The sequence below is a fragment of the Phascolarctos cinereus genome, unplaced genomic scaffold (genome assembly GCF_003287225.1).
Source record: "Phascolarctos cinereus isolate Bilbo 61053 unplaced genomic scaffold, phaCin_HiC Scaffold_4;HRSCAF=312, whole genome shotgun sequence".
Taxonomy (NCBI): Eukaryota; Metazoa; Chordata; class Mammalia; order Diprotodontia; family Phascolarctidae; genus Phascolarctos; species Phascolarctos cinereus.
In genome coordinates this window covers 303,407,302-303,549,677 of record NW_027555847.1, presented here as the reverse complement: position 1 = coordinate 303,549,677, position 142,376 = coordinate 303,407,302, and the positions used below count along the sequence as shown (strand labels likewise).

The window sequence follows — 142,376 nt, the reverse complement described above, 5'->3', positions numbered from 1 at the left end:
GTATAATCATAGAAACACAAAGGAAACGTGAATGTGCAGATCCAGAGCTACTTCCACTCTAAATGTACTTGTGCCCCATCTGTGCTAGTACATTCCAAACTCATATTGGATTGATCAGCCATAATTTCTCTACTAACTGGTCTCCTTTTTTCCCAGAATTTCTCTTCACCAACTCGCCCTCTACCCAAGTGCCAAATTAATTGTTCTGTGGTATGTATTTGATCATGTAACTTCCTTTCTCAAAAATCTTCAATGGTTCCCTATTGCCAATAGGATAAATACAAACTACTCAGCTAGGAATTATGTCCCTTTACACTCTGATTCCAGGGCAGCTAGATGGCACAGTAGATGGAGCACCCAAGGTGGGATCAGGAAGACCTAAGTTCAAATTTAGCCTCAGACATTTACTATCTGCATGACCCTTTGCCAGTCACTTTACCCTGTTTGCCTTAATCCACTGGAGAAGGGCATGACAAACCACTCCAGCCATCTTTGCCAAGAAAACCAATGGACAATATTGGTGTGCTGTGGTCCTGGGGTCAAGAAGAGTAGGATAAGACTGAACAACAATAACACTCCACCCCTACTAGGAGATAAGCTTCTTGAGGTATTTTATTTTCATCTTTATATCCTCAGGGCCTAGGTCAGGCTTGGCATTTAGCAGGCTCTTCATTAAAGTTTGTTGAATTGAACTAAATAAATTGTAACTTGTGCCTAGATGGATGAGTGGATAGACAGCTGGGCCTATTATCAAGAAGACTTGAGTTTAAATCTGACCTCAGACAATAGCTGTGTGACCCTGGGCAAGTCACTTAATCTCTGCCTGACTTAGTTTCCTCAACTAGAAAATGGGAATAATAATTGCATCTACCTCCCAAGGTTATCGTGAGGATAAAATGAGACATTTGTGAATGCTTAGTGCAATTCTTGGCATGTAGTAGGCACCTAATAAATGCTTATTCCCTTCCCTCTTGTGCAATTGTTGCAAGTGCCCTTCCTGCCAACACAACTAGTCATTATTAAGAGATTTTAATTTCACAAATGCAATTAAAGTCCTGGTGAAAATACTGTAGCTTAGGTTATAGAATTTTTTGTCTGATTCAATATTGGAATCCTGGGGGTTTGTTATGTAATGTGTTGTTTACTTTGTAAGTGGATTGGCTATGAGATCTTCCATTGGTGCCTCTCAACTAAAGCAAAGCTGACATTTATAATAGCCCAAAACAAGGTTTTACTCAGTAATAGTTCATGTATATGTCACAGAACTTAAAGAAATAGTTTTTTTTAATTACCGTAACAATGAACATATATAGACCTCTTGCCAAGAAAGTCAGAAGAACACAAAAAAATTCATGCTCTGCACTCCAATATAATTTCAAACATAACCTTATGCTCAGGCTGTAAAATATTTGCAGTTTCAAGGACATGGAGTGAAGATTGTATAAAAGATAAAACTACTTAGAGATAACACACTACTGAGAATCCATTAGAAAGAAGTTCAGGAACCCTTAAAGAAGTTCACATTGCCTTGCATCAAGTGGTATTGATTACTCACATGATTGCTAAGCCTAGAGTTGTATTATATTTTGCAAGTCAATGGCAAGAAGCTTCTGAATACTGACACTTTTGCCATAGGACTCATAAATATCCACGGAGGACAAGATGAAAGAAATATTCTGTTGTGATGGATTAACAATTGCTAAAGATACCTTCCACAATATTTTCTTTTGAGGTCTCATGTCAAACATCATTGGGACCCGCATTCATTTTTAAGCATACAATCATCACTCAATTGATACTCCTAGACGCCATGTTACAAAAGTTGTTTGTTCATTCCAGCTCCTCCATGAGAAATTTCCCATCATAGGTACAAAGGTGAGATTCAAAATTAAATTGTAGCACTAGGAATCCAGCAAGACCTCATTCATAGCCTTGACACAATTTTTTTTTCAATTTTTATTCATTTTGAACTTACATATAAAAAGAGCAAAAAAAAGAACATTTCCATGTACACAGCACTACATAAAAAGAGAATTCAATATAAAACCATGAATTTCCATCTCACACTGTTTACTTTTTTTTAAAAATGCTATGTAATAAATACTATGTATCATTTTCAAAGCTACCCTGCTTTTCTGTGCTTCCTTCTAAGTTTTCTTTTGTTCTCTGCTGTGCACTTTTTATTTTTTTCTCCCTTCCTACCCATCCCATGCTAGGGAAGACTACTACTAGATACAAATACACACACACACACACACACACACACACACACATATGTGTGTGTGTGTGTATATACATATACATATATATATATATATATATATATACATATGTAAAAACCATACTATCCATACTTCATCAGTTCTTTCTCTGGATGTCGATAGCATCTTCCTTCATAGATCCCTTGTGGTTAATTTGAGTATTTATAGTACTCAAAATTACTTTGTCATTCAAAATTGTTCTTAGAACAATATTGCTATGACTGTGTACAAAATACTCTTGGTTCTATTCATTTTACTTCATTATTTCATGCAAGTCTTTTCATGTTTTTTTCTAAAATCAAGTAGGTTATCATTTCTGATAGCATAGTAGTATTCCATCACAATTATGTAGCACAACTTGTTTAGCCATTTCTCAATTGACAGGCATCCTCTCAATTTCCAGTTCTTTGCTACCACAAAGAGAGCTGTTATAAATATTTTAGAACAAAGAAGTTTTTTTTCCTTTTTTCTTAATCCTTAGTCAACACACATAATGGTGGTATTGCTAAGTCAAAGAGAATATACAATTTTATAACTCTTTGAGCATAGTTCCAGATTACTCTCCAAAATCACTGAATCAGTTCACAGTTCCACAAAGAGTGAATGGGTGTCCCAAATTTTTCCATATCCCCTTCAACATTTGTCATTTTTCCATTCTATCATTTTAGCCAATCTTATAGGCAGAAGAAGATACCTCAAAGTTGTTTTAATTTGCATTTCTCTAATCAATAGTGATTTAGAGCATTTTTTTCATATGACTCTATATAGCTTTGAATTCTTTGTCAAAAAACTACCTGTTCATATCCTTTGACCATTTATCAATTGAGGAATGACTCATATTCTTATAAATTTGGCAAAGTTCTTTATATATTTGAGATATGAGACTTTAATCTGAGAAACTGTCTATAAAATTTTTCTTAGCTACCTTAGTTGTATTTGTACAAAAACTTTTATTTAATGTAATCAAAATTATCCATTTCATACCTCACAGTGCTCTATATCACTTATTTATTTGTAACATTCTCCTATTCATACGTCTGATAGGTAACATGTTCCATGTTTTCCTTGTGATATCTCCCTTTATATCAAATATCCATTTTGACCTTATTCTGATAAATGGTATAAGATATTGGTCTATGCCCAATTTCTTCCAGACTGCTTTCCAGCTTTCCCAACAATTTTTGCCAAATAATGAATTCTTATTCCCAAAACTTAAATCTTTACATTTGTCAAACTCAAGGTTACTATAAGTGTTTGCTACTGTGTATTATATGTCTCCTCTGTTCCACTGATCTACCCTTCTATTTCTTAGTCAGTACCAAATAGTTTTGATAATTACTGCCTTACTACCACCTTTCAAGTGGTGATCAATGGAATTTTTCTCTATTTTCATTTTACCCTCTTGTTCTAGAACTTCAGGACAATTTTCTTTAATTATTTCTTGTAATATTATATGTAGATTCTTTTTTTAAAAAATCATAACTTTCAGATGGTCTAACAATTCTTACTTTATCTTTCTTCAATCTAGGTCAGGTGCTGTAGATCAGTTGTTTTTCTAATGAAATGTTTCACATTGTCTTCTTTTTTTCATTCTTTTGATTTTGTTCTATTATTTCTTGGTGTCTTATAATGTCATTAGCTTCCCCTTGCCCAATTCTGGTTTTTAAGGAGTTATTTTCTTCCTTAAGTTTTTGGATCTTGTTTTCTGATTGATTGACTTTCTTTTCAAAAATTTCTTGATTTTCTTGGATTACTCTAATTTTTTTTCCTAATTTTTCCTCAGTCTTACTTATTTGATCTTTAGAGTCCTTTTTAAGCTCTTCCAAGAACTCTTTTTGGGCTTGTGACCATTTGACATTTTTCTCTGAAGTAGGAGTGGCTTTTCTAACTTCACTATCTTCTTCTGAGTATGAATCCATGTCTTCTCTATGCCCATAGTATCTATCCATAGTCAAGTTATTTATCCTTTGTGTACTCATTATTATTTTTTTTTCATTATTATAGTCAATTTCTAGTTCCAAATTGAGTAAAGTGGAGGAAAGGGGGTGATGCCTCAGCCTTCAAGTTTCTCTTAGTGTTGTTTTCTAGGCACTATCTGGGGGCTGGACCTCCAGCATTCCTCTCCACTCCTGAGCGATGGTTAAGGCTCCCAGCCAGGCTGTCATCACAAATGCTCTTACTCCTTACAGTCCTTCCTGCAGCTGCAAACTTCAGCTCTCCCTTCTGCCCTGGAACTGAAACCAGGGACTCCACTCTCCTATAAGTGTCCACAGCTACCAGGGTCCCCATCCTTCTGCTATGGCATTCACATGGCATCTGTTTGTTCCTCCTCTCCCACAGCCATAGCCTCAGACTGCATCTGGTCAGCACAACTGGTTCTGTCATCCTATGACAATGGATGGTTCTTCAATCTTCCCCTACTCAGCTGTTAGATGCCCCACACTGTCCATAAGGTGAAAGTTTTTAAAGCGAAAGCTGCATGCAGCCTGATCCAGATGCCTCCAAAGCTTTTTGTTTGTTGATTCAATGGAGTCTTCCTAGAAGTGTTTGCACTTCACTTGGGTCAATCTTTCACCCTTGGAAGTCTGGCCTTTCCTAAGGTCTTCCCAAGTTGTCTTAGGAGAACAACTCATATACTCTTACTTTAAATAATTTCTGCCACTCAGAGTTCACACTGGGGCTACATTTTATCATTTGTGGGAGAAACTTGTGGAGCCTGGTATTTCCTGTTTTATTCTGCCACCTCCCCAGAATCCTCTTGCCTGCTACAATTTTCAAGTGAACATGCAATAGCTAAATCTGGATGAAATTTTATAATGATGCACCCTTTCTGATGATGCTCCCATATCAACTCCCTGGTAAATTTATATAAAAATGCCTAATGTCATTCTGCCCTAAGTGATACTGATTGAAAGAGACAAAGAAAAAAACAAATGTAAGACTTGCACATAAATAAAATGTAAATAAGTGTAATATATTATTATATAATAAATATAAATAAAAATATATTTTTAAAAAGAAGTAGGGGCAGCTAGGTGGCATAGTGGATAGAGCACTGGCTCTGGAGTCAGGAGTATGTGGGACAGAGACCGCTATTAAAAGAGAGACTTAGATACCTTGAAAACAGAAAGGAGTTTATTGCTTTCTCATGAGAAAGGGTATCGCCCCTCTTCATGCTAATACACCAGTCAGGAGAATACAAATTGGTTACAGAAAGCAAGGCTTATTAATACCCTAACCCCTTGCCCCTTATCCTATTGGTTCGGCTTCAGAGGGCACAATCTATTCACAGAAATCTTCCCCAGCAACACAGACACAAGTTTGCCCAGAGACAAGAAAAGGTGGGAAGTTTTACAAGGGCAAGCAGTTCAGGTTGGGGGTAGGGAAAACAGGATCTGAGCCAGGGAAGGTTTTAAGAGCAATAATACAAGAACTATTAATGAGAACTATTGACCCTTTGAGGAGGCTTCACTTCTGAGAGATCATCTCTCACAGGAGGACCTGAGTTCCAATCCAGCCTCAGACACATAACACTCACTAGCTGTGTGACCCTGGGCAAGTCACTTACCCCCAACTGCCTCACAGAAAGAAAGAAAGAAAGAAAGAAAGAAAGAAAGAAAGAAAGAAAGAAAGAAAAAGAAAGAAAGAAAGAAAGAAAGAAAGAAGTGAGCTCACAGGCACAGTACCTGTAACACAGACTGACTTCTTAGGGGTCTTCTTTCCTAGATGCTCATTTGCATATGACCAACAAGAGAATTTTGGAGTTGATAACTAGAGAATCCTAAACCCAGAAATGCTCTGTGGTTATTATACAAATATATATTGTCATTACTATTACCAAAAAAAAATAAGGAAAATTCATTGTCATGGAGCAACAATCCTGGAAAAAGATTCAAAAGGAGGAGAGAAAAGCTGTTAAAGAATTCATAACCTTTGACCCTGCATTTATATATGACAAGAAGTTATTGATAGAGAAAAAACTTTATTTGCAAACAAATAAAATAAAACATTTAAAATAGCACTATTTGTACTAGTTATAATTAAGGAGTGGCTGAACAAATTGTGGTAAGTAAATTAAAAATATATTATTGTACAGTTAGAAATATATGTAAAATTGTCAGTAAGCATTTATGAAACACCTGCCATGGGCCAGGCACTGGGCTAAATGCTGAGAATAATAATATATAATATATAAGAATAGCTAGCATTTATATAGTGCTTTAAGATTTGCAAAGCACTTTACATATATTATCTTATTTTATTCTCACAAAGTCCTTGAGAGGTAGATGCTATTATTATCTTCATTTTACAGCTGAGGAGAAATTGTGAAATGTGAGGACTGGTGTGAAAATTGTGGTGTATACATGTAATAGAATGTTATTTTGTCATAAGAAAAGATGGGCATGAAGAGTTGTAGATATAACATATCATAAGCTGTTGTTGAGTCGTTTCAGTCATGTGTGACTCTTCATGACCTTCAACACCTCTTGGGGTATTCTTGGCAAAGATACTAGAGTGGTTTGCCATTTCCTTCTCCAGCTCATTTTACAGAAGAAGAAACTGAGTTAAACAAGATTAAGTGACTTGCTCAGGGCCACACAACTAGTAATGTCAGATGGCATATTTGAATTCAGGTCTTCCTGACTCTAGACCCACGGCTTTACCTACTGGACCACCAAGCTGCTATATGATTATTATTATTTTAACAGAGAAGCCTTCTATTGGGGTAGGGTTAAGTTGGTGGGAAGAGGAAGAGGAAGAGGAAGGAAGGGAAGGAAGAAAGGAGGGAAGGAAGGAAGGAAAGAAAGAAAGAGAAAGAAAGAAAGAAAGAAAGAAAGAAAGAAAGAAAGAAAGAAGAAAGAAAGAAAGAAAGAAAGAAAGAAAGAAAGAAAGAAAGAAAGAAGAAAGAAGGAAGGAAGGAAGGAAGGAAGGAAGGAAGGAAGGAAGGAAGGAAGGAAGGAAGGAAGGAAGGAAGGAAGGAAGGAAGGAAGGAAGGAAGGAAGGAAGGAAGGAAGGAAGGAAGGAAGGAAGGAAGGAAGGAAGGAAGGAAGGAAGGAAGGAAGGAAAGGAGTTAAGGAGGGAGGGAGAAAAGGGTAAAATATGGAAAATGTTTAAATATATAGCCACTTATGACCTATCTGTGAAATACAAACGACTAATTAGCAGCCTTTTAAATTGTTTTATGTCCTAATGAGGTTTAACTACCAGCCTCTCAGCAGATTGTAGCCAAAATTCTAAATCAGTTGCATTATATGCTAATTGTTCTGTGAATCCCTGCTGTGATCCTCTTAAGCTTAACATTCCTTTTTGTGAAAAGAAATAAACTACCTGTCCCACATTCCATTTATGTTTGTACCTTGAGAATGATTTTTAGTATTTTCTCCTTTAGGGGGTAAAGTTTAGAGTTGTGAATCCTAATTTTTACTATAATTAGCATCATTCCTGGGAGAAGTAGTTGGTTAGTAAACTTATGAGAGCAAGAATAGGGGTTCTAATCCCTCTAATTAGAGTCCAGGCTTCCTCAGTATTGAACCTAACACATTGCTTAACCACTAAGAACAAAAAAATGGTACAGGACTCCAAGCCTTGTGTGTCCCAGCTGTTCTGTACCTCTGCTAGACTGTGCTGGCTGGGGGAGAAAGACGGACGGGGGGGGGGGGGGCAGGAAAAGGGAACTGGAGATAGGAACTACCTAGGATACTATTATACAAATAAGAAAGCCTACCTTAGGATGATGGCAGTGGGAATAGAAAAGGAGAGCATTGAGACATGCTTTTCAAGATAATTGAGAGGGGGAAATGCTGAATGACTAGGGGAAAAAAAATCTAACATGGTATTACTAATCAAAAAAGTTGATCAAGAAGACAGTAATCAATAATTTATATGCCTATTTTTTAACCTCTACAAAATCTTTGAAAAAAATACATGTACACAAATTTTAAAGGCATCCTTAATAAAAATGTGAAAAGGAAAAAGACAGACAATTGCAAAGAATGTTCTATAGCAGATCAAATTTTTACAGTCACACAAGAACAAAAAGTGTAGAGCAGAGATGTCCAGCACATATAGAAATGAATCACTGTGAAAACAGATTAATTTTGAAAATCACAAATTAGCATTATATATTTTGCATTGTATTTTTATTTATTTTTATTAAGCATTTCACAATTATATTTTAATATGGTTCAGGTGGGTAGCCTTGAGTTTGATACTTCTGGTATGGAGAATGCAAGATTCCACTCTGGTTATTTTTCACTGATTATAAGAAGCGTTTGATTTAGTAGGATAAGCAGAAAATGTTATCTGCTTATACTAAAATATTACACAATTCCATGAAAGATGAAATAAGAGAGATATTTTTGAACCATCTGATTATTAATATAAATATAAAAGAAGCCATAAAAATATGAAGATGTATACTTGAGTAGGTAGGTGGTGTAGTAGATAGAATGTCAGACCTAGAGTCAGGAAGACTAGAACTCCTTGAGTTCTAATCTGGCCTTAGACACTTACTGACTGGGACCCTGGGCAAGTCACTTAACCCTGTTTGCCTCAATTTCTTCATCTGTAAAATGAGTTGGAGAAGGAAATGGCAAACCACTCCAGTATGTATCTTTGCCAAGAAAACCCCAAATAAGGTCACAAAAAGACTGCCTATGACTACAAAAAAAATGACTTGACAAAGCTGTTTGTCACTTGTCATCTTGTCATGGAGAATGTCTAGGGTCCAAATGGAAGATGAGCTCTCCATAGATAGTTAGAATCTCCTAATGCTCCTGTTTGTGAACATAGTGCTGAACGCATGAAGTCTCAGATGATTTTCCACACATTTCCCAATGTATGTTCCCAACATTCATGCCATTGTCTTGCTCAAAAAAACTTCAGTGGTTCCCATTTGCTTCTGTAAGAGGATACTAAATTCTATTTGGCATGTAAATGCTGCACAAAATAGTTTCAGTGTATTTTTCCACCCTCATATACTCTATGTTCCAGTCATATTGACCTGCTTGCTATTCCCTATACATCACTGCATCTCTCACCTGCATACCTTTGCAAAGGCTTTCCCCTGTGCTTTGAATGCAATCCCTTCTTACCTTAAACTCTTAGATGTCTTAACTTGTTTAAAGATTCATTCTTTGTGCCTTTTTCTACACAAGGTCTTTCCTGTTTATTCCTATTGTTAGTGTCCTTTGCAATGTGCATGTGTTATTTTCCTTTTATGGAAAATAAGCTTCTTCAGAACAAATAATAATTTGGTTTGGTTTTATATTCTTCATTGCCCAGGACAGTGATTTGCACATAGTTAGGTCCTTAATAAATTCTTATTGAATGAATAAATTCGTAATTTGAGTTACCAAAAAAGTAGAATTAACAAAGATTCAACAAATGATTGGAGATTAGGCAGTGAAAGAGGCAAACATTTCAGTGATAAAGAAAAGGTTTTAAAATGTGAATGACTTAATAACTGGCATTTCTACTGACAAAGATAGGAAAGTCAGAAAGATGAGTTAGTTCATGACATTACTTTAACAACTTAGTGCTATGATAGCAGAGGAAGCTACCAAGAACCAAATGAAAGATAGTAGTCCAATGAGTGAAAATATACTGTTTCGTTCACAGTGTTGCAGAGACTTATATTAAACTTATCAAAAGGCTGAGATGTACTATATGGATAGATAAATAGAGAGATAGATAAAAATGGAGACACACATGTACGCTCACATTTGTAAATATATAATTATACTATAACAAAAATTTACCAGGTATATGATTATACATTCATACGTATTCACACATCATAGACATGTAGATGTGTATATTTACATATTATTTTGTGCTTTATAATATATATATGTATATATATATATGTATATATATATATATATATATATACACACACACACGTGAACACATGAGCTCAAAGTACTTAAATATGGATGTAGTCTAAAATGTAGATGGTTATTGTTTAGTGCAGTCTGAAGCAAAAAAGGCTTTTGTTTTTAGTGCTACATGGAGACAAGTTTCATGTATGGAAAAGCATGAAGTCTTAAGGCTCAATTGACATTTGTAAATATCACCTTCTAACTGGTACACAGTACCATCTGTTTATAGCTCTGTTCTGTCAGAGACATCTAATACTCATTATCTCCAGAACAGCAGCTTTTAGGAACTACTATCATATGACTCCTTGAAAAGACTAAAAAAAATTCTTTGATAAATACACAAGGTTATACATATTTCAGTTTTAAAAAGACTCCTCTATGTTTGGGATTCTTTTCCTGCTCTTATATTGTTTTTCTCTGGTAGAGTATCAAATGAGCATATCCTTATTCAGTATCTTTCTCTTTCCCCTTAGAGAAGACAGAAGACAGTATATGTTTGTCTATTTTTACCAAGTGGTTGTTAAACATGTGACTTGTGATACAATGAAATCATCCTGGCTATGGAATCAGATAATCTGGGTTGAAATATTATCTCTGAAGCTTATGCTGTGACTTCTCTGGGCTCCAGCTTCCTGATTGGTAAAATGAGTCAGGGTGGACTAGATGGACTCTCAGGTCCCTTCCATAGGATTATAGCTCCATAGAGGTATAACTCTATGATCCTTTGTTTTGCCCTTAATCTCTTTCAATTATTATATTTTCCTAAAATCAGGGAGATGATTGACAGAAAAAAGATACTGATAGAAATTTTTGATGATCCTATCAAATTCATCAAACTTCTTCCACTTCATCCAGGGTCAAAAGGAGTAACTCAGTAAGATAAGATTTTATTTGTATTCCATGAAGACATCTTATTGGTTTCCAATCTTTCTTTCAATTACTTTTCCTTACTGGGCTTCTGTGAAACAGATAAGAGAGAGTATTAGTGGGAGAGGTCTTGATCCTGGCACAGATCTTGGCACCAGGAGGGAAGATCCAAAATTTTCAAAACTTCCAACTATTGTGAATTCCCCTGGATGAGTGACCTGGGGATTAGAGTAGGTGGATGTGGGAAGTAGTACTGATTTCCCCAATCATATCTACTTTCCTTTGTTTCTAGTTCTTGATCCTAGATCAAAGTACTCTTCACTTATTCTTGTCTAAGAGCTATATAGAGGTTTATAGTTAATAGGCCACCCATCCTGCTTTGATTATAAGATTATTGCTGTGAGACAAATTTAGTACAGGAAGAAACACGTAAATTTCACTATAGATGAATCCTTTGACCCTGTCAATTACCCATTATTCAATGTCATAAACAAGTTCATCTTTCTGACTTCTCTACTTTTGTTTGTGGTAGAGCCATTCATTCAATCCCATCCACACTTTAGAGAAAATTTAGGAGATAGCTGGAGAGGGATCTATTTACTATGTATAATAAATTGTATGATCACAAAGTGCTCAGTCTTTGAATCTGGAATTGTGGGCCAAGATTAGAGACAAAGAAACACAGATGCCACTGGAGGAGTAAGATATGAGCTAGATATATGCCACAGATTTTCATATGCTGTTTCATCACATAAATACATTTTGAGCCTCATCAGCAAAGGTTAATCTAGAATCAGGTGCAGGGGCCTTCATCCTCGAGGTCACATGTGGCCTTCTAGGTCCTTGGATGCGGCCTTTCTACTGAGTCCAAGTTTTACAGAACAAATCCTTTTACTGAGGGAATTTGTTCTATGAAGTTTGGATTCAGTCAAAGGGCCATACTTGAGGACTTAGAAGGCCACGTGTGGCCTTGGAGCTACAGGCCCCACACCCCTGATAGATGGTTCAATGCTACTACTGATGCTTAGGCTTGGCAATGGGGGAGGGGAGAGGCTGATGGGAAAAGGAGACATCTAGGCATTTGTAGGATGATTGGCCTCTAGGTTCTAAGGAATATTGCCATCTTTTAAGAAGACTATCCTGACCATGGTACAAAAGAGAAAGAGAAACTGACCAGATCATTATGCTAGTGAGCAATTCAAACCACTTGCTTATTGGTTAGTTAGTAAAGTGACAAATGATCTTCCTGTAGGTTTAAAAGAAGGCTAGATTATAGCCATACAGCTCAAGAACCTCGGTTAATACGATACTTCACGCCTCTAATTGTAATTTTACCCATTTAAATAGTGATCACCCATCTGACCCTTTTGAGCTGGGGGAGGATTAATAATGTACTTCAATAGGAACATGGCTAAACTCAATTAATTTTCATGACTATCTTGTGGGAGAGATTTCCCCTGTTTTACAAAGGTGAAGGTTTTTCTTCTACTCTCCCACTTTGCATCTGCAATGATGTTTTTGTAAAACTATCATAATGAAATGATTTATTTCCCAAATTACATTCACATGAAATGTTTGAGAAGATGAGTCTCATGTAGATTAAAAAAAGAGAGTAAGACTTATTAGGTACATCTGATCCATTAAATTTAATAGCTTACTCATTACTAGCCTTTTACTTGTGGAAGACTTAAACAGATGTTCATTAGCTATTTTTGCCATTTACTCAAATCCCGTGCTTTTCTCTAAATCATTCATTTGTCTCTGTCCCCATGATAGCAATGATTCAGATGAAAAGTGACATCAAACATCACACAGCTGTTTTGTATATATGAGATCTAAGATTAGCATGGTCAGCTCCAGTCAATGTCTGGAACAGGTGAACAGGTTGAGTACATTCATCAATGAGTTCTATTAATAAGACTGACCATTGCTTTGTTTTCAAAGAAGTGATCAGCTTTCATCAAAGATTAGATCAAAATATGTTTGAATTTTATATAAGATCAGTGAATATAAGTACTAGAAGGAACCTCAGAGGCCATCTTATCCAAGCTATATCTGAGCTAGAATCCCCTCTATAATATCAATGACATGTGGTCATCTAACCTCTGACTGAAGAATACCAATGAAAGGGAACATATTATGTCCATAGGTAACTCATTGCATTTTGGGACAATACTAACTGAGGCAAATGAGGTACTAATTTTCAAAAAAGGAAGCGTAACATAGCCTTCAAACAATAGGCCAATGAACTTTACTTCGATGTTTGGGAAAATTCTAGAATGGGTCACTAAGAAGATAGTTGGCAAACACCTAGAAAGGGAATTGGTAGTTACAAAAAGACAATATGGTTTCATCATGAACAAATGATGTCATATGACCTCATCTTTTTTTTTTTACAATTAATGTTAAACTAATTGATAAGGGGAATGCTGTGGACATTATTTACCCAGATGTTAGCAGGAGTTTGGATAAAATATGTAACAACAGTACTTAGCACAGTGCCTGGGTGGTAGGTGCTTAATAAATGCTTTTTGGCTGACTATCCTTGTGGAGAAGATGGAGAGACATAGATTAGACAGTAATACAGTCAGATGGATTCAAAAGTAGTTGGATGACCACACTCAAGAAATAGTTTTAAATAGTTCAATGTTAATATGACAAGCTGGGAAATGTGTAGAGTGAGGCAAATGGGATGAAGAGGTTGCGTTGGGTCTATGTCATAAGAGAACCACTTGAAGGAATGGGTCATATTTACCCTGGCAAAGAGAGGATACAGAAGAATATGATAGCTGTTTTTCCAATGAAATATCTCATATTTTCTTCTATTTTTTTCATTCTTTTGATTTTGTTTGATTCATTCTTGATGTCTCATAGAGTCACTAGCTTCCACTTCTCCAACTCTAATTTTTAAGGAATTACTTTTTTTCAGTTAGTTTTTGTACTTCCTCTTCTATTTAGCCAAATTTACTTTTTAAGGAGTTTTTTTTTTCTTCAGTGAATTCTTGTACCCCCTTTTCTTTTTTTTTGGTGCTTCCTTTACCAAGATGTTGGCTTTTTTTTATAATTCCTTTGCATTATTTTCATTTCTTTTCCCAATTTTTCTCCTACCTCTTTTGTTAGATTTTTTCCAATCCTTTTTGAGCTCTCCCAGGAGTTCTTATTGGGCCTGATACCAATCCACATTTTTCTTTGAAGCTACATATATAGGCATTTTGATATTTTGTCCTCTTCTGAGTTTGTATTTTGATTTTCCCCATCACCATAGTAACTTTCTGTGATCAGATTTTTTTTATTGTTTTGTTTTTGCTCATTTTTCCATCCTGTTTTATGACTTCAAAAGTCACTCTCTGCTTCTGGAATAGAGAAACACTGTCCAGGTTTCTTGTGTCAGAAGTTGTAGGCCCTGGCTGCTGATCTGTTGTGCCAAGCCTGTGAGGGCCTGGTAATTCACTTGCTGCTGCACTGGGGCATCAATGTCCTGGGCACTCCCCCTGCTGCTGATTCAGGGCTAAGGGGGCCTCAGGTGCTGACTTGTGCTGAGTTTCAGGGACTCCCACTGGCTTGCTGGGGCGGGGTCTGTTTCTGGCTTGTCTAGATACTTTCTGCACTGTACTGTGCTCCTATTTTACTCGAGTGAAATAGACCTTTCCTGACAAACTTCCAAGTAGCCTTAAGCTGAAAAATTGTTTCACTTCATCTTTTATTTGGTTCTGCCACTACAGAATCCATTTTGAGGCATTATTTTATTGTTGTTTGGATTTGGGAGAGTTCAGGCCTTCCTGCCTTATTTCTCCACCTTTGCTCCCAGAAATCTCTTAGAAACTGTACTTTTAACAAGACCTTGCAAAAGGACTATGCTTTGTCAGTCTATGTACACTGATTTTTAGTTCAGAAAATATGAACACTATTTATTGTTGTACTTCTATATAATTCAACCTAATATTTTTAAGAATGCTTTCTCCCAACAAGTCATTATATGAGAAATTACTTTTGCAAAAAAGTCATGGATAGAAGACAAAATGCTATCTGTGTGAATAGGATGTGGCTTTGCTTTTTCATCTTCATTAGTTCTAAAGCAGGTTACTAAGGTATAAAAATTTGGCTAAATAGCAACACAGCAACTGGGGAAGTAAAGTGACTCCAAATCACACCTTATTTTGAATGAACAAATGACAAAATCTAATAAATTTTTACTTCATCATATCTAATAACTGGATATGGGGGGGAATGAATAAAATAGATTTATCAGTCTGCTATCAATTTCCACAAAATGCTCAAATCCAATAAATACCTAATTTTTTTTAAATGCATAGACAGCAGACATACCAAAAAGGAATTTTGAGTAAGGCTATTAACATTTATCATTTCATTTATTTGAACTTTTCTTCAAAATTTATACCTAAAATACTAACCTGGTTTGAAAAATATATGTAATTTAAACAAACATTTACTAAATAGGTTTAATATTTTTGTTTGAAATCATCCATGCAAATTATTATTTAAAAAAAAAAACTGAACTCTTCCAAAAGAGTTTTGGTGGTCACCCCTAAAATTGATTAATGTAACAAATTAAGTGTATTGGACCCCAAAACAATCAAACAGAGCAGAATAATGTTCAATAAATTAAAAAACACAAATGACTAGTGTAAGAATCCCCTATTTGAACAACAACAACCAAAAAAAAAAAACCTTGAAAAATAGTCTGGCAGAAATGAGATTTAGACCAACAACTCATACCAAATAATACAAAAACTCCAAATGGATTCTTGGCTTAAATATAAAAGATCATATCATAAATCAGATGCAAATGAAATGAGATACTTTTCACAACTCTGAGTAGGTGGAGATTTCTTAAGGAAACAAGAAATTGACAAGATAAAACTAAAATGGACAATTTTGATTACATAATATTAAAAAGATTTGCAGAAACAAAATTAATACAGTTAAAATAATAGAAAAACAATTAACTGGGGACAATAACATAAATTTCTCTGATATAAAATCTACTATCCAGGATATATAAATGACTATTTTCAAAAGAACAAATGCACACTATTGACAACCACATAAAATGTACAAATCACTAATTACAAGAGAAATTAAAATTAAAGAAAATCTGAGGTTATATTTCTAGCAAACAGATTGGGTAAAAAATGCCAACGACAATGACTATTGTTGTAGGTCAGTGGGAAAGTGAGGAATGCTAATGTCCTTTTTTTTTCTTTTGGCTAGGCAATGGGGTTGTTACTTACCCAGGGTCACAGCTAGTCACTAATATGCCTTTGATGGAGATTTTAAAATTCATCCAACCATGCTGGAAAGCAATTTGGAACTATCCCCCAAAGTCATTAAAGTGTGTATGCCATTTGACGAACCAATACTACTATCAATAAGCAATTGTTGAGCATTTACTCTATGTCAGACACTATGAGAAACACTGGAAAAAAAAATCAAAACCAGTCCCTGCCTTCAAGGAAGTTAGATTTTAATGGCAAAAAATACTTCATTCAGTACATTCAAGATAAATAAAGAGTAGATGGAAAGTAATCTTAAAGGGGATTGCTCTGGCAACTGGGGAAGGCGAGAAAGATCTCCTGAGGGGAGGCATTGCAGCTAAACCTTAAAGGAAAACAGAGATTCCAAGACATTGAGGTTAATAGGAAAAGCATTTCAGGCCAGAGGGAGGGGGACAGCTGATTCATTAGTAGTGGAGGAGCAAGGAGGCCATTGTAATGGGATCATAGAACACACAGAATCATAGATTTTGACATTGACAAATCATAGATTTGACAATGAAAGATCATACAGCAAACAGAATGTTTAAAAAAATGGAAAGGTAGTTAGGTTCCAGGTTGAGAAGAACTTCAAATGGCAAACAAAGGTCTTTATTTGACCCTGAAAACAATAGGAAGCCATAAGAGTTTTTTGAGTTGGAGAGAGAGGGTTAATAATGGTCAGGTCCTTGCTTTAAAAATATCCCCATGGAAGCTCTGTGGAAAATGAATTGGAATGGATAGAGACCTAAGCAAAGGAGAACAATGGAAAACAATTCCAATAGTCTAGGCGAAAAGTGATGAGAGACAAACTAGGGTAATTGTGTTCATGGAGAAAAGGGGACATATGTAAAAGGTGTTTCAGAGAAATAAATTACAGTTATTTTGCAACTGATTAGATAGTGAGCAAGAGAGAGAATGACATCAATATTTCAAACATGGGTGAGGGTAAGGACAATAGTGTCCTTGATATGTCAGGGAAATTAAGAAGAGGGAACATGTTTTGTACATGCTGAACCTGAAATTCTTCTAGGACATCCATTTTAAAATATCTACTAGTCTAATGTGAGAACAGAGCTCAGGAGAGAGACTACAGCTAGATAAATAGACCTGGGACTCAATCTGCACAAAGATAATTGAACCCACAGAAGATAATGAGATCACCACGTAAGAGAGAAAAGAGAAGAGGGCCGAGGAAAGAGCCTTGGGATACAGCAGTTAGTACTTATGTCATGGAATAAGAGAATGAAAAGAAATTCAGACAAGTTGGAGGAGAACCAAGACGTAATAGTCAAGAACCCAGAGAAATAAGAATATGCCAAAGGAAAAGTTCACCAATACTGGTGATACTGATACTGATACAATACTGATGCTACAGAAAGATTGTGAAGAATGAAGATATTTTTAAAAAGAAGCCATTAGATTTACCATTAAGAGATCATTGGTAAATTTGGAGAGAGCAGTATTAGCTTAATTATGAGACTGGATGAGATATTGCAGAGGGTTAAAAGAGAATGAAAGGAAAGGAAGTGCTAATTGTAGATAGCTTTTGCAAAGTGTTTAGCTAAAAGGGAGAAGAGAGTTATAGGACAATAACTGACAGGTACGGTAGGATTTAGCAAGGATTTTCTAAGGATGAGGAAGATGTGGGTGTGTTTATCATCAGTAGGAAAAGTACCAGTAGATAGAGAGATATTAAAGATTGGAGAATGGCAGTGATGGTAGAAGCAATCTGCTGGAAAATACAGGAGATAGGTTCAAGGATAAATGTAGGGGGTTGTCATTGGCATGCAATAAGGCAGCCTCATTATTAGAGAATAAAGTATAAGAGAGTAAATGATAATATCAGAGGGATAGGAAATTGGGAGGAAAGAAGAGGGAACTCTTAGCAAATGGCCTCAAATTTAAAAGGAAAGGCTAAGTCAGGGTCTTCAGTGGAGAGGATCAGGATAGGGAGTGGTCTGGGAGATTTATAGAATGAATGTGAAATGAATGAACAAAAATATGAATGAAAAGGCATTTATTAAGTATTTAACTATTTGGAATAGCTGCTATGGAGAATGAGATAGGAAACTAATTAGAAGTAGTAGGATTTGCATTGTTGTAACAAGAACCCAGTTGAAATTAGTAAGCATGAACTGAAATAGACCAAGCAAGCACCATGTTGTGATTTCTTCTAATTCCGTTTAGTACTACGTCAGGCAAAGGAAGTTGATAGGAGAGTAACACAGGATCAGGATTCAGCAAGGTGTTATCAGCAGCAATAGGACAAAGAAACAAGGGATTCAAAAGTAAAGAATAATGTGGAGTTGAGCTGGTTCACCAAGAGTTCAACATAGGGAAGGGAGAAAGCAAGGACAATGAATAGCAGTTGGAGGAGTAAGACTGCTCCAAGGAAGAAAGGAAAAGAAGGCAAGATAAGAGAGTATAATCAGATCATGGAAATTCAGAGTTCTGAAACACAGATGTTGAACATTTACAGGTGACGGCAAGATTAAGAACATGACTATGACTGCAACAAAAATGAAACGGAGGAGTAGGTCATAGGAGATGAGTAAACTGAGAACTAGAAAGTAAAAGTATTTGAAGGAACAATAACACATATATTAAAATTCCCTGGTACATACCTCTATACCAAGTATATACCCAAAGAGGTCAAAGACAGAAAGAAATAGCCATATGTGCAATAATATTTATAGTAACACCTAAGTAGATAGCTCATTTGGGAATGACTGTATAGTGTACGTATGAATCTAATAGTGTAAGAATCTAATAGAATATAATTGGATTGTAAAAAAGTTATGAAAGTGACAGATTCACAGAAAACTAGAATAATTTGTATTTTATGAATTGATTTAGAGCCAGGAGAATCAGAACAAGTGATACAACATCACAGTGATGCAAAGGAAAACAACTCTGAAAGACTTAAGAACTCTGATTAATGCAATGATTAATCACAAAGACTCAAGAAGACTGATAATGAATCATGTATCTGACTCTGAGCAGAGAGATGATGGAATAAAGGCCAAGAATGAGATATACATTTTCAGACACAAGCAATGGATGAATTTATTTTTCTTGAACTATGCATTTTTTGCAGTTGAGGCCTTCTATTGTTAGTGAGAGAGTTGTTGGAAGGAATTGGAGGGTAATGATAGTGATCTAAAAGAGAAAAAGAAAGAAAAAATTCATCAGTGATACATTTAAAAACACAGAAGAGAGCAGAAGTCTGTTCAGGAGGAGACATAGATGAATAAGGCTATGTTGGCACTATCATGTTAAATATAATATATATATATATATATATATATATATATTAAAAACAAGCTATACTTAATAAGGATTCACAGTTTTAAAGGAAGGGAAGACAGGGAGGGAAGGAGGAAAAGAGGGAGAAAGAGATAGAGGGAGGTAGGATGGAAGGAAAGAAGAAAGAAAAGAGAAAAAGGCATTTATGAAGCATTTGCTTTGTGTGATGCACTATGTTAAGCACTAGGAATAAAAATATAATCAAGCAAGACAGTGTCTACCCTCAAGCTTACATTTGAACAGAGAAAAACATATACTGGAGTGGGAGCTGGTAAAGAATGTTTTGAACAAGAAAGTCAGAGAGAATGGTGATTAGAGTCATAGGGAAATTGATTAATACATCTTTTCCAGGAATGGTAATATTGATTTGATTACTTTTCTAAGATGGAAACCCTTGAGCTCTATAAAGAGGTGAGAGCTGGAGTGAACAGTATGGCATGAGATACATGGGAAATGGCATGGTGGTTCTTGATCTGGTCAATATAAGTTGATAAATGTACATGATAGAATCCCAGGGTTGCAGAGGTGAGAACATGAGTTCTAGATCAGAGGGAAAGGTTGAAAATAGATAACCTGGCATGGAGATATTCTTTGTGTATGGAAATGTGCATGTTTGTTAAATTCATAATAAAAAAGAAATTTATTAAAACTGTGTGTATGTGTGTATATATGTGTATGTTATATATATATATACATATACATATATGTGGGAAAGTTTAAATGTTGATATCAAAGAAAGAAAAAACATCAAAAATATCAAATTGTCATGTTCTTAATACTACTTAATCTTTTAAAGACAGAATGATCAGAAGAGATGTGATGTAGTGGACAGAGAAAAGCCTGGTTAAAAAATCCATTAAAGACATATTATGCACATATAATACAGGCATTCTTCCATGGTATTAAAATGAATGTTCCCCCACTCCGTTTGTGATTTACACAGTAGCCGTGGATTACATAACCAATATGTTTCAGAGTCTTCCTGACTCCAAGATCAGCACTGTCTCTTGATTTTGCATCATTGTCGTTATAAATTTAAAGCAGCAACAGAAGTTTACTTTTGCCTTTTGGTTTTTTTCCCAATGTAAGTATGATATATTCTTATACTATAATAGTTTTAGTTTGTTAACAGATTTATATGTGTACTCTAGCAGTAAAAAAAAAATTCATTGTGTGCGGTCCACAAAAATCTATTATTTACAGTAACCTCAAGCATTAAAGAAGAGACATTTCAAAGGCACCTAAGGAAAAAAAAATTGGATGTGATGTTTTCAGTGCATAACAGAGTGCTGAATGAATTGCAGGGATGTAGTGCAAAACTTTTATTTGAAAAACAACAGAAGACATTTAGATCAAACTACATTATTATAATCAAATATATTATTACAACATTGAATGGTCGCCTAATACATCATGTAAGGCAATGTTAACGTTGATGAAATGCACTATGAAAAACAGAATGGCAGGTGTGACAAAAAACACTGCATATGTACCTTCAACTACCCTAGTCTCATTGGAAAACAAAGGCAAAATATACCACTTGGGATAGGAAATAAAAAGAATAAATGCAAGTGTTATTACCTTGTCACTTCCTATATACCTATACTTACTTCATATCCATCCTTGTAGGTATTTCAGGTCTTAATTTGAATAAAGATATGGAACATGTTGAAAAAGGCAATATGGTGTTTTGTCTCAGTCTAAGACAACAATTCCATATAGAGTGATCTTAGATCTAAAAGCAACCCCAAGGGATCATCTTGTTCAGTAACCTGCCTTCAGGCAAGGAAGGTCATAACTGATTTAAAGGCTTCTGGACTTAAGAGACTGGGTCACTGCTCCCTCTCCCTCTCCACTAACAAGACCCTTTCTTTGGACCCACACCAGTGATGATTGGGCCTCAGTCCTGGGGGAAGTAAGCCTTTAATGAAAGGTGTCATTTTGTTTTTTTTTTCCTCATACTCTTTGATTCTTTACAACTCACCCTGGAATCCTAGGGGAAACCACTTTAAGTTTATGTTTGGCTTATATCTAAGGTCTACTCAAAAGGGGGGAGTTGAAATCTGCCTCAGCTATCTTTACTTCCTACATCCATTCATTTGACAATCATTTATTGAGCTCCTACTATGTGCAAGATATTTTTCTAGGTGTTGTGGTAGATGAAAAAATAAATAAATGGTATGATACTTGTTCTCTTGGATGGCAAATAATATATACATTTTAAAACTGTAATAGAAGGCAATGTATGAGAGAAACCATCAGAAATTTGTTGACCCAGTATTGAACAAGGAGTAGCCTCCTATCCTGCTTCTGCCATCTGCAATCAGATAATTACTACCATCCCTACATTAAAGCACTATTAATGGATCTGTGAATTTCTCTAGCCAATCTGGAAAGCAATTTGGAACTCTGTTACTAAATGTTACTAAACTGCATACACACTGACTCAGCAGCACCTCTACTAGGCATATATCCCCCAAAAAGATAAAAGAAAGAGGGGAAGAGCCATAGGTACAAAAATATTTGTACAGCTCTTTTTGTGGTAGCAAAGAATCGGAAATTAAAGGGATGCCCATCAGTTCTAGAATGCCTGAATAAATGATGTCATATAAATGTATTAGAATACTATTACGCCAGAAGAAATGATGAGACATTTTCAGAGAAACAAAGATGCCAGACATAAATTGATGCAGAATTAAATGAGAAGAGCCAGAAAATTTATGCAATAACAACATTGTAGGGATAAGCAATTTTGAAATATTTTAAAGCTGCGACTGGTGAATGTAATGACCCATCATAATTCCAGAAGACCAATGATAAAGAGTGCTATCCACCTCCTGATAGAGAGGTGATTAACTCAAAATATAGAATGAGACATCTGTTTGGATATAGTAAGTATTGTAATTTGTTGTGATTGACTACACATATTTATCATAAGGATTTTGTATCTTTATTTTTTCCATTAGGAAAGAAAAAAATTTTGCTAATTTAAAATATGAAAACTATTTTAAAAATACAACTGATCATTATTTATAGATTTCGTATTTGTGAATTGGCCCACTTGTTAAAATGTGTTTGTAGCCCAAAATCAATACTAATGATGCTATCATGATCACACTCACACATGTGTAGAATGGTGAAAATTTTGAGTCATGTGATATGCAGGTTCCCAAATGAGGTTAAACAAGGTGATGTTCTATCTTCTTGTTTCTTGATGTTTGCACAGCATAAATAACTGTTGCTTTCACGGTCTACTTAGTGCCTTGTTTTTCACATTTTTGTGCTTTGGGTTGGTGTTTTCATTGTTTAAAAAGGCCCCCAAGCAGAGTGCTGAAGTGCTATCTCATGTTCCTAAGCACAAGAAGGCTGTGATGTGCCTTATAGAGAAAATGACTGTGTTACATACGCTTCTTTTAGGAATGAATTATGGTGCTGTTGGTCATGAGTTCAATGTTAATGAGTCAACAGTACAGTAGATCCAGAAAAAAAAAGAAGAGGAAATGTGCTGACTGCGTAGTGATGCTTCTGCAGAAAGTAAAGTGACCAGAAGTTCATAGAAAACTAACTTTGTATTTCCCATAAAATCAGCGGTCCAGTGTTTGATAATTAAAAGTTTAAAACAATTTTATAGAGTATAACTACTGTGAATGACAAGAATCTACCGTATTACCATCCCTTTTGGAAAGGGCTTAAGAATTGACTTCTTTGTGATTCCATTCACAATCCCCACAACTCCCCAGGCAAAAAATATCCTTCTCTGGTCCCTATCTCAATATATGTCTTATCTCTTCTATTAGAATGTAAGCTCCTAGAGAACAAGAGCTGGGTTACTTTAGTCTTTGAATCTATTGCTGAAAGCAACTAATAAATAGCATTTTTTTTCTTTCACTCATTCATTCATACAGGAGAGCAGACAAGGAGGAGATCATTTCTATCTTGTATAAACAAGGAAGACTTCCCAGAGGGGAATGGATTTGAAGGATTTGTGGGATTTTGAAGGACACAAATAGATTAGAAAGTATTATAAAAGATGGAAGAGGATCAATAAAATATTTTAAATTATATTTTATTTTTCCAAATTACAAGTAAAAACAATTTTAATTTTTTTTTTTAATTTTGAGTTCCAATCCTTTCCCTTGCTTGCCTGCTTTCTGAGATGGTAAGCAATTTGATATAAGTTACACATGTGCAATCATGCAAAACATATTCCACATTAGTCATGTTGTGAAAAAGACACAGGTCAAAAAATATGAAAAAAAATAATAAAATGAAGTATAATATGCTTCAATCTGGATGTGGACAGCATTTTTTGTCATGAGTCCTTTGGAATTGCCTTGGTTCATTGTATTAGTGAGAATAGCTAAGTCATTCACAGTTGAACATCATAAAATATTGCTGTTACTGTATACAATGTTTTCCCAGTTCTGTGCAGTTCACTTTGCATCAGTTTATGTAAGTCTTTAATTTCTTTTTCTGAAATCATCCTTTTTGTCATTTCTTATGCCACAATAATATTCCATTACAATCATATACCACAACTTGTTCAGACATTCCACTAAAGATGGGCATCCCCTCAATCTCCATTTCCTTGCCATCACAAAAAGAGCTGCTCTAAATAGTTTTGTACAAATAGGTCCTTTCTCTCCCCCTTTTCCTTTCATTTCTTTGGAACACTGACCTAATAATGGTGTCACTATTGCCTACTGACCGACTAAAAGTGGGTCAAAGAGTATGAACAATTTTATAGCCCTTAAGGCGTGGTTCCAAACTGCTCTCCAACAATGGTTGGATTCATTCACAACTTCACCAACAGTGCATTAGTGTCCCAATTTCCTCACATCCCCTCCAACATATATCATTTTCTTTTTCTGCCATGTTAGTCAGTCTTTATGGAAGGCCTTTCCTTACATCTGATATCCTAAAAACCCAGAACAGCATTTGATCACCCAATTTGCACCTCAGTTAGGAGCAATCAGGAATGCCCTAGCAGAATATGGCAATAAGCATCTTCCAAAACCTCTTGGCAATGAAAAGGTTGCTCCAGTACAACCTGAAGATTGTGTTTATTTAAAGTCATGAAAACTCCAAAGGGAGAACAGATGTCAATTGAAAGGGACCCTACTGAGCCATACTTACCACCCTAATGGAAGTAAAACTTAAAGGCTTCCCCAGCTGGACTCATAATTCCAGGATCAAACCAGTGTCACTCCTTGATTCCCCCTCAGAGACTCTGAAATATACCTGCAGACCTGCAGAGGACCTCAAGCTACTGTTTAGAAGGGCCCTGGTCCCCTCCAGAGGACAAGTGGAAAAACAGAGTTGAAATTCTGCTTGGTACCTCAGAGTTATTTAACTTTGCATTTCTCTAAACAATAGTGATTTAAAGTATTTTTTTCATGTGACCATAGATAACTTTGATTTTTTTTTGTCTAAAAACTGACTATTCATATCCTTTAACCATTTATCAATTGGGGAATTACTTGTATTCCTATAAATTTTACTCAGTTCTCTATACATTAGAGAAATGAACCCTTTATCAAGATACATTTGCTATAAACATTGTTTTGCAGCTTTGTGCTTTTCTTCTAACCTTGGTTGTATTACTTTTATTTGTGTAAAACCTTTTTTATTTGATATAATCAAATTATTGATTTTATATTTCCAAATTCTTCCCTTTTCCATAGAGCTGACAGGTAAATTATTCCATATTCCTCTAATTTCTTTTTGGTATCACCCTTTATGTCTAAATCATGTACCCATTTTGACCTTGTCTTGGTTCATGGCAGGTTTCACAACCTGTAGCCTGCAAGCCAGAAGCAGCTTGTTGGCATGCCAAACGATTTTGGGTGGCCCTCAAAAACGCAGAGGAAAACATCCTCAACATTTTTCACAGGCCATCAGAAATCCTTTGGTGTGCTTCAAGAGGCTCGAGGGCCATAAGGTTGCACAAGCCTGGTTTATGGTTTAAGATGTTACTCTAAACCTAGTTTCTTCCATACTGCCAGTTTTCCTAGCAGTTTTTGTCAAATAATGAGTTCTTGTCCCCAAAGCTGGATTGTTTTTGGCTTTATCAAACACTAGATTACTATGGTCATTTATTTCTGTGTCTTATGTACTCAATCTATTCCACTGATCCATCACTCTATTTATTAACTGCATTATCTTAATGATTACCACTTTATAATATAGTTTCAGATCTCATATAGTTAGGCCACTTTCCTTCGTATTTTTTTCATTGATTCCCTTAATATCCTTGACCTTCAAGTTGTTCCAGGTTAATTTTATTATTATTTTTTCTAGCTCTATGAAATAATTTTTCATAGTTTGATTGGTATGACACTGAAAAAGTAAATTCATTTAAATAGAATTGTCATTCTTTATTATATTGACTCAGCCTACCCACGAGCAATTGATATTTTTCCAATTGCTTAGATCTGAATCTATTTGAATGAAAAGTGTTTTGTGCTTATGTTCACATAATTTCTTGGTCTGCCTTGGCATATAGACTCTCAAGTATTTTATATTGTTTATAATTTTTTTTTTGGCTAAGCAATGGGGTTAGGTGACTTGCCCAAGGTCACACAGCTAGTGTTATGTGTCTGAGGCTGGATTTGAACTCCGGTCCTCCTGAATCCAGGGCCGGTGCTCTATCTACTACGCCACCTAGTTGCCCCCATCCATAATTATTTTAAATGAACTTTATCTCTAGACGCTGGACTTTGTTGGTGTTTTATAGAAATGCTAATGATTTATGGGCTTATTTTATATCCTGCAACTTTGCTAAAGTTGCTAATTTTTTCAACTAGTTTTGTTTTAATTCGATTTACTAGGATTTCCTAAGTATACCACCGTATCATCTGCAAAGAGTGATATTTTGTTTCCTCATTGCATTGATTAGTGAATATGTAGCAAAGAAAATAGGATTACAGTCAGTGTAACTTCACCAAAATTAGGTCAAATAGGTTATATCAGACTAACTTGAAACCTTTCCTTTTTGTCAGGATTACTAAATTGATAAGTCAGGGGAATGCCATAAATATAATTTACCTAGATTTAAATAATTTGATATAATATCTCAAGATATTCTTTGGGAAATGATGTAGAGATATGGGCTAGATGGATTTAGAACTTGCTGAATGGCAACTTAAAAAGTAATCAACAGTCAGAGTCAGCTTGGCAAATGGTCTTCAATGAAGTGGCCTAGGGATCTATTCTGGGCACTTTAATATTTTTATCAGTGACTTACATCAAGGCAGAGACGCCATGATTGCTATGTTTCCAGGCTCACTTACACAGTGAGTAGCAGAATTAGGATCCAAAAAAAAAAACCCTTTGTGATTTAAAGAGCTATGCTGAAAAATTAAAATAAAATATAATAGTGATAAATATTAAGTCTCACATTTGGATAAAAAGGATAAAGTTTACAAGAAAAGAATGGAGAAGGCATATTTAGTTAGTAATGTGTTGACAGAAGGTCTGAGTTTCAGTCAATTGCAAGTTCAGCATGAGTCAGTAATATGAAGAAGAGCCAAAAATGCTAATACAATCTTGGGCTTCACTGAAAGGTGGAGCTTCCAGAAACAAGGAGATGATGGTCCTGTTGTACTCTGGTCAAACCACATACAGAGTGCTGTGTTCTATTTAGGTGCCATAGTTTAGGAAGAGCATTATCCAGAGGCAGGCAATTGTGATGGGGAAAGAAAGAAGGAATTGAGGTTGGTTAGCCTGGAAAACAAAATGCTCAGGAGGGTCATAGTGGCTGTCCAAATGTCTTAAGGGCTGTCAAGTGGAGGTATATGACTCTGAAAAGGAAGACAAAGGAAAAAAAATTAAACAGGACCAGAGGGGTATTGAAGGATCTTCCTATAAAGAATAAACCTGGGGCTCTGTGAAGAAATGTCAGCATCCCAACGTTCCATATAAAGATAAGAGAAATTTGCAAGTGATAGTAGTTACCAAAAAAATCATGTTTCTGGCCCCAGGAGAAATATCTGTATAGTGGTGGATGATTATTACCTGCTGAGAATTATGGACATGACCCTATGGAAATAGCTAATTGGAAGATGCGCCCTCTTCTTAGAAGATTTGGACCAGAGATATGACAGAGTCAAAGCTGATTCATGTGGAAACTAATAATATGTATGGAATAATCCCTGAATATATCTCTAATGACTTTGAACTCCTGGATGTGAAATTGCAAGACCTTGGAGCACAAGTGATATCATCTCTTCTTTCCAAAAAATTCAGTGTCTTTGGAAGGCAAAAAGATGATAAAGGATATGATATGCTAACTGTATGGGTGTCAGTAATAGTAACTCATTTACATGACACTTTAACATTACAGAGTGCTTTACCCACCCCAACTCTGTGATGTAAACAAAGCAATTTATTATCAGTTCCATTTTTCAGGTGAGGAATCAAAGCTGAAGATATCACATCAGTTAAAGACTATAACTATGGCTCAGTACCTCAGAAAAGAAGCTGACTAAACACAGAAATTCAAATGGATGGTGAACATGGTATTAAATTAGCTAATCAGCGGACAAACATTAAGTACCTATTATGTGTGAGGTACTAGGCTAAGCACTGAGGATTCAGAGAAGTTAACTGGACAGCCAAACTCAACTACACTGAAGATGCAGAGCCCAGTAGGAAGCAACTAAAACATGACACTTAGGGATGGGGCAGCAGGATAGTGATTCCAACCAGGGAACAGGTCCAGCAGAGAACAGCTTGACATCAGAAGAAGGCACAATTACAGAAGGTGCCCTTCCATGAAACCTTCACATTATTTTATGCAAGTAAAAAGAAAAAAATAGGCCTTTTTTTTTACCCTAGAGCCTATATACCATTTTCCTATTATTGAAAAATAGGGTCTACTAAAATAGACATGAGAGACAGACAACATCAAAAGGCTGTATAGAACAGGGAATCAATATGAGGACACATGAAATGCCATATGAAGTCATGTCCTTTCAGCCCAGTACTCATGTCTCTAACAAGAGATCAAAGGATATTACATAGGAGAACAATAAACTCTATACAGATTAAAATAAATATGCTTTGACCACACATGAGATATGTTCACTTTTTTCTACTGAGGATGAATTTATTTGTAAATTAAAGGTTTGTGAAAGGAATGCACCATATCGTTGCTCTCACATGGAGAGTAGATAAGGGTGTTAATCATTTAAGTTATGTGTATTTTCACATGGATTGTTTAAATGTAGCTAGCAGGGAGATGTTAATAGATATCTCTGGAATCTTGTCCACCCTTTTCCAAGGGAAACTGATTCCTGCCTAAAGGAGAATAGGAAATTAGGGTTCCTAGGCCGGCTGTTCCACTTTCCTCAGAGAATAGTAAAGAAATCCATTTATCTAAGCAGATAGCAAACCAAAATTAGAGAAGTTATACAGATTAGAATGCACCAGATAATGTACAAAGTAAATATGTCCTCCTAGAGAGAGTGAGAGATCGAGCCTCAAAACAAGAGAGACAATCCCCAATTTAGCCCTAAAATTTCTGGAGAGGTAAGCTGCAAATCAGGGCCGTTAGGAAGTGCTAACTTTTCTACATGTCTACGCTCTCCACAGTCTTCTCTTTCTCTCTGTGTGTCTCTCTGCTCCTCTATCATTGTATCTCTACCTTTCTTTGGGTGTCTGTCCATCTCTTGGTCTCTCTGTCTCTCTGTCTCTCTCTCTCTCTTTATCTCTGGCTTCTCCTCTGACAGAAAAGGTCTCCTGAAAGCAAGAAAGGTCTCTCCCCAAGTTCCTGAGTCAATCTCACCCCCTCACATAAGCATTCAGAATAATGAAGGGATTATTCTCTCCAACAATGAAGAGTCAAGCAAATGCACTGGGCTTGAATATCTAAGTTATACTTAATTTTGTGACTGTATGATTTTTCATTATATGCCTTCACTTCAAACTAAGCATAAACTCAGCTGACTAACTAAAAGTAAACACATCAGTGGGGGCTTCTGAGCTATAATTTGGAGAGGATTCTGGTTCAAAAAGTATCAAGAATTTGGTATCTTTCTGGGGATTAATGAGTAAAATGGGCCCTGGGGGATATGCTTTTTTTTTCTTTAAAAGAATTTTAATATCTGGGAATAAAAGGAGGGTCCCAAATATAAGTAAAGAATCCTACAACAAGTTCACTCAGTGAGGCCATCTGTTGCTGGGACTAAAAGAGGCGTTTGCAGAATTAGATGGTTCAGTTATGTTAGAAAGCAATAGGGGGGCAGCTAGGTGGTGCAGTGGATAGTACACCGGCCCTGGATTCAGGAGGACCTGAGTTCAGATCTGGCCTCAGACACATAACACTTACCAGCTGTGTGACCCTGGACAAGCCACTTAACCCTGTTGCCTAGCCAAAAAAAAAAAAAAAAGGAAAGAAAAAAAAAAGAAAGTAATAGGTCTTTTTATTTAGATTGATTTGACTCACAGTGAAGGCTGTCTTATCTATAGATACCTAAGGGCACAAGGTATTGAAGCAAGGTATTGAAGCGATAGCTCTCACCTAGACCACTGCTCAGAATTACTACAACAAATTCTTTATCAACATTGTAGTAATACTCTATCACATCCAATATCCTTAAAAAACGTATTGATTGGTTGCAGGATATGTGAGTTTCTAATGTTTACATGGTAAAAATTATTTAATTTGATAATTTTTGCTAAACCATATAACTAGATTACTGAAAGTATTTAAATAAAATCTAGCAAAATTAAGTTCCCAAAATCTGCATTCATATAGACTGTGCTCAGAGATATCATCAGAGGATGACAACTCATATTACTTTTCAGTTTCTTTGTATTTTTGTTAAAATAGTCTAGAAAATAATCTTCCAGCATCCATTTTAAAAAGATAATCTCCTTAAGGAGCAGAACAGTTTTTTATTTTGTCTTTAAAGTCCCAGTGCCTGGCACAGCACCTTGCCCAAAATAAGTGCTTAATAAATGTTTAATGAATTGAGGCATAAAATCTTTAGAAACCTTCACAAAAGTATGCCATTTTCCACCCTAGAGTTTGTGTTTGTTCTTAGGAAACAGAGTCTTAAAAATAAAATATGTGAATCAAACAAGGAACATGAAAAGATTGCACATGTATAACAACATGTAAAATTGCATACCAGGTCAGGAGTGAGGGACTTGCAGTCTCTAGGCCACATGTGGCCTCATAGGTCCTCAAGCGTGGCCTTCTGATTAAGCCCAAGTTTTACAGAACAAATCCTTTTATTCAGGGGATTTGTTCTGTAAAGTTTGGATTCAGCCAAAGAGCCACACTTGAGGACCTAGAGGGCCACATGTGGTCTCAAAACAGGAGGTTTCCCACCCTTCTACTAGGTCAAGTTCATCAAGCCTAGGACTTGTGTCTTTAACAATGAGATAAAAGTATATTTTCGAGAACGACAACAAATTCCACAGATTTGAGGAAAAGAAATGTTAAATAATTCTCTTCCTGTCCCTGATGAAATATTGATAGACCCAAAGGGGATAGAAAAGAAGAAAATTAATGAGACAGTACCCCAGGTCAATTCCATATAAACCTTGTAAATCAAGCAATCATCCAAGGAAATCAGTACAACCTACATAATTGAAGGCTGAGGGTCAGCCTGATCACTAAGTCTGACAAACAAGAAAACTTAAATTCACAAATAAAACTTTGACTGATACTGAGGCTGATCATTTACTAGGCAATTTATTAGTGCTGTAATTTTCTCCACTGAAGTCTTCCCCTCATGCTTCATTGTAACATGGAGCTGATAATGGGTCCTTGAAGGCTTTGTCTTTGAAGAATAAACCCTAGCAGGTCCTTAGCTGAAAAGAACTTACAAGTACAAAGCCACTGACAAACTGTGTGTATATATGTATATATATACATATGTCTGTTCTTTGAAAACCAAAGTGCCTAAGTAGCAAGAGGCTTATTACCACAAAGTTGTACATGAGATAACCTTTTTTTTTAAAGTCACAGAAACTTGTGAAATCATATACTAAGGCATGGAGAGGGCTGGCAACATCAGTAAATGAAGTGGCCACACAGAGTAAACCATGTATTTTTGAAGTATTGCAATAACTACTTTTCTGACAAGAGTCTCCTATGAGGGCCTGTTTATAGCATGGCAGCAGAGGTTACTCACTTCCTAAGTGAATCTCTCCTTGATTAGAACTCTGCTCTGCACCTTTTCCACCTCAGTAACAAATACCTTTGCCAAGCACACATCTTCCTGTTTCTATGCCTCACCTGATGTTGATTATCCTCAGAGGGTCACTGAACAGGTTATTTCAGTTGTTAAGTTTTCCAGAGAATCTTGCATTATTTTGAAGTATGGATAGCAGACAACGTATTGTAAAGGAGCCTGGAATGGATTTGTTCTGACAAGGAACTCAGAGAATCCTCCATAGCTTTCTGTACGTTGCCCTGTGTGGTCTCCCCCTCCAGCACGGCATCAATATGTGTGAGCTTGATTTGGATGATACCCTCAATGTAGCAAACTATGGAAGAAGATATCTGGTCCCCTTTGTGCCTCTTCCTGTTTTCCTTTTCATAAACCTTTCTCTAATTTCTTCTGGTTTTTTTTTAGCTGTCTTTTCCTAAACAATGTATGTATCACAGCAGCATACATCTTTGTGTTTTCTTTTCTTCCTTCCTTCCTTCTGTCTTTCCTTTTGGCTGATGAACTGGCAGCAACAGACAGATAGAGACAGGACCCATGGGAGAAGCATTACCTTCTAGATCATCAGTCCTGCTTCCAATCTAGCTCTCATAATGATCATTCAGAAAAGCAATCTCCTACATATATATATATATATATATATATACACACACACACACACACACACATACACATACACATATATACATACATATATATGTATGTGTATATGTGTGTATATACACATATGCACATGTACATATAAGCACAGTATGTATATATGCAATGCACATGTACATATGTGTATATACACATATGTGTGTATATGTGCGCATATATACACATGTGTATGTGTATATATACATATGCATACATGCATACATATATGAATTAGACACAGAACCAATGAGAATTCCAGGAAAAGCTAAAAAATGATTTTCAAAATCAGCATGATAGAAGAAAAATTAGGTAAAGAAATGAGAACAAAGGAAGGAAATTATGGGAAAAAAAACAACAGCTTGATAAAAGGAGGAGCAAATAGAATCAGCCAAATGGAAAAAGAGTCACAAAATGTCACTAATAAAACTAACTCCTGATTATGGAAAAAATGTACAAAAGCTCACTGAAGAAAATTTGGCTCATGTCTAAGGTTTTCCCAAAAGAGAACTAGAAAGTCACTCAACATGCAATGTAGATCAGGTATAGGACAATCATATGTTTCATCCACACAAAAGAAACGCTCTACAAAAAATCCAAAATACAAAGACTCACAAGTACACTTTGGCAAAAACTTCAACTCAGCAGTAGTAAATTATAAAAACTTTTATATTCTCCCAAGAGGCTGATACTTAAAACATCAAAACATGAAACATTTTTCATGACTAATAAACTGACATTTCACCTTCATTTCATCTTTTCATTTTCTCTTACAGGGTCCACATCTTTTAGCAAGCCATGTCAGGGTTTGAGTTCCTCTTGTCAGTTATTTTCTCCTTGTTTAGTAATTTTCACAAGCATCTAACAAAGTTCTTCTAGCACCTGATGAAAAACCAGAATCTTCAGAATTCTTAAACTCATAAGGTTGCCCACAAGTCTGAAAACATGTATCTCAAGATCAATGTTATACTCAGGAAAAGAAACAAAGTAGAAGAGGCAGCCAGAGGCCAAGCACAAACTGACCTACCCAAGACCCAACTTTAGTTGCCATGTGCAAACAAAAGTCATTCGAATAGGCAGAAGGGAAGAAGACAACTGAATCTCCCCTATCCCTCAAGGGGAATCTCAGAGAGAATGTCTTGACATATATCTCAGAGTGAAGAAAGAGCAATGAGAGTAGAATCCATCACTCCTTATAAAGTCACGAGTCTCCCCATCCTTGATGCAGTTACTATGGGTTGAAGAGAGAAGGGGTCAAGAACCACCCAGGGTGTGTTCTCTCATTCAAAAGTAATAAGTTCTGGGGCAGCTAGGTGGTGCAGTGGTGCACTGGCCCTGAAGTCAGGAGGACCTGAGTTCAAATCTGGCATCAGACCAAACACTTGAAACGTACTAGCTGTGTGACCCTGGGCAAGTCACTTAACTCCAATTGCCTGAAAAGAAAAAATAATAAAATAAAGGTAGTAAGTTCTTTGGAACAGAGCATATATTTTCCAGGAAGTGATCAGGGAGCAGATTCAGCACTCTGTGGGGTATTCTGTAGCCAGAGGAGGCCAGAGGAATCTGCTATTTATCCCATTATACAGTCCACTCATTCAAAGTATGGATTTAGACTGTCCCTGCCTTTTGTTTGGTCTACTTCTTGTCACATTAGTATAATTTTATACTCTGTTAGCATTTAAGGGAGGAAAAAGCAATATTTTTAGTTGGAACAATGGTAACAGAACTACCTTTTTTTTGTCTTAATGAGCACTTTATTGCCATTAAGACAAGAAAATCACTAGTACAGACAATCATTGCTTACAACTCTAATTGTAGGCATTCTAAAATGTCTACTTGGGAAAATTATCATTAAGGTCTGCTCTGAGATATACAAATTACATATGGATATATAATTTTGTTTGTTCACAAGTTCAATCAATTGTAGACTAATACAGTTTGATCAAGTCTTCAGAAACAAAAGCTGCTACATTAACATCAAGAAGTACAAATGTTTTCTTTTACTGTCTATAAAAATACCATGTGTTTTAAACAATTCATATATATGTCTCATAGTGCCTTATAAAACATTGGGTGCTGAATATATATTTGCTACTAAATGAATGAAAATGAAAGTTGATTCAAAGATGCCAGTAGAGACATGGGGATGAGAGGGATTGGGGGAGGGGTGAGGAATGTGGTTTAATAGAATGGAAATAACTTAGGTGGCAAATCATAATGTGAATGTGACTTTTTAAAAATGATGAAATCATCAATATCATCAAAGGACCTATTTGCATTCAATGATAAGTGAAGATCTTTTCTTCAGTAAGTCCTGCTAGGAAGCATAGATGAAAGGTGTATTAGAATGGGAAAATTGCTGACAAAATGGTAGACTCCAATCAGCCATGCAGTTGAACTTGCCCAACATTCCAATTCTGGATAAGCAGAGCCAACAAAACTTGAGGGGAGAAGTTTTACCAGCCCAAGACAACTTAGGAGGTCAGCAGGAGAGGTCTGTGACACACTCACTGACGCTGACCTGTACAGCAGCACAGACTGAAACAACATCACCAGCAGGCAACTGCTGTAAAATCTCCAAGTCCAGCGACAGAAAGACAGTCAGACAACTGATCAGAAAGAGATTGCAGGGTATCCCTGGCTGGCACTGGGTACAGATCCCCACTGCACTGCTTTTATGCATTCCCTAGTCTCAGCTAAAGGACAAAGAGGAGCACTAGTGCTTGCAGCCTCAGAGGATTAGGGGTCCTGTTCACAGTTCCAGGGCAAAGAAGATTACTTGTGGCCACTCAGAAGGGAGCAAAAGGTCCTGGTCTTCACTGCAAGTCAACAAAGAACATTAGTGCTTATGGCTACAAAAAAGCTGAGGCCCTGGTCACAGTTCCAGGGCCGAAAGGAACACTAATACTCACAACTGGAGGGTAACAAAGTCACTTCCTAGATGACAGCCAGAGTATAAGCAAGGAGAGCAGTGACCACACCTCTCCTTGGATCATACCACCTTGAAAACACTAAAAATTTATAAATCCCCAGAATTAACAATAAAACCAGGTGCACAAAATAAAAAGTGAAGCTTGCGTCCCACCCTAGGACCAGAGCCTCATTTTAATATCAAGTTAAAAGTCAATAAATAGATTGAGGAAACAATAACAAAAAAAGAACATAACAATAAAAGCTACTATGATGACAGGGAAGATCAAGACACAAACTCAAAAGAAGAGATCAATGTAAAAATAACTACAAGGAAAGCCTCAAAGAAAAATATGAATTGAACACAAGCTTAAAAAGAATTCCTGAAATGATAAACGTTGGAGAAGTTGTGGGAAAATTGGAACACTAATGCATTGTTGGTGGAGTTGTGAAATGATCCAATCATTTTGGAGAGCAATTTAGAACTATACCCAAAAGGCTATAAAAATGTGCATACCCTTTGACCCAGTAATAGCACTTCTAGGGCTATATCCCAAAGGTATCATACAAATGGGAAAAGGACTCATATGTATAAAATATTTATAGCAGCTCTTTTTGTGGTGGCAAAGAATTGGAAATTGAGAGGATGCCCATCAATTGGGGAACGGCTGAACAAGTTGTGGTATATCAATGTAATGGAATACCATTGTGCTATAAGAAATGATGAACAGGCTAAGTTAAGAAAAACCTGGGAAGACTTGTATGGTCTGATACTGAGTGAAGTGAGCAGAACCAGAAGAATGTTGTACATAACAGCCATGTTGTGCAATGACTAATATTAATAAACTTAACCCTTCTCAGCAATACAAAGATCTAAGACATCTCCAAAGGCCTCATGATGGAAAAAATAAAGAACTATGGAGTTTGAATGCAGATCAAAGCATACTATTTGCAATTTTTTTCTTCTGTTGTGTTTTGTTTCCTCTTTCTGGTGGTTCCTTCTATTGGTTCTAATTCTTACTTACAACATCACTAATGTGAAAATATGTTTAATAGAAATGTAAATGTATAACCTGTATTAGATTGTGCGCCATCTTAAGGAAGGTAGTAGAGAGAGAGGGGGAGAAAAATTTTAAGCTCAAAAGCGTATGGAAGTGATTGTTGATAAATCAAAATAAATTCATTTAAAAAAAAAGAATTCCTGGAAGAGCTCAAAGAGGGATTTTAAAAGTCAAATAAGAGAAGTAGAAAAAAGAAAGCTTATACTCAGGAAAAGAAACAAAGTAGAAGAGGCAGCCAGAGGCCAAGCACAAACTGACCTACCCAAGACCCAACTCTAGTTGCCACGTGCAAACAGAAGTCATTTGAATAGGCAGAAGGGAAGAAGACAACTGAATCTCCCCTGCCCCTCAAGGGGAATCTCAGAGAGAGTGTCTTGACATATATCCCAGAGTGAAGAAAGAGCAATGAGAGTGGAATCTATCACTCCTTATAAAGTCACTAGTCTCCCCATCCTTGATGCAGTTACTATAGGTTGAAGGAAGAAGGGGTGAAGAGCCACCCATGGTGTGCTATCTCATTCAAAAGTAATAAGTTCTGGGGCAGCTAGGTGGTTCAGTGGATAAAGCACCAGCCCTGAAGTCAGGACCTGAGTTCAAATGTGGCATCAGACCAAACATTTGACACTTACTAGCTGTGTGACCCTGGGCAAGTCACTTAACTCCAATTGCCTGAAAAGAAAAAAAATAATAATAACAAAAAAAGCAATAAGTTCTTTGGGACAGGGCATATGTTTTCCAGGAAGTGATCAGGGAGCAGATTCATTACTCTGTGGGGTATTCTGTAGTATGACCAGGTGAAATTTGTATGAGAAATACAGCAGGACTGGTCTAGTATTAGGAGTACTGTAAGCATAATTGACCATATACATATGTGTGTGTGTGTGTGTGTGTGTGTGTGTGTGTGTATGTGTGTATAACCCAAAAATAACAAAAATCTTATGATTATCCCAGTGGATGCAGAAAAAGCTTTCAACAAAATGCAACACTCATTCTTATTTAAAAAAAACTAGAAAACATAGGTATAAATCCAGCTTTCCTTAAAATTATGAGTATTTATCTAAAATCATCAGCAAGCACTGTCTACATTATCTATAATGGGGATAGTCTAGAAGCCTTCCCGACAAGATCAAAGGTAAAGAAAGAATGCCCTTTATCACCACAATTATTCAACACTGTACTAGAAGTGTTAGCTTTAGCAATGAAAGAAAGAAAGAAAAAAGGAAGGAAGGAAAGAGGGATTTGAAATTACAGGACCTTAGTTAGAATCTCAGCTCTGCCACTTAATACTTATGTTACCTTGGACTGATTATTTCACCTCTTTGGGTCTTATTTTCCTAATCTTTAAAATAAAGCTATTGGATTGTATGACTTCTAGGGTCCCTTCCAAAAACATAAAAAGGGGAAAGGGCATTATAAAGTACTATGCAATCATTGTCAAGGTTGTTTGTCAGAAAAGGGAGGTGAATTTACAATTAGTTTTAGTTTTGATTGATGTCTCCTATTCTATGACATCCTTTTGTTATTTTTTTTTCTTTCACTATGTACTAAGGCATGGAGGACTTGATATGTAAAAATTAGTAAAAAGTACCTATGCTGATAAAACAAGGGAGTTTTAGAGAATCGAAGATTATAGAAATCAAGTTCCTCCAGAGAATACATAAGCAGGAATATAGGCTTATGGTTTCTAGGTGCTATTAAAAGTTTTAGAACACTGTATATGCAAAACAAATTGATTCAAGGTCAGGGGTCAACAAACTATATTTCACAGAAAAAAAATCTAGTCTCTCACCTGCTTTTGTATTTTTCTTGCATTTTAAAATGTAAAAAACCATTCTGGGATCATAGCTATTCAAAAACAAGAAGATTTGGTCCTTTGTCCATAGTATGACAAACCCCTGTCTAGGTACAAAATACTGAATTAGATACAAGGAATTCTGTGCTTCTTTCCTCATCCAGTTGTCTTGACTTTGATATGATACCTATAATGTATAGTTACTAAAAAAAAAAGGTTTTATTTTGGGGTTTTGCTGTTGTTGTTTTTATCACAAACACTTGTGTAGTAAGCCCAATGTTGGTGTAGTAGACAATTCTAAAAAGGTTAGATAAAAATAATAAGAGGAAAAAAGAAGAGAATAACTAGCAAAATCTAAGTGGAATTTTTTTAATGAGACTTTATGATTTTACCACATTACTCTTATGGATAAAGATCTCAAGGCCTACCTAATTTGTTGTGATTCTAGAAAGCTTGACATTATAGCAAAGGATTATAGACTAAACATCATTACCTATAATGGACAAGGAGAAATTTTTTATTTCCCATGGAAAATTTACTTCATTTGGCAGAAAAATGAAAAGCACCTGCTCAACTTACTATAATCAATTATCCATTAATATTTTACTTTTCTCAGAATATTCAAAAATACTCCCAGTAGCCTACCAAGCTTCACGAATTCTCCCAACGTTCTATATATACCCTCATCAATCTCCCAACTTTGTGCATGTTTCTCCCAGCTCCCTTTTTACCATTGGCATTTGATTTTTCTGTGTTCTCAAAAGATAATAAATTGGGGCAGCTAGGTGGTGCAGTGAATAGAGCATTAGTCCTGGAGTCAGAAGGACCTGAGTTCAAATCCGGCCTCAGACACATAATATTCACTAGCTGTGTGACTCTGGGCAAGTCACTTAACTCAAACTGTCTTCACAAAAATAATAATAATAATAATAATAGATTGTTTAGCTATATGCAGCTCAGATAAACAGTTGGACTATGGCACCTGGTTAGTTTGTCTTTAGTCTGGTTCTTTCCTTGCGTAAGAAATAAAAATGATTAAGCTGAAATTGCAATGTTCTAGGTTAATTTTTCAACACCTGGAATACATAGAGAGGAACAATTAGTGTAAAGGTTTAGAAAAAATGATACTAAACAATTTGATTTGTCATCCTCTGATGCATTTACAATACATGACACGCTTCTGACAGGGATGTGAGACTAATATCCTTATAATTTAAGGCCTCTGAAAGATCTTCAAATCCTAATTCCCGGAGTGGTCATGGGGTTGAGGATATACATGATGGGATATGTGTTAAATATGTTTGGCATTACCAGATTTTCTTTCAAAAAACTTCTGGATGCTCCTGGGTTCGGTGGACAATGGTAGCAGTATCTAAAGGAGGATTGGCACTAGAGAGCATAGAAATAGAAGAGAGCATCTACTGTGTTCATGAAAATTTCATACTTGTAAAGGTATAGAAACTAACAGAAAGAGCTGGTGAAACTGATTCTCCCTAACAAAAAGGGAGTTGTTGCTGAGTTAGAAATAATGGTGACCTTGAAGGAAAATGATTACTATATATGAAAGTTTATGATTCAGTAAGAGAAGAAAGGCAAGTTGGGTGGTGCAGTGGATAGAGTGCCAGGCCTGGAGTGAGGAAGACCTGTGTTTAAATCCAGCCTCAGACACTTTACTAGCTGTGTGATCCTGGGTAAGCCACCTAACCTCTGTTTTCCTCAGTTTCCTTATCTGTAAAAATGAGCTGGAGAATGGCAAACCATTCCTTTATCTTTGCCAAGAAAACTCAAAATGGGGTCACAAAGAGATAGAAACAACTGAACAACAATAGTAAGAGAAGAAAAGCCAGGCCTAATCTGACCTTAGATTTGGGGAAAGATTTAAAAGAGCTGAGAGAAATGATAAGTAGGATACCAAAGAATAAATTTCTTGACAGCAAGGTAGCCTAGTTGGAATGGAAAGACCTCAAAAAGGAAATTCTAAGAAACAAAAGGAAAGATTTCAATGAAAAGGAAAATGTAATCTGTAATAGCATGCTTTCTAGAGGCCATGTTTTAGTTTGCAATTCTTTCAAAAAACAATTTATATCCTTTAACTACATATGCATTGGAATGGGTTTGAAGTAAATTGTTAAAGATCCTGAAGAATAGGATGTTGAAATAATAGGAAATTGAAATTTTGTCCCAATTTTCCAAAGAAGTTAGAAAGTAGAGTCAGAGTATCATAGGCCAATGGGATTGACTGGCAAAATTATAAAACGTACTCTTAAAGATATGGTTAGGGATCATCTAGGAAACTAAATTATGATCCCAGAAAACCAGAATGATATCATCAAGAACAAGTTATGTCAAATGGATATAATTTCCTTTTTTTTTTTTAACATTGTCACTAGACAGGGAAATATGGCATATACACGTAGATTTTAGCAAAACATTAGGTGTCTCTGGTGCTATATATGAAATAGACTAGAAAATAATCAGTGCCTGGCACATGATATGTACTTAATAAATGTTCGACTGATGGACTGACTATTATTAGGTGGATTCAGAAGCGGCTGAGTGGGCCAGATCCATAGAAGTATTAATGTTTTGATGTTGTCAGATGTGTTAGAGAGTACCAGCACTCTCTAACCGTAGGTTTGATGATGGGATGAAATAAGGCACTTTCAAGTCATTGAATATTTAACACAAAGAGCTTTACTTTGCCCCAACATAGCAAAGATGTGGGCACTTTCTCAGGTCATAGCCCCTCTCAGCTCCATGTGGAAACACATCTGGTCAGCAGGGAAATGTGGGGTTATTTGTAAAGGCTTTAGAAATCTACCATGTTTTAAGGGGTCTAGATTCCACACAGCTTGGACTTTTTATACCCGTATATGATGAGGAAGTGTGTCAGGGAGTCTAAGGTCAACTGCACCACACATAACAATCAGGTCCCAAGGGCAGCTCTATCTTCTTTTAGGTAAGCTTCACTAGTTTTGTGGGGAAAGAAGCTGCATCAGAGAAACACCATTTCTATCACAGATGTCAACTAAGCAGGAATAGTCTAGCAGGGTTAGGGAACCTGCCGCCTCAAGGTCACATGTGGCCCTCTAGGTCCTCAAGTGCAGCTCTTGGGCTGAATCCAAACTTCACAGAACAGAAAAATCCTTTGAGCTTTGTTCTGTGAAGTTTGGATTCACATGAGGCCTCGAGGCTGCAGGTTCCCCACACCTGGTAGCACAATGCCCCAGGAATCAATGCTTAGATCTATGCTGTTTAAAAATTTTTAGTGAGTTGGATAAATGCATGAATTTACATGTAATGCAAAGCCAGAAGAATTAGCTAACAGATTGGATGATAGTCAGGATTCAAAAGAATCTTAACAGGTTAGAACAATGAGATGAATCTGATAAGATTCAATATAAATAAGATTTGATAGGAATAATAAGATTTGATAATCATTATAATAATAAGATTTAATAGGAATAAACATAAAGTTTCATGATTTTGTTCAAATAGTGAAATTTGCAAGTATAGAATAGGGGAAAAAGAAGAGGACAAGAAATAAGTACATATTAAGCACCAGCCATGTGCCAGGCACTACGTTAAACACTTAAAAGGTATCTTATCTCATCCTCACCAAAACCCTGTAAGGAAGGTGATATTATTATTTTCATTTTATAGTTGAGTTAAGTGATGCAGACAGAAGTCAAATGGCTACACAGGTAATAAGTGTCTGAGGCAGGATTTGAACTCATATCTTCCTGGCTCCAGGCCCAGGGCTCTGTCCTGATGTATGGGGAAGAGATGGCTAGTTAATACTTTGTCTAAAAAATAATTAGAGAGGTTTTTTGGACCACACATTCAATATAAGTCACTTGTATGATACGGAAGCGAAGAAAGCTAATGCAATCTTAGGCCTCATTGAGAGGTGTAGGGATCAAGTCTAGAGAGGGCCACCATACATAGCCCTGGGCAGATTTTATCTGCTATATTGTTCAGTTTGGAGTACATCATTTTAAGAAGGATATTGATAATCTGGGGAATGTCTAAAGGAAGAGAACCAGGATTGCAAATTCATGTTCTATAAGAATTAGTTGAAGGAATTGGGAATTGTTGGCTATGAAAAAAAAAAAAGAAGATTTAGAAGAGAAATGCTAGTTTTCTTTAAATGTTTGAAAGGATGTTATGAGAAAGAAAGACTATACTCGTTTTGCTTGGCCCTGGAGGGCAGAACTGGTAGTATAGATAGAAATAGCAAAGAAGTAAATTTAGCTTTCATATAATAAAAAACATCCTAACAAATATAGCTGTCCAAAGTGTAAGGCACTGCCCAGGGGCTAGTGGACACTCCTGCAATGGAGGTCTTTGAGCAATGGCTAGATGATTGTTTATTGGGAATATTTGAGAAAGAATATTTTTTTCAAGTATGGGTGGGACAAGATACCCTTAGATCTTGTGGTTCTGTGACACTTTGCCCTATGCCTCATAGATATCTCTTTGTCCTGGGACAGAGGCAAGTAGTAGCCAATTATACCAGCAACTCTGCCAGTGCATTCATCAGAGTTAGATATATAAAAAGGGGATTTGTGTCTCATGGCCTAAATCCATCTGTAAGTAGCATTAGTGGCACCAAATTGAGTAAGTATAGAGAAAAGGTTGAAGGCTGGAAGAGTGGGCTGGACACATCTCCTGCAGCATTTATTTAATCAATCAATCAAAAGCACTTATAAACACCTACTGTGTCCCAGGCACATTGCTAGGCATGGAGAATGCAAAGAAAAAATGAAACAGTTTGTGCCCTCAAATAGTTTATGCTCTATTGTAAGACACAACATGTCCAAACGTTAGTATATTTGAAACATATAAAAGGTAAATACAAGATAAATTGAGAGGAGGGAACACCAATATCTGCAGTGCTCAGTAAAGGTTTCATGTAAAAGTGATATTTGAATAGAATATTAAAAAAAAAAACAAGAGTATATAAGAAACTGAGGTGAGAAGGGGTTACATTTCAGAAATGAGAGAAAGTCAGTCCAAAGGTGTGGTGATTAAAGATGGAACTTCCTGTATGAGGAAAAGCAAGAAGATTGGTTGGGCTGACCCATAGTGTGAAGGAAGAGGAATAATGTAAAATTACTTTGGAAAAAAATAGGTTGAGGTCGGGTTTTGAAGTGCTTTAAAAGGCTCAAAGAGGTATCTATTCAGGATGATCCCAAAAGTCTTAATACAGGCAGTTTTACATTATTAAAGCTTAAAACTGCCTCAACTTTTGGTGACAACTTTGGTCCTGGGTTTTTTACTCCTTGTCTTGTTAAGGTGCTGAGGTAATGATTGATATTCTCAGGTGTCTTGAGGTTCTTGTATATGCTATTCAGGAACCTATACTTTATATGTACCAGAATTTCAATAAGTTGGTGCAATGGAAAGTGTTCAAAATTTGGAGTAAGAAGGCCTGGGTTCAAATCACGTTCACTACCTCTAGGACTTTGGGGTTTTTTTGGCTAAATGTTCTCTGTTCTTTATCTGTAAAATGAAGGGGTCAAAGGAAGTGCCCTCTAAAGTCCCCTCCAGCTAAATATGTGATTTAAATAAGTGATGGTGATGAATTGATTCAGATCTGGGCTAGATCTGCCTTTCTGATTGTTATGAGGAGCTGTGCTATGTCTGATTAAATGTCCCTAGAGCATGGCACCTCATGACAGACATCAAGCACATGATACATTGGTTAGACATAGTATGGCATCTCTTGTGTACTTTTGAAATCACAGCTCCGTCCTTGCATTTCTCAGTTACCCAAAGAAAATAAGACTTCATGATCAACAAGAGGAACAGAATTGCAGACTGCAAATTTAATAAGACTTCGCCTGTGCTATAAAACTGAGTCATTCCTTTCTAAACTAAGCCTTAGCTTAATCTCCCCAAATTGTCTTGCATTTCAAAATTATATAGTTGTAATTAAAATCCAATTATACTTTCTTCATCCTTTCCAATACTTCCTGGTGCCATTTCTACATACGCTGAAAAGGCTATTCACATACATAACAGATTGGACAATTGTTTTAATGTTCCTTCAAATGGAAAAGAAACACTGGGAAAAAATCTGGTATTTTCCATCTAAAAAAAAAAACAGCTGGTGCTTATATGATTCTGTGTACAATATAATACAAATTAAACATTTGCACTTAACTGAATAAAAATATTGACATACTTCTGGAAAATCTGAATCAAGCCAATTAAAAGTTGAGCAGCTATCAAGTCACTAGGTTTCCCCCCCCTTTTCCTCCCACCCCCATTCCCTCTCAAAAGAATGTGTCAAAAAAAAAAAAAGGAGAAAGCCAGCGTACCTCTTGCTTCTCAGTTGTGGTGTCCATTAAGCTGTACATATTCTTCTTTTGAAGTTCTCTAAAGTTGTGCATTGGTGGGTTTAACTGAGCCCCAGGGATCTTGATTACTTAACATTCTTCTGTTTTCTCTCTTATCTACTACATTTCAGGGGGAATATTTTTTTTTCCTTTGAAATGAACAAAATAACAGTCTAAATAAGAAGCCAGAATTCAACACTGAAATCATTTCTCTGTGTAGTTATACTTGCAAGAAGATCCCTCGAATTGTCAGTGAATTGAAGTAAAAGCAGAAACATTCATGCTAATGCACTTCTTTTTTTAACCCTAACAAAAACCTTGAATTTGAATTCTTAATCACAAGTCAATTGTTACTAAAATATACTTTTTATTTTTAAATACCAATAATAATAAGGACTTAAAATATTGTCACTTAAAACAGCAGCTTCAAATAATATTCAAAAGAAAAAGAAATGTCCTACAATACCAACATAGTGATCATAATGAAAATCTTTAACTTAGAACATAAAACTGAAAGACTGTTGGGTGAGATAATGTGAAAGGTCATAGCTAATACATAGTAATTAGCTGCAAATGGCCCCAGAAAGACCAGTCATAAAGAAATGTGAGGAGAAGCAAGCTCATCCACCTAGGCCAAACTTGAAGCTGGAGATAAGCAGGCAGAGGAAGGGAGAAGTGTTAGACCTGGAAAGCCAGAGCCAGCTCATGTAAACAGGAAGTAGAGAAGGCAGGGAGAGGTTAATACTTGGGAAACTGGAACAATCTCAGATAACCTTGATTGAAGTTCACCTTGATGGTGAGTAAGGAGTGACAAAAGGGAGGAGAGCTTACAAAGAGACCTGAAGCCAGCCAAGGCTCTGAAAATGAGCATAATAAACCAGAGCCAGCTCTAATAGTTGAGCACTTGAAGCCAGACTCTGGCCCTGACTTGTCAGAAAATAATAAGCAAATGATAGAATCACCTTCTTCCACCTCACATTCTACCCCTACTGCCATAGCTTACTGTGCAGGGACACAGAACCTGTCTATGTCAACCTCAGAGCACTGGGAGCCCAGACCAACTATGTACCTGGACACAAGAGCTAACCAGTAATATTTTAAAAGAGACAAAAAACAGATCAATGAATTGCAAATGCAACTAAAATTTTTTAAACCCTCAAAGCACAAAAATAGAATTTCTGCATATCAAAGAAGAGAAAAACAAAATTGACACCCTCCCCCCCCCCAAAAAAAAGAAAACTTTATCTGAAAGAACTAAAGGTTTAGAATACCAAGGGAATCAATGGAAAAAAAAAAATGTAAGTGAAGGTAGCCTAGCCATACCAGATCTCAAATTGTACTGCAAAGCAGTAATCATCAAAACAATCTGGTACTGGCTAAGAAGTGTGGTAGATAAATGTAATAGATTAGATACATAACATACAGTAGTAAATGACCATAGTAATACATAATGTTTGATAAACCCAGAGATCCATGTTTTGCGGACAAGAACTCACTACTTGACAAAAACTACCAGGAAGACTGAAAAGCAGTTTGGTATAGACCAATAGATCACACCATATGACAAGATAAGGTCAAACTGGCTACTTGATTTAGAAATAAAAGCTGACACCATAAACAATTTAAGGGACCATGGAATAATTTACCTGTCATATCTATGGATTAAAAAAGAATTTATGACCAAACAAGAAATGGAGAGCATTATAGGATATAAAATGTACAATTTTGATTACGTGAAATTAATAAGGTTTTATATAAACAAAACCAATGCAGCCAAGATAAGAAATAAAGCAGAAAACTGGGAGAGGGAAGGATTTACAGGAAGTTTCTCATATAAAGGCCTAATTTCTCAAATATATAGAGAACTGAGTCAAATTTATAAAAATACAAGTCATTCCCCAAATGATTAATGGTCAAAGAATATAAACAGACTACTTGCAGATGAAGAAATCAAAGCCACCAATACTCATATTAAAAAATGCTCTAAATCACTATTGATTAAAGAAATATAAATTAAAACAACTCTGAGTTACCACCTTACATATATTAAATTGGCTAATGTGACAAAAAAATGAAAATGACAAATATGTGGTGGGAATGTGGGGAAAATTGGGATTCTAATGCACTGATACAACCATTCTGAAGAGCAATTTGGAACTTTAACCAAAGGACTATAAAACTGTACATGCCCTTTGACCTAGCAATAGCACTATTAGGTTTGTATCCCAAAAAGATTTTTTAAAAAAGGAAAATGATCCATATATACACAAATACTTATAGCAACTTTTTTTTTTGTCATGGAAAAGAATTAGAAATTGAGGGGAAGCCTATCAATTGCGGAATGACTGAACAAGTTGTGGTGTGTGCTTATAATGGAATACTATTGTCATAAGAAATGATGAGCAGGATGCTTTCAGAAAAAAAAAATGGAAAAGACTTATATAAACTGATAGAAAGTGAAGTGAGCCGAACCAGGAGAACTATATACACAGTAATAGCAATATTGTACAATGATCTACTGTGAATGAGAGCTATTCTCAGCAATAAAAAGATCTAAAACAATTCCAAAGGACTTATGATAAATAAATTCTATCCATCTCCAGAGAAAGAACTGATGGAATCTGAATGTACATTGAAGCATACATATTTTTGCTTTGCTTTTCTTGATTTGGGGGGATTTTCAGGGTAATTTTTTGGTCTGTTTTCTTGACTAATAGGAAAATATATTTGGCATGACTGTACATGAATAACCTATATCAAAATGCTTGTTTTCTCAATGAACAAGAAGGAAAGGGAGCAAGGAAGAGAATGTGGAACTAAATATTTTAAAATGTTAAAAATTTATTTTTACATGTAATTGGATTTTTTTTTAAAAAAAGAGAGAGAAATGACAAAGGGGATGGATTCAGAGAAACCAAGGAAGACTTGTATGGACTGATGTAGAGAAGAGTGAGCAGAACCAAGAAAACTATATAATGACCACAACATCATAAAGCAAAACAACTTTGGATGATTTAAGAATTCTGATCAAGGCAATAATCAATCATGGCTTCAAAAGATTTATGACAGAGCACACCTCCTACCTTCTGGTGGAGAGGTGATAAAGCTGAAGAATGACACACACATTTCCAAATATGATAATTATAACACAAGGTTGTTTTGGCATGACTTCCCTTTTGTTACAAGGTAGTTTTTATTTCAGATTGAGCTAAGAGTTGGAAGCAAATAGTCGTAGAGCAGTAGTGGTAGGGCTCCCCAAAAAGAAGAAGAGAGGAAGAAAGGGAAAAAGAAGAGAAATAATGAAATGTTTAAAAGATACTCAGAGGAGCCCGAAGAGGATTGAAATAAGTAGGCAATGTTGGTACTTTCACATTAAGTTTAATATATATTAAAAGAAAATCTACATGTACAATATAATATATGTGTGTGTGTGTGTGTGTTAATAGAAGAAAATCATGTGACATGAATTGGCAATTTCATGTATAATCCATTCTTTTTGTATGTGAAAATGTAAATGGTATCTGTTTTCTACTTCAAAAGAAAAACAATTAAAATTTAATAAATTAATAAAATGAAATTAATTTTTGATTTTTAAAATATTTTATTTTTTCCAAACACATGTAAAAACTTTGTGCCACTGTTTCTTTGACATTACCAGATTGATTTGATGATTATCACTTTGTAATACAGTTTGAGATCAGATAGGGGGTCACCTTTCTTCATGTTTTTTTTTCTTAATTGATTAGTTTGATATTCTCAACCTTTTTTTTTTCCAGATGAATTGTGTTATGATTTTTTCTAGGTCTATCAAGTAATGTTTTAGTAGTTTGATTGATATAATGCTGAATAATTAAGTCAACCAGATCTGATTGTTTTTGAGTGGAAAATGTTTTGTAATTGTGTTCATATAATTCTTGGGTTTGTCTTGTCAGGTTGACTACCAAGTATTTTATATTGTCTATGGTTATTTTAAATGGAATTTCTCTTGTTTTGTTGCTGGACTTTGTTGGTAATATATAGAAATGTAGATGATTTCTATGGGGTTTTTTATATCTCTTTAACTTTGCTAAAGATTTTAATTATTTCAACTAGTTATTTAATTGATTCTCTAGGATTCACTAAGTATACCATCATATCATCTTCAAAGAGTGATAGTTTTGTTTCTTCATTGCCTATTATAATTCTTTCCATTTTTTTCCTTATCTTATTGCTATAGCTAGGATTTCTAGTGCAATATTGAATAATAGTGGTGATAATGGGCATCCTTGTTTGACCCCTGATCTTATTGAGAAATATGCTAACTTATCCTCATTACAGGTAATGTTTGTTGATAGTTTTAGATAGACACAGCTTATCATTTTAAGGAAAGCTTCATTTATTCCTATGCTTTCTAGTGTTTTTAATAGAAATGAGTGCTTTATTTTGTCAAAAGCTTTTTCTTTATTGAGATAATCCTATGATTCTATGATTTGTTGTTGATAAGATCAATTATGCTAATAGTTTTCCTAACATTGAACCAGCCCTGCATTGTTGGTATAAATCCCACCTGGTCATAGTGTATGATCCTTGTAATATCTTGCTGTAATTTCCTTACTAATATTTTATTTAAAATTTTGACAATCATATTAATTAGGGAAATTGGTCTATAGTTTTCTTTCTCTGTTTTTGCTCTTCCTGGTTTAGGTATCAGTACCATTTTTGTACTGTAAAAGAAATTTGGTAGGACTCCTTCCTTGACTATTTTTCCAAGTAGTTTATGTAGTATTAGAACCAAATGTTCTTTAAATGTTTGATAGAATTCATTTGTGAATCCATCTGGCATTGATGGTTTGTTCAGTTTTTTTTTCTAAGATAGGTTTAACTTAATTATTCTATTTCTTCTTCTGCTAATCTGGGAAATTCATAATTTTTTCCAATATTTATCCATTTCACTTACGTTGTTAGATTTATTGGTGTGTAATTAGGCAAATAGCTCACCATGACTTGTAATTTTATCTTCATTGGTAGTGAACTCACCTTTTTAATTTTTGATACTGGTAATTTGGTTTTCTTCTTTCTTTTGTTAAATCAAATTAACCAATGGCTTATCTACTTTATTGTTGTTGTTGTTGTTTTTCACAAAACTAGCTCCTACTTTTATTTATTAGTTCAATGGTTTTCTTTCTTTTAATGGTATTAATCTCTCCTTTGATTTTCAGAATTTCCAACTTGGTGTTTAGCTAGGGATTTCACATTTTCTTCTATTCTTTTCTCATTCTTTTGACTTTGTTTTATTGTTTATTGGTGTCTCATGGAGTCATTAGCTTCCACTTGTCAATTCTAATTTTTAAGGAATTATTTTCTTCAGTTAGCTTTTGTATCTCTTTTTCCATTTGGCCAATCCTGCCTTTTAATTAGTTCTTCTCTTCCGTGGATTTTCATGCTTCTTTTACCATTTCATCTCTTCCATTTTAAGGTGTTATTATTTTTAATATTTTTGTGCCTCCTTTACCAAGCTTTTGACTCCTTTTTCATTATTTTCTTGCATAAATTTCATATAATTTCCCATTTTTCCCTCTACCTCTCTTATTTGATTTTTTAAAACTTTTCTGAACTTTTCTAGGGCCTGAGACCAATTAACATTTTAATTTGATGCTTTGCATGTAGCTATTTTGAATCCCTTATCTTGTGAGTTTGTGTTTTGATCTTCTGAGTCACCACAGTGTCTTTTTATTGTCAGGTTATCTTTGTTTGTTTACTTTCTTGACTTTTAACTTTATATCAAAATTGAGCTCTACTCCTGTGGTGGAGGGGGCATGGTCTCAACCTTCACAGTTTTTTGTCCTGCTGTATTAAGAGTTAGTTCTGCGAGTCTGTAAGTTTTCAGTTCTTCCAAGGAAGAACCCATCCTGTACTCTGGTCTGTGAGTGACTACAAATATTCTTCTGTTTTCTGGAGCTTTGACTAGAGTCCCTGCTCCTGCCAGAGCTCCTCTTTGCCCTAGGACTGTGACCCAGAATTATATATGAGTAATGCAACAGAATCCTACTCCCAATGCCTGCAATTTCCCCCTGATCAGCAGTCCACCCCCCTTACTATCTGTAGAAGATCTCTGGAAGCCATGACTCCCACCAATTCAATTGCCTCTCAAGACTTGCTGCTGCCTTGTCAGGCAAGATCTGTGCTGGTGCAGCCTGAGTTGAACTTCCCTCCGCTTCCATTCCAGTGTCTAAGACATCTTGGGATGGAAAATTGTTTCACCTTGTCCTTTCTACGGCCCTACTATTCCAGAATTCATTTTGGGGCATTATTTTAACATAGTTTCAAGGGGAATTTGGGAGAGCTCAGGGGAGTCCCTACCTTTACTTGGCATCTTGGCAAAGATTTTTTAAATTCTTTAAAAAGAAAACTGATAGTTTTAGAGTTAGTGACATTTAAAAATAAAAAATAATAATATTCAAATTGGGCTAGTTTTGTAAATACAAAATCAAATAGAGTGGAGAGTTGTCATTTACCCAGAGTTTGGGGCTTTAATTATCTGTACATTAGGTAAAATTTTTAACCTATGAAGTTGCCTTTAATTCTTCACTTTACTCTGTGTGTACTCCAGTAGATTGTAAGCTCTGCAAGCAAAGGGGATGTTTTTCTATCTTTTTTGGGGGGGGGTCATATTTCCAGCACCTAAAACACTGCCTTTTGCATTCACAGTAGGCATTAAATAAATGCTTTTTATTTGTTTGTTTGATATTTTTATTTCTGAGGGAGTGGAGGTTAAGTGACTTACCCAGAGTTACACAGCTAGCTAGTAAGTACCTGAGGCCAGATTTGAACTCAGGTCCTCCTGATTCGAAGGCTGGTACTCTATCCACTGTGCCACCTAGCGGCTCCTAAATAAATGCTTTTTGGATTGAAAGATTATACATGTTTATGTGATCTATAAGTCTCAGTGCATTATTAACTTTGGTGAATGGAATATTTTAATTATTTTCTTGTATACTAGAAACATAATATAATATGTTAAACATTTTGAAAGGGGAGAGAATTAGTATTGCTATTAGCTTCTTGGTTATCACTTTTCACTTAATGCCTCTTAATTCTCAAGCATGTAGGCATTTGCTTTTTGCTTTGAATTATTTATATTCTTAACTGGAATCATTAATAAAATAACATCTCATTAGTCTATTATCCTTTACTAAAGGTACTTGATTCACACATAAAACTCATTTTAGCCACTCAGCCATGGTAGTCCTAAATCTCTCTTTAAAATAATATTTATGGAGTGGGTTTATATGAAATGGGAGGTGAAAATGAGTCATCTATCTTTAAAACCAATGAGGTTTTGAAGACTGAAATCAAAATGAAATACACAATTACTTTTTCTACTAACTTCTCTACCTACGCAGTGTGAGAAATCTAGGTACTATGTAATAAATTAATCAACAAATTGGCTAAATCTTAACTATGATTAGAAGAATGCCCAGATATGCCTATGTCAAGGTCAGCAATTCTGTGTTTAGCCAATAAATTTTCCTGCATAGGGCCTACCTTACAAATAAACAATTTCCTTCTAACTTCTTATTGCTGTCTAGGGCATCACTATCCTTCTAACAATCCAAGTTCACAATCTTGCAATTATTCTCAACTCCTCACTCAAGATCTCTTCACATAACCAATATGTTGCCAGATATTGTCATTTCTACCTTCTTATCACCTTTCACCTTGACTATTTCAATAACCTTCTAATTAGTCTCCTTACCTCAGATGTCTTCCTACTCCCATCTATCCTCCAAAGTGTTCTTCTTAAAATATGTACAGTCATTTTCAGTTGCGTCCTACTTTTTATGACCCCATTTGGGGTTTTCTTATCAAAGATACCAGAGCAGTTTGCCATTTCCTTCTCCAGCTCATTTTACAGATGAGAAACTGAGGCAAACAGAGTAAAGTGACTTGCTCAGGGTTACACATCTAGTAAGTGTATCAGGCCAGATTTGGGCTCAAGAAGATGAATCTTCCTGACTTCAGATCCAGCACTCTATGCACTGCACCACCTTGCTGCCCTATGAAATATGTCATCAAATTGTATACCCACCTACTCAGTAAACTTCAGGGGCTCCCTGTTATCTTCAAGATCAACTATAAAGTCCTCTTTTTGGTATTTAAAGTTCTTCCCAATCTGGACCCTTTCCCTTTTCAGTCTTCTTTCACTTAGCTCTCATCCACATTTTCTGGGATGCTTCTATACCAGCCTACTTGTGGTTCCTCTACTATGACATTCCACTTCCAGTCTCCATATATTTGTGCTGGCTGTTTCCCTCCTTACATCTGCCTTCTAGCTCCTCTGAATTCCTTCAAGGATTCACTCAAGTTCTACCTTCTTCAGGAGACTATTTCTAGTACCCCTAGCTGCTAGTGCCTTCTGCTCTGAGATTACTTTCCATTTACTCTGAAAATATGATTTACGAACTGAGTTATTTTCATGTTATCTACTCTATTAGAATATAATCTCCTTGAGGACAGAAATCATTTTTGGCTTGCTGTTGTTATTCCCAAGGTTTAGTTGGTGAATGTTGTTGGTATTATGGTTGGTATTCTGGGTGAATAGTAAATGCTGAAAGTGCTTGTTGATTGACTATTAAATGGGTGTCTGATATAAATAAAAATGGAAGGACTTTTCCCTTCCTCTATCATTTCTTTTTTTCTTTCTCAACAAGGAATGTAAGAATTTTTATCTTCTTTGGAACCATAAACTTTCATTCTTTTCCTTTAGAACATTGATCCTCATCGATATTCAGATCTTCTGGGAAAACCATTATCAGTTACATTATCTTAATTTTCATCAATTTCAGCTTCCTTGAAAAAGCTTAAAGAAAATGTTTTAATAGGGAAATAATGAGATCACTAGGTAAAGAGTGGATAAAGTGTGTAAGGAGAAGAACTACTACGGAGGCTAAGAAATGGGTTCTTGAACTGTGAGAATAGGAGCTCCCAAAACAAATTATTTGATTCCTAAGTTTACCTAGGACTGGCATTTAATGAGTGCACATCCAGGAGTGACTACAGTCAGAAAGCTGGAGACCCTGCCCTCTGTGGAAGACAAACCTAGAGTGAGAGTATTTAGAGCAGAAAGGGTTCATAGTTCAAAGTTCACAGTTGTCCAACTTCTCATTTTATACCTGAGAAAACAAAGATCCAAAGTTAAATAACTTGCCCAAGTTCACACAAGGTAACATTGACACTCTAGGCACTTTTTGCTCTATGAGGTAAAATACTATTTCCAAGAAAGGAGATGTTAGGTATCAGCCAAAGAGGACGTTATTTTTTGAGCAGGAAATTGTGTCTCTAAACTATGAGATTCACTCAAAAAAATAGATATAGATATAGTGCTTGCTAGGTTAAGTGACTTACAGAGTCACACAGCTAGTAAGTGTCTGAGGCTGGATTTGAACATATGAAGAGGAATCCTCCTGATTCCAAGCCCAATACTCTATCCGCTGCACCACCCAGCTGCCCACATAGGATTATAAAGACAATCAATTGTATTAAAGTATAGTTATTAAAAAAAATATTTTTTAGGTTTCAGGCCACAGGGTAAGAGCCCCTGGTATATGTGATACACCTAGGGTTAGACATCTGTGATATCACAGAAAGAGCACAGGATTGGAATCATTCAAATCCCAGATGCATTTTTAACTACCTTTGTGACCTTGGACTAGTTATTAAGTCTTTCTTGGTCTCAGCTTTTTCATGCACAAAATTAGGAGTTGGACTAACAGAGCACCGGGCCTCAAGCCAAGAAAACTTAAGTTTGAATCCAACCTCAGGCACTCATTAGCTGGGCAAGTCATTTAATTTCTGTCTGCCCCAGTTTCCTCAACTGTAAAATAGGGGTAATAGTAGCACATACCTTTTAAGGTTGTTGTGAGGATCAAAAGAAATATATTTGTAGAACATTTAGCACAATATCTGGCACAGAATAGGCACGTAATAAATATTTGTTCCTCTCCTCCTGACAAAGATTTCTTCCACTTTTCAATATATGATGTAATTATCCTACTTCCCACTTTCCCTCTTACTTTCTGTAGCTGTAAGCAAATGTATACTTACAAACTTTATCACATAATTGACTAAAAGATGTGGATAAAACAGCTCTTAATTGCATAGAGAAAAATATTGCCTTAAAGGGTTGCTACTAACAAAGTTTTTCCCCCCCACATATACATGAATAGTATAAAAGATTGCCTCAAAGACAGAACAGAGATGACCTTGTTCAACCATCCTCTGATCATTAATGCCAGACAAGGCCCAAAACAGTGAGATATTTGTCAATGTCGTGGAGGACATCCAGAGCAGAGTCCAAGTTGAAGAGGGATTTCATACACAGTAGGGGTTTTTATCCTTTTGTGTCTGTGTCATGGACCCCTTCTCAGATTAATATTTTCAAATGTATAAAACAGAATACACAGGATTATTTTTGTTGTCGTTCAGTCATTTCTGCCATGTCTAACACTTCATCACCCCATCTGGGGTTTTCTTGGCAGCAATGCTGGAATGGTTTGCTGGTTCCTTCTCCAGCTCATTTTACAGATGAGGAACCTGAGGAAAACAGGGTTAAGTGACTTACAGAGTCACACAGCTAGTAAGTGTCTGAGGCTGGATTTGAACATATGAAGAGGAATCCTCCTGATTCCAAGCCCAATACTCTATCCGCTGCACCACCCAGCTGCCCACATAGGATTATAAAGACAATCAATTGTATTAAAGTATAGTTATTAAAAAAAATATTTTTTAGGTTTCAGGCCACAGGGTAAGAGCCCCTGGTATATGTGATGAAGTACTACAAGTACTTTGCAAATAACATTGTTTTGGTTGCATCAAATCCCAGAACAATTCAAAGCCTCTTGGATGCAATCCATAACTATTCAGAAGAATTTGGTCTTATCATGAATATGTGAAAAACCAAGTGGATGAAGAATTCCTATTCTCCAGATCATGACATGGAGTGAGATGAACAATGTACGGAGCTCATTCATAATTATTTGAGCAGACTCTGCAAATAGACAAGGTGGGCCTAGAATTAAACAGGAGAAGAAGAGCAGCTGAATTGCCTTTGGGATATTCCAAAACTGCTGTAAGGATCCAAGATTTCTCCACAAAAGAATGACCCATTTTTCAAATAAAAGTATTCTGCTACTGCAGTCTTTAGAGGACTGTGAGTCATAGAACAACATAGCCTACAAAGAATTAAAAAGTAGTCTCAGAGCGATGGATAAGCAGGCTGCAAGATATAAAAAAAAAAGTAACTCTCATGAAGAACCACAATAAAATATGTCATCCAAGAAATGTTGGTTGGTTGTTGTCTTTTGTTCTTGAAGAGGACCAAAACGACATCACTGTGTTGGGGTCAAGGTACAATGTGTCCAACCGTGGCTGATCAGACCAATAAGAGCTCAGAAGGCTCTACCACAGGTTGGGCAGAAATAATCTGTGTGAACATTTGGAGTGTGGTGTATATAAGAAGTGTATAAGATTGAAAAGAAGATGGATTGGTCATTTGACAAGGCAGGATAATTGATTGACATCCCACATGCTACACTATAATCATTGTGGTATAAAAAGCTCAGTTCATACCTTCTACTGAGGGACAACTTAAGACTTTTTCTGATATTCCCAGCTATTGCCCCCAGCTGTTGCCTCCTGTGAGCGCATGCGCGCACACACACACACACACACACACACACACACACACACACACATACCCCATGGATTTTATTACATGAAATCTCATCTTCTACTTGAAGCCTTTCTTGATACCCCTTAATGCCAATGCCTTCCCTCTATCTATCATTCCAATTTATCCTGCATTTAACTTGTTTGTATTGTCAAGATATCATTAAGAGACTCCTTATTTTACAGAGCTAAAGCCCAGCAAGCAAGCTGTGCCCTGAGCTTGGCATAACAACAATTTTCTGCCCTCACCCTCTGGATGATCTCAGTCACAGTAAAATCCCAGAATTGTTTCACATCATTATTGTATTGCTTTGACCAGTGCCAGGTGTTTTCTGAGCTCAGACAAGCACCTGCAGTACCCATGTTCCAGTCATGAAGCCCTGATATGAATCAAATTTGTCGCATTGTTGCTGTTACCCCTCATTATCGGGGCTGCTCACTGCACAGTCATTGGTAGTATTGAGATTTGCCACACTCAAGTGGGTCTGCCACTGGGCAGGGGCCCCAGCACATGTGTGTAATTTCCCTCCTTTGCTTGCAAGCCATTTCTGTCACTATAGAAAATAAATTTCTGGCTTAGTTTCTCTGCATGGCTGTTCTTGCCTGTTCTGTCTGTTCAGCTCTGTCCTCCACAGGCCAAGAGGTTCTGTCCAGTTGATGACAGTACGTAGTTATTTGTATGCTGTCTCTTCCATTAGACTGAGCTCCTTGAGGACAAAGACTACTTTTTACATTTCTTTGCATCTCTAGCATTTAACATAGTGCCTGGTATATAGTAGGGGCTTTAAATGTTCTCTGACTGACTTAAATCAGGGCTTGATTTATTGTTTCTTTAATTTCTAGATTTAGAAAAGTGATGGAGAAAATGTTAATGATGCAGATTTTTGAAAAAGTGGCATAGGTGTGTTTATATGTGATATATAGATAGATAGATACAATTGTATGATATGTATATCACACATATATATCTAAGTATATACGTGTATATATGCATTTGTGGATATATATTTTCCAGAGAGCAGGTTGTTAAATATTTACTAGTATAGCACTGCAACAATGTATAGTGGAATAAAAACTGCCCTCAGGCAGACCTGAATGGAGGTCCTACCTTTGCTGAGTACCAGCTGTGGGCAACTCATTTAAACTCACAATGCTCTAGGTGACTCTTTCGGACTCTAAGTTTCAGAGAAAGTGACAAGCTACATTGAGGGAGGGAGTTGCCTCCTCCTGGAGTTCCCTATGTCAATGAAATCACAGACTCCCATTCTATTTACTTTGTATTATCTTATGTGAGTTTGTGTTGTCTCCCTCAAAATATAATCTTGAGGACAAGGACAGTATCATTTTTGTCTCTAAACACAGTATTTGACACATAGTATATGCTTAGTCAACTGTTTGCTAATTTATCAATTATTAGACAAGGGGGGGGGTTGCGGAGTCGAGATGGCAGAGTAAAAGCAGTGACTTGCTTGAGTTCTCCCCCAAACCCCTGCAAATACCTATAAAAAATGGCTCTAGACAAATTCTAAAGCAGCAGAACCCACAAAAAGACAGAGTAAAACAAATTTCCAGCCCAAGACAGGCTGGATGGTTGATCGGAAAGGCATATCGCGCCGAGTGGGGAGAGGAGCTCAGTTTGGTGTGGGTGCACAGGCCACAGCAAACCTGGAGCAGTCCTCAGAGGAATGAATCACAGGCAGCTGTGGTGGTTTCCAGACTCCTCAATCCACCAAAGCCAAAGACAACTTAGAAGGTTAGTGGGAAAAGTCTGTTTTTGCAGTGAGAGAGGAGCTAGGTCAGAGCCAGTTCCAGAGCACAGAGCAAGGGTGCCGGGATGGTGGCTGTGTCCTGAGCTTCTGGCCCACAGACTGAGGGGGAATCCAGTGGCTGATCAGATGGGGACTGCAGGGGTCTCTTTGCCAGTGCTGAGGCAGGAATCTCTTGCTTTGCCCATACTTGGATCTGGGTCACAGTTCTGGGTGGCAGTCCTGGGGTGAGGAGGAGCGCTGGCGGGGTGGAGCTTGTAGTAGCGATGGAGAAGAAACCCTCCTCACAGTTCCAAGAGAGAAAAGACTGCTTGTGGCTGGTCACTCAAAGACCAGAGCACAGGCCAGGAAAAGAATAAACACTTCGACCCTTATACTGTGGCCCTCAACGGAAAGGCATGAAATAACTGCAAGACACGGGCCAGGTGGAGCAGTAAGAACTGACTCAGTTTATTCATTTAAGGGTATATAGAGAAAATCCATCCTAACTTCAAAGAGTCGTCCCCTTGAGACACTACCCAAAACGTCTGCTAAGGATGTAACATCCTTATCAGAGTTGTAAATTCCAAGGCTTTTTCCTGGTGCCTGTATAGAGGAGTGAATATGTAAATATAAGGTTCAAAGAGTGGGAAGGAATGTCTCAGGAGCCTCCTACCAGGGAGAGATTTGGAGAGCCCTGCTTCTTAATTATTGAGCCCTTTGGGTTAAAGCCTGAGCAAAGGTCAAACTCTGCCCTGGATCTTAAACCCATATCAGACTCTTAAGGCCGGCCCTCAACATCATACCACCTTGGAAGAACTGAAAATTTACAGGTCCCTAGAAGTATCTCTGAAAACAGCTACACAAACCCCCAAAGCTTGGGACAGTACATTCTCCACATTGGAAGCGGACTCTTACCTTAACAAAGAGTTTAAAACTCAAGTAGTTGGCTGGGACCATGAGCAAACCTCGAAAAAAGAGTCAGACTATATTATCTTACTTTGGTGACTAAGATCAAAACATACAACCAGAAGAAGACAACAAAGTCAAAGCTCCCACATCAAAGCCTCCAAGAAAAATATGAATCTGTTCCAGGCCTTGGAAGAGCTCAAAAGGGATTTTGAGAAGCAAGTAAGAGAAGTAGAGGAAAAACTGGGAAGAAAAATGAAAGTGATGCAAGAAAATCACGAAAAACAAGTCAACAGCTTGCTAAAGGAGACCCAAAAAAATACTGAAGAAAATAACACCTTAAAAAAATAGCCTAACCCAAATGGCAAAAGAGGTCCAAAAAGCCAATGAGGAGAAGAATGCCATAAAAAGAAAAATTGGCAAAATGGAAAAGGAAGTCCAAAAGCTTACTAAAGAAAATACTTCCTTAAAAATTAGAATAGAGCAATTGGAAGCTAGTGACTTTATGAGAAATCAAGACACAGTAGAATAAATCCAAAAGACTGAAAAATTAGAAAACAATGTGGAATATCTCATTGGAAAAACAACTGACTTGGAAAATAGATCCAGGAGAGAGAATTTTAAAATTATTGGACTATCTGAAAGCCATGATCAAAAAAAGAGCCTAGACATCATCTTTCAAGAAATTATCAAGGAAAACTGCCCTGATATTTTAGAACCAGAGGGCAAAATAGAAATTGAAAGAAACCACTGATCACCTCCTGAAAGAGATCCCCAAAGGAAAACTCCTAGGAATATTGTAGCCAAATTCCAGAGTTCCCAGGTCAAGGAGAAAATATTACAAGCAGCCAGAAAGAAACAATTCAAGTAGGGTGGAAACACAATCAGGATAACACAAGATTTAGCAGCTTCTACATTAAGGGACCGCAGGGCATGGAATATATTCTGGAGGGCAAAGGAGATAGGATTACAACCAAGAATCATCTACCCAGAAAAACTGAGTATAATTCTTCAGGGGGGGAAAATGGTCATTCAGTGAAATAGAGGACTTTCAAACATTCTTGATGAAAAGACCAGAGCTGAACAGAAAATTTTACTTTCAAATACAAGACTCCAGTGGAACATGAAGAAGTAAACAGAAAAGAGAAATCATAAGAGACTTATTAAGGCTGAACTGTTTACATTCCTGCATGGAAAGATGATACTTATAACTCATGAGACCTTTGTCAGTATTAGGGTAGTGGGAGGGGAAAAAATATATGTATGTATGTATGTATAGATAGATAGATAGAGGGCACAGGGTGAGTTGAAGATGAAGGGGTGATATCTGGAGAATAAAATTAAGGGGTGAGAGAGGATTATACTCGGAGAAGAAAGGGAGAGGTAGAATGGGGTACATTATCTTGCACAAAACAGACAAGAAAAGGTTCTTACAGTGGAGGGGAAACAGGGGAAGGTGAGAGGAAATGAGGGAGTCCTATTCTCATAGGATTTGGCTTAAGGAGGGAATAACATACACACTCAACTGGGTATGGAAATCTGTCTTACCCTACAGGAAAATAGGGGAGGAAGGGGACAAGACAGCAGGGGGATGATGGAAAGAAGAGCAGATTGAGAAAGGGGTAATCAGAAGGAAGTACTTCTGAGGAGGGACAGGGACAAAAGAAAGAATACAATAAATGGGGGGCAGGATAGGATTAGGGGAAATAGAGTTAGATTTTCACAACATGTCTACTATGGAAGTGTTTTGCATAACCGCACATGTATGGCCTGTATTGACTTGCTTGCCTTTTCAATGAGGGTGGGGTGGGGTAGGAGAAAGGGAGAAAATTTGGAACCCAAAGTTTCAAAAACACATGCTTAAAAAAGAAATGTTTCCACATGCAACTGGGAAATAAGAAATACAGGAAATAAGGTATAGAAATCCATCCTGCCCTACAGGAAAATAGAAGGGGAAGGGAATAAGAGAAGTGGGGGGGAGAGATAGAAGGGGTATTCAGAATGTATGCCATCTTGGGGTGGGGGAAGGGGCAAGATGGTGTGAAAATTTGGAATTCAAAATCTTGTGGAAGTAAATGTTGAAAACTAAAAATAAATAAATTTATATAGAAAAAAAAGACAAAACAGACAAAGGCCTGTAGTAAGTTAGCTACTCCTCCACTCCTTTCCCCCTTTCCCTCCCACCCGTACTATTGAACTTATGGGAGAAAATGGATCAATTTAGTTGCTTCTTTCATGTCTGACTCTTCACAACCCATTTGGGGTTTTATTAGCAAAGATACTGGAGTGGTTTTCCATTTCCTTTTCCAGAGAGTATGGATAGCAGTCAGAAACACAAATGAGGTACAATCACAAATACATTAGAGTATCCAAGTAACCTTGTACAAATCGCTTAACCTCTCTGGGTCTCAGTTTTCTCGTTTGTGAAACAAGAGGAACAAACTGCATGACTACTAAGGTCCTAACTAGCCCTAATCTATAATGCTATTTATTCTTCCTAGACTTTCTTGATACTATTATTCAATTGCTTACAATGTATACTCTGTCCCAGAATGCCAATCATTTTGTCATAGTCATTGCATTTTGCCATAAATCAGTATTTCTAGTTATCTTTTTATGTGCCATTATTTTATTCATATATAATCAAGCAAACAATCAACAAACATTAACTAAATACTTACTATGAGCCAGATGCATAGGTGCTGGAGATACAAAGACCAAAAACCAAATAGTCCCTGCACTCAAAGGGCTTGTATTCTATTAGGGAGACAAAATGCAAACAAATAAGGGCAACAAGGGGTTTGTCAGTGATTTCTAATTAAATGAGTCCCTCAGTCTCCTTGAGGAAATAATACAAGAAACAGGTAACAGGGACAGTGAGATATAAGGGTACATTCCATCCAGACTCTGTAGCAGTCCATTTTCACTTCGTAAAGAGTATATCTCTTCAAGATTTGATTGTCTTTGTTGTTATTCAGTTGTTTCAGTCATTTCTGATTCTTCATAACCCCATTTGGGGTTTTATTGGCAAAGATGCTGGAGTGGTTTGCTATTCGCTTCTCCTGATCATTTTCCAGATGAAGAAACTGAGGCAAACATGATAAAGTGACTTGCCCAGGGTCACACAGCTAGTAAGTGCCTGAGGCCAGATTTGAAATCAGGAAGATGAGTCTTCCTAACTTCAGGCCTGTCACTCTATCCACTATACCGCCTAGCTGACCTTTAGATTGTCTGCATAAAGGAAACATAAAGAAGCATTTTCATTACTTTATTATGTTATGACATACAAAGAATTTCTTTAATCAATGTGAAAGGATTATAGTGCTTTGTCTGTTAGAAGAAGGCAACTGATGCCACACAGGAATAATAATAATGATTAGCCTAAAAAGGACCATCCATTCCCCTATATAAAACAAGTGAGTCAATTAGCTCTGAAGAGAGGAAGGTGGTGGAAAAAAGAACTAGCTATGGAGAAAGAACTCAGTTCCTGAGGACATTCTTCACCTAACCCCTTATACCTCATACCCCAACCACAACAGTATCTTTTAGCATAAGATATGGCCAGAGTTCTACTTCAGAGTCAAGTTGACCAAGTAGTAAGAAAAACTGATTGATCTTCCAGCCCCTAACTCAGGAAATGGAGAACCACAGAGCCAAGGTTCCTGCTGGTTCTAGGTCTTAGGCTCCAGTTTTGTGTGTTTTTGTCCTTCCCAAAAATGCATGGAAGTATCCTAGGCCAGGATATTAGCTGAGTCCAAAGTTGGAGGCACTGGTGAGTACAACCAAGAAGAGAAGGAGCATCTGTTAGAGACTATGAGAGAAAGGTTGGCAAGAATAACAGTAGAACTTCAGTGGACCTGCAACCCTCAGCAACTGCAGTTATAAGGTACCACTCCTCATATGTGTCTTGGCCATGTTTATTCCCTATGTGGTTGCCTCTCCACTTATAAACTCTGTGCATTTACACTCTTCCTACTGACACTGTATGCAATTCTGGAATATCATGCCTCAGACTGTATGGGGAAATGTTTCATATGACTGTTGTTCTTAGTATTCCTTTCCAATGAATATCCTTGCCTTGAGGTAACTGTGTCCCTTAGCTGTCTGGAGAAAAGGTAAATATACATGTGGAGGCCCACACTATCATTTTAGGAGTGTAGACATACAAAGTACCTTGCACATGCTGTAGTCATCTCCCAAGAGGACCCAACCTGTTGGAGTAAGTTGGAAGCAGGTAATCAAGCAACCTGTAAGGAGTTACATAGTGAATACAAAATGTATATAAAATGAACACAATTAAATATAATAATTTGGCAAAGTGGTGGAAGATGGGGCAGGAAGATAGGGATTCTAGAAGATGAATTTAAAGCAAAGAAATGCATTCCAAGCATGGGGTGGACAGTCTACGCAAAGGAGCATAGATGTCACATTCTATATGAGGAAGAGAAGAAGGCCAATTCCTCCAGACTGTAAGCTACATGAAAGGAAGTAATATATAATCAGCCTGGGAAGGTCAATATAGCCAGATCACTGTGGGCTTTAAGTGCCAGAGGAGTTTTTTTTTTTTAATCCTAGAGGCAATGGGGAATGATTGGAGTTTATTGAGCAAAGGAATGACATGGTCGGTCAGACTTGTGCTTTACAAATATCTCTTGGGTTTCAGAAAAACGTGGGAGTCTTACATAAACTGATACATAGTAAAGTGAACAGAACCAGAACATTGTACCCAGTAATGGCAATATTGTAATGATGATCAACTGTGACTCAATTGCTCTGATCAAGACAGTGATCCATGATAATTCCAAAGAACCTACGATGAAAAATGCTATCCTCCTTCAGAGAGAACTGATGAACTCTGAGTACATATTGAAGCATATTTTTTTTCTCCTTTTGTATTTTTATTGTTATGTGTGGATGTGTGTAAGTTTTCTTTTGCAACATGGCTAATATGGAAATCTGTTTTGCATGACCTCACGTGTACATAGCTTGCCTTCTCAAGGGATGGGGGAGGGAGAAGAGAGAGAGAGAGAGAGAGAGAGAGAGAGAGAGAGAGAGAGAGAGAGAGAGAGAGAGAGAGAGAGAATTGGAACTCAAAATTTTAAAAGATGAATGTTAAAAAAATAAATGTAATTTAAATAAATAAAAATATAATTTTATAAAGAACATCACTGGCATTTGGGTGCATGATGAATTGGAGAGGAGAGAGACTTGAGATGAAAGATGAATTAGAAGACTATTTCTATAGTTCAAGTGAATGGTATTAAGAGTCTAAGTTCGTGGCTGTGGTAAGTGGAAAGAAGGATGAGTATTCAAGAATCAGTACAGGGTTGCAATATGATTGGACATGTGGTATGAGCCTGAATTAGGTGCAAACTCTAAGGTTGTAAACTTGGGTAACAAGAAGATAGTAATGTCCTTGACAAAAATTAGGCACTTCAAAAGAGGTGTGAGTGTAGAGGAAAAGATAATAAGTTCCTTCTGGACATTATATATTTGATATGCCTGTAAGACATTAAAATGTCTAATAATCACTTGCTAGAGCATAGGAGAGAAACCAGGGCAACTATATGGATAGAGATGATAATTGAACCCACGAGAGATGATGAGAAAACTGAGAAAAACTGAGAAAACATATAGAGAAGAAAAGAAAGTCCAGGACAGAACCTTAACATATACACACAGTTAAGAGATGGGATATAAATGATGACCCAACGAGAGAGTTAGAAGGAACAGTCAGACAAATAGTAGGAGAACCAAGAGATATCAGAGTCACAAAAATTCAGAGGAAGAAAATACTCAGGAAAAGAGGGTAGTTGATAGTGTCAAATGCTGCAAGGATGCCAAGTAGGAGGAACCACACAGAAAATAAGTTTCTGTTTCACTTTAATCCTCATTGTGACTTAGTAATTGTTAAATTTCTAATGGAAGTTGTTATATTTTCAGAATGTTGTGTACCACCTTATATTCACCCAATAAATTTTTGTTTTTGTACTGATCTTAATTAAATTTTAAACCCTCATTAGTTTGGCAGTTTCAATTTTTGCCTAAAATGAATGAAATAAACGTACAAATCCTTTGGTGGGTGAAAAAAAGTCTGTTAAGTATCTGTGCTTCCAACTTCAGAAGCAGGCAGGAAATGTCATAATAAATTTAAAGAAATCTAGCAATAACAATGATAAATAGTGTGTTTGCATGTAAAATTACAATCAACTCAAGATGGCAATGGAAAAGAATAATAACTAATATTGATGATTTCTATATTGAGAAAGGCTATTTAGTAAACTCAATCAAAAGAGGCTGAGATCTCACCCAAGGAAAAATTCCCTGAAGTCTCTAGCATCAGTAAATTGAGGATAGGGGCTTGATCAAGGTGCACACTCCTTTGCAGGCAGACTTCTTCCTAGAGTCTTTCTCTAGGAAAGACTTTTGATAAATAGGTTGTAGTGGCTCCTGCTAAAGAGTTGTTAGCTACCTCTTATCAGGAAGAGGTTTTACCCAGTATACTCTAGGATAGTGGTCTCCAAACTTCATTTTTTATCTTGCCTTCTATCCATAAAACAAAGTTTTGAGAGCTCCTGCTAATATATGCAAATTAATTTATATTTATGTGTATCTACTACTTATAATTATATGTGGTTAAATTTACAGAATAAAATAAAAATTAAGAAAAGATAAAGTAAAGATGAAATAATATTTGGGTTTATTGAGTAGGGGAGTGACATGGTCAGACCTGCCTGCACTTTAGGAAAATCACTTTGTTACTTTGTAGAAGATGGATTGCAGTTGAGATGACATGAGACAGGGAGTCCAATCAGGGGGTTACTGCAGTAGTCCAGGTCAATGGTGATAAGGGTATCAATTAGAGAGGTGGCTGTATTAGTAGAGCTAAGGAAACAAATCTGGGGGTTATTGTGGAGAAACAAGTGACAAGATTTAGCGACTGATTGGATAGGTGGAGTGAGGGAGAATGAGGAGACAAAGATGAAGCTTTTATTGTAAATAATGGTGACTGGAAAGATGGGGGTGTCTTTGAGAGAAAATAGAGAAGCTTAGAAAAGCAATAGATTGGGTGGTAGGGTAATGTAATGATATCTTCTGGATCTAGAAATAGATAGATGACACAGTGAGCTCTGGGCCTAGAGTCAGGAAGATGTCAGTTCAAATCCAGCCTCAGACACTTACTAGCTGTGTGACCCTGGGCAACTTACTTTACCTCTGTCTATCTCAGTTTCCTCATTGTAAAACAAGGATTATTGCACCTGCCTCCTAGGGTTGTGATGAGGATCAGATGAGATATTTTTAATGCGTTTAGCACAGTGCCTGGAATATAGTAGGCCCTCAATAAATGCCTGTTCCCCTCTGCTATGCAAATCACAAACCATCTATGCCTGCTCATCCTGTAAGGCTCAAAATGAAAAGGGCATAGCAAGTGGGAATAGCAGAAATTTTGCTCATCATTCATTGCCTTGGAACACAGAGGGAGACTTTGACTCCTGCTAGTAGGGGAAACAGGAGCTTGGGGCCAGAAACTGGTCACTCTACTCTCTTCAGATAGAGGGGATGCCAGGATAGAACTGTATCTATCTGCTCTCTTAAAATATTGTTAGTCTGACATAAATAAGTTTGGGGTTCAAGCTATGCTTTCCCTCTGAGGGTCACCACCAGCCATAGCCTAGAGATGATCAAGATGGAAAGGAGTAGACATGGGGGTAGAAGAGGGAGGGAAAATATTTTCCTCCACTAGCACCAGAACAGCTGTGAGTTTCTTGGTAGCCATCAGGTTATAACTTCCCTGGGGGGCTGACACTCATTCAGAAAGGGAAATAATGAGATCTTGCACAGGGGAGGGAAAAGGGGCTGAGAGAATAGGAGGAGAAAGAAGAGATTCCCTGAGGAGAGGTACTGATGCAGCTGTCAGTCTACCTGTTAATAAAATTAGAGGTCTGTTGTCTTCCTGGGGCATGTATTTAAGACATAAAAGACAACTTCCCAAAACTTAACGAAATGGATGGCAATTTAGAGTGATTCATGCGGACATAAATGGTGCTGCCAGAAGGAATTTAAAAAATATTGCCAACAATCATGATGTCTTGGGCATGAAACTAAAGACCAAATAGATTGTTTTGCTCACTATCATTCATTGAACATAAGAGCTGCTAAAGAGACAAATTAATTTGTGAAATAAACAGCCAACTTAGGAAGCAGTATCTGAGAATGGGATTTGGACTTCTGCACCACAGCTTACAATATAGGAATGATAGATTCCTGGCCAGAGAAAGAATATATCTAATAAAATCTGGTAAGAACATGTTTAGCAGACATCTTACATAGCTAATCAAAAGGAATTTAATGTAAAAAAAATGGGGAATAGAAAATATACGTGCTTGTGTGTGTGTGTGCGTATATATATATATATATATATATATATATATATATATATATATACACATACATATATGTGAAGAGAGACAAATGCTTTCTATATATATATATATACATATACACATATCAACATATGTGTGTGTATATATATATATATATATATATATATATATATATATACACATAACTAATGCCTAAACTTTATGCATTTGTGTATAGACTTTTGAGTCTATAAAATTTATCATCTGTGTAGAAACTTTTGAGTTTATGAATTTTACCATTTTCAATTGCTACAACTGAGACACCTAAAATTTCATACAATTGAGACACCTGGAAGTTCATAAGAAACAAATCCAAGAGAGGAATTCATAGTAAAATTCATGAACCCAAACATCTATACACAAATGCCCAGAGTTTAAGCAACAAACAAGGAGAGCTAGAGTTCTTAATGCAAAGAGGAAAATTTGACCTCACAGTTATAGCTGAGACTTGGCAGGATGAAACCCATTACTAGGCCAGGGCTCAGGATGCATATACCTTATTCAAAAGAAACAAGATAGGTAAAGGAGGTAAGAAAGTATAACCACTTATGTGAGGAAATCCAAGAAACAGAAAGGGAATTCAAAATAGAGAAGAGTTGGATGAAGTTAAGTGGAGAAAAAGGCAAAAGTGACGATCTCTGGAATATATTATGTTACACACCACCTGGACAAGGAAGAAAACATTTATAAGGAATTTGAGAAAGAGATCACAAGCCCCACATGAAGGCCTGCTATTTTGTTAAGAGACTTCACTTAGCTAGATATCTACTAGAGCATCTTCTCTGCCAAACAGTTAATAAATCCTTGGCTTTTCCTAGTGATATTTTCATCCCTCAAAAGGTGGAGGAAGCCAGGGGAAATTCTATTCTGAATTAGATTCTCATTAACAGGGAGGGATTGTTCACTGGGTTGAAAAAGATGGGAAACCTAATAAGAAATAACTGTTCTCTCCTAGAGTTTGTGACAGAAGAAAAGAAAATCTGGGCAAGTAGATCTCAGAGGTGAGAAAAAAGATAAGTAGGACACCAAGGACTAATTTAGAATTTTAAATTAAGTATAGGGAAGATGGAAGTGAGATCAGGAAACAGTGGATGCTTATGCTTGTAAAGTATGGCCTGGTCCTGTGAAAATAGCGTCAGAAACATTAAATCTCAGAATGAGTTGGGGCTGTCTAGGGAAGCTAAGCACAATAAAAGGTTCTGTTTAGTGGGGTTTTTTTTTGTTGCTGTTGTTGTTTAGCTCATTTCAATTGTGTTTGACCCTTTATGACCGCATTTGGGGTTTTCTTGGTAGAAATACTGGAGTGGTTTGCCATTTCCTTCTCCAGCTCATTTTACAGATGAGGAACAAACAGGGGTAAGTGACTTGCCCAGGGTCACACAGCTAGTAGGTAACTCAGGCCAGATTTGACCTCAGGAAGATAAGTCTTCCTGACTCCGGGTCCAGCACTTTATCCACTGAGACGCGTAGCTGTCCCAATATAACTGTTTAAAGTTACATTGGTAGAAAAAGGAAGACCAGGGAAAGAGTAGGATCCTTAATTGGCATGAATGGAATAGGGATAACTGACAAAATAAACAATGCAGAGCTCCTCAACCTTTATTTTGCTTCTATTTTCTCTGCCAAGGAAACCAATGTTTACACAGAAAATGAGAAAACAAAAATGACTAACAATGATTTCATACCAAATATAAATAAGGCAATAATAAGTAGCAGTTGGTAAATTCAAGTCACCTGGCCCAGATGAACTACAACCTCAGACTTTGACATAGCAGATGTGATTGATGAGCCACTCTTGGTGATATTAGAAAAAAAAACATGGAAAATTGGGGATCGAAGAAGGGTAAATATTTTCCTGATTTTCAAAAAGTAGAAGATAATACAATCTTCAGACTATAGACCAGTTAGTTTGATTCCAGAGAAAAATACAAATAGCTCATTAAAGAGATAGTTGCTGTGCTCCATTGGACATCTTCATCATGCCTCATCATCCTCATCATCATCCTGCAAGATGACATCAGCCTTGGTACTCACAATTCACCAGTATTTTCTGTTCCTTGGATCTCTCTGTAGGGAGGGTAGAACACAGAGGTTCTACCAAAACTCCATTTAAGGAATGCGCCCTGGCCAGCCAACTCTTCATTTCTCAGCTGGCTGCACTCTTTTGGACTTTATCATAACCCAATGCCACATACCTCTCCCCTACCTTTTCAGCTTCTTTTTGTGCATTGTTTCACACCCCCTCCCCCATTTGATTATAAGCTCCTGGAGGGTAAGGATTGTCTTTCTTTTTCATATTTGTATCCTCATCACTTAACACAGTGCCTGGAACATAGTTGACTGACTGACTGACTGACTGATATCAGGTAAAGGAAATGGCAGCATAGATTCGTCAATAACAGATCAAGCCAGGTTAACCTTAATTCCATTTTTGACTTGATTACTCAACTAATAGATGATTTTAACAAAGCTTTTGATAAAAATCTGATAGCTTTCTTATAGAAAATATGAAGAGATGTGAAATATAGGCTAACATACCTAGATGGATCTGTAATTGGTTGGATGGTCAGTCTCAAAGAATAGCTATTAATGGTTCGACATAGGGGGTCAGGTAGGAATGAACATTTATATAGTGGCTACTATGCCAGGCACTGTGCTAAGCACTTTACAAATACTAACTCATTTGGTTCTCATAATATTATCTTTATTTTACAGTTGAGGAAATAGAGGCAAACAGAGGTAAAGTGATCTGCCTCACTTATATCCAATTCACATACAAGTTGAGACATCATCCTCATGATGCCATTGGTCCTCTCCAAGAACAAAGGATGAAGAACCATAACAACAACAATAACAGCTAGTAAATACCTGTGGCTAGATTTGAACTCAGGTCCCTCTGACTCCAGGCCCAGCACTCTATTCTCTGCACCACTTAGTGACCACTAAAATGGAGGGAGCCCTTCCAAGGAGGACACCAGGAATATGTAGTTGGCTTTTACTCAGTGATTTGGATAAAGGAATAAGTGTCAATGCTTATCCAATTGGCAGATGACAAAAAGCTGGGAGGAATAGATAATATACTGAACAGTAGAGTCAGGATCCAAAAAGTCCTTGATATAGAGGATAACTAAGCTCTGACTAATCTAAACTTCACCAATACTAGATAGAGAATGAAAGCATGACAAAGTTCCATGGAATTTAGTGGACCTCAAGTTGAATGAGTCAGCATTGTGATGTGCCCGCCAAAACACTATTTTGATCTTAGACTGTATAAAGGGAACCATGGCTTTAGGAATAAGAAGTTGAGAGTTCCACTATGCTCTGAAGAGACCCTTTTCAGATCTCATCTTGGGTGTTACATTCAGTTCTGGGTACAAAAGTCTAAGAAGGACATTGAGAAGCTAGAGATCGCTTTGAGAAGGCATCAGGTATGGTGAAAGTACACATTAAAAGAGGATCATCCTCAAGGAACTGGGGAGGTTCAGCCTGGAGAAGATGTAGGAAATATATGATAGTTATCTTCAAGTATTTGTAGGGCTATCATGTGAAAGATGGAAGGACTTGTTGCACTGTGCCCCAAAAAGCAGAACCAGGGGCAATGTGTGGAAATTACAAAAAGCCACATTTAAGCTAAATGTCAAGAAAAATTTCCAAACAATTAAGGATATTCCAAAGTAGAGTAGGCTACCCAGTGAGGTGGTAGGCTGCCTTTCTTTGCAGGTCTTTGACAGGCTGTATGACCACTTGTCAAGTATTATTACAGTGGCAATTCTTTTCATGTGTGGGGTAGACTACATGGCTGCTGAAGTCCCTTCCAACTCTCAAATTCTGTGATTCTGTGATTCTGTGGCTAGAAAAAAAAAGTAAACAAAGCAGTGGTCTTAAGTGCATTCAGTCCCATAGAAAACCTTGAACTTGTGGAAGTTGTCCTGAGGTCCCTATATGTGACAATGGAGTACCCTAGTTTACATGTAAACATCAATAAGGATCCTAGTTAATTTGAGCTACCAAAATCTGATTTTTCTCTAGCTAGAGTAGTGGGCTTGTAGCCAGAAAGCACTAGGTTTGAATCCTATCTCTGATAGTTACAAGATACATAATTTGGGGCAAGTCATAACCTCTCAATCCAGTTTTCTCATATGTAAAATGAGGATAATAATGCCTGGAGGACCAACTTCTCAGAGCTGTTGTGAGAGTCATTTCAGAAAATTCCTTAAAAAGCACTTTGCAAATTTTTAAGCACTGTAGAAATGACAGTTCTATTAGTATAGCCCATGGTAAGGACTAGATAGATAGACAGATGAATACTAAATAAGTAAATAGATAAATGAATGAATAAATAAATGATGAATAGATAAATATATATTTAGATTCATCAAGTTGATATTAGTTATATTAGACTATATTGTTATTATTACTAATTATGTCTTTTACAAAAAATCCACATATAAAATAGCTTTATTTTTATAGCTCTTTGAAGTTTATTAAGCACTTTACACATATTATCTCATTTTTATATCACAACAACCCTCTAAATTAGGAACTTCAGGTATTATCATTTCCATTTTACATATGCAGAAACTAAGACTAAGATACACAATCATTCAACTAGTATATTTCAAAAGCCAAATTCAGACTTAGGGCCTCCTGACTCAAAGTCCAGTACTCTATTTTCCATGTCATGCACTTCCCATGCATTATATATGAGCCAGCACTAATATGGTGTAGGGATAGGAATAGGTATTGAAAATGGGATTTCAACTGGTAAAGGGAACTCCCAGTAAGGATGCCCCTACAAATGCAGGTCAGCATTTTCTCTGCAACTTATATTCTTAGAGAGTTGCCTTGATTACTGAGAGGTTAAGTGGTTTTCCACTATGTGTCAGAGAAATGATTTAATCTGAAGTCTTCCTGGCTCAGAGACAATACCTCTATCTGCTACATCAGTGGTATCAAACTCAAATATAAACAAGGTCCCCTAATTTGTACATAACAATCCCTGTAGGCCACAGATTGACTTAGTTTTAAAACATGATATTATCTATGTTTTATCATATTTACATTCATTTTGTTAAATATTTCCCAATTATATTACAATTTGGTTTAGTCATTGAGGTTCATCAGAGGATAGTGGGCTGCATGTGGCCCTGAGACTGCATGTTTGACCCTTCTGTGCTATGTTACTCTGCCTCAAATCATTTCTAAACAGGAAAACTGTTGGAATAACCATTACTTAAGTAGTTCCCAAGAAACCAGACAAAGCATTAACATTTTGTGGAGAACTTTAGAATTGGAAGACATTTCCATGATGAATTATTAAGTAAATCTATTACTACCACATAGCATAACACGGTAACATGGAACAAATAATATACCTTGAAAATACAAGTGTTTTAAAAATATGTAATTGAGTCTATAATTATCAGTGAATATAATATTCTTTTCTGACTTTGGGAGAATTCATGTCATAAGTTATTTTAGACACTTTTCATACTAGAAAAGAAACTCTAATTCATGGAACCAGCTACTGTCATGGACACCAGAAAAGGAGCTCTCCTATAGCAGCCTTAAAGGGTTCTCCTACGTCAGTGGGGACACAGTACACAGAAATATAACAGGGATAACACCTAGGTTGTACTGGAGAACATAAGATTGTATGGAATTAGTCTTGTGACCTTTGTGAGAGCACAATATTCTTTTCCTTCCATTTAAATCCATGTAGGGAATTTTTTCTGAAGATATAAAACAGGTTTCTCTTCATTCTGGGGTTAAGGAATCATGTTTAATAATATAGCAGGCAGTGCTTTATCTAAAGCAAAACTTCTTTTTTTGTTTTTTTGAGCCATCATTGAACTAGTTAGAGGGCTGACCCAATACTTTCAGACTCCCTGTTCCTTGTTCATCTCTCAGTAAACCATATTGCTTCAGTTGGTTGACTTTTTCTCAATTTACAAAAACAAAATTGTCTCTACTCATCTGAAATTTCAAAAAGATGCCAACATCAGAAACTCTATGGAAACATGATTTTGTAAACTTTAAATCAAAAGACATTTGTCAACTTATATTTTGTAGTACAGAGTAGAAGCCCGTCATTTCTCCACTAAACAATTTATTTTAAAATAAATTTGGTCCTGGTCTTCAAAATCTGATCTATTACCTGGTGAATGAAATGACTAATACTCTAATTTTTAGATACACTGAACTACATAATGTAATTCCAGCCACAGAATACTCATGAGAGCCTAGGAAATATAGCCCAGATTTTATGATAGACACTCTGCTCACTACTTAAAATAATGGGATTTTATTTTTTAAATATAACTCTGGGGTAATGCTGACTTCCCTAAAGATGCTTTCCCATTTTGTACCTAGTAATTCATGAAATGCATCATTTCTTTGTAAAATGTATTTTATACTGAAAGATCTCTAGTCCTCATTGCTAGTTTCCAAAGGATGTGGATGTGGAAGCTATCAGGTGGGGAATGATGAATATAGATTTGTCATCTCTTGTTATTATCATAGGATGATAACCTAGAGTTACAAGGGACTTCAAAGGTCATCTAACTGAACTCCCAAAGTTGATAGATGAGGAAACTAAACCTCAAAAAATTGTGTTTTATCCAAGGTCACACAAACAGGTAACAATAAAATTGAAACTTGGGTTCTCTGACTCTGTTAGCATGCTTTCCATTACATCATGCTGATTCTTGCATGCTACTGTACTTACAGTGAAATTAGACATTCCTAGAAGCTCTCTAAATTTAAATTCATCTTCCAAAAAAGAATGGATAAGGAAATTGAAGGTATAACTTATAGTGAGGTTATATATGTATAGAAGGAGCTTGTAAGGTTATTTATAAACAGAAGAGTTGCTCCATGAAAGTCCAGGACCTACTCATAGTAAAGGTGCTAATGAGATGATAAACTAATTACAAAGATGAGGCCACCTTTATGAAATTCAAAAAGGCCATGCCCTCTGGGTGACATTTAAAAGTCAGTCAACTCAAAAAATGCTTGAAAAGGCACCCAATTGTATAAAAGAAAAATAGAGCTATAGAGAAGTTCAGGCAGTGATTGCCACTATACAATGAAACACATATTTGAGCAGAGACAAAAACTTTTTCAGTTACCAATTAATTAAAAATTAGTAAAGAGGATTAGAACCCTGTAAAAGTGATTTAATCCTAGCTTTGCCCCTAAATAATTGAGTGAACCTTTCACTTAACCTTTCTAGCCCTCAATTTCCTTTTCTTTAAAATAAAGGGGGTTACACATATACAAAAATATTTATAGCAGTTCTTTTGTGGTGGCAAATAACTGGAAATGAGAAGATGCCCATCAATTGGAGAATGGCTGAACAAGTTGTGGTATATGAATGTAATGGAATGTTATTGTGCTGTAAGAAATGATGAACAGGCTGACTTCAGAAAAACCTAGAAAGACTTGTATGGTCTGATGTTGAGTGAAATGAGCAGAACCAAGAGAACATTGTACATAATAACAGCCACGTTGTGCGATGACTAATATTGATAAACTTAACCCTTCCCAGCAATACAAGGTTCTAAGACACCTCCAAAGTCCTGGTGATGGAAAATGCTATCCACATCCAAAGAAAGAACTATGGAGTTTGAATGGAGATCGAAGCATACTATTTGCTATTGTTTTTTCCTCTGTTGAGTTTTGTTTCCTCTTTCTGGTGTTTCCTCCTATTGGTTCTAATTCTTACTTATAACATCACTAATGTGAAAATATGTTTAATAGGAATGTAAATGTATAACCTGTATTAGATTGTGCGCCATCTTGGGGAGGGTGGTGGGGAGGAAGGGGGAGAAAAATTTTAAACTCAAAAGCATATGGAAGTGATTGTTGATAAATCAAAATTAATTAATTAAAAAATAAAGAGGAAAAAAATAAAGGGGTTAGCATGAGACTGTCAAAGATAACAAAATGAAAAATATTAGAGGGGCTATGGGAAAATGGCTAGACTACTGTTAATAGAATTGTGAATTGGTCAATCTATTCCTGAAAAAAATTTGGAATTATGCCCTTTGATTCAGCCACACTAACATTAGACCAAAGAAATTAAAAAGGAAAAAGACCGATACATATAAAAACATTTATAGCGGCTTTTTTGTTAGTCAAAAATTGGAAACTAAGGGGGTTGTCCTCCTACTGGGGAATGAGTAAATAGCATATAAATGTATTTTTATATAAATATGTTTATATTTAATACAAATGAATATTATTGTGAATTTGGTAGAGGCAATATTTGTAGTATATACTTTAAGTGTGAGCCCATGCTACCCAGGAACCAAGGTTATAGAGGAGAATGTGATCCCAATAGATGCCCATCAATAAGGGAATTGGCTGAATACGTTGTGGTATATAATTATTGTGTGCTACAGTTACCCAAAAATAACACTCGGAGATTTTCTAGGTATAAAGTGAAAGGTTTATTATGTTCTCGCGAGAAGCAGGCATCTGCTTCCTCCGGCAGTCTGAGGGAAGGGAGGCCAGGCACAAAGGTCAGAACAAAGGTTATATAGTCCTAATGCAGAGACACCCACCCACCACTGGCTGTAAATTCCCATTGGACAGGAATTTCAGCCTTACAATCAGAAACGCAAAAATCTACCCCAGAAACAAGGAATCTCATTATAATACTACCAATCCTAGCTATTTTATCCTTATTTAGCAGTAGCCATTACCTAATACTAATGTAACAGTACAGATCATGCATTTTTAGGAACTTGAAACTTGGGCCTATTCAGGCTAGCGTAACCAACCTTGAGTTTGTAACAGTCCACAAAACTGTTACACTCAGTCCATCTGAGTGATCTCACACTGCTTACATTGTCTCACTCATTATGATGGCATCCTATTTTACTCCAAGAAATGATGAGCAGGATGCTCTCAGAAAAAGCTGGAAAGACTTGCATGGGTTGATGCCAACTGAAATGTACTGGGTACAAAGTAACAGCAATATTGTAAGATGATCAGTACAACACAACAATCCAAGACAACTCTGAAGGACTTAGGATAAAAAAAGGCTATCCGTCCCCAGAGAAAGAACTGATTGTGTCTGAATATAGATTGAAGCATACTTTTTTTTACTTTATTTTTATTGAGTTTTTTTTGGTTTGTCTATGTTTTCTTTCCCAACATAACTATTATGCATATGTTTTGCATGACTACACATTTATAGAAATAAATATATCCCCCTACCCTATATGGAATTGCTTGCCTTCTCAATGGGGTGGGGGTGGGGGAAGAGGGGAGGGAGGAAGAGAGAGAATTTGGAACTCAAAATTTTAAAAACAAATGCTAAAAACTGTTTTTACATAAATTGTAGGAAAATTAAATAATAAATAAAAAAGAATATGACCCCAATACCAAAGGATTTTGTACTTGGGTATGTGCTGTTATCTTCTCAGTAAACAGTCTTTTGTCAAAGCTAAGTGGTACTAATTGGTTCATTGGTATTAAAAAGAAAGACACTGGCTGATTAATATTAGGGAGACAATAACTGGTGATTGATTTTGGCAGGAGCACACTTTTGCTCACAAAAGTGCTAGAGAAGTATCTCTAAATCCTCAGGGTTTCCCCTAGAACTGTGAGGGGGAAAATTAGCCTTGCTCTGCAGACCTGACCCTCCAATGAAATAGAGATTTAAAAAACATTATTCTGAGAAGGGGGTCTATAGGCTTCACCAGTCCGCCACCACCATGACACATACACAAAAAAAACTAAGAACCTTTTGCTTTATAAGAAGTTAAGGATTCTAATAAGCTTATTGGGAAGTTAAATGTATTTGCAAACATAAGAGACAGCTTGTGCAAAGGTTCAGAACTACTAAGAGAAGGTACTCTTAGTTGCAGGTACAATTGTAGTCAGGGAGAAAACCACAGTAATCACTGTAACACAAACTTTGCCCTAACTAACATCAGGAAGAAGTGTGAGTTGAGCATGAGGAGAATGTATATGAACTCAACCAACTACAGAAGTTAAAGGGAAGCAAGGCTTGGCCCATGATGGTAACCTAGGAACTACATTTCCCACAATGCCCCGGGCCGTTCGCCGCGCCGGATTTCCGGCTCTTGGCCGCCTCTTCCTCCCCCACATCCCAGCATCCTCCTTGAGTGGTCGCCCTACCAGGAAGGAGCAAGGTCGGTAGGGAGAAGGCGACTCGGCAGCCGTTTCTTTCTCTGTTGCGGCCTCCTCTGCGGTCGTTGCGGAGCCTCGGCAGCGCCATGTTGGGGCCGAGTCTGCGCAGGTTCTCCACCTCCTTGGTTCGCAGGAGCCACTATGAGGAGGGCCCGGGGAAGGTAAATGCGGCCGGGGAACTGTCAAAGGGCGGGGAGGCCCGGCAGGCCGGGGCAGACGTGCCGACCCTCTGGCGGAGGCCTCGGCTCTGGGCGTAATGGCTCTCCGCCCCCGGAGGGGGAAGGGGAAAGGCCGAGGCCCCCGAGCAGCAAAGGCGGCGGGACCGAGGGCTCGGTGAGGTCCGGAACGGGCGCAAAGCTCCTGCCCTTTGAGCTTCAGTTGCCTTTTCTGAAAAACCAGGACTCGGACCGAACGACCTTCTGCGGCCCTCTCTCCTCTCAATGACCTCATTCAGGCGCCTGCGCCTCGTTTAAGAACGAGGACGCTGAGGTCCGGGGAGAAGTGACTTGACCAAGGTCACACGGCTTTTAGGTGGCAGGGCCAGGCATGAACTCCGGGTCTGTTGGATTTTACGCCACACCAGGGAAAACCTTAGGGGAGGGTAGCAAGCTGGAGAACAATAATCGTTTCCTCCCCATTTTTTTGCCGCTTATGGGAAAGTTGATTGCCTAGGAGACAGAAAGCAGTTGCAGAACAAGGCCCTAAACAACGTGGAGGCCCGTGGTGAAGGTCATTCGTGACAAAGTGACTAGAAAACGGGAGCCTGTAGTTAGAGCCCCAGTCACCTTCTTCTACCGTGTTATTTAAGTAAGGGTGTAGTGGAAAGATCACTGGATTTGGAACAAGAAGACCTGAGGTCAGTTTTTGACTGTGCCACCTATAACCTATGTGATCTTGGACAAGTAACTTATAAGTAGTTTGAGCTTTAGTTCCCTCATCTGTTAAATGAGTGATTGAAGTAGGCCCGGGAAGTCAGGCCTTTGAATGGGAGGTTTCTGTCCATTAAAAGCCTTTATCCACATTCCACATTGCCTTGTGTGAAATGAACGGCTTGGTAGCTAAGAGCAGTAAAAAGAGGCTAACTGATAAAAGAAGATAGTCATGGTCTGTGATGCAGCAAAGTCAACTTTTGCAAAATAGAATGTAGACCCTTTTATCTTTATTATTGTTCTGATTTCCTTTCCTTTTATGTGGTACATGTGATGAGCATCATACAGTATGAAAAACAATGATACTGTAAACGCTTTCTGATGTACCATATGCTTAATCTAATTCTTTAAGCTTTTATAAAGTGTTACCAGCACTGTTTACTCAGGATCCACTGTCCAGAGCAATGTTCTAGGCTCTGTGGTTGCATGCAAAAGAAACAAGAGTAGGTAGGCACATAGGACCTTAGTATAGACCAATGCAGATAACCTGAAAAGAACTCAGCTAAATGCCCTATTTTTAATAAACTAATGCTGTTCCCTTTGTAACTATTTTAAATGTCACACTATAGTAAAATTTATTTCCCTTTGCTCTTACTGTAATAACATTAAACTTTATAATAATGAAGTAATGATAACTGTCTTTGAAACTATGACGCTGCTTAAATCTAATGTCCCTTTGGCAAAGAACCTTGAAACTAAGTTGGAATTAGCTTAGGTAAAATCTAGTCTCCCCCCACACCTCTTATCCCTTGAAAGGAAAAAAACAAGTACCAGAATGCTTACTGCCTAGTAAATCCTTCTTCATTTCAATTTACTTAGATAATTCTTCCTTGAGATTGGAGAGGACACAATATACAGCTTTGTTTTCTTGCCTTGTTCTCTCACACCAAACTAAAACTCAGACTTATTGATAGTATTCTAGGTGAGTATCATCGCTGTTACACAGAGTAGTGCTTTATTGCCTGCCTTCAAGTTATAAGTAATTTTTTCTTTAGAAAAATCACCTTTTGAGTAAAGTTTACTGTACATAATGTAGTGCAGATATGATATAGTACTCCTGAGGGGATGTTGCATAAAGGAATGATCAAAGAGCGCTTCCATTTTCTTTCCCCAGTTCTTTTTTAAGGTCACAGAATACGAATCTTTCTGGTAGTTACTGACATTTTAGCAAATATCTGCCATGATTTATCATTATCCAGTATGTTGTTTGTTTTTTTTAATTCCTTTTTGATAGAGGTCATATAGTCTAAGGTTGTCCCCAACCCAAACTGTAATTCCTTCCTAATGGTCCTAACAGAATCAGCTTTTATTCAAATACCTCCAGACATGAAAACTCGCTTGTGCTTATTAAGTCAGCTATTCATTTTAGATGACAGTTCTAAGTGTGTAAGTTCTTATAATGAGCTGGAGTTTGTCTCCCTGTAATTTTCAGTGATTAGTGAGTAATACGTATATATCTATATGTAAATAAAACAATTCTTTTGCAGTTTAACATGATGTGAATAAGTTGGGATCTCTAATAATATAGTGTAGAAACTAGTAAATTTTTAAAAGGTTGGCTTAAGTTTAAGACCATACTCAAACCTAAAGTATCATAGTAGCGCTGATTTTTTTTCCAAGGTATTAGGAGACTCCCTGTTTTCTAGAGCTAAGGCACAGCAAGTAGTCTGTGCCCTGAGCTTGGCATAACAACAATCCTTTGTGCTCACACTGGATGATCTTAGCCACAGCAAAATTTCAGAATTGTTTGTGGTCAGAAGCCCTGCCATGAGTCAAACTTGTCACATTGTTGCTGTTGCCCTTCATTTTCGGGTCTGTAGCTCATTGTGTAGCTATAGGTGTAAGTATTGAGATCTCTCTACTCTAAACCAGGTCCCTCCCACTGGGAGCAGGAGTGGGAGGGGGCTCCAGCACTTGAGTCCTTGCTTGTAAGCCCTTTCCCTCACTTTGAAATTAAATTTGTTTGATTCCTGACTCTTAGGCTCTAACCTGATTTGTTTTGCTTTAGCTACCCAAAGGTTAGACACTGGTTCTGGTCTGGTTGACCAGCCAGCTTCTAGTCTTTTTTTTTTTTTTAATCCTCATTAAAATTTGATTTTGGTTCTAGAAATCTCTTGCTTTAAAAACTTATGTTGCCTACTACATGAAGTCATATGCCATAGTCTGATATTTAAATCTTTGACCATGACCTTTCTAGTCTTTACTATTACTGTTCCCATATAGAAAACCTTTGATTCTACCAAATATGTCTATTCTCTTAATGTACACTGGGCCTTCCTTAACTCCCTTGTTTGTCTAGGCTTGTCCAGGTTTGTCCAGTATATATGTCATATACTATGACAGTATATAATATTTTTGCAAATCTTTTCTCTAAATGTACGATATACGTTCCTAAAGGATAAAGATGACATCATCTTAAAATACATTTGCACATAGACACGCTCAAGGAAATATGCAGTAGGAGTTAATCTTCTTTCCCACCAATTCATTGATTACCATTTGGATTTTTCTTTCTTCTAAGAACCTGCCCTTTTCAATAGAAAACAAATGGCGGTTGCTGGCAATGATGATTGCATTCTTTGGATCTGGATTTGCTGCTCCTTTCTTTATAATAAGACATCAACTGCTTAAGAAATAAGATTCTCCTATACAGAAATCAGGTAACTGCATTTATTTGACCTTGTTAATAAGGGAATATTTCCACCTTTTCTCTTGCTTACTCTTTAAAGGAAGTTTTTCTTTAAAAATCTGTGATTTCATAAATGGAGTGATTCCCTCCACATTAATACCTATTTAAGACAGCTCTTTATAGTTATGCCCAGAAAATTGATCCCTCTCACCAGCTCAGTTCAACTCTTTGGATTTAGCTAGGCTTCTCAGAACTCTGACACATGTCCCATTTGTTATTGGTTCTTTCTAGTTTTCTCCCACAGTTTTAGATAACCTTCCTGTGAATCCTGTGAATCTATAATTATTATTATATTGGCTCTTTTGCTGCTAAACTTCTAGGAAAGGTTCAGTCTTTAACCTACATTTTCTGTCTCCATTTGCATGTGAGCCACTTCTCAGCTCTTTGCAGTATATCTTCCTGACCCTTTTGTTTTGCTAAAACTTCTTTCTCAGTCTAGTAGGGGTGCAGCAGGATGTAAGATGAAAAGTATTGCATTTGGAATCAGGACCTAGGTTCAAATCTTGGTTGTGCCACTTAATAACTATGTGAATTTAGACAATTCGGTCACTTAGTCCTCTCTGGTTCTTGGATTCCTCATCTGTGAAATGAAAGAATTGGACTAGATTACCTCTGAGATACCTTCCAGTTCTAGATCTGTGTTCCTATGACATGGAATTATGCACATCCATAGTAGATTATCATAAAATTATGGTAGAGGCTGTTCCTTTATCCCCTCCATTTTTTAATCAAAGGTAGTTTTTTTATTCTCTTTTAATTACTTTACCTGGGTTGGAAGGCCTTATGAAGCAGATGGCACCCAAGTTGAACCTTGAGAAGATTCTGAGAGAATGGAGTCATATCTAGACCTGAAGAACAGCTTGTTCTAATGCACAGTGATAAGAAATAGAATGTTGAGTCCTAGGAATAGCCGGTAGTCAGATTTTCTGGAATTTAGAGTGTGGAGAGTAGTAAGGCAAAAATGAAGCTAGACTGTGGGGCTGTGCTTTAAGTGCTGAATTGGAGAGTTTGTTTTGTTTTAGAAACAACAGGATGCTGCTGAAGACTTTTGAGCAGGAAAGTAGCATATGGTCACAGGAAGATTTGTTCTTTCTGAAGGATAAGTTGGAAAGGTGAGAAACTGCAAATAAGGAAGAACTCATTAGGAAGACAACTTCAGTAGTTCAAGCTAGAGGTGATAAGGACCTGAACTAAAAGTAGTTAATATGGTTCTTCAGTATGCTCAAACAAGACTGCCTTTCGGGAATTTAAGAAAAGCCCTCATGGTGGTAGTAGTGGTAAAATTTTATTTTAGTTGCAAATAATTCATTTGATCCTCACAACAACCCTGGCAGGTAGGTGTTATTAATATTATTTCTGTTTTACAGTGAGGCTGAGTGATTTTCCCCAGGGTCACACAGTCAGGAAGTATCTCTGACCAGAAACTTTGTGAGTGAAGGTCTTCATGACTCAGGTCCAGCACACTTACCCACTGCACCACCTATTTCAGTATATACTTATTTCTAATTAGAGGAGTTTCTCCCAGGAAGAGTCTTTGCAAGAAGCTTTAGTTAGCCCCAGGAGGACAGCAGGGTATGGAGGTAGGTACTGATCATCTTAGTGAATTGATACTCAAAAACTGGAAGGTACTCTCAGAGGTTATCTAAGTATATATCCCTCCAGTTAAGTAGTCCAGCCCCTGGAGTTGAATAGACATTAGGTGTATTGGTACATATGATGTGGCAATTCAGTATGAATGAAACCGTGATACCGTAAACGCTTTCTGATGTACCAGTCATAACTAAACGAACTTTATATAGACAATTCATTCTAAAAGCTAGGTATCTACGTTGTAATTTTTTTTTTACCTAATAGTTATAGTTACAGAGTTTGAAGCTTAAACAATAAAAATCCCATATTTCTGTGAAATGAACAGATATTTGCAAACATGGTTAATTGAAGTTATATGCTTTTTTCCTTCCCAGAGTTGAAGAACAACCACCACTTATAAAAGCAGTTTTGAAGAATGGAGTAAGCAAACTATTTACCATAGTAGATGTCTTTGTAAATAAATCTATTAAATGGATGTTTTGGAGTCATCTTTATTGAATATATTGGGTCGTATGTTCATTAATTTACCATTTTGGTGTCAGTTATATCTAAAATATTTTCTGCTTTAGATGGTATTCACTAGTTAAATAAGTGTTACTGGCAAGGTGAGTGACTTGGGGGCAAATTCAGTAACAGCATTATTTATGCAGTTAATAACTTTGGCTATCCTCTGGTCTCCTTTTTTTTACATGAATGAAGACACTGTCACATACATCTTTTCTACATTGCCTCTGAGCATATAATCAAATTCTATAGCAGCATTTCTACATATATGAACCACTGATAATCTATGCCAGGCGACTAGGATGTCAGAAAGTACTTAATGAGCAATTACTTGTTTTGATTATACTGTGTGTATGTGTTGCTCAGATACTAAAGTCTTCGTTTAAAAACCTTCAGTATCCACACTACCTTCTTGTTTTGCAGATGAGACAAAATTTCTGTTGCTTTGCCTGCTGATATCTCCACAACCTAATAATCTCATCCTTTTCAAATTAAACAACTACTACTACTCTTTCCTCTACTAACCTGTGTCTCAAGATAAACTTATCTTTTCACCATATCCCATGCACCAACCAGATACTATATTCATTTTTCTGATCCTTTGGTATTTTTTCTCCAACTGAAACCAGTCAGCAAGTAATTATTTAAGCTCCTTCTATGCATTGTGATAGGTACTGTGGTTTCACAGTCTTTGAGTCCCCGTACCTTTTAAGGAGCTTGCATTCCATCGGGAGGAAGACAGTGAATCCATTTGTAAGTTTGTGCAAAAAATGTACAAAGTGTAAAATAGTTTAGGGGAGGGAATCAGAAAAGACCTCAAGGTGAAGTTTGAGTTGAAACTTAAAGGGATCAAGTGGAGATGAGCATGCATTCTGCATGTGAAAAGATACAGAGGGGATATGAAAAATGGGTGTTAATTCAGCATAAAGTAGAGTAACTAACTATAAGGCAACCTGTTGGAATCAGCCTGTAAAGGATTGGATAGAGGAGTTTGTATTAAACCAGAGATAATAAAGATTTGCTGGAGTTTAATGAACAGTGGAGTAGCTTGGCCGGCCAGAACCAGAACCATACTTTAGGAAAATCACTTTGGAATGTCTTCCCTTCTCTTAACCTGTCTGAAACCTGTATAGCATAAAAAGAAATTCTTGGGTTGGCATGGAGAATGAAACCTCTATACATTCCTAGAAACATGCTAACTATAATGCTTTAGATGGCTTTTTAAAGTACAAATCTCCAACATTTATATAGCTCTTCAGTTTACAAAGTGCTTCCTTCAAAACTAGCCTGAGTAGTTGTACAAGAAAACAAGTTGAGTGATTTGTCTACAATTAAACATCTGATTAGCAGTTGTCAGAATTAGGATGGGAGCAAATCTGATTAGTCAGGGCTGCATATCCTGATTAGCTTCTAGGACCTAGGGCTATTTAGTTTTTTTCTTCTTTTAAAATGTATGCCCCTCAATGCATGATTTTTTCCACAAGTTAACCTCTGTCTTGAAGTTCCTAAAACATCCTCATTAATGAACAGTCTTCAGTATTAAACCACTGTCTTGACACCTTTTTACATTACTATCTTACAGATATTTCAGTTATAACTATAACATAGAACAAGATTAATCCATTAAAGCTAACTTCTTTAATATTTATGATACTCTACGTGTATCATGTCTGTATATTTGCAAAAAGATTGTATATAATACAGGTTTGGGTATTGGGTTTAAATGTACATGTTCTTAGTTTATTCTTTATGATGGTATTCCTATTGTACCCCTAAAAATTGCTGTATGGACAATTAAAATGACACGAGCTGCCAAGTTGTGTAAGAGAACACATACTGAAATTTATATTTGCAAAAACAAGCCTCTTTTATATCAAAAACCTTTAAGAAAATAGAGCTGATTGATTTTTGTTTCATGGAAGTTTTATTTTTTAAAATTCAGTAGTTATAAATGTGATCTGTTGAAAATGACCTTCCTACACAGTTGTTAAAAATCTGTATGTATTGTATATACTCATTCTACTGGAAGGTCCAACCATTCTGGTGTGGTTTGTTGGCAAAGAGTGTTTCACCATTTCAATGAAACATTGTATGTTTTAAATGTTGAAAATGGCTCCTCTTATAACTATGGAAATTGGCAAGTATCATAGCCCTGGACCTGAAAACAAGCAATCATGCTAATACATGTTAAAAATACAACCTGGGGGCAGCTAGCTGGCTAAGTGGATAGAGGACCAGCCCTGAAGTCAGAAGGACCTGAGTTCAAATGCGCCCTCAGACACATAACACTAGCTGCGTGACTCCGGGCAAGTCACTTAACCCCAATTGCCTCGCAAAAAAAGAACCAAAACAAAAAATACATCTTAACAATTGCACTGCAGTTGTTTCACTTGTTTGATATCTTAATAGGTAGCATCGCTGTGACAATAGTCTGTGGGGAAGAACCTGTGCATGTTTTTAAGAGACGCTGAATTTCAGGAACACCAACCTATTAGGTCTACTTTAGAGCAAAGAGGAACTGTTCTGCTTCAGATCAACCTCCCCACCCCCTTCCAAAAGAAAATCATTCCCTTTTTTAAACTTTTTTTTGTTTTCTCTTTGGTATTGCTATATGCTATTTCATAGAATTGGAAGGTACATATAATCTTCAAGCTGGAAGGGACCTCAGAGGCAAGTATCCCGCGGTGCAGGGGAAAGAATTTTGCAATAAGAGACCTGAGTCAAATCCTAAGTCACATATTACTCATGTGACCTGGAGGAAGGCTCTTAACATCTCTGGACCTCAGTTATCACAACTATAAAATGAGGAGGTTGGACTCAACAAACAAGGTTGTCTTCCAACTAAATCTATGACCCTGTAAGGTCATCTAGTTTAGCCAATAACACATGACCAGGAATTACCTATACTTTACACACAAGGCATGTAAGTGCCTATCCTGGAGTTTGTCATCACATAGCCTTCCAATCCTTTCTAATGTTAAGATAAACACTTAATTTAGACTCACAGAGATCCTTATAATTATGGAGAAAATAAATTAAGCCATTCGAAGCGCCTATCAGAAGAATTGCAGAGGGAAAATAAATCTTCGTATTTTCCATTTTTGATATGGAAATAAGTGCGCTTATCATTTGCAAGCGTATTGTTTACATGTCAATTAAATTCACACTGCCTAATTATACTACTGTTAAGGGCTGGAAAATTATAGCTATGCTGAGCTTCTGATACTCATTCACAGATGTCAAGCTAAATTACAGGTGAGGGAAAAAACCATCTCACATAATCAAGCCACAGTTGTATACACAATCCATAAAACAAATACAGGTATTTTTTTTTTGTGTTTTATTTTTGCATTCTCCACTTGGGAGATATTTAATTTGAGAGAAAGAGTTATTTTCATTGAAAACAATTGCTCTTTTGTACAAGTGTAAGAATTTTATTTTTTTTAATTACTTCTAATATTCTTTTTAGATTTTGAGTTTTAGATTCTCTCACTCCATCCCTCCCCTACCCACTGAGAAGTTAAACAATACATAAATTATAACTGTGAAATCACACAATACATTTCCATATTAGCTCTATTGCCAAGAAAATGGAAAAAAATAACCAAGAAAATTATACTTTGATTTGTAGTCAGAGTTCATCACCTCTCTGTGGAGGTGGATAGCATTTTTTCATCATAAGCCCTTTTGGATCACTATTGATCAGAGTACCCAAGTCTTTGACAGTTGGTCAGCATTACAACATTGCTGGTTCTCATTTAATTTTGCATCAGGTCATATAGGTCTTGCCATGCTTTTTTTTTTTTTTGAAATTACCTCCCTCCAAATTTTTATAGCTCAGTACTGCATCACAATCATACCATGACTTGTTCAGCCATTCCCTAATTATTGAGCATCCCCTCAATTTCCAATTCGTTGCCACCACAAAAAGCTGCTATAGATATTTTTGTACATATAGGTCCTTTTCCCTTTTTTTTTTTAAATCTCTTTGGGATACACACCTAATAGTAGTATTGCTTGATCAAAGGGTATGCACCCTTTTATAGCCCTTTGGGCATAGTTCCGAAGCATAGTCCAGAATGGTTGGACCAGTTCACATATTCTACCAACAGTTCATTAATGTACCTATTTTCCTTCATCCCTTCTTCTAGCATTTGTGATTTCTGATAGGTATGAGGTGGTACCCAGAGTTGTTTTAATTTGTATTTTTTTAATCAATAATGATTTAGAACATTTTTTCATACAACCATAGATAGCTTTGGCTTCTGGAAACTGCCTGTTCATATCCTTTGGGCATTTATCAATTGAGGAATGGCTGGCTCTTATTAATTATAAATTTGACTCAGTTCTCTGTATGTTTGAGAAATGAGTCCTTTATCAGAGAAACTTGCTCTATTTTGTTTTTTATATTACTTCATTGTCTATGGTGCTTTTAAGCAAACAGTTTCTCTGATTATCTCTTTCAATTAGGTCAATTTTTATTTTCACTTTGTCTGAGATCATTATAGCCACTCCTGCCTTCTTTACTTCAGCTGAAGCATAATGTACTCTTCAGCTCTTCATTTCAACTCTGTGTGTCTTTCTGTCCAAATTGTGTGTCTTTTAAACGATATAGTAAATTCTGTTCTCCAATGCGTTCTGCTATCTACTTCTGTTCATCCCATTCACATTCAGTTATAACTAACTACATTTCCCTCCATCCCATTTTGCACTGTTTATCCTTCTCTTTTTATCCTGTCACTCTTCAAAAGTCTATTTTGCTTCTAACCATTGCCTCCCCCATCTTCCCTCTCCTTTGTTATCCTTCCCACTCACCTCCCCCAATCACCTTCCCCACTATCTGTTATTCCCTTCCCTTTTTATCTCCCTATTGGGTAAGATAGATTTATATACCCAGCTGAGTGACTACAAGTATTCTTCCCTCTTTGAGCCAATTTCTATGAGAATGAAGTTCAACCGTTACATACTACGCCCCTTCCCATTTTCCCCACCACTATAAAAGCTATTCTTTGCATGCCTCCTTTATGTAAGAAAATTCATCCCATTCTATATGTCCCTTCTGCCTTCTCCCAATGCATCTGTCCTCACCCTTACATTCTTTATTTGGAGATTATCCCGACATAATTGACTCACACCCATGTCTCTGTCTATGTAGACTCCTAATTGCCTTAATAATGATAATGTATTTGGGAGTAACATGAATCATCTTTGTATGATAGGAATGTAAACAGTTTAACTTTATTGAGTCCTTTATGATTAATCTTTCATTTTTATGTTTTCATGCTTTTTCTTGAGTTTTCTATTTAAATGTCAGATTTTCTATTTAGTTTTTTTTTTCCCATCAGGAATACTTGGAAGTCTTCTATTTCATTAAATATCCAATTTTCCCCCAAAGGATTATACTCAGTTTTTCTGGGTAGGTGAGTCTTGGTTATAACCCTCACTCTTTTACCATCCAGAATTCATATTCCAAGCCCTCTGCTCTTTTAATGTGGAAGCTGCTAAATCTTGTGTGATCTTGACTGTGCTCCCACAATATATTAATTTTTTTCTTTCTGGTTACTTGCAATATTTTCTCCTTGAGTTGGCAGCTCTGGAATTTGGCTATAATATTCCCAGGGTGTTTTCCAAGAATTTCTTTCAAAAGATAATTAGTGGATTTTTTCCATTTCTATTTTACCTTCTGGTTCTAGGATATTAAGGCAGTTTTCTTTGATAATTTCTTGAAATATGATGTTTAAGCCCTTTTTTTTTTGATCATGGCTTTTGGGGAGTCCAATAATTCTTAAATTGTCTCTCTAAAATCTAGTTTCTAGGTCAGTTGTTTTTCTGATGTTATATTTCACATTTTCTTCTATTTTTAAAATTCTTTTAACTTTATTTTATTATTTCTTGAAATCTCATAGAGTCATTAGCTTATACTTGCACAATTCTAATTTTCAAGGAAATATTTTCTTCAAAAAGATTTTGTGGGTCAGCTAGGTGGCGCAGTGGATAGAGCACCGGCCCTGAAGTCAGAAGGACCTGAGTTCAAATCCGGCCTCAGACCAAACACTTGACACTTACTAGCTATGTGACCCTGGGCAAGTCATTTAACCCCAACTGCCTATGAATGAATGAATGAAGGAAGGAAGGAAGGAATGAAGGATTAAAAAAGATTTTGTATCTCTTTTTCCATTTGGTCAATTCTGCTTTTTAAGGAGTTCTTTTCTTCAGTGAATTTTTGTGCCTCATTTACCATTAGGCCAATTCTGTTTTATAAGGTAATATTTATCTTCAGTATTTTTTTGTGCCTCTTTTGAAAAACCTGTTAATTCTCTTTTCCTAATTTTCTTACATTACTCTCATTTCTTTTCCCAATTTTCTCTCTACCACACTTAGCTCTTTTTAAAAGAAAATAAAACTTCCAGGAATTCTTGCAGCCCTTGGGTCTAATTAACATTTCTTTTTTTGAGGATTTGCATGTAGCTGTTTTAATATTGAATATTGTTTTAATATTAGTATTTAATATTGTCTTTTAAGTTTACGTCTTGGTCTTCCCTGCCTTTTACAAATAGCTTTCTACAGTCAAGTTCTTTTGTTGTTTGCTTATTTTCCTGGTCTACTTCTTCACTTTGAACTTTAGGTTAAAGTTGGGCTCTGCTTCCTTGGGAGTGGGGAGGCGCTGTGGCAAGCTTTAGGCTTTTTCCTGCTTCTTTTTTCAGAGTTAGTTCTGGAAATGTACAAGTTTTTGATGTTTCCAAGATGGTATGAACCTGGGAGAAGTATGGTCACTGTTTTCCAGGTCTGTGCTCTGGTCTTTTCCTAGAAGGGCCCCTGCCCCGTTGCAGCTGCAAGTGCTAGCACTCTTGGAACTATGACTATGGCCCCTGCTCCCTTGTACTCAATCACAAATGCTCCTCTCCACCTTGGAACTGCAACCCAGAACTGCTTATGGGCAATAGAGTTACCAATCAGCCCCAGCTACACCCAGTGCCAGAGAAGAGTTCCCTGTAATCTCTTTCTGATCAGTTGTCTGACCCACTTACTGTCTCTTGACTGACAGCTCTTGAAGTTGCTGCTGCTGCTACTACTGCTGTGGCTACCTCCAACACCCACCGCTGGTGTTCTAGGCCATCATCCATCCTAGTGTCACAGACATCTTCCGCAGACCACCTAAGTGGTCTTGGGCTGGGAAAATGGCTCTTCCTAATCTTTTCTTGGTTCTGTTGCTTCAAAATTTGATTTGAGGTATTATTTTAAATTGTTTACTGGGGATTATTGGGACAATTGAGCTGAGTCCCAGCCTATCTTCTGCCATCTTGGCTCTACCAACTGTAAGCATTTTAAAGGAAAGTCCCTAATGACTTTTAAGTTGATAAACTAAATTCAATAAGAAAAGCTAGAGCAATGGGGAAAAAGTTCATATCACATTTTCCATGGCTCTTTTGATCCTTCTGTTTACACTGATAGGAATCTTAGCCACTGAAAACAATAGAACTTTTTTTTTCAGTTCTCAAAACCTCAGATTCTCAAGAGAATCACAGATCCCCAAAGACACCTAGATTAGAAGACTTTGCAGCTAATAATTTAGATCTCCTTTTAATCCCACTTAATGAAGTAATAAATCAGAGTTAGTTCTGGAAATGTACCCAGATTTGGATGTTTGTTTTAGTATTTTATAGGTAGACTTATGGTTGATCCTGGCTCCAAAAATATCAAATCCACTTTAGAGTAGACAGTGTATGCAGGATGTCAGTAAAGTAACTGCTGAAATTTCCCATCAGTAAATCAATTAATCAATAAGCATGTATTAAGAGTTTATTATGTGGCAGCCCAAGTACTAAGCCATGGAATAAAATGATGGTGACCATGTAACATCTGCTGTAACAAGAGCGCCAGGATAAAATACAATAATCACTTTCTGAATCCAATGGTAAACTGACAGTAGGGTAGTCACTTTAAGGCACCAGTACCTCACTTTCACCAAACTTCAAGTTTTGTTTGCTTTATCATTATCATTTATCAGTAAATAAAACTTTCTTCTGTAATATTATAAATTACGTGGTTTGTGGTGGGTAGAGAATCTCTACTACAGGGTTATTTATGTGTCTTTACTGTCTTAATCTCTGTGTGTGTGTGTGTGTGTGTGTGTGAGATAGGGGAAAGGGAACTGGGCATAGAGGAAAGAAACTCAGCCAGGAGGATGCACTTGTAATGAATATAAGCAAGACATTCAAATTCTGTGCTTGGTAGTTTAGTAATTTGTATCCTCACTAAGCATTCGTAACTGCTTGTTTATATTTGCAGAGGTCTCTGGAAAGAAAAGTGAGCACTAGTAGGAATTCTATCTTAGTTCTTGGAATCCTAAGTAATCACTAGGACCAGGCAGCCATCCTGAGGCTCAAATAAGACAATACATAGAAAGCACTTTGCAGGCCTTCTGGTGCTAAAAACACATCAGTTCTTTATGTTATTATACTTTTCCTGTGGATGCTGCTTGAGAGATCCATACTTCAGAAGGAACTTCTACTTCATTTATATTGGCTTGTTTTGAGTGTTTATATTTTTAAGGTCTTTCTGATGTTTGCAACTCTCACACAATCACATGTAAATTTTTGGCAATTTCTAATGTTTTATCTTTAATATGAAATTCAGAATATAAATCAGAAGACAGTCTTTTTCTATCAAGAACACACACATGCAGTAGGACAGTATAGAGGGATCACTTTTCTGGTATGGATATCCCCATTTGCAAGCATGGAATTTACCAAGTTACAGAAGAAAATTTTGTTTGAAAATAAAAAAGCAAGGAAAACAAAACTGAAAGTTATGTATGGTAATTATTCATCCCCAAGAGCTAAGTAAATCCCTACCATCATTTAGTATTGTAAAATGGGAAGGTTTCTCTTTTGCCATATGAAAAGTCTTAGATAGGCAAATCACTTAGAAATGGGGAGGGGAGAAAGATCTTACTATCACCTGAGTAATAAGTTTGATTGGAGGTGAAGGGGAAGGGAGATTTGCCTCTGTGGGATTATCTATTATTTTGAAAAGATTTTTGGCTCTTTTTTTCCCCCAAGAACTAGATCAAATTACCAAGTATTTCTGTTTTGCGTTAAATGGATTAATTTTGTGTTCTGTCTAGGAAATGCAGTTTTTCAGTCTATGTACTTCATTAACAATTTTATCTTTTTTCAAAATCCTTTTTGATGCAGCTTTATTTGAGTGGCTTATGGGATATTCAATTTAATGAATACTAAAGGCCTTAACTTTAAAAGTATTTTTCAAAGTTGTTAAGAAGGTATTACTTATGCTTTTATTAAATTAAATTATATATCCCTCATGCAATTAATCATCAAGTGCCTGTCAATTCATTTTCTTTAATATGTCTTTCACATCCATCCTGTCTTCTCAACTCCTACTATAATTATTGTTATTCAGGCCTTTCTATTTTTTGAGCCTCGATTTTTAATTTATAACAGCCTCTTTTATTCTTTTTTTTCGTTGAGCATTTATGATCATAGTTGACCTGTGGCCAAGTGGGGTACCGTAGTGGCATAGGGGGTTCCTTGCACAGATCTGAGTTCATCCTATGGCAGGTCTGACCCCGAGTCGGGGTCTTTCCCATTCCCTACTCAGAGTAGAACTACAAGGAAATCTCTAAGACCAAACTTAGGTATAAATCATGGCTAGGGTCTCCACTAAAGGAATTGACAGGGTCTCTTCTGGAAAAGATACTTGTACAATGTGGACATCAGGTAAAGTACAATTTTTCATTTTCCCTAACATAGGAAATTGCTTGAAACAGGAAACAACTCAAAAAAATACAGAAAGGAAAAAAAACAAAAACAAAAACCAGATATATTATTTATATGGTTCCCAAAGGTCATGTCAACTTTATAGAATACCAAACAACTGCTTCACATTCAGTCTCCAACCTGCAAAGAAAAATTCAGAGGGTCCAAATTTCCTGAAAAGCCCAAACATAGTTTGGTAAATCTTTAGACCTTATTATGGGGTGATGGGACCTGGACCCAGAATTTTTCCATGCATTTCAGCAACCCAGTCCCTGAAATTTCCCACACAACTCAGTCCCTGGCCTCTTGAGGAGGCATCTGGCCCATCCAGCCTGCCTATATACTATGTAGTCCTTTTAGTTGTCCTTTGACTGTAGCTCTCAGACCCACCCCATATCACTGAATTCCTTTCACTGTCACACCTGGGCCACCCCAGGCTGCTTCCCACTCACTCCTTAATCCCATCCAGATCTTCTTACGGTCCTCTTTTTTTTTTTGTTTGTTTTGGGTTTTTTTTTTTTGTTTTAATATAGCTATCAGTCTTAGCTTCATGAAAGCTCAGATTCACTCAGAATCTAGCCCGCCCTATTGGATTTACAATAAACCTCACTGCTTTGACTGAAAGACTTGAGTGCTCAAATTTTTTCTAGGAAGACTCTCTCTGTGCCCTTACATTTTGGGGTTCCCAGAATCACAAACTACATCACTTCTACTGCATATTCTTTCTGGTTGAAACACTCTACTTTTCCAAGAAATACTGCTGCTTTAGATTTTTTTTTTCCTGGGCAGCTGGATTGTGCCAATGTCCATTTGTCAATATCTTGCTCATTGGTCTATATTCAAGCAAGAAAAAAAATAAAGCAGAAGGAATCAGACAAGGACTCAGGCTCACTTAGGCAAGCACGTACTTTGTTCCTGTCATGTTGCTGCAAGGAAGGGGGAGGATCTTTCCCTTCCCACTTTTTAAAAGCCATGGGAAAGAAAGCAATTGAATGTGTCTCAAAAGAGGTAGGATACAAATAAAGTCATTTCAACCTCTCTCATAGAACACCAGACAGAGGATGTTCCTTCTGACTTAGACCTTATTAATAAACTCTATCCAATATTTTCTCATGGAAAAAATTGGATAGAGTACCAGCTGTATCTATTTTTGAAGATCATTTATATATCTTAGGGATTATTTATTGTTTAAATACTTAATAGAATTTTCCTCGAATTCATCTGATATTGTGTATTTTTTAATGTGGCAATTTATTAATGCTTTTGAATATTTTTTCTCTGATGTGGATTTATTTAGATTATTTCTTGTTATGCAGATTGAGATATTATATTTTATAGGTATTCATAATTTTTATATCCACTCTTATTGATATATAATTTCATATAATAGTCTCTGGTAATTTTCTGTATTTCTTTGCCATTTCTTTTGATTTTCCTTTTCCCTTATTTGTTTTGATAATATGATTTTCCACTGTCTTCATAAAGATTAAATTAGCTAATGGTTTATCAATCTTATTAACCTTTTCTGAAAGTTTTTATTTTATTAATGTGATTTTTTTGGCTTTTTACTGTTCACTTCTTTGAGTTTTGATCATCTCATTTTGTATTGATTGGGGGGTATATTAATTTGTTTATTTTCAAGATTCATAAATTTTAATTTCAAATTATTACATTTAATTTTTTTGTAAATATAATTTTGGAAATGAAAATGTGCTTCTGAAAATTGTTTTGGCTATATTCCATAAGTTTTAAATTGTTGTATTATTGTTGTCTTTAATGTAATTTTTTTTATAATTTGACATCAATTCTAGTGTGAAATTTCTGCTTTTCTGAATTTTTGTAAATGTGTCATGATGAATTGCCAACTAATTTGTATAATTACTAATCAATTTATTGTGACCCAGATAAAAGTGGGAAAAGAATCTCCTCCAGCTAGCCACCCTTGCTCTCCACCAGAATTCATTGTGCCTTGTTTGTTCATGGGTAGAGGCAGCTATGGCTAATACACAGAATCAGTCCTGGGGCTTCCAGTTTATGAATAAGAGAATGGGACCTCTGTTTTTCTGTCATTCAGTCATATCTGAGTCTTTATGACCCCATGGACCATAGCATGCCAAGTCTTTCCTTCACTATCTCCCAAAGTCTGTCCAAGCTCATGTACGTTACTTTTATGACCTATCCTCTGCTGTCCCCTTTTCCTTTTGCCTTCAGTCTTTCCCAACATCAGGGTCTTTTTCAATGAGTCTTCTCTTCTCCTTATGTGGCCAAAGTATTTAAGCTTCAGCTTTAGTATTTGTCCATCTAATGAATAGTCTGAATTAATTTCTTTAAATATTGACTGATTCGATCTCCTTACTGCTTAAGGGATTCTTTAAAGTGTTCTTCAGACCACAATTCAAAAACGTCAAATCCGTGGCTCTCAGATTTCCTTATAATCCAACTATCACTACTATACATGACTACTGGAAAAAACATAGCTTTGACTATATAGAGTTTATAGACCATTGTTGGCAGGGTAATGTCTCTGCTTTTTAATATGCTATTCAGATTTGCCATAGCTTTCCTTCCAAGGAAAAAGTATCTTTTAATTTCATAGCTTATAGTCACTGTCTGCAGTGATCTTTGAGCCCAAGAATATAAAATCTGACACTGCTTCCATATCTTCTTCCTCTGTTTGCCAGATGAGACCAGTTGCCATGATCTTAATTTTTTTAAATTTTTTATTTGTAATGTTTTGCTTCAAGCTGGTTTTTATACTCTCTAACCCTCATCAAGAGCCTTCTTAATTCTGCTTTACTTTTTGTCATCAGAGTGGTTTTATCTACATATCTAAGATTGTTGATATTTCTCCAGGAAACCTTAATTCTAGCTTTTTATTCATCCAACCTGGCATTTTTCATGATGTACTCTGCATATAAGTTAAATAAGTTGACAATATACAACCTTGTCGTACTCTTTTCCTAATCTTGAACCAATCAATTGTTTCATGTTTGGTTCTAACTCTTGCTTCTGGACCCTTCTTCTGAACTCTTCAGGAGATAAGTAATATGATCTGGTACTCCCATCTTTTTGAAGACTTGCCACATTTTTTGTGATCCACAGTCAAAGGCTTTATAGTGCAGTAAATGAAGCAGAAGCAGATGTTCTTTCTTTGTTTCTGAAACCACTTTGCTTTCTCTACAATCCAGAGAATGTTGACAATTTGGTCTCTAGTTTCTCTGCCTCTTCAAAAACCAGCCTGCACTTCTGGTCCCTTGGATTGAATGGGCACAGGCACACTTAATTTTTTGGATACTCACTGATTTATGACAACAAGCCAGGAGTAATGCTTCAATCACACTTCAATAAGGCACAGAGAGTATAGAGGCAGGTGGGGTAGGATACAGAGGTAAAGGGCATGGAGAATGGGGATAGGGTGGGAGAGGTAGTTAATCAGCAATGGGGAAGAGAATGGGGAGGGGGAGGGCACAGACAGTCATGGAACCAAAGATCAGAGTTGGGAGAACAAAAATAATTAAATTCCCTAATATTTCCATTCAGTTCTCTTCATATAGCAATAAATCCAATGTTTGCACAATTGTATTAAAGTCTGTAACCTTTTCATGTTTATTTTTTATTTTTTTTGGTTTGACCTATATTCAGTCAGTGGAGTATTGAATTCTCCTACTATTAATATTTTTCTGTTCAAATAATTTTTGGAATTCATTTAACTTTTTAAAAAAAGTTACTATTTCCATTTCTTGTTGAAATCAAATCAACATTGCCATTGCCTCTAAAAAGACTATGTCAGTGGGCTGCCCCGTTGTTTTACTCATATTAATTGTGACTCCCCAAACCAAGAAATCTTCCTGTGGCCACCACTCCTCTACATTCAATTAATGATTCAATTCTTCTTAACAACATTATTGAGTACCTACCCTGTGCCAGGCACTGTGATAGGCATAGGGGATAAAAATAAGAAAAAGAAAGTCCCTGCCCTCAGTGCCCTTAGAATGTAATGGGGGAATACAACATGTAAAACTAAGCTGGGAGTTCAAACCAAGCAGAGCTGCAGCTGGAAAGTGGAGAGTTAGCTGGACAGTACAGTTTCAGCCTTCCATAATGGAAAGCTTTGGGAGTAATTTAGTATAATTATATTGTATTGTACTGTGTTGTGCCTTACTCCCATCTATTCCCAAGGTTAGTTGTGATCTTTAATTTCCATTTGAGGGAGCCTGACTCTTTATTTTCCTCCAACAGTATCCTAAAGGTTTTTGTTAATCATGTCAAAGACATTGTCACTTTGATGTTCCCCCATGATGAAGCCAGTGGGAAGGTGTTTAATCATACCAACACTCCTGTAATTCTGAGTCTTCTTCCCAAACTTACCTCTTTTCCTTTTGAGACCATTATAACTCATGCTGTTGCTATAATAATGTATAATATTTATGTTGAAATCCTAATTATTCAAAATGTTAAAGCTCCCTGGGCTTTATCTTATTGAAACTCATGGTGAATTTTCATATCAAAGGACTTATCTAGGTCTGACCTTGTGTACCAGGGAGTCATCCTGGCATCATGAATAGAGTGCTAAACTTAAAGTGAGGAAGATCTGAGCTAAAATCCTGCCTGTGTGTTGATGGACAAATCCTTTCTCAGACTCAATTTCCTCATCTACAAAACGGGAATAATAATGCTTGTAGTACCTACTTTATTGCATTTTTGTGGGGCTGAAAATAGATAATGTATATATATTTATCAATTTTAAATCTCTAATAATAGTTAGCATTTATATGGCATTTTCAGGTTTGCAAAATTCCTTACAAATAGTATCTCATTTTATCTTCACAACAATCCTGGGAAATAGATGCTATTTTTATCCCATTTTTCAATGAAGAAACTGAGGTAGGTAGAAGTTGTGACTTCTCTAGTGTTGAACAAGTGACTGAGGCTGGATTTGAACTCAAGTATTCCTGATGTTATACTCTGCATCACCTAGCTGCTTAAATATACACTCCACTTAATTATCAGTTATTATTACCTGTTGAAGTTATAGTTCTGTGTTGATTTATCAATATCAAAAGTTCTAGAGAGCCTGCCTTTCAACTTCAGGATATCTTGGAACAATTCTGGAGAATTAAATGTACATTATTTTGCCTTCAAATATTATGGTTAATTTAGCTGGGTAGTAAATATTGGGATGAAGCCCAATTTTCCTGGCTTTTCAATATATCATGCTCCAAGTTGTTTCTTCTTTCTCATATTGGATGAATTGGATTAATAATGTCTGTGATTTGAATTTGGTATTTCTTCTTAAATGATGCTGTTCCTAGCTGGCTATAATATCAGCCCTTTGTTAATGTAACTGTGGACTTAGATGGCAATGTTTCTGAGTGAGGGGAATATGACATCTGTCCCTCTTGGCATACAATAGATTCTTTCAATCTTGTAGTTTGCCCCTTTGTCTCAATAATTCTGAAAAAATGTTTTTGTGCTGAAAAATAGGGTCAGATTTTTGTCCCTCTTATTCTGGGGAGAAGCCCAATGGCCCAAATCATTTCCCTCTGCTTTTCTCCTCTATTTCCATCTTCTTTGGTTGTCAAGTCCCTGTCTTGTTCTACTGCTTCTGCCTTTTTTTTTTATTCCAGCAGAAGAGTTATACTTCTCATTGATTCTGTAATTGTATTCAATTTTTTTTAACAGAGCTCTCTGTATTGTTTTGTTATAATTTTGATTGTTCCTTTCCCCTGTAGTAATGGATTACTCTTTATCAATGTTAGATCTGTCTTTACTAACATCACTTCCTACTGTATTTCACTTAGAGTATCTAACATCTAATTTTGTTTCCATACTGCTGTGAGTGTCAATTCATTATTATTTTTCCCTTTCTCATCTCTTCGCTTTGGATTCTTTTAATCCATACTATTTACTTATCATTGTAAAAGGTTATATTTATTTTTTCTGCTTGCTCACTTATTGACTGTTCCTTTTTTTTTTGGGGGGGTGAACCCTTAAATTTTGAGACTCTTTGTACTTCCCCTGCCTATGCCCTTCTCTTTTTAATTATTGAGCACTTTCATCTCTAGGCACCTTATGTATGCCAGCCAATGTGCTAAGCACTGAGGATACAGAGAAAAGCAAAAACACAGTCCCAAACCTCAAGGAGCTCACATTCTAATGGGAGAGACAACAATTCAAAAATGACATACAAACAAGACATATACTGTATAAATGGGCAGTGATTTAAAAGGGAAGAGATTACCAGTGGGAAGGACTGACAAAAGCTTTTGCAAAAGGTGTGATTTGAACTGTCTTTTTTATTTTATTTATTTTATTCTAAACTTAAGAAATAAAACAAGCATTTCTATAACAGTAAGAAAAGATAGAAAGAAAAAATGGAAAGAAAAAAGAAGAAAAAAAGATGATGGCACACGAAACTGCCAACCTATTATGTATAATTTGCTCTTCCTTTTAAATATATAATAAAGTTATCATGTGACTTTTTTCCCTTTTTTTCCTTCCTTCCTACCCTAGAGATGGCTACCATTAGACACAAACATGTGTGTGTGTATCTTTGTACTATTCTACACATACTTCTGTTTATCAGTTCTTTCTTCAGATGTAGATAGCATCTTCCTTCACATGTCCTTTGTGGTTAATTTGGATATTCATAATAGCCAAAATGACTTAGTCACTCAAAGTTGTTCTAAAAACAATATTATTGTTACTGTATACAATGTTTTCTTGGTTTTGATAATTTTGCTCTTTGTTATTCCATGCAAATCTATCCATGTTTTTCTTACAAGTTACAGTAGCAAATAAATATAGTAACCTTGTACTTGATAAGTGTGAAAACTTAAGTTTTTGGGATAAGGATTCATTATTTGGTAAAAATTATTGGGAAAACTGGAAAGCATAAGAGAAACTGGGCATAGACCAATATCTTACACCATTTACCAAGATCAAAATGGATGCAGGATTTATATATAAAGAAAGATATTAAAAGAAGTTTTAAAGAGAATGGAACATATTAAATATCAGACCTATGGAATATTTTGCCTATCAGACTTATGCACAATTTATATATAAGCAAGAGATAGAGAGAAGTATGAGGTAACTGAACTAAGTCTTGAAGGAAGTCAGGGAAGCCAGGAGGTGGAGATGAGGAGGGATGACATATCAGGCATGGAGGTCAGCCAGTGAAAAAGCACAGAGTCAGAAGAAGGAGTATCATGTGGGAAGCATAATAAGGTCATTGTCCCTGTACCACAGAATATGTGGAGGAAAGTAAAGTGTAAAAAGACTGGAAAGGTAGGAAGGATCCAGGTTATAAAGGATTTTAAAAGCCCAACAAGGTATTTTATATATGAACCTGGAGACAATACATAGCCACTCGGGTTTATTGGAAGGGGGGGTGAGGGGAAAGTGACATCATCAGAACTATACTTTAGAAAGGTCACTTTGTGACCTTAATGGACCATTGTGTGGAGAAACTAGAGGCAGAAACATCAACCAGAAAGCTATTTCCAATGATCGAGGCATGAGGTTATGAGGGCCTATACCAGGATGCACTGTGAGAGTGGAGAGGAGTTATCTATGAGGGATGTTGGTAAGATAGAAATAATAATACTGAACAATAAGTTGGATTCGTGGAGTGAGGACTAGAGAGATGAGGATAACACTAAGATGATGAGCCTGGGTAACTAGGAGGATTGTGGTGTCCTTGACAATAATAGGGAATTTTGGAGGGAGGAGATAGGGGAAAGATAATGAGTTTTGTTTTGGACATTTTGAATTTGAGATTCCTATAGAACACGAAGTTAGAGATGTCCAGAGCTTGGGGCTAGATGTATATATCTGGGAATCATCCACATAGGAATAATAATTGAACCCATGGAAGCTGTTGAGATCACCAAGAGAGTAGATATAGAGGGAGAAGATAAAAGGGCCCAGAACAGAGCCTTAGGGAATGTCTATGGCTAGTGGACATGACTTGGATAAAGAACTAGCAAGAGTTTGGGGAACTGTTAGGGGTAGACCATCTAAAGAGGCAGTCCCACTGTAAAGAGAAAATACCAAGATACCAAAGAAAGAGTCAGCCTGTGCCAGCATGCTAGCAAATAGGTTTTTAGGGAGAGCTTACTTATGAGACCAGTCCAGGCAGTGGCAATGACAGTGGTAGATCTCTGCCCTACATCCAAGTCTAGCCAGATATTATATAGTAGGCCTTTACAACATATGGCCTGCCAAAGGATTGGCCCTCAAAAAATGTAGTGCACTCTCCCCTGTTTTCACATGACCCATGGTAATCAACCATCATCAGTCTGTCTCTAGCTTAACCTATCTGCAGCCCAAGAAACTTTAGCCTATTTTAATTTTGCACCTTACCTACTACCAAGTTGTACAGCTCTGTTATACAGGGACAGAATAAAGAAGGCTTAGTGCCAAAAGATGGTCCATGGTCACTTCGATGGTTATGTAATTTTTTGCATGGACAGTTGTATAATAAAGCTGTTTTGCTGTTTACAGTAATGGTGACACCAGGATGTAAAATATGCCAAAGGTCACATTCTCACAGTCTTGATCCCACCCTACAGAGTGCTCATACAGGTAGGTTGTTGTTATTGCTGTTCTTTGTGCTTTGTTCTCAAAGAGGACCATGACATCAGGAAGGAGATGTCATGACTTGCAAGTAAATTGGATTTAAGTGAGGGAGGGCTATGCAGTCACCAGCCTCACTCTCTTCTGAGATATCTGGGTCCCATGGCAAAATATAGATAAGGAAGACTTAACATGGCCCTGGATACACTGGAAGGCCTTTGTTTTGAGCTAAGATCTTTCCTAGGTCTCATCACTGCCCATTCAGTGATTAAAACTAGATAAAAAGAGGCAAAGAATGACCTCTTTTCCTAGCAAAACAAAATCAACCTGGGAGGGGAAGACCCTCAGAATTTCTGGCTAAAAGAGAAACAATTACTATTTACACTTGCTCTGAGCCATCAAAATCCAAACAATGACCCTTGTGAAGCTTGGGCTGGGACCCCTTGTAACCAATCAATGAGAGCCAGAGTGTTTTGAGGTTTAAGGCATGGTCCTTAAAAAAGAAAGCCAGAAAACCTTAAGATATCTTGCTACGTTTCAATGTTCAAAATTTATATTTCTTTGGTCAGAGCACCCGAAGGTAAGGGTATGATTCCCTATGTGGACAGGAGAGGAGGGAGAGGAAGGAAGGAAGGAGAAACATACACTTTAACTAACAAATAAACAAACTGTCCAGAAATACTAAAAGCAAGACGTCTTTATTTGACTTATATTACCTCACACAAAGGAAAGCATAAGAGGGACATCTGAAAGCGGGAATGGTGTGGGGAAGGCAGGGCAATGAGGAAGGCTCATAACCAAAGTGATCTGCATAGAGATTGCTCTCTGACATTGGTGTACCTAGCTTCAGTTCTCTTGGTAGCTGTTCCTTAGTGGTGTGGAATATGGCTGTGGGGGGCGGGTTGTCTGGTATTCTCTACCGGTGTGGTGTGTACTCCATTAATATATATATCAGGAGCCACACCTCAAAAACTAGGGCAGCAAGAAACAGTGAGGGTGCTGGCTTCCATCTGCATACTAAGATGGTCCCCATGCTCAGAGCAGCTTAAGTTGGGAGACACAAAAACCTGAACCACAGTTTATTAGGGAAGGATAGGCTTAGCTGATGAGTCTCCCACTAATCAGGCACTAGCAGGGAGATGCTGGGATTGGCTAATGGGTATGGGGCATGAAGAACTCTATCAAGGATGATTTGGACAGTTCTAGGAAAGAGGATGAGGATAGAGGGTGGGTACTAGGCAGGAGAAAAGAGTCTGTCTAGAGCTAAGACAAATTATTAACAGAAAGATTAAGTCCAGTTAAGCAAAGTAGAGACATTTTCTGAAATACTCCAAACTGAGGAGAACTAAGAACAGATGATCTCTAAGTGTTTTCTAGCCCTAACAATACATCATTATCACCCCATCACCTTCATTCTATCATCTTGCTGGAAAGTCCCTTAGAATACATTCCAGTGAAATGTCTTCATATCTAATGTTTTCATAACTAATGTTGATATTATTTTCTCATCACAGTTGGTTTTATTAGAAAAAAAAGCATGATATAGCTCTAGGTTATTTTGAAGTGTGGAGAAGGGCTGAAGGGCCAAAAAAAGATTTGGAGATCAATCATACAAAGAGGGCTGGGAACATCAATAATAATAACTGACACTTACAAGGCATTTAAACCTTATAAAGTGCTTTACACACATAATTTCATTTTGAACATGACAACCCTATGAAGCAGGTGTTATTTTATCCATTATGCAGATTTGGAAGCTGAGTTTTAGAAAGGTTAAGGTATCCCAGCCATCCTAGAAGGCCAGTACTCTACTCTTCCAAAGCCCCCTCTTTTTGGGCTCTAGAGTTGGCCGGTGAAGGAAAGAAATGGAAAATAAAGGAAACCTTTTTGCAAGCACAATTTCTTTATTTTTAAAGTGGGAAAAAAAAACACTTTTTTATTTTGGCTAGGCAATGAGGTTAAGTGACTTGACCAGGGTCACATAGCTAGTGAGTATTATGTGTCTGAGGCCGGATTGGAACTCAGGTCCTCCTGACTCCAGGGCCAGTGCTCTATCCTACAATTATTTTTGCACTGCTCCCCAACTCCCATTCCCTGGGGGAAGGTAGTCTACCCAGAAACATCCATCTGTTTTGGTCCTTCCCATTTACCCCCAGGAGCCCCTTACTGCTTTTAGCTTTGGGTAGTCCCTGGGCATCCATAAGCCCTGTTTTCTAAGAGTTAAGCTTTAGGAGAACAGAGTTAGGTGGAAGAGACAGAGAACTGGAACCCTGGGAACAGGAGAGCTGGACTCAATGAGTAGGGAGAAAGATGGAGAATAACATAAGGTTAAAAGTTTGAGGAGAGGAGAAAAGAAGAAAAAGACCCACATTTAACTGCCATAGGGCAGATTTGGGGACTGGTTTCAAATCTCCTTGCAAAAAGAAAGGGAAAGGTCAGCTTCAAATTCTAAAATGCAATGAAAATAGCTTCTTTTTATTGAGGAAAGAAGTCACAGTTTCCATCACTTTCATCTCAGTATTGACTATAAAATAAATGCAATTTCCTGGCATCTCTAGTAAGTTTGAAATTAGGACAATTAATTAAATGTATTTAAAATTAAAGAAAACTTTGTTCTTAATTAGAAATCAATGGTCTTTGAATAGATTAGTTACTAAATGGTAACAGTATACCATCAAAGTAAATTTAGATGATAAAACTGGTGTTTTCTCCTTTCAATCAGATAAAAGGCTACATTAGCTGAAGTTGTGGCTGAAAATCACTGAAGGGTTATAAAATATCAATACGGCCATCAGGCTGCTGCTATTTCAGGCAGACCAGGTGAGACACTTATTAGCCATGTACCAAAAGGCAATTTTCTCACTAAATTTCTGAATATCACTTTCCTCATTTGTAAAATGAGGATTGTAATACTTGCACTCCTGTCTCACAGGTTGTTATGAAGAAAGTACTCTGTATACTATAAAAAGGCAGCTAGATGTAGCCGAAGATAAGACTGTGGAACCGTGAAATAAGGAAGACCTGAGTTCAAATCTTGCCATAGAGATTAGCTATATATCCCTGGGCAGGTCACTTAATCTCTCTTATCTTCCTTTCCACATCGATAAAATGGAGATAATGATGACACCTACTTTTTTGTGAGGACCAAAAGACATAATATGTATAAATCACTTTCACAAACCTTAAAATGCTATATAAATGGTAGCATTATTATCATATGTAGTATAAATGTATTAACTTACACAAATGGAGGCCATTATAGGAGCATTGAGACAACAGTCTCTTGCCATTCCTATTCATTCTCAATACTATTACCAAAGTAATTTTCTTTAATTACTCTCACCATGTGACTCTCCTATTCAACCAATTTCGGTGAATTACTATTGCCTTGTTAAATTTCTACTTAATTTTAAAGTCCTATAGTACCTACAGCCTCAGTCTATCTACCTAGACCAAAGGTCCCCAGACTTATTTGGCCTACCTCCTACTTTAAAAAAAAAATAAAAAATAGCTCCCCCCTGGAAATCTACTTTCTTCAAACCTTTAACAGTTTTTATTTTAAAATTCGTGTCATTTCAGAAAAACACAAAATATATATTTTTTTAAATGATGCATCTTAAATTTAATGATTTATTGTAAATTTGTGGGTTTTTTCCTAAGAGGTCCAGGTGCTGGGCTGCTGGAATGTATGAGGAAACTGGGAGTCAACAGAGATAGCTTTGTTGAAGAGACAAGATAGTTTTATTCCAGGCACCAGAAAGACCTTGGGCCAGGCATCCCATGATGAAATTTTGGTGATGCAATATTATGTCATATAATCATACAGTATTGTATTGTAAACAAGTCATTACATGCACATATTCCTGCCAATGCATGCTGGACTTCCTGACAATGTGAGTCACTCTTGCCTGCCAACACTTGCTTTTTAAGACCTGTTAGTGGACTTGACCACTGATCAGTTATAAATTTCATTCTGTGTGTTTATTTGGAAAAGAATGTAATCACTATGACTTTAACTCTGTTACACAACAGGTGAAACATGTTCAAACATTTTTTAAAAATTTTCTTATCTTTTCTTCTTTCCTTATGTTTCCACTCACCCCTTATTTTCATTCAGCTCCTTCCAATTCGATCACTGCAACACCTCCCAGGGAGGCCATATCATCCACTTTGGTAACCTATGATCCTATATGCTTCAGACATTACTTATCTTCCCAAACTCTGTGATCCACACAAAATGACATTCTCACAACACTCTCCATGCTTCCTGGAATTCACTCCCTCCTTAACTCAACCTTATAGAGGCTGCTCAAGCACTATTTTCTGTAGGAAACTTTTTCTGATTCCCCCTGATGGGGTGATGGGAACTGGATCCCAAAAGGCAAAGACCATGTCTCTGGAAGCTTCCTTAATCTCAGTAGGCCCCTGTGAGAAAATTCTCTCCTTGTTACAGGCACATACAGAGTTGACCCTGTAATTCCTCAGATAAAGGCTATTAGTACAGGCACAGGGGCGCTTGGCCCAAGGCCTTTCTTTGGCTCCTGGTTCTTGTCCTTTCAACAAAGCTATCTCTGTTGACTCCCAGAGTTTTCCCATACATTCCAGCAGCCCAGCACCTGGACTTCTCAGTATTCCCATGAAGACTATTTGCATATATTGACCACTCCCTAATCCTACCCCTTCATCACCTAATTAGCATACTTGGCATTTTTTTCACTGGCCTTTTTCTATATAAGCTTTGGCATCACCCACATTAAGTTGCAAGTTCCCTAAGGAACTTGGCCTCCCTTATTAGCTTCACAACAAACTTTGCCACTTGACTAGAAGATGGTTTGAGTGCATGAATTCATTCCAGGTGACGCTGCCCTGTACCTTAATATTTTGGGGGTCCCAGCACCCCTAAACCATATCAGCACTTTTAAACCAGTTTACCTCCTGCCTTCTTGTACCTTTCCTCCCTCTATTCCTCCCTCCCTAATTACCTTGTATTTAAGCACTTTGTGTATGTGTGCATGTGTGTATGAATGTATTTATTAACTTTATTTTTATAGTACACATAATTTTATATGTGTTTCCAAAAATCTGTAGCGTGTGCAGTGGCCATACCCAGGTAAAACCTTATTGGTAGACAGGCTAAACCAGGTTGAGGATAACCAACAGGTTTTGGACCTGTTGGTGAGCTACAGATGACTACTCCATGCATGTGGAGACTTTTCCTGGCTGAATGGGCAGACAAGAACAATTCATTCCACTGGCCATGATGGTTGATGAAGCAGTTGCTGTAGAGCACTTAGAATTTAAGACATAGAAGATGCCAAGGCCATCCACTGCATCCCAGGCCATCCCCAGTATTCCTCACTATTGCCACAGGACTTTGATGACCCTGGAAGACAGAGTGAGGCTGATGACTTTGTGCAACTCTGCCTCACTTAAATCCAATTTGCTCCCAAGTCAAGACCACTCAAAATGTGATGTCATTGCTCTTCTTCAAAAACTGAGGATAAGCAACAGCAATTTTATATAAGTTTGTTCTGTCTTGTGTTAGGGGGAAAGGGAAGGGAATAAACATTTATTTAATGCCTACTATAATCCAGCACTGTGCTAAGTGCTTTACAAATATTATTTGATCCTCACATAACCTTGCTATGTAGGTGCTATTATTATCCCTATTTTAGAGTTAAGTAAATTGAGACAAAAAGAGATTAACTGACTTCCCTGGCATCACACAACTAATAAATGTCTTGGACTGATTTGAACTCAGGTCTCCCGACTCGAAGTTCATTGCAAGAAGAGATTGCTTCATTCTTTGTACTTTTGTGTCCACACAGTGCCTGTCATATAGAAGATGTTTAATAAAAATTTATTGATGGATTAAATGATAAATACTACAGCTTACATGTTAGTGAACTCCAATGTCAAAAAATAACATGTCAGTATGTTATTTCTAGCTTGTGATATTTAATGTTGTTTCAAGAAAAATCAAGATAATATATAATTCAGTAAACATTAAGTGCCTGCTGAATATACAGTACTATGATAGGTACTAGAGAGATATAAAGTTTAGAACAGAATTTGTGAAACTTCCAATGACAAAGAAATAAGTTATTATTAATGGCAGCACCACTATTTTATTTAAAATGAAAATATAGAGAGTGCATTGCAAACTTTTCCTTTGATTTTCTAATTCAATTTTATTTTATTTCAATTCCAAATTACCTCCCTTCTGCCTCCCTCTCCCCCATCCATTTAGAAGGCAAGAAAAATAAAACCCATTAGAAATATGTGCAGTCATGAAAAACAAATTTTCACATTAACCATGCCTCCTCCCAACCCAAACCCATCCCCCTAAAAAAAAAGGAAAAGGAGGAAATAGAAGAAAATATACTTCAGTCTTCACTTTGTGTCCATATCTTCTGTATCTGGAGGTGGATAGCATGTTTCATCATGAGTCCTTTGGAATCATGGTGGGTCATTGTGTTGATCAGAGTTACTGAGTCTTTCAAAGTTGATGGTCTTTACAATTTTGCTGTTACTGTATAAATAAAATACCATATTCCTGTTTCTACTCAATTCACATTGCATCAGCTCATACAGGTCTTCCTGAGTTTTCCTGAAACTATCACTTTCATTTCTTATAGTCCAATAGTTTCATTCATATAACATAACTTGTTCAGCCATTTCCTGATTGATGGGTGTCCTATTAGTTTACAATTCTTTGCTACCACAAAAAAGAGCTTCTATAACTATTTTTGTACTTACAGGTATTGCTAGGTAAAAGTATATGCATAGTGTAATAGCTTTGGGGGCACAGTTCCAAACTGTTTTCCAGGATGGTTGTACTAGTTCACAGTTTCACCAACAGTTCCATTAGTGTGCTGATTTTGCCATATCCCTTCCAGCATTTGTCATTTTCCTTTTTTGTTATCTTAGCCAATTTATTGAGTATGAGGTGGTACTCAGTTTTAAAATGTGCATTTCTCTAATTATGGCTTATGGCTTTTGATTTCTTTGCTTTGAGTCATTTCACAGCTCAGTCTAGGGGCCTGAAAGTTTTGAGTGGCTCTAAAGTGGTGTGATCTGAAGAGGGATCTGTTCACTGCCTTCCTGTTGAGTCTGTTGGTTTATGTACAATCGAGTTTCAGTAGACTGTTGTTTGACTCAGTCACTTTTAGCCCACTGAGAGGGTCTGAGGGTTCAGACGGATTGAACTGCTGGCTCTCCTTTGGTTTTGGTGTCCTGCCCTGGTTATTCTACTACTTCTCTATGTGGTGGGCTAAAGGTTAGAACTGAGTTGTTGCTCTGCTCCTGGACTCAGAGTCACACAGCTAAATTTCTGGAAATTGTTCTGTGCTCTGTACTCAGCTAGTACCCAGGTTCTCTCATAACCATTCCTCTCTTCCCTATGTCTGTAACCTGAAACTGGGTAATGGACACAGAGTTGCCACATGTCATTTGTTCTTTCTCCCAGTGCTAATTGAGGGGTCCCCTGGGTTCTCTTTCTGCCCTGGTACTTCCTGCCCTGGTGCTTTGTTTTTGCAGCTGAGAGCTAGAATGTTCTTTATCCTCATTACCCCTGTTGCAATGTGCTCCTAGTCTGCCCCTGCCCCAATATCCACAGACCTCTCTGTCTGTCTTCCTCAGCAGCCCTGGACTGGTAAAAATTACTCATTGTAACTTTTCCTTGACTTTCCTGTTCAGAATTCTGTCTGGAATGTTTTTGAACTTGTAGAGGAAATATACTGAGGAACTAAGGAAAATAGGGCTTCCTCTCACTCTGCCATCTTAACTCTCCCACCCTCTCTATGTTGCAAACTTTAAAGTATTATATAAATGTCATTTGTTGTTATAATTAGGATAGTCCCTGCCTAAAGGAGCTTACATTTTATTTGGCAAATATGGTACAGTCTATGTGAACATCATTAATACAAAGTAATATAGGACAAATTTATAAAAGCTGTGCAAGCAAAACATTGCATGAGGTCCAGGGGAATAAAGGTCATTATTAACTGAGGAAATAAAAAAAAAAAACCAAAAAACAAACAAAGCAAGAAAAATTCTTAAAGTCATGAGTATACAAGTTTGGGGAAGGGCTCAGCTTTAAGCAGCACCAAACAAGTAATACAATAAAAATGTTCCCATTTTGAGCCTGTAAATCCAAGAAATTTTAACATGTGAATAGTCCATAATCTTTTCTTATCTAGAAAACTCACCAAAGGCTCAGACCTGGTCATGTCTTTCCATGACCCCCAGGGTAAGCAAAATTTGGGGCACTGAATGATTTTTACAAATGGATTTCATTCTCAACTCTAAGCAAAACAATTATACAAAGCAAAAAAGTATTTCTCTCCTCTTACTGGAGTCGGCAACATTTGGGCCTGGTTTTGAAAGAAGAGGGGAGGAATTGAGAGGGCCTTCCAAGTAAAAGAAAGAACATGTAGTATATGTAAGGAGACAGTCATATCAAGTGTGGTTAGAGCATAAAGTACATAGATACATGCAATACAAGGCTTTAAGTTATCAAGAAGGAAGGAAGGAAGGAAGGAAGGAAGGAAGGAAGGAAGGAAGGAAGGAAGGAAGGAAGGAAGGAAGGAAGGAAGAAAGGAAGGAAGGAAGGAAGGAAGGAAAGAAAAATAATTGAGTAAGTGCTTATGGCACTACCTAAGGGCTGGGGATATAAATAGAAAATGTGAAATAGCCTCTCCTCTCAAGGAGTTTATCATCTAAATGGGGGAGACAACATATGAAAGTCCAGTGGGAGAGCTGGTGGAAAGACCTAGAAGCCCTAAGGCTCCGGGGCAGGACAGGTGACATTGAGTGGAGGGAGAGATGTGGATAGTTCTAATTATTAGGAAAGAATTTATTTCTTCAGTCCTAACTTTTGATTTTTTTTTTTGGCTATTTCCACCCTCTGGGCATACAGAATAAGTCTAATCTCTTTCCCACCTGCAATCTTTCAAATCCTTAAAGATAATATTATATCACCTCTAAGTCTTCTTTTTTTCATCATCAGACATCCCCAGTTCCTCTAATTTATTCAGTTTATCATCCTGGTTGCCCTCCTCTGGGTGACCTCCAGAAGATCAGTGTCCTCCCTAAAATGTGGTACCCAGAAATAAATTAAATTCTCCATGTGCGGTCTGATATGAGCAAAGTACAATGAGACTATGACCTCCTTATTTCTTTCTTAAGGCTACCTAAGATGGAATATTTTTTTTAATTTAACAAAACTCCCAGGTTTTTTTTTTTCTGATGCATTGTTGTTTAGCTATGACCTCCTTATTTTGGAGATTGATTTTTTTTTTAACCCAAGTGTAAGACTTTGACATTTATCACTATCAAACTAACCTTAATAGATTTGACACAGTGTCCTAGCCTGTCAAAATCTATTTGCATCCTGGCATGCTCCAGCTTGCCAAAGTCCTTCCTAAAATGATGGTGCCCAGCAATGAGCAGGTATGACTTCACCAGGGCATAGAATTATTTTAGATCTTGTACCTCCCTCTTGTTGGACATTGTATTTCTATTAATGCAGCCTATGATCAAGTTAGTTTTTTTAGCTTCCACATTCCTGTTGACTCATTAAGTTTGTAGTCAAGTAAAACTCCTAGATCTTTCTGCTTCTTAGTCTAATCTCCCCCATATTGTACTTGCCTCATTGTATTTTTTGAACCTGTGCTAGACTTTACATTCATCTGCACTAGATCTCACCTTATTGGAATCCACTCATTGATTCCCCTTGTCCAGATCTTTTGGGATTCCAATTCTTTCCTCTAACATTTGAGCTCCCCCCTCCCTTTTGCAGCTTTGTACTAGTTTCCAAACTTTATAAGCAGGCCATCTAAGTCTTTATCCAAGCCACCAATAAAAATGTTAAACATATTCTCTTAAGGACATAACTATGATTTTCCACTAGAGACCTTTCCCCAGAGCTTACTTTTGGTATGGATGTTTAACTAGTTTTGAATCCTTATGTTGAGGTTAAGGTGGCTTACCACATTCAGCTGCAGGATTACAAAAACTGGGGGTAGGGAGAATGAAATAAAAAACATCTCATGAAGTTCTTTTTTAGTTTTATTTAAGTGACATTTGAGAGGCAACTCTGGATCATTTGTAAACTGAGTCCCAAAGCCTATTGGTATGAGTCTCTCCCTTCATTGATGGAGAATAATCCCTTGCTTCTGCATAAGGAGAGAAGTGGAGTTGGAAAGATCAGAATACAGAAAAGCACTAGGCTCTTTGAATCTCTTCAGCTTTCTTAGGGCTCCTCAGTCTCTTGGGTCTTCAGGCATTATCGGCTTCAAGTTTCAAGACAGAAGATGGATGATGCCAATTCCATTTCTAGTTGGGTGACTAGAGACACTATAGACTTCAAGAAATTTCCCCTTGGGTGAAGTCTGGTATCGTGTCTTGGTTAAGCTGAGTTACCTTGTTCCCGATGGTGCTGCTCCTTCCCTCTTCATTGTCTGCTAAATATTCTTCTATGTATACTTTCTCAGATTTCAGTTTTGCTATCTACTTGGATAAGTGGTTTTTGTTTGTTTGTTTGTTTTTTACTACTTACTATGTGTTCATTACAAAACTGGTGTTTGTTGCACAGGGGGTCAAGCCTTTGATATAAAGTTTGGGGTCCTCCTTTCCCCATTAAGATATAGTGATCATAGAATAAGAGCCATTTCCCAATTGATTAACATTGGTCAATAGGCAGTTTTCAGAGGAAGAAATCAAAATGGTCAAAGGACCTTTTGAAAAAATGCTCCAAATCACTAATACTTAGAGAAATGAAAGTAAAAACAACTCTGAAGTACTACCTCACATCCGTCAGCTTGACTAAGATGACCAAAAAACAAAAAAGAAAATGACATTTTAGAGTGGATATGGAAAAATAGGTACACTAATGAACTGTTGAGGGAACTATGAACTAGTGCAGCCATGCTGGAAAGTAATCGGGAACAATTCCCAAAAGTAGTGTATATACTCTTTGACCCAACAATACATTCATTAGTGCTATAACTCAAGAAGATCAAAGAAAAATGAAAAGGACCCATATGTGCAAAAATATTTGTAGCAGCTCTTGTTGTGGTGGCAAAGAATTAGAAACTAAGGAGATGCCCATAAACTAGGAAATGGCTGAAATAGTTATGGTATGTGAATGTGATAGAATACTATTGTGCTGTAAGAAATGATGAAGGGGATTGTTTAAGAAAAAAACTTGGGTAGACCTGTATGGACTGGTGTAAAGTGAAGTCAGCAGAACCAGGAGTACAAGCTATAGAATAACAGCAATATTGTAAATGCTATCAACTTTGAAAGACTGAGTAACTCTGATCAATACAATGACCCACCATGATTCCAAAGGATTCTTGATGAAACATGCTATTCACCTCCAGATGGAGAACTGATGAACTTAGGGTACAGATTGAAGCACATTTTTTTTTCTCTTTCTCTTTCTGTTTTTTTCCTTTTTTGGGAGGGGAAGGCATGGCTAATACAGAAATTTATTTTGCATGACTATATAGATTTGTAATAGGTCTTGTTTTTCTTGCCTTCTCATTGTGTGGCAGAGGGATACGGAGAAATGAGAGAATTTGAAACAAAAAAAATCAAAAAGTCTCTGTGCCTTAAATAAATTAGTGAATTTTTCAGAGAGAAAAGACAGAAATAGATAAGCAAAATGGTTTTATTGCCATGATTTTATGTTTAATCTACATTAAAAACATATGGCATATGATAGAAGTTAATCATTTCATATAGAATCCTCTTATTGTTCTGTTTTGTTATAGTGTAATGTAATATTTTACTGTAATATAATGGTCATATTTCCTGATTTCTTTCAAGTTCATAATTTAAAAAAGAGAATGTAAAAAAAGAAATAGCAGTCACAAATTTAACCTGAACCTAAAAACCACAAGCCCTAGACCAATAATAATTTAAGGGAGCAGATAGATATATTTCTAGCCCAGGACTCCCTCTCTCTAAAGAGAGTGAAGTGGTGGCCTCCTGCCCCAGCCTCCTGCTTTCCTTCCTGACAGGAAATAAAGTGCCCTTGGGGAACTGTGGAAAGAAGAGATGTTAGAGATGTCCATTCTGCTTCCCTTCAAGCCACACAATGACACCCTTATTCGACATGTGAGGGGACATTCTTACTACACATGGATAGAGAGCTGGCCTTAGAGTCAGGAAGACTTGCATTCCAGTCTTACTTCTAACATATACTTGGAGGCAAGTCAGTAGCTACAAAAATTTCTCTAAAATTCTAAATCTTTCTGTATTAACATAGGGATTTTCCTCTTGTGGATTTCTCTACACTGATTAAGTTATAAATCTAGTCTAAAAAGAAAAAGAAAAATCAGCTATTGTTTCACAGTCACCATAAAGCTATGGAAGTTATAATACCTGTAACCCTTTGAATAACATCCCTAGCTCTACACCAGAGAATGGGTACAAACTGAATAAAAAACCCTGTTTCAATATTTTGTCCTAGATGATACATTATGTTTCAGTTACTAAGATCATGATTTAGTAGGAGAAAATAAAAGCGAGGCAGGGAGGAGAGAAGTGCTTTGTGAATGAAATGAAAGGAAAGGAATGCTCAGTGACAGGGATTGAGAATAAACTGGACACTGCTTGAATTGAGGAGGCCAGGGAGTCGCCTTGCCTGCCAGTGTCAAACGGGGTAGTATCTGCTGATGTCCAGAGAGCACTGCTATCTGACTCCACTTTCCCTTCCATCATTGCTACCTACCATCAACACATTTTGTTGTTCTTGTTGTTGTTGTTCACTTTGCCTGTAATAGACAGTCAGTACCTGGAGGAGCACCACTAAATCAAGTCTACAGTGTCAGGACACAATCAGTCATCAAGAGGCAACCTTTTCCCAGAGCAGTCTCCCTCTTTATGTCTTCCTAAATGTTGATGGAAGTGTGTGAACATAACAAAAGGAATAACAGGATTTATCATAGAGGGAGGATTTGGTTAACAGGAAGGTGCTCTGCATTCTCCCATGAATTAACAACCACCCTCATAATTGTTTGTGCATTTCTGCAAATGCCAACGCAGTCCAACATCTGTCATGTCACATGAAAACGTCCTAATTCATTTGATATAGTTAGTGCTGCACTCATCCCTGAAAAGGTCACAGGACCTTTAACTAGCGGTGCATGATTAAACTAGCTTCCAGCAGATGACCATGCACATTCTGAAACCTGTAGTTTCAGTTGGGATGGAGAGCAAAAGTGTCACTTTTCTCATATGCTAAAATGTGTTATGCTTCCATAGTTCCAAGTTCAGTTTTAAGGAGTGTCTGTTGCAGACATGCAGATGATCTTGGGCTTTGACATATCTGACTTTTTTCATCTCCTATTCTTATACACCTGGCATGTGTGAGAGTAGGATTTTAAAATATTTTGCAGTCCTCAATGTTCCCTACAGCTTCTTCCTTATATCTGTATATGTATTGTTTCTAACAAAAGGGGGGCTATGTTGATCTTGAGGTTTTGAAAAGATACATGCAACTTGTGACCAAAATAATTATTCCCTGACCCCATCAATCATCTAAGCAGCCAATCAGCAAGTACTTACTAAGGTCTACTATGTGCCAAGCACTCTAGTATGCAAGTCTGGGATAGGAGTGCAAAAAATAAAGATGTATATATCTATAATTATTTCCAAAATACGTATGAAATAAATTCAAGGCAATTTTGGGGAGGATATGCTAAAAGTTAAGGAGATCACACAAGAAGTGGCACTTCAGCTGAGTTTTATAGGAATCTAGGAATTCTAAGAGTTAGAGGTAGGGAGAGAGTGCTTTCCAGGCATGAGAAGCAGCCTTTGTCAAAGGTATAAAGGGCAGCTAGATGGTGCCAGAGTGCATGGAGTGTTGGGTCTGAAGTCAGGAAGACTTATCTTCCAGAGTTCAAATCTGGCCTCAGATACTTCATAAACTTGTGTCCCTGGACAAATCACTTAACCCTGTTTGTCTCAGTTTCCTCATCTATAAAATGAGCCGGAGAAGGCAATGGTGAACTACTCCAGTCTCTGCCATGAAAGCCCCAAATGGCGTCATGAAAAGTGAGACACAACTGAAATGACTGAACAACAAACAGAGAGGGAAAATGGAATGTTGTATGTGAGGAATAGCAAGTGGGATGGTTTAGCTGTGAGTGGAAGACAGAAAGGTATGGAAAGTATGGCTAGGAAGGGAGGTTGGAGCCAGGTTGTGAAGATTTTTAAACACCAAATAGAAGAGTTTTATATTTGATTCCAAAGGTAATATAGAGCCACTGGAATTTATTGAGCAAGGTAACAAGATCAGACCTTGTGATTTTAGGAACGTTGCTATGGTGTCTGTATGCCTGATGGACTGGAGAGGGAACAGATAGGAATCTAGATGACCAATTAAAATGATATTGAAGCTGATGTCCTTCATTCTAGAAGAGGACCAAAATGGCAGCATTATGCTAGAATCAAGTTACAGTGTGCCCAACTGTGTCTGATCAGGCTAATACGAGCTCGGAATGTTTTACCACAGGTTGGGCACAAATAGTTCATATTCATATTTGGGGCGGTTCTCTAAATTTGTGCATCTCAGTTTCTTTTGAGCTATTTCCATTCTGCTTTGCTCAGAGAACACAGCACCTTCTCCAATGTGGGCATGCCATGCTGAGCAGTGCTGTGACAGTGTCTCCCATGTCACACAATCAATTCCAAAATTCCTAAGAGAGACCTTGAGAGTGTCCTTGTATCGCTTTTTCTGATCACCATGTGAATGCTTGCCTGTGTGAGTTCTTCATAAAATATTCCTTTTGGCAAGCATTCATTTTGCATTGGAACAACATGGCCAGCCCAGTGGAGTTGTGTTCTCTGCAGGAGAATTTGAACGCTTGGCAGTTTAGTTTGAGAAAGGACCTCAGTGTCTGGTATTTTAGTGCTGATGGAGCCACATTGATTAGTGATGGGGTCATGATCCTAATCTCATTCTTTTTTGTTTGTTTGTTTTTGTTTTTGTTTTGTTTTTGTTTTTGCTAGGCAATGGGGTTAAGGTACTTGCCCAGGGTCACACAGCTAGTAAGTGTTATGTGTCTGAGTCCAGATTTGAACTCAGGTCCTCCTGAATCCAGGGCCGGTGCTCTATCCGCTACGCCACCTAGCTGCCCCAGTCATGATCCTAGAGAGATGGGCTGAACACTTCCATAGTCTTCTCAATAGACCATCATCAGTCAGTGCTGAATCTATTGACCATTTACCTCAGGTTGAAGAAGAAGTTTTGAATGCCATTAGGCTCTTTTCATGTGGCAAAGCACCTGGTACTGATTCTATTCCAGCTGAGATTTACAAGGTAGGGGGTCCACTGCTCATTCAAAAGCTGACTGAAATTTTCCAAGTTATATGGCAAGAGGAGGTTATCCCCTAGGTGTTCAAGGATGCCTCCATTGTCTATTTCTATAAAGGTAAAGGAAATAGATTGTCCTGTGACAATCACAGTGGGGCTCTCTCTTAGCTATTGAAATAGTCCAGGTGAGACAAGATGAGGTCCTGAGCTAGAGTGGCAATTCTATGAGTGGAGAGAATGGACAGATGTGAGAAATGTCGTGAATGTAGAAATGACAAGACTTGGCACCCAGATCAGAGGGACAAGGAAGTAGAAGGAGTGAAGTATGAGCTGCTGTTACCATGGAAGGGGAGAGCTGGATTTCCGGTTCTACACCCATGTACCTCCTAGGGGATTAAGGCAATATTGTCTTATTCTTATTGTCCTTCACCCTCACCAAGGTCATAGAGCTTAAGGGTAGGCCATCAACACCAATACCCTCATTTTACAAATGAAGAAACTGAGGCACAGAGATATTAAGTGACTTACTCCGTGACCCACAGCTAATAAGCATCTGAAGTGGGATTTGAACATAGTTCTTACTGACTTCAAGTCTAGTGCTCTATCTACTATACCATGTTGCCTCATAGTATATAGCAGATCTTCATTCTGGTATCAGAGGACCTGGTTTCAAACTCTCTAAGCTCCTTTCCAGGCTAAAATTCTATCATTCATTTGCAGCACCTATAAAATAGAGATAACAAGGCCTGCTTCAGGTACCTCACCATGTTGCTGTAAGGACAAAATGAAACCATGAATTGTGTGTAAACCACTTTGAAAAAAATGCTTTGCAAAAAAATACAAGCATGGCTATTGTCATTTTAAGTTACCTTGAAGAGAGAATATATTATTAGCCTCCATTAGCACCTATGCATGGATTCATTGATGACATTAGGGAGACAAAACTTTGTACAGTTGAAGTTGCAGACAGGTAAGTTTTGAAGCACCAGGGTAGGAAGACTGAGGGGGTGGAGAAGAGGGTTCAGGAAGAGTTCAGCTCATGGGTAAGAATAAGGATGATCTTTTTCTTATGACTGATGGGAATTATCTACATTATTATATATACAATATCCTGGGATACTACTCCTTGAGAGGGGTGTCTGAAGGATGTCATTAAAGATAACCTAAGGAAGTCTTAGTAAACTGAGGGTCACAGTTCATTAAAATATAGAATGTAAGCTCCTTGAGGGCAAACCTGTTTTGGATTGGAACCCAGGCCTAAAAATAATCGTAGGTGCAAGAAATCTTTAGCAAAAAAAAAAAAATCTTTAGCACAAAATACTCCGGAAGAAAGGAGCAAATAAAAATTAAGATAGTACCCCAAAGGCCCAGGAAACATGGACACCTTTTGGGACTACAAAAGAAATAAGTTATGAGATTAATACAGAATCCTTTCAAGCCCGAGGGAAGACTCTTTGAGGGCTAGATGGGGAAGTGCTTTCCTCAAGCAAGGTTGTATAAAGAATCCTAGCATCCTTTGCCAATGAAGAAATTGACCTTAGCTAGAAACTTGAGAGCTTGATCTGTATCCCACTCAGAGAAGTGGGACCCTAGGGGAGAAAAAAAACACATCAACAATGAACAATAAAAACGAACATTTTTCTCAGCAAATGGTGAGAGCTAATAAAGATTAAGGCCTACTGCCACTTAGTCACTCAATCAACCAGGAAGCATTTATTAAATGCCTACCATGTGTCAGCACTGCACAAGGTGCTAGGGATAAAAAGACAAAACCAACAGTCCCTGACTTTAAGGAGCTGATATTCTGCGGGGGGAAAGCCACATGTACATACGTAAGGAGACAGAAAATCTACAAAGGAAATGTAAAGTCACTGGGTAGGGGAGACACGAAAACTATGGTGGAGTGGTATTAGGAAAGGCCTCATTTAGAAGAGAGCACTTGTCCTGAGTTTTGAATAAGGATAAAGATTATGAAGGAGGCAGCTAGGTGGCGCAGTGGATAGAGTGCTGAGCCTGGAATTGAGAAGACTCATCTTCTCAAGTTCAAATCTTGCCTCAGATACTTGCTAGCTGTGTGACCCTGGGCAAAGCACTTAACCCTGTTTTCCTCACTTTCCCCATCTGTAAAATTAACTGGAGGAGGAAATGGTAAACTACCCCATTATCTTTGCTAAGAAAACTCTAGATGGGGTCGTGAAGAGTGGGACACAACTGGACAACATTAACAAAGGGTTATGAGGCTAAGGTGAGAAGGGAAGCAGGTGATGTTCACTGAAGACCAAGTCTATTTACCAGATATATTTTTATGACTACTTCTACTATAAGTAGAATTCCATTACTCCTTCCCTTTTTTGTATTTTAACCTATTATCTGTTTTCTCTGCAGTTAAAAAAAATACCCTCAGGAAACATAAGAAAGAATTTATTTCAGAGGCAGTAGGGTAGGGGGAAAATTGGAAAACTATGTTCCCTTGGGTGAGAGCAATGCTAGATTGGAAGAAAGGATTGTGGCAGTAACTGCCAAAAGAAAAAGAAAAGTCAGATTCTGGGGCTCACCTACAGAAAAGACAGGCATGCAGAGCAGGTCTTGTGCTGAAAAGTATCTACAAGCATTTATCAAGGAGACTCCTATGGTGCCACAGTCTCACCACCCACAGTCCACAGGCCTAGGTGTGGATATGCCATAAGGAAGCTCCCCAAGAAAGATAAAAATGTGCTAAAGTCAGACTTCTTTAATTCAGGATTTTGTGCATTATTCTTACAGCAGGCAGGCAAGAAAATTATGATTCTAGCTAGGCAGCCCTAGAATGCATGGGACACACCATGTTGTGCTGCATGTGTTTCTAGGAAGGCACAGAAGAGTTGATTCTCTGTCAGGATCTCCGTGTCAACACCACCCTTCTCTTTTTACTCTTCTTTTTTTCACTATTAGGAGACACCCTGTTTTCCAGACCTAAGGCCCAGCAAGCAAGCTGCACACTGAGCCTGTCATCTTTGCATTCCCCCTCTGGATGGACTCAGCCACAGCAAAATCCCAGAATTGTTTCACACCAGCACCAGGTGGTCCCAGAGCTCGGACAAACACCTGCAGGAACCATGTTCCAGTCATGAAACTCTGATATAAAACAAACTTGTCTCATTGTTGCTGTTACCCCTCATTGTCACTACTACAGCTCTGTGCATAGCCACTCCTATATGTGTCGAGATTTGGCCTCCCTAAAGTGGGTCTCCTCCTAGAGGAGGCCCTGGTACATGTGTCTAGTTTCCCACTTCCAATGGAATAAAGAAAGCTTTTTGCTTATGACCACTGGTGGCTCTTTGTTTTTATCTTATTTAATTTCTTAGAGATAACTGTGGTTGTGATAACCTATATGAGCTCTTTGGTATTTTCAGAGTTAGCAGTGGTTGCATAACCTCTGTGACTTTTTGGTTATTTGTTTTCAGATTCGAAAGTTAAATACAGATATGGAGGCGACTACAAGGGTTAGACAATCTAAAATTCTGTGCTTTCAGTTTCCAGGCCTACATTGAGCCAACAAAGTTAGTTGGGGCACTGAGGTTCTAAGAAAGAGACCTATTTACTAAAAGCCTGGTTTATAGCAGGGGCTGGCAGGCTTGAGCTATCACAGATGCTCAAATGCATTAAGTCTCCAGACAGATGGTAGAGAGGAGATAATTCAAGCATCACCCTATCACTCCCTCCCTCTTATGCAATCTCATCCAATTCAGGTTCTGGCTTTATGTGACACTCATAATCAGGAGCTTTGGAAATGCTGCACTAATAGGGATGGCAAATACCACACTTGAAAAAAATAGGCGTTGTGGTTGAGAAACCATTTCTCATCATGTAAATGGAAAAAGCAGCTGTGCTGCTCAGAGGAAGATTCTTCCTGCAACCACTGTTTTTGCACATGATACCACTCTAGTTGCTGTCAACACTGTAAGGTCTGAAGGTATCAGAGCATCTCATGGGCCTTCCACACTCTGAAGAGGAACACCTCTGCACATCAGAAACATGATCTATCTGGGGTATGCTCCAGCTTTCCACCCCCACCCCAGGTGTTACATCTATCATCCGTATGGATGGACTATGAACATTGACTATGAAATGGGAGCAACACCCCATATGTGCCCCTAGCCACTATTTGTTTTTACAAAAAAAAAAAAATTAGGCTACACCCTCTTCTTCATCTATTTTTTTTTAACTGAAATTGCTGAAAATAAAGATCTGACTCAAAACAGGGAACTTTCTTTGCACTATGAAACCTTGCCTGTTGCATGACTTTGGCAGGCAGGAAACAAGTTTAACAACATGGGCATCATTTGCTGCCACCTTCCCAGAAACTCCCTAGAAGAACATTCTGTGAAGTTAAATAACCACTTACATACCACATGAATTCACACCAGCATACATTCACATACATGCTCTTTTCCAACTCCATTCCAACCTCTTCCCTCGTTATTTATCCTCATAACATACTGGCTAGTGAGCAAGAAGTAAATATTATTATTTTCCTATAGGGAAAATGGTCACATTGAAAAATTAAATGCCTTGCCCAGTGTCGAGTTGGAGGAAAAACCAAAGTTGGCTCCATTTATGGCCTGAGCAGAATTCCTATATGTATCCAGTAACCCAATGCTTTCAACTGAGTTTACTGGCAGCCAGAACAAATGCCTATTCTGGTTTAGTCAATTACTCCACAGCAGAGAAAGTTGGTGACAGAAAATCTAATCAGAGATCTGAGGAAGTCCCTTATCTACTTTAAAAGCCTGCCTTAGGACCTAGTGAAGTTCTGGTCCAGAGATGGGAGAATAGGTGGAGGAAATTAGAGGAAACCAACTAGCTCAGAAGTCAATAATATTTTTAAATGAATCCATCTGGGAGTGGGGGCTCATTCCTGATAGTGGGGAGGCTAAAGGTAATGGAACACTTGAGCTTGGGAGTTTGGAGCTATATGAAGTAGGGCTAAAACCAATCAGAGGTCTCCACTAAGTCTGATATCAATGTGATGAAACTCCAGGGAGGGCGTTTGTAAGGAGGGTCAACAGGCTGCCTAAGCAGGACTAAACTGCCCCAGGTCAGAGGTAGAGCAGGTCAAAACTTCCATGTCCATCAGAGGGGGCTTTGGCAGGTGACTGGCTGTCATCTTTCCACACCAAGTAAGAGAAGGAAAAAAAGAAAGATCTTGTATTGTTCAGTTGTGTCCAACTTTTCATGATCCCATCTGGGGAGTTTTCTTGGCAAAGGCACTTAAGTGCTTTACCATTTCCTTCTCCAGCTCATTATTGCAGTTGGGGAAATTGAGGCAAACAGGGTTAAGTGACTTACCCAGGTTCACACAGCTAGTAAGTGACTGAAGCCAGATTTGAACTCAGCAAGAGATGTCTTCCTGACTCCAGGCCTGGAACTCTATCTGCTGCTCTACCTAGCTGCCAAAAAAAAAAAAAAAGGCCTGAATATACATCTCTGAGTTGGGTGAAGTTGGGCATTTATTTTTGTTGGAAGTTTAAACCCAAGTGAAGTTTCTCCCCCAAGGATACACTCATGAAGAAGGAACATTTGAAGCAAAATTCACTACTTGCTTTGCCTTCCTTTTGCACTTTTGCACTTATTTAATTTAATACTCTGTGCCAATTACAATTTGCAATGGGCAGGCAATGTAAATAACTGCTAGATTTATGTTTGCACCCAGAGCAGATGTTAACAGCTGCCCTTACAAACAAGTTGAAATGTTTTAGTACAAACTATATACTACAGAGGTTTGACTAGACATAGATTCACACACTTCTTGGTATTTCATGAACAGCACAACCATTCTTTATAGTGTATATTAAATAATTCTTTGGCTTTTGGTTTAGTTTGCCACCCCTTCAGCCTCCTAGAATAAATATCTCTTTATTAGTGAGCAGGGTAATTCAGGAGATTAAAAGTAGAGTAGTAGGTAAGAGAGACTTTCATTCGTCTTTAATTAAGATGGTGACTAGATCTCTCTTACCACCAACCCCAGCCTGCTGTCCCCACCCACCTATCCATGTCATTACTCCCCTACTCTTTCACCAAATCCTGCTCTGTTCTACTGCTCCCAGAGTCCCCATCCCACCTCCCTAAGACTGTGATAAAATGCCCAAGATAGCCTGAATCTGAAATATAGATTAATCTTACTCTTTCTGTTGTTTATATAAAAAAAGAACTCATTGGATTCCACTCTTGCAATTATCCATAAAGAGTAAGAGTTAAAATTAGAAGGCACGGGGTAGGGGGTGGGGAGACATAGAAAGAAGTCTTTTTAAAATTCAATTTATCATCTCCCCTTCCCACCCTAATGAGAAAGAAAAACAAAACCCATTACAAACATATATAGTCAAAGCAAATTCTTTCATTGTCTATGTTCTCTACCCACACCTTGAAAAGAAAGCCTGAATCTGCACACTGAGTCCATCACCTCTGGAAATGGGTAGCATGTGTCATAAAAAGTCTCTGGAATTGTGATTGGTCATTGGTTCTGTTCACTTTACTTTTTATCACTTTATACAGGTCTTTCCAGGTTTCTTTGAAACTATCCCCTTCACAATTTTTAAAAATAAATTTACTTATTTTTAGTTTTCAACATTAACTTCCATGAGATTTTGAGTTCCAAATTTTCTCCCCATCTCATCCCTCCCCCCACCCGAAGATGGCATGCCTTCTGTACACCCCTTTCCCTAATCTGCCCTCCCTTCTATCTCTCCCCACCTTCTCTTATCCCCTTCCCCTTCTATTTTCCTATAGGGCAGGATAGATGTCTATACCCCATTTCCTGTATTTCTTATTTCCCAGTCGCATGTGAAAACAAAATTTTTTTTAACATGTGTTTCTTAAAACTCTTTGTTACAAATTTTTTTCCCTTCCTCCCTCCCCCTCATTGAAAAGGCAAGCAACCCGATACAGGTTATATATGTATAGCTATGCAAAACACTTAGTAGTCATGTTGTGAAAAACTAAGTATATTTCCCTTCATCCTATCCCACCCTCCATTTATTCTATTCTCTCTTTTGACCCTGTCCCTCCTCAGAAGTGACTGCTTCTGATTATCCCCTCCCCCAATCTGTTCTGCCCTCTATCATCCCCCTGCTCTCTTGTCCTCTTCCCTCCTTATTTTCCTGTAGACTAAGATAGATTTCATGCCCAATTGTGTATATTATTCCCTCTTTAAGCCAAATCCTATGAGAATAAGATTTACTCATTCCCTCTCACCTTCCCCCATTTCCCCTCCACTGTAAAAGTCTTTTCTTGTCTGTTTCATGTGAGATAATTTACCAAATTCTACCTTTCCCTTTATTCTTCTCCCAGTATAACCTCTCTCACCCCTTAATTTTATTTTCCAGGTATCTCCCTTTCATCTTCAACTCACCCTGCGCCCTCTATCTATCTATCTATCTATCTATCTATCTATCTATCTATCTATCTATCTATCTATCTATCTATATGAATATATATGTATGTATATACATACATTCATATAATTCTCCCCCTCCCCTAATACTGACAAAGGACGCATGAGTGAAAAATATCATATTTCCATTTTCCATGTAAACAGTTCAACCTTAATAAGTCTCATGATTTCTCTTTCCTGTTTATCTCTTCATGTTTCACTTGAGTCTTGTATTTGAAAGTCAAATTTTCTATTCAGCTTTGGTCTTTTCATCAAGAATACTTGAAAGTCCCCTATTTCACTAAATGTCCATTTTTTGCCATGAAGGATTATACTCAGTTTCTCTGGGTAGGTGATTCTTGGTTGTGATCCGATCTCCTTTGCCCTCCAGAATATTATATTCCATGCCCTGCGGTCCCTTAATGTAGAAGCTGCTAAATCTTGTGTTATCCTGATTGTGTTTCCACAATACTTGAATTGTTTCTTTCCAGCTGCTTGCAACATTTTTTCCTTGACCTAGGAACTCTGGAATTTGGCTACAATATTCTTAGGAGCTTTCCTTTGGGGATCTCTTTCAGGAGGTGAAGGGTGGACTCTTTCCATTTTTATTTTGCCCTCTGGTTCTAAAATATCAGGGCAGTTTTCTTTGATAATTTCTTGAAAGATGATGTCTAGGCTCTCTTTTTGATCGTGGCTTTCAGATAGTCCAATGATCTCTCCTGGATCTGTTTTCTAGGTCAGTTGTTTTTCCAATGAGATATTTCCCATTGTTTTCTATTTTTTCATTCTTTTGAATTTGTTTTATAGTGTCTTGATTTCTCATAGTCACTAGCTTCCATTTGCTCCATTCTAATTTTTAAAGAAGCATTTTCTTCAGTAAGCTTTTGAACTTCCTTTTCCATTTACCCAGTTTTGTTTTTTAGGGCATTCTTCTCCTATTTGGCTTTTTGGACCTCTTTTGCCATTTGGGTTAGGCTATTTTTTAAGGTGTTATTTTCTTCAGTATTTTTTTTGGGGGGGATTTCCTTTAGCAAGCTGTTGACTTGCTTTTCGTAATTTTCTTGCATCACTCTGTTTTTCCTCTACTTCTCTTACTTGCTTCTCAAAATTCTTTTTGAGCTCTTCTATGGCCTGGGACCAATTCATATTTTTCTTGGAGGCTTTGGATATAGGAGCTTTGACTTTGTATTCTTCTTCTGGTTGCATGTTTTGATCTTTGTCACCAAAGTAAGATTCTATAGTCTGACTCTTTTTGTGCTACTTCCTCATGATCTTAGCCAATTACTTGAGTTATAAACTCTTTGTTAAGGTAGGGGTCTATTTCCAGTGTGGAGATTGTACTGTCCCAAGGTTCAGGGGTTCTGTGTAGCTGTTTTCAGAGATACTTCTAGGGACCTGAAAATTTTCAATTCTTCCAAAGTGCTATGATCAAGGGCGAGGTGTTTACTCCTTTCCTGGCCTGTGCTCTGGTCTGTGAGTGACCACAAGAATTCTTTTCTGTCTTGGAACTGTGAGGAGGATTTTCTCTTCACAACCTCTACAAGCTCCACCACGACAGTGCTCCTCTTTTCCACAGCACCACTACCCAGAACTTTGAGCCAGAAACAAGCATGGGCAAAACAAGAGAATCCTGCACCAGCAGAGAGATCCCTGCAATCCCCCTCTGATCAGGCATGCGATTCCCCTTCAATGTGTGGGCAGCCGCCACCTGGGGCCTGGCACTGGAATTGGGGCAGGGACCGAGTGCTTCTCTCTCTCTCACTGAAGACACAGACTTTTCCCACTGACCTTCTAAGTTGTCTTTGGTGTTCGTGGGTTGAGAGGCCTGGAAACCACCACAGCTGCCCATGATTCAGTCCTCTAAGGCCTGTTCAGTTTCACTGAGGCCTGTGTGCCCACACTGAACTGCGCTCTTCTCCCTTCTTGGTGAAATATACCTTTCCAATCAACCAACCAGGTTGTCTTGAGCTGGACATTTTTTTCACTCTGTCTTTTTGTGGGTTCTGCTGCTTTAGAACTTGTTTAGAGCCATTTTTATAGGTATTTGGAGGGGTTTGGGGAGAACTCAAGCAAGTCACTGCTTTTATTCCGCATTCTTTCCCCTTCATAATTTCTTAAAACATAATAGTATTCTATCACATGCAAATACCATAACTTATTCAGACATTCTCCAACTTATGGACATCCCCACAGATTCCAATTATTTGCTTTCTTCTCTTTGATTTCCTTGTAGACCTTTTAGTGTTATTGCTAGGTCAAAGGGTATATACTGTTTAATAGCTTTCTGAGTATACTTTGAAATCGCTTTCCAGAATGGTCAGACCAATTCACAATTCCAACAATGGTACATTAATGTACTTGATTTTCCACAGCCCTTTCAGTATTTGTCATTTTATTTTTTGTCATCTTTGTAAATCTGATGGTAGAGTTGTTTTAATTTGTATTTCCTTAATTATTAATAAGTTAGAACATTTTTTCATATGGTTATCAATAGTCTAAATGTCTTCATCTAAAAACTTTGTATTCATAGTCTTTGACCATTTATTAATTGTGAACTGGTTCTTAGTCTTCTAAATTTGAGTCAGTTCTCTGTGTGTCTTAAAACTAAAAGTTTCATCAGAGAATTTTGCTGCAAAGATATTTCCCCAAATTTCTTGCTTCTCTTCTAGTTTTAGCTACATTGGTTTTGCCAGTGGGCAAATGTCCATTTTCCCTCCTCTGAACCTCTCTATCTCATTGTTTTTCTTTGAACTCTATCTTTAAATATAGATCAGTCAGAAGTCTTTTAACCCATGGCAATGAAAAGTTGGGCCAATTCCTGCAACCTTAGGAAGAAAAGTGGGTGATTGGTTAGCAAAGTTGTTAGTTGGGTAGTTGTGTTGCTAAGCTTACGCTAGCATGCGATGTCATTTTTACCTCTTTACTTAATACCCTGGAAACTCTATACTTGTTCCTCACTCACCCTCAGGTTTCCATTCCCACTTTTCAGTCCCTTCCTCAAGCCCTTGCCCTGTTGGAAATCCATGTCTACAAGTTATCATCAGTGCCTTAGCATTGAAGGAGCATTTGTCCTGATCATCCAAGCACTGCCTGGAAGTTGGCCAAATTAGCAAGGCAATAGTAGAGAAAGAGATTAGGGAGGAAGAGAAAGAAGTCCAAGGAAGGAAAGCCATATTGTTATTCATTGTGAAGCTTATGGATTCCTGGTGTCTAAGTTGGACCTCAGAGTGCCTCCTCTGGGCCTTGGTTTCCTCATCTGTAAAATGAAGGGGTTTGGATTAAAGGAAAGCTAAAAAATAATAAAGTAATAATCTTCAAGTGTAAGATAGAGGTAGCTTAGTGTGTGGAAAGAGCATTTGGTTGAGACTTGGGCTCCATCCCTTACTGCCTGTATGATTGACCTCAAGCAAGTCACCTGACTTTTCTGGGTCTCAGTTTCCTCATCTATAAAATGAAGGGACTTGGACTCAGTGATCTCTAAAATCCTTTCAAATTGATACCAAATTGATGGCTCTGTGACTATGACCCTATGCTAGGGTTGATAGTGGAGGAAATAAGTTTAGGGATCTTGGGGAACACCATGATAGTGAGAGCCACAACATAACAACAAAAATAAGTTTAAGATGTGAGAGAAAACTTGTATTTCTGACACGAGATGGAGGCCCCAATAACATTCCTGGAGAATGGATAGGCTGTATGAGGAAGTCTCAGGCTAATGGATTTGATCTGGGCAGTATTTTTATATGAAATTGAGTTCTTTGTCTAGGGATCAACTCAGCAATTAAATCTTTTACAACAGGTAGAGCCTAAGGTTTCATAATTGGGTGCCATACAACACAGAAAGATAAATAAGAGAATTCCAGTGGCTGAGCTCAAGTAGAAATCTCTACATGCCTGAAATCAAGAAAGACCTTTTGTTCAATTTTTCCTTATGTCGTTAAATTCTTCTACAGCATTTTCTGTAAGTTATATTTAAGAATGAACTTCTCCGTTTAAAAAAGTAGAGTAGTAGTTAAGAGAGACTTCCAATGTTCTTTAATTAAGAGGATGATTAGATCTTCCCTACCACCAACTCCAGCATATGTGCATGAAATAATGAAGAGTGAAATGAGCAGAACCAAGAGAACATTGTATACAGTAACAGCAATATTGTTTTAAAAACAACTTTGAGTGACTAAGACATTTTATAAATAACCAAATTAACCACAAAAAACTATAAAAGATGCTATCTGCATCCAGAGAAAGAACTGATGAATAGAAGTATGTATAAAATTATCATATATATGTAACTTTATTACATATTTGAAAGGAATAACAAGTTGTACATAACAGATCTGCAGTTTCATTTGCAAGCATCCTTTTGTTTTTCTTTTTTACTATATTATGGAAATGCTTGTTTTATTTAAGTTCAGAATAAAATAAATGAAATTTTTTTAAAAAAATGAACTAGCATCTCCCTGTTGCCTCCAGTATGAAATATAAACTACTTTGAGTTTAGAGTCCTTTAAAATATGTCTCCTGTTTCCCTTTCCAGACTTGGACCTGGAGTCAAAAAGACCTTCCTTAATCCATCCTCAGATTCTTAATAGCTATGTGACTCTGGGAAAATCATTTAACCTCAGTATACCTCAGTTTCCTCAACTATAAAATGGGGATAGTAGTAACTTTCCCTCCGCCACCCCACCCCAGGGTTGTTGTGAAAATCAAATGAGATAATATTTGTAAAGTGCTTAGCACAGTGCCTGGCATATAGGAGGTGCCTAATAAATGTTTATTTCATTCCATTTCACTTATTGTATATTCCTGCCCTTCATGAATTCTGCAATGGTGCCAAACTCAAATAAAAACGAGGCCACTAAACCATACATAAGATCCCTGTGGGGTGCAAATTGACTTAGAAAACCACATATTAACATTATCTATGTTACATATTTTTCTTTATTTTGTTAAGCATTTCCCTTTTTTAAAATCTGATTCAGGCTGCACTGCACAGCCCAACTGGCCTTGTGCTTAATAAGACTGTTCTACAGCACAACCACACTCTCCCCCTTGTTATTCCTGGGGCTTCACTTTTTCAAATATAGCTAAGGAGTCTGGTGAGTCAGAAAGTCTCAATCCGGAAAACTCTCATAATTCATGAATTAGATATCTGTGATTTCAGACATTCATGGCTCCATCCTGACAATCCTGACGGCCAATATCGTAAGCAGCCTTCATTTTTTTGTAGTGTAAGCTTTTTGTTTTTCTGATTATATCCAAGAATGACTCTGAGAAATTAATCTCTCTTTTTAACAAATTCTAACTCATATATTTCATACTGGAAGGAAGATACATTCATAGTTTGTGGTACTATCTCCTGGTAACAGCTTATGATTTGGTCCCTAATGAAAGTAGCTGCCACAGTTAGTATTCATGGATTTCTTTAGTATAGGGTTCTCTAGGAATTCCCCCCCCACACACACACACACCAACCAAACAAGTCAGCATGAAATAGTGCCAAAACTCTAGACTTGGGGTTGGAAGCTCTATATAAGAGTCCCAACTCTTATGACAACTGACATTGAAATAGTACTTTGCGGTTTATAATAATAATTATGGCTAACTATATAGCACTTATTATGTACCAGACACTTTACAAACATCTCAGTTGATTCTCACGCCAACCCTGGGAGACAGGTGCTATTACTATTCCCCATTTAAAGATAAGGAAACTGAGGGAAACAAAGATTAAGTCACTTAGCCCAGGGTAACACAGTGTCTGTACTCAGTTTGACTCAGTATATCCTGTAAGAGTCCAAACTTAGTATATCCTGACTCCAGCCTAACACTTCTATGTAGTTCTCCATCCTAACTCTCTGGGTTTACTAAGGATTTTGTTTATAACCATCCTATAAAGTCAGGGAAACATAATTCCCATTTTACAGATAAGGAAACTGAAGTTGAGAACACTTAAATGATTTCCCAGGGTCACACAAGTAGAACCTGGAGTCAAGCCCAGTTCCCTCCTTTCTCCCAAGTGCATTGCTCTTTCCAAGGAACATCATCTTGCCCTTCCTGATGTCTCTGCTATGTGACTATAAATGAGTAACTGAAACTGTGAGCCTCATCTATAGCATAAGGATAATTCTGTTTGCTGTATATGTCTCACAGGATTGTAGTGTAGAAAACACTGAAATTATGAAATGTTTTTTAAATGTAAGCCATTATTATCACATGGACAAGAATCATACAAAATGATAAAATATGGATGGTATTTGTCTGATCTTCCCAGTGGATCTGTTGAAGTGACTACAGTTATTATTATTAATGTGAGGGAAAAGGCTGCTTTTTAAGGCCAGGACAATTCCTTCATTCAGTTCCGTTTCCATCTTTGATTCACATGAAATGTGGGAAGAAGTCAATCAGAAAATACAATTTTGAGGCATGCATTTATGCCAAGAATCAACAGAGAGAAAGCTGGATGGAAGTTCCCCAGAAAATCTCTCAGGGAAGAGAAGAAAGTCTGGTGTCTGTCCAACGAGCCCTGACTTACGAGAGATAGCATGGGACATGTGGAGAAAAGGGAAGTGTTTAAGTCCAGTTCACTGATCTGGTGTGACCTTGTTAAGCAATCAGCTCTATTTAGTTGAAGTGTTGCCAGAAGATGAAATATTTCTTTCCATTTTAAACTCACATATGTTTCCTAGAAGTCTCTGGGCTTTTAAAATAATGATTTATTTTCTTCCAGCAATAAGTTTCAGACACCATAGCTTCTATTAACAATGTGCCATTTATTCTTTCAAATCATAACATTCCTTCTCAGTGCATCAGAACAAAAATTTGCTAAATGATGCCTTGGTAGAATTAGTAATTCAGGATTGAATGGGATGAACATTTTGTATCTGCTTGTCCAGGGAGATACTAATCAATTTTCAATTAAGATAGATTGCTTACTCTGTAGCATATGGTGGCAGGAGGGAGGGGGAGGGGAAGGGATATCATAGAATCAGGCTTTGCAAGTTGAAAAGCACCTTAGAGGTCATTTGGCCCAGTTATGCTGTGCTTGACAAATGCTTAGACTTCTACCTGAATACTTCCAGTTACAAGGAGCTCAGATCTTCAGAAAACATTGTGCTTTTCACATGCTACATGCTCAGTAAAATTTGAAATGAATGCATTCCATTCCAATGTTGGAAAGGACTGACTATTCTTTATATTAAGCTGAAATCCTCCTCCCTGAAATGTCCACTTGTTATTCTGGGATTGGAATTCATTTAATCTCTTCTATATAACAATTTTTCAAAAACCTAAAGATAGTTATTATTTCCCTCCAGCCTCTCTGGACTTCCTATCACTGAGTTTGGGTTTTTTTTTTTAGCTGTTACTGTTATGAAATGACATCAAGACTTCTCACCATTTCAGTTATCCTTCTCTGGATATTCTTCAATTCATCAACGTCCCTTTTAACAATGTTCTTTAATGTCCCTACAGATAGGATCTCAGCAGTGCAGTGTAACAATAATCACTTACATTTGTAAAAGTGCTTTAAAGTTTCCAAATCATTTTACCTGTAGGATAATGTTGGTAAACAACCTACATTATCACGACAACCTTATGAGATAGGCACTGCAGATACTATCCCAATTTTACAGCTGAGGAAACTCAGGTTCAGAAAGGTTGAGTTACATCTGTGGTCTAAGGCTCCCTAACTCAAAGTCCAGTACTCTGTCCACCAACAATATAGAAGGATAATTATCTTCCTTGTACTGAAATCTATACTTTTCTTGATACAAATAAAGAGCTTCCTTCTTGTTGTTTTAGCACCTTTGTAACAAAGTTGACCCACTGAATTTTGTAGTCGATTGAGACACAGGTCTTTCTCTCTGAAGACTTGCTATCATTCCAGGTTTTCCTCATCTTACACTAGGGCAAACTCCATCAAGTCTTAATCTAATGCTTCATATCATCTTGAATTGACCCGAGGTTTTCTAAGCCTTGTCCAAAAAATGAATAAGTCCAGGTAGATCCTACCCAGCTGGAAAGGTTTCAGGTACAGGTCTAGCTATGAACTATGTGTCATCTTTCTGAGACCAAGTCTCATTGAGTTCAGAGAAGCTAATCACCAGATGTTTTCTCAGCTATCATGTGATGGATTTTTATTGGCCTCTCAGTTCGCCAGCCAGCTCTCTTCCCATCTGCATCTTCACTTCCAGGGGATAGATCTCTTTTTAACCACTGCTGAAGTTCACAAAGCTGTCTAAAGAGGATTCAATCTGCTTCAGTAAGGGTGTTGTCATTGTTCAGTCATTTCAGTAGTGTCTGACTCTTTGTGACCCCATTTGGAGCTTTCTTGGCAAAGATACTGGAGTAGTTTGCCATTTCCTTCTCCTGCTCATTTTACAGACGTGGAACTGAAGCAAGCAAGAGTTAATTGACTTACCCAGGGTCACATAGTGGGATGCCCACATCAATAAAATCATGGGTTCTTAAAGCATTGAAGTAGTACTTGTGAAACTGACATTTGAAAATAAATGTAGGACATTACAAGCCATTTGCTGGAGTTGATCTTGTTCTAGCCTGTCAACATCTTTGGGATCTGAATTCTGCCATTTAATAGAAAAGCTATCCCTCTCAGCTTTGTCACATTTAAAGACATGATCAACACACCTTCCAATTCCCCATTTGAAAACTGTAACAACATCTGCGCATCTTCATGAATGCTGATACTGATAAGAGTGTAGTAGTATATTGTTTGACTAAGCCTGGACTCATTGAAAAACAGATCTCGAACAATTTTAGTGAAGTTAAGTGATCTACTACATCCTACCTTACCTTGGATTTCAATTCCCTCTTAACCAGGCTTGTTGTGTACTTCTCGGTTACCTCCAGGACCAAATATAGGTCCTCTGTGCAGCATTTAAAGCCCTTCACAACACGGCTCTTTACTCCTTTTCTTGTCTTCTTATACCTTGCTCCTCTACACTCAGTGATCCAGTGATATGGGCCTGCTTACTTTTCCTTGCAAAGACTCTCCCTTTCCCAAGTCCAGACATGTACTCTGGCTATTCTCTCATGCCTGGAATTCTCTTCATCTTCACCCCCTGGTTTCTCTGGGTTCCTTCAGAGCCCAGCTAAAATCTTTCTTCTAGACATCATTACTGATCCCTCTTAATACAAATGCCTTCCATCTGTTGATTATCTCCAATTTATCCTATATGTAGCTTAATTGTCCATTGTTATGGGAGTGCTGTCTTCCCCATTAGACTGGTAGTTTCTTGAGAATAAGAACTGTTTTTAGTCTGTCTTTATATCCCCAGAACTTAGCATGGTGCGAGGCACAGAGTAGGCACTTCATAAATTCTTCTTGACTGACTGAACTGACTGCATTTATATATACATTTCTTCTGAAGTCATGAGTCAGTCAGTCAAACTTCTTCCCAGTTGTTTCTCCAGAAGTTAGCTGAGCACCTATTAGGCTATTGTTCTTTCTAAACAAAACCTCTCATCTTCCTTTTCATCCATCTCCCTCCCTCTCAAATTTCAGTTTAACTCATGTCATTGAGTTTTCTGCCAAGTATTTTCACCTTAGGAGGCATTTCTCAACTTTGCTAGGAAAACTCATCATTTGGTGTCTCTAGCCATAATCTAAGAAATTATTTTCAATTCTTTTACACTATCTGCATAGCCTGTTGGTGATTCACCATATCTTCATTCTCTTCCAGTATCACAACCATCAACTAGAAGAAACCCACATCCCTAAGTTTCTTATGTAGGACTTACAAATCTCTGAATAACTTTCAGGTTTGTTCACCTGGTATTATTTCTTCCTACTTGTATCAGTGATGTGATGAGTGGGTTTGACACATCTTGACAGGATCTCTAGCCTATCTTGGAAACACATACTCAAAGAAAATATAACAGCCAGTTAGTTATTTCTAATCTACATATCATTTCTCTAGTGTTCTTCAGCAGGAATTCATTAATTCTCGTTATGCATCCTTTCTGTCTGGGCTAGATAACTGGACTCCTTCTATGGAATCATGGGTCCTTAAATTCATTCCAGAGGCCACTGAGCTATTTCCTTAAGAGATCAGTGCTTCTGTAATTAAGTAGGATTGCATTGATTGCACAGAGTTTGGCATCTGAAGTTGTAAGCAGTTTGGCATCACTGAAAGCAAATTCAGTACATCTCCTCCTTCCCTCTTCCAGGCACAGTCCATTATCCATCTCCAGTAGTTGTCCAAGATACATGTGCTAATGGATGATTTTAGTGACCTGAATCATTATCTGAGCAATATGCTTTTTATTTGCTTTATTTTTTCAATATAGATGATTAGACTAATCTCTTACCCATTACTGTGTATTTCTCAGAGGAGTATTGTAGTGTTATGACTTGGAAAATAATTAGTACAATGTCTTCTATGCCTGGGAGCATTTGGAGAAGCTAACTACCATTGTGCAGTCTTTTTATTTGAACCTTCTTCATGATGCTTCCTTCCATGGCCATGGAAGATAGGTTTGGTGAACCTGGCTCTCCACATTCCTCAATTAATGATAATATCAATGGAACTTTGAACAGAGTTGTATTTGAAAAAGAAGTGAGTGAGTCATATAGCAATAATGAGAGTCAACAGATCACAGGAGTACCTTGGAATCATTGAGATTCTCTGAAGGATCTATGGGAAAACTCAAATCTTAAATAACAGGAAGAAAAAGGCCTGGAAGGAAAATTTATACTGATAAAAATAGGGACTGATTAAAATATGGATCAAAATATGTAGCACCTGAAGACTTTCAGTTAGCCTGAGGAAATCAAAAGCATTGTCTTTTTAAATTTCATGATAGGATTACACATCTAGATTATTATTATTTGGCAACTGATTTAGAGTCTTTCAAGTCAATCAATAAACAAGCCTTTATTAAACACCTACTATGTGTGAGGCACTGTGCTAAGTGCTGGGGATACAGAGAAAGGCAAAAGAAAGTCCCTGCTCTCAAGGAACTGACAGCCTTATAGGGAAAAAAAACTATGCAAACAACTATACACAAAGAAGTTAATACATAATTAATTTAAAATAACCAATGGAGGTAAAATACTAGAATTAAGGGGGATTGGAAAAGGCTTCCTGTAGAATATTGGACTTTAGGTGGGATTTGAAGGAAGCCAGGAGGTAGGGATGAGGATAAGAATAATTCTAGGTATAGAGGACAGCCAATAAATATGTACAATTTAAGGAGATGGAGAATGTGCAAGAAATAACAAAAAGCAAGGAGGGCAGTGTCTCTGGATCTCAGAGAAAGTGAAGCAGAGTAATGTAAGATGTAAGAAAACTAGAAAGGTGGGGAAAGAGAAGGTTATGAAGTATTTTGAATGCCAACCAGGGGATTTTGTATTTGATCCTCAAGGTGATAGGCAGCCACTGGAGTTTGTTAAATAAGGGGGTGACATGGTTAGATCTGTGCTTTAGGAAGATCAATTTGACAGCTGAGTGTAGGAAAGACTGGAGCTGGAAGAGGCTTGAGTTAGACAAATCAACCAGCAGACTATCACAGTAGTCCAAGAGTAAGGTGAGGAGGGTTTGCACCAGGGTGATGGCAATGTCAGAGGAGAGAAAGCGGTATACATGAGAGATGTTACAAAGGCAAAATTAAAAAGACTTGGCAACAGTTTGGATACAGAGAGGGTGAGAAAGTAAGGAACCACAGATGATACCTAGGTTCTGGGCCTGGGCGACTGGGAGAATGTTGGTGCCCTTGGCAGTAATAGGAAAGTTTTAAAAGGAGTGGGAGGGTATGGGGTAAAAGATCACAAGTTCAGTTTTGGACATGTTGAGTTTAAAACATTCCATCGCCAGCTGAAGATCAGAGTTTGGATATTAGGGAAGATGTCAGGGTTAGATAAGTAGATTTGTGAATCATCAGCATAGAGACCATAATTGAATCCATGGGAGTTGATGAGATCACCAAGTGAAATGGTATAGACTGAGATGAGAAAATTGCCAATGATAGAGCCCTTGGTGACATCCATGGCTGTTGACCACAAGCTGGATTCAACAACAGAGACTGAGAAGGAGTCTACTACTGACAGGTAGGAGAACCAAGATAGAGCAATGTCACAGAAACATTGAGATAAGGGAGCATCAAAATGAAGAAGTTGATTGACAAGAGTCAAAAGTTTCAGAGAGATCAACAAGGATGAGAACTGAGAAAAGGCCATAACATTTGGTAATCAAGAGATCACTGGTAGCTTTGGAGAGAGAAGTTTTGGTTGAATGATAAGGTCAGAAACCAGACTGTAGAAATACAAAAAAAAAAAAAAACAGAGCAAAGGAAATGAAGGCATCAGTTGTAGATGGCCTTCTTAAGGAGTTTAACCACATAAATGGAGGAGAGAAATGGGGTCATAGCTAGCAGGGATGGATGGATCAAGTGAGGGGGGTTTTTTTGCAGATGGTAGAGACATGTAGGGTAGTAAGGAAGCAGCCAGTAGACAGGGAGAGAGTGAAGATACATGAGAAAGTGGGATAATAGAGGGTGAAATTTGCTAGAAAAGATGGGTTGGTGGGGCAGCTAGGTGGTGTAACAGAAAGAGCACTGGACCTGGATGCAAAAAGACCTGAGTTCAAATCTGGCCGCAGACACGTGATACTAGTTGTGTGACTCTGGGCAAGTCATTTAACCGTGATCGCCTCACTGACAAAAAAAAAGAGAGATGGGATGGAATAGGGTCATTTATGTAGGTTGAGGGTTTTGCTTTGGCAAGGAGAAGGACTACTTTTTTTTGTGTGACAGTTAAAGGAGAAAATAGTGGCAGAAGTTATCTGAATTATGTGAATGAGATGGAAGGGAACAAGGGAAACTCCCAGGGAATGATTTTAATTTTTTCACTGAAATATGAAGCAAAGTTAAGAGAGGGCAAGCCAAAGGTTTGGAAAAATTGTAGTGATGAGTGGGATAATGAGCTAAGTACCTAGATGCTAGGTCTTTCATATAAAAAATAGATTTATATTTGCTTTATTGAAGTCCACTTTCTACCTCACCATTATTTGTTTCTGTGAATTATTGATGCCATTTTCTTAACTGTGGAAATCCTACTACTTCTAAAAAGTCCTGTGACCTACTACAATTTATGTAAACTCCAGAGTGTACCAGAAACCTTACTATAGGTAGATTGTGTGCCCTGGAGACCTTACAACATGAAGGGCCATTGCATTGGCACAAAACCTACAACACTCCTAATCCAAAAATCAAAACAAAACAAAACATTTTGACCTTCTATTCCTGAAGGCATCAAAGTCTATGGATAGAAGTTATGAGAGAATTTCCAAGCACTTGTAATACTCTTAAACTTGTACAAAATGTATCTCTATAGCTTACCTTCCTTGGTTGGATCTACTTTGTAAGCATAACATTAAGTCCTTTTTCAAATTTGTAGAGTTAATTTAGAAATAAGGCTTTCCTGATTTCCAGAAACAAGGAGATATTTTTCTCTCTAAATACAAAAACAAAATGTGCCACTAATAAAGAATTCTTAGTTTAATCATGTGCTTCCTTCATTACTTCCATATTTGAGGTGATATAAAGGGAGGAACAATTATTGCCTTGTTCATTCTTATTTATTTGGCCCTCTGCCTCCTCACCTTGCTAATGAAAAATAAACTGTGCTGCAGGGGTCATTTAGGATGTGATTTAATAAGATGCTTAAAAAAATTCTAGCCTGGAAGGAAATGTATTAGCTTGAAAGCACCTGCTGGAAAAAAATATATATATTTTGTCTTTCTTCCTGCCTGTCTTTAGGTTATGAGGTAATTCAAACCAACAATGTGTATAGCATCATTAAGAAGCAATCTGCTAAGAAAGAGGATACAAAATGCCGAGAAGCAAATGATGCCTCTCAACTAGGAAGTTCAAAAAGACAAGGTTTCCAAGTCCCAAACTGCCTAAGAAAATTGCTACATAAATGGCATTCAGCACAATTCCAAGAACAATTCCAGTCTGAATCAGGCTAATTTCCCTTTAAGGACAGAGTATTGACACAGAAGGAACCCCATAACTCCCCTTTGTTTCAAGGGAAATGTGTGAAAGGGGCCCCGTTTTCACAAAATGAACTGCCATCACAAGCCTGCAGTACTAAGTCACTGTGGTATTTGTACAAAAGTGATTTTAATTATTTCGTTGACATGGAAAAACAGGGTATCAAATGAAAAATAAACTCCAGATATGTCACCATTCAGGAAGATGATAGTGATGTGTTAGCTGATTAAAAGTGCCCTTCTGCACAACAGTTTATCACTCTCTGTATGGCTGGAGCCAGACAGTTTTATCTCTAAACACCAAGCTGGCAAGACCAGAAACCTATCTTTGTATTAAATGGAAAAGGGTTTGTCAGTGTTTATGGGGAAAATTCACATTCTAGTCTTCCAAGTGTTTCATCTTCAGCCTTATTTTAATGCTTCAGAAGAAGTGATTTCATCCGAGTCAGTACTATCTTTACCCATGCAGATCATACTTCCTCCATGCCATAGTATATGGTTTCATGAGTTGCCATGGCCAAAAATAAATGTCATCTACTGGCTGATCTTCTGGTGATGGGACTCTCCATTCCTCAGCTATTTGATCCATAGCTTTTGAGGTTTTCCATCTTGGTAAGACTGGCCAGAGCTTGTGTCTAGCTTTGCCTCTAACAACCTATGGGGAAGCTAGGTAGCACGGTGGTTAGAGCACCGGCCCTGGAGTCAGGAGGACTTGAGTTCAAATCTAGTATCAGACCAGACACTTGACACTTACCAGCTGTGTGACCCTGGGCAAGTAATTAACCCCAATTGCCTCACCCCCCCAAAAAAAAAATAAAAAGAACCTATGGTCACCTATATGCGTTGATGAAGCACTAAAAAGGGAATTTAATGGAAGGTCTGAAACCTTATGTAGAGTCTCAAATTCTTGCTGCTACTAGGTCATCTTTGACCAGATTCTTTTTAACAAACAAGTGGGTGACAGAGCAGAATGGAGAACCAGTGATGGTGTCCTCACATAGCAGCCATGATGGTGTCTGAAATTAAAATACCCCAATTTGTCAAGTAGGCTAGATCTGGTCTAGCTATGGAGAAGTGTGACCTGCAGGTAAAGGAAGGAAATGGTTCAGAAGGAACCTCGGGGTGTCTAGGTTGATCCTGCATCACTCTGGGTCTAGAGAATCTATGAAATACTGTGGCTCACTATCAGATTAGGCTATGGTGACTTTGGTTTTCTTGAGCAAGGCAGCAATCATAGCAAAAATTAGCAAAGTCGTGGAATTATTAGAAGGCTATCGATGGTCTCAACAAGTGATAAAGTTTAAGAATAATAAAACTATATTTGTTTTCCTAAGGTGAAGGGGGGAAGAAGGAGGTGCCTGCTAAACATGAGGTTGCAATGAATGGTGTTTGTTTTCATGGTCAGTTGTGTACCTCTACTCTTTTTCTATAGACAAGGCCCTTGCCCTTCTATTCAGTCAAGAACATAAATAACTTGAGTTATTTATTCCTTTAATTAACTAGGAACCTCTAGATTTATTAGTTTCAGTTTCTACTTCCATTATATTAAACATGCAAAGTCCCTACTGAGTTATATAGACTATTAGAGACAATTTCAAGCAGTCAGCCTATTGTGGAAGCCAATTAAGTGGCTTTACTAGAATCTGCTAGAAAAAAATGTTCTTTTTTAGTCATTTTCCCCAAATTCTGCTTATGTGTTCTCAACTTCAAATTCACTGGTCTCTTTTTCCAAGTCTGCTTTTCTCCTTGAGCTCCCATCACCCTTGAAAGAAATTTGACAGACAAGACAGACACACCCAGGGAGCTGAAAAGTAATTATGTGAAAAACAACGATAGAGTTTCATTATTTCTGAGGTCTATCATTCATTGAGAACCACTATCCATGGGAGAGTGGTCATGTGAAAATAGCCATATGAATACATTTACTTTAATTATAATAACCTGCAATAATAAAACATGATTTTGTAGTCACAATAAAGTGCTCTAATGCCTGCATTGTTGTGTAATAATGAATTTGTAGATGTTGTGAAGCCAAATGCACACAGATGGACATTATTATGTGGACACATGCTCTGTTACAGGAGGGCTTCTTAAGTTAATTGCCTTCATTTAAAAAGATACCAAAAGGCAAACTTGGGATAATTCTTTCTGATCATTTTGCAAATCAGTAATGACTATATAATAGTCACCATATCTCTGCTGAATGTTTAGCTGAAGTCCTATAACTTCTTAGGAAGGGGAAATTATATAGAATTAAATAATAGTTTGGGATAAACCAAAAATTCCCTTATTACCATTATTGTGGTAGAGTTATGGAGAACTGGAAAACTCATGCAACTACTCTGGACTAAGTAATGACATGATTCTTTTCAACTACAGATCTCGGACTCCTTGGATTTAGTGCTTGAAGGGTACTTAGGGGTCATCTAGCACAGTGGTGTCTCAAATTCAAATAGAAAGAGATCTGTGTGGGCCAAATACAAATTAATGTTATCTGTGTCTTATGGTATTTTCACTTATTGTGTTAAACATTTCCCAATTACTTTTTTTTAAAAGGCGATTGGGATTAAGTGACTTGCCCAGGGTCACACAGCTAATAAGTGTCAAGTGTTTGGTCTGAGGCTGGATTTGAACTCCAGTCCTTCTGACTTCAGGGCCAGTGCTCTATCCACTGCGCCACCTAGCTGTCCCTCCCAATTACTTTTTAAATGCAGTTCAGGCTACACCCAGGAGTTTTGTGGGCTGCATCCACAAATATGGCACCTTTAATCTGGTCCAACCCTTTCATTTTACAGATGAGGAGAGCAAGATTCAGAGGGTTAAGTCACTTTCCCAAGGTCACACAGGTGACCTTGAATACATCATATCTAAAAGTCAGAGTATTAACTGAAACAGAAACAAAATCTTCAAATAGCAATTGAAAGTATAAACCAAAGGACAGACCTCACTTGCAGTGGGGAAAGGACTCTTGGGCAAATACATATAGTAATCACCAGTAATGGTACAGTCTCTGAAAAAAGAGCAATACACTTCTGAGGGTTTTTTAAAACTATTCTACTGATACTTTAAAAAGATTGTGTTCTAATTCTAGGTAGAGAAATGTATATATATATATATATATGTATATATACACATACACACATGCACATATATGTATATATGTGTATGTACACACACATATACACACATGTATATATATGTATGTGTGTGTGTGTGTGTGTGTGTGTGTGTGTGTGTGTATAGTTACACCAATATTACTCAATAAACTTTAATGGCTCCCTATAACCTCTAGAATATTTTTATTCTGTTTATCATTAAAGCCCTTCACCAGCTGGCCCCAATCTACCTTTCCAGGCTTAACTGAACTTACTCCTCACAACAGTGATGGTCCAACCAAACTGGCCTGCTTTATACATGGCATTCTGTCTCCCATCTACACAGACCTTTTCAAGGGCTGTTTCTCATGCCTAGAATGTGTTCCCTTCCTCGCCTCTGCTTCTTAGAATCAATCCCTAGCCTCCTTCAAGACTCCAATTCAAGCTTTACCTTCTGCATGAAACCTTTCCAGACCTTTACAGTTACTTGTGCCTTCCCTTTATACACTTCATTCCCTAATAGAAAGTAAGCCTTTAAAAGGCAAGGATGATTTCACTTTTCCTTTTGTAACATCATCACCTGGTAAATGCCTAGACCATAGTAAGTATTCAATAAATGCTTGATGATTAATTAATTGAATGACTAATTTCCTCAGTAATTACTTCTTTTGATGCACATCACAACTACCCTATACCTTAGTATACAGTTTTGTTTTGTTTTTTAACCATTACAGAGGAAGGAGAATTTGGGTTTATATATGACAGTCTATTTCAGCAGTATTTTTTGGACATGGATAAATTCTCCTAGGAATCCTCCCTTTCTCTCCCTTCTTTCATTCCCATCCTCTTTCCCTTGAAAAATCCAAGGATATATGTACATTATTATACTGATACAGAAAAAAGAAAAAAAAAACTCTTAGGAATTCAGCTCCTTTAAAATGTGTCTCATTCTTTTTTTCCTTCCATTTTTATTCTTCCTCCTTTTCCTTTTTAT

General features: G+C 37.3%; 1 protein-coding gene, 1 long non-coding RNA gene and 2 other non-coding genes across 4 annotated transcripts; all 4 read left to right on the top strand.

Annotated features, from left to right (window-relative positions):
* The first annotated feature begins 77,422 nt into the window (after window positions 1-77,422).
* On the top strand, window positions 77,423-83,148 carry COX7C (cytochrome c oxidase subunit 7C). The gene is made up of 3 exons (XM_021008022.2): window positions 77,423-77,626; window positions 80,916-81,054; window positions 83,048-83,148. Exons 1-2 carry the CDS (start codon window positions 77,552-77,554, stop codon window positions 81,030-81,032), a joined length of 192 nt encoding a protein of 63 aa, XP_020863681.1. The 5' UTR covers window positions 77,423-77,551; the 3' UTR covers window positions 81,033-81,054; window positions 83,048-83,148.
* On the top strand, window positions 78,659-78,720 carry LOC144457319 (small nucleolar RNA Z39). Its single transcript, XR_013486631.1, has one exon. It is a non-coding gene; the product is annotated as a small nucleolar RNA Z39 (small nucleolar RNA).
* LOC144457318 (small nucleolar RNA Z39) lies at window positions 82,791-82,853 on the top strand. The gene has a single exon (XR_013486630.1). It is a non-coding gene; the product is annotated as a small nucleolar RNA Z39 (small nucleolar RNA).
* A 21,108-nt stretch (window positions 83,149-104,256) lies between the features above and the next one.
* On the top strand, window positions 104,257-120,170 carry LOC144456669 (uncharacterized). Its single transcript, XR_013485684.1, has 2 exons — window positions 104,257-104,356; window positions 119,796-120,170. It is a non-coding gene; the product is annotated as an uncharacterized LOC144456669 (long non-coding RNA).
* Window positions 120,171-142,376: the final 22,206 nt, after the last annotated feature.

Excerpts from the sequence above, each read along its gene's own strand:
- COX7C (XM_021008022.2), top strand. The coding sequence starts at position 77,552 with ATGTTGGGGCCGAGTCTGCGCAGGTTCTCCACCTCCTTGGTTCGCAGG. Across the intron at positions 77,627-80,915 it reads ATGAGGAGGGCCCGGGGAAG|AACCTGCCCTTTTCAATAGA; the intron begins GTAAATGCGGCC and ends CTTTCTTCTAAG.